The sequence below is a fragment of the Crotalus tigris genome, unplaced genomic scaffold (assembly GCF_016545835.1).
Source record: "Crotalus tigris isolate CLP2741 ecotype Arizona unplaced genomic scaffold, ASM1654583v1 scf7180000023822.163328, whole genome shotgun sequence".
NCBI classification, from domain to species: domain Eukaryota; kingdom Metazoa; phylum Chordata; class Lepidosauria; order Squamata; family Viperidae; genus Crotalus; species Crotalus tigris.
Window position 1 is genome coordinate 1109 of NW_024100207.1, and position 144179 is coordinate 145287.

At 37.5% G+C, this 144179-nt stretch overlaps 5 protein-coding genes across 9 annotated transcripts in view; 3 read left to right on the forward strand and 2 right to left on the reverse strand.

Moving 5' to 3' along the window:
- Positions 1-6553: 6553 nt before the first annotated feature.
- On the reverse strand, positions 6554-26543 carry CDO1 (cysteine dioxygenase type 1). Its single transcript, XM_039321728.1, has 5 exons — positions 25229-26543; positions 16161-16238; positions 11648-11805; positions 8036-8205; positions 6554-7264 (listed from the first exon to the last, which is right to left on the reverse strand). The coding sequence occupies exons 1-5, from the start codon at positions 25405-25407 to the stop codon at positions 7235-7237; spliced, it is 615 nt and encodes a 204-aa protein (XP_039177662.1). The 5' UTR covers positions 25408-26543; the 3' UTR covers positions 6554-7234.
- A 4670-nt stretch (positions 26544-31213) lies between these two features.
- ATG12 (autophagy related 12) lies at positions 31214-36272 on the reverse strand. Its single transcript, XM_039321723.1, has 4 exons — positions 36031-36272; positions 34456-34592; positions 32197-32259; positions 31214-31705 (listed from the first exon to the last, which is right to left on the reverse strand). Exons 1-4 carry the CDS (start codon positions 36233-36235, stop codon positions 31646-31648), a joined length of 465 nt encoding a protein of 154 aa, XP_039177657.1. The 5' UTR covers positions 36236-36272; the 3' UTR covers positions 31214-31645.
- Positions 36273-36397: 125 nt separating this feature from the next.
- AP3S1 (adaptor related protein complex 3 subunit sigma 1) lies at positions 36398-61245 on the forward strand. Of its 2 annotated transcripts, XM_039321722.1 has the most exons (7): positions 36398-36623; positions 39296-39387; positions 40059-40170; positions 45860-45931; positions 50247-50354; positions 54432-54473; positions 60707-60840. In XM_039321722.1, the coding sequence occupies exons 1-6, from the start codon at positions 36555-36557 to the stop codon at positions 54465-54467; spliced, it is 489 nt and encodes a 162-aa protein (XP_039177656.1). In that variant the 5' UTR covers positions 36398-36554; the 3' UTR covers positions 54468-54473; positions 60707-60840. The 2 variants fall into 2 exon arrangements, with proteins under 2 accessions (XP_039177656.1, XP_039177655.1); XM_039321721.1 differs by lacking the exon at positions 54432-54473 and having other exon boundaries at positions 60707-61245.
- A 21898-nt stretch (positions 61246-83143) lies between these two features.
- On the forward strand, positions 83144-122109 carry LVRN (laeverin). 2 transcript variants are annotated; one of them, XM_039321724.1, is made up of 20 exons: positions 83144-84246; positions 90976-91118; positions 92939-93114; positions 95811-95937; positions 98909-99063; positions 101785-101898; positions 102780-102917; positions 103174-103239; positions 103323-103388; positions 105737-105897; positions 107697-107773; positions 108537-108676; positions 109664-109719; positions 113249-113402; positions 114226-114320; positions 116654-116761; positions 117233-117403; positions 118416-118556; positions 119377-119431; positions 121426-122109. In XM_039321724.1, exons 1-20 carry the CDS (start codon positions 83615-83617, stop codon positions 121570-121572), a joined length of 2922 nt encoding a protein of 973 aa, XP_039177658.1. In that variant the 5' UTR covers positions 83144-83614; the 3' UTR covers positions 121573-122109. The 2 variants fall into 2 exon arrangements, with proteins under 2 accessions (XP_039177658.1, XP_039177659.1); XM_039321725.1 differs by having other exon boundaries at positions 83145-84246; positions 107700-107773.
- Positions 122110-124356: 2247 nt separating this feature from the next.
- Positions 124357-144179, forward strand: part of ARL14EPL (ADP ribosylation factor like GTPase 14 effector protein like) — a 24549-nt gene continuing 4726 nt past the window's right edge. Inside the window, exons 1-3 of one of the 3 annotated variants that reach the window (XM_039321730.1) lie at positions 124357-124558; positions 130184-130316; positions 140460-140606. In XM_039321730.1, the coding sequence (XP_039177664.1) occupies positions 130203-130316; positions 140460-140606 (261 nt within the window). In that variant the 5' untranslated portion in view covers positions 124357-124558; positions 130184-130202. Of the gene's footprint in view, positions 124559-128648; positions 128738-130183; positions 130317-140459; positions 140607-144179 lie in introns of those variants that run through there. The other 2 variants (XM_039321729.1, XM_039321731.1) reach the window with 2 other exon arrangements.

Genomic DNA, 144179 nt, shown 5'->3' on the forward strand with positions numbered 1-144179 from the left:
CAAATGCTATAGAGTTGTGCCTGTCTCATCCACCACCACTGCAAAGACTATTCAGGTACTGAGGGGGATTTTTTGCTGCACACGGGCTTCCAGATGTCATTGTGTCTGACAACGGCCCTGAATTCACTTCCTCCGAATTCCAAGCTTTCTTACAGGCTAACATGATTCGTCATGCCACGTCTGCACCCTTCCACCCGTCCACCAACGGCATGGCTGAACGTATGGTGCGCATCACAAAGGACGCCTTGAAGAGACTCACCTACGGGGACTGGCATCACAGGTTGGCTGACTTTCTCCTTTCTTATCGCACCACACCGTCCACTTCTACAGGGAGAAGCCCAGCTGAACTTCGTTGGGGGCGTCAACTTACTACTAAACTTGACCGGTTGCATCCGGACAGACTGCCTTCATCTACCTCACATCCTAGGGCACCTAGACAACTACTTGTGGGTGCCCCGGTTTGGGCTCGCAATTACGGGCCTGGTCATACATGGGTCCCCGCTTCTGTGTCCAGGATCACAGGTCCTCTCTCCTACGAGGTAGCCCTGGACAACGGTCGTGTCCTGCGTCGGCACATCGACCAACTCCGCCCTAGGCGGGACTTTTCAGATGAGACTCCTGGGTCTTTTCCAGGGGGGGAGGGGGACCCTTTGGAGCAAAGGGAAGGGCACGAGCTGCTGCCCATCTCCACTGAGGAGCTACAAACGGCCCATCCCAGGGTTCCGCGAGAGCTCCGAACAAGGAATTCTATGAGCTTACCTAACTACCAGGCATCCACGCCTACTCCAGCCAGGGAGTCACCCCGGGGGCATACTCACTTCCCACACACATCACACAGCACTCCAGTCACGGAGGATACCCGGGGGCATCCCAACAAATCATTCCCCGCAAGAGAGCTGGCACACAATCCCCAAAGTTGGCCTGACCTTACCCCAAATCCTACAGGGGGTCAAACATACACAGAGCTAGTCGAGGAACCAAGTCCCGACTACAACAACCCTAGCACAAATCAGGGAACACCTGAGTTTTGGGAAAGTACAGAAACCCACACGAGCCCGAACACAGAATGGGGTTCAGGGAATGGACAGCCTCCTGACAGGTCTTGGACTGACCTAGGAGGTTCTACAGAGACGCCCAGCAGCGGCTATCACTTCAAGGGGCCTGAGGGTCTACAGCTAGGTAGGTCAACCAGGTCACAAAGTAACAGAAGCCCTGGCCTGACGAGCCCGGTGGGCAAGCAAGCAGGCCAGGCATCGGGGCACAGTCCTTGGAAGACACCAGGACACAATAGAGAGAACAGGCTCACGCCTCCCTCCAGTCAGGGGACTTATGCCAGTAATCCACAGCTAAGAAGGTCACAGAGAGCAAAGAAATCTCCCAAGTACCTAGAAGACTACATAACATTGCTGGCAAGGCAAAGGCCAGTAAACAGTGGGAGCACTGGGGAGCAAAATGTCATATAAAATAAATGTTGTATGTTGGTAGTAGTTTTAGCCCGGGGGAAAGGGGTGTTATGTCCCGAGCCTTTGCAAACGGCTCGGGCGTTTGCAGGCAGTCCCGGGCAGGTGCAAAGCTGCCCGGGACCAGACAGGCTGTCGCCAGCGCCGTGCGCATGCGCGGGTGCTGGCGCGGGAAAAGTAACCCATTTACCCGGGAGTTGCCTATATAAGAGGCTGCGAGGCGTTTGGGCGAGGCTGAAGCCATCTTCCTGTAAGCTGAACGCTGAATAAAAGAAACTGAGAACTCCAGCTGCTTCTCGTGTCTGTTTTCCCGCCAAGGACGCAACACTTTGCATATTCTTTTGTTGCTTGTCATATTCTTTCTGGTGTTCCATCATTTCCTTTTGACTTGGTCATGACCAGAGCACTGATCTACTGTAGCTTCATGTTCTTGTACCAATTTTTCTTGTAAATAGGAAATAATAATAATTGCTAAGATAATTGCTAAGATAACTTGCATGTTGATATCTCTATTGTACAGAATTGGCATATACTGATTCCATCTGTTTTGATTTTAGAATCAAAGAAGATTAAATATCTCTATATTGTAGGCATTGTGATCCATGTTAGTCTATGGTGGCTATAGCTCACAAAAATCTATCTTTTAATAGCATTTGTTAGTCAAAAAAGGTACTACCAAATTCCTTTTGATTGTCTGTCCATAGGCAACCTTTAACATACTAATTCAAGGTTGGAACCTGCTTCTCACTTAGGAGATCTGTTGGAAAACTTTCCTTATTTTGCCCTGTGAGTTTTTGCCACGTGTTTCCTTATTCAGTGTCTTTATAGATGTCATTGTAATATTGTTTCTTGATTTTTCTAACAGTTCTCTGAAATTCTTTATGTTCCTTTTTGAGGTCTTTCTTGGCTTTGGCTTCTCGTCTTGCAGGTTTCACTCTTTGTTCTGCAATCCAGCTTGCTTTTGTCTCTACCTTAATTTTTAACAATCTCTTTTCACATTCATCCTTAGCAGCTTCTCTGATCTCATGCCAGAATTCCTCTCATTCCCTATCAATGAGGTTCAGGAACTCAAAGTGATTCTTGATGTTCTCCTTGAAAATAGTGGTACACGGTGGTTGGTTTTTTCCTTCCGCTTTAGCTTAACTTGAAACTTGCACATGAACAATTCACAATACATTCCCTAGTTAAGTTCCGCTCATGTCTTTGTTATTATCACTTCTACCCCCTTGTATTTTGTAATATAATTAATCTGATTTCTGTCTGGCAATGTCCATGTATATACTGCAGGACTTGCTTTGGTTGTTTAAGAATGTGTTAGCATTTAAGAAACCATTAGATTGGTAGAAATGGATTAGTTATGCTCCTACTTCACTTCTGTTTGTTAATCCACATTGTTCCAATTACATTTTCCTCCTCAATATTTCCAATACTGGCGTTCCAGTCTCCAGCCATAAGCACACATCTTGCTTATACGTTCTGTCAATATCAGTTTGAATGTGACTATAAAACGTGTCAACCTCCTGTTCCTTTGCATCGGTGGTTGCAGCATAAAATTGGATAATTGTCACATTAAAAGGTTGTCTGTGCAGTTTAATTAATGTTGCTCAGTCACTGCACCACATTGTACCCAATTAGTGTTCTTACTATATCTTTCCTGCTTATGAAAACAATGCCATTCCTTTTTTGTATTGCATGTCCTGGGTAAACACTCTTCTAACTGAAAGTGTTCAATTCCAGTCCATTTCAATTTGCTAAGGCTTAAGATAGCAGTTTCACTGTGTTGCGCTTTCCTGTGTTCATACTTCTTATGTTTTGTATCCCCTTTGTAATTCTGTCTTTGCAGTTTTGGATTGTCTATATTTGCAGGGCAACTTCTGTAATAGACATCCTGAAGGTTTTAATCTAGCCAGAACATAAACACTAGAAGGATTCTGAAAGTTCTGCAACTCTTCTTCAGCAGCATGTTGAATGATTTTTGATTTGAGTGACCCATCATTCAGCATTATATATCAACCACTTTATATTATCAATCATTGTGTTTTTCTCGGTAACATATATGGGTGGTTTACCATTACCTTGTCCTATGTAACAGGAAATTGTTGGGCCACTGCTGTCAGCCCTCCCAGGTAAACCAGGCAGGAAACACAACTAGATGAATTAATTCTACTTTATTGTAAGGTTATATTAACAGATTATTGCAAAACTGAAAGTATAAATTTGCCATTGCCAGTTTTAACTGCTTGATCCATTAGGGTGGGTCCTTTCTAAGTGGCTGTCTCTCTTGTCTGATTGTTTAGTAGGTAGCATCTCTTCCTCTTGTTCGCTAAGGCCATGCACACATTCCATTACACTATAGTGATAATCTTCCATATAACTGCTGCTCAGTATAAGTGCCTGTTTTAGTTGGGCTGTTGGGATGAGCTTCATGCCTTGTATGACCCTGGTGGGATTATTCACTCTTGGCATAGACTCCTGACTTTCTTCACTCTTCCCTCTCAGGAAACACCTCCTTTTCACTTCCATATGAGGCAACCAGCAGTATGTGATGGAATTAGGATCTACATTTACTTGTAAATTCACAGTAGATGAATTTATAGCACGGCTACACAATATTTTTAAATATTGGACAAAGAAATAATTTAATTTAATTTTAATTACATTTAAATTAAGTGTAATTGCATTTGAACTAAATATGGTTAATTACATTTTAAGTAAATATAATTACCATTACTTCCCATGTATTTTTTATTTTTCCCTTGTATCAAACTTTAGAATTTGGTAGCTGAATTTGGGGGGACACGATGAAGACTTTGTGGGGCTACAGATTGTGTACTGGAAGCTGACATTCAAAGTGACCAGTTAGTGACCCTCCAAAGTTTCTGAACTATTCCCAACACCTTCTCCACTTAAAGTTGCAGGTTCATTAAATATTGAAGGACCAAATCCTACTCCTTTCATCAGCAATCGTTGAGACCATTTTATATCACGGATAGGTAGATTCAATAAAGTATACATGGTTTAACAACAGATACATCATTTAGCAGCATCTTTTGTAAGTAAGTAGCCACAGTGAGTTATCTATCTGAAAAGGTGAATTAGCAACTTACTGCATAATCAATTCTGCGTAACCATACTGCATAATCAATTCTCATATGAAAGAATAGTTTTATTCTTCAGGATATCAAGCACACATTCCAGAAACAGTCTTTCTATCCTGTGTCTGAATGCTACTAAAAACAACTTTGAAAGTATGGAAAAACTGCTATGACCTCTACTTGAAGCAAAAATCCCATTAGACTGATATGCATAATTCACCAAAAAGAAGTATAATTTACTTCTGTCAATATGTGTTTAAATATAGAGCTATTCTTATGGTTTATTCTTGGCATCTGATGCACTTGAACTAAATATGGTTAATTACACATTTTAAGTAAATATAATTACTGTTACTTCCTATGTATTTTAAAATTTTGAAATAAGAGCCATGGTGACATAATAGTTAGAATGCAGTATTGTAGACTAATTCTGCTGACTGCCAGCAGTTCGATTCTCACCGGCACAAAGTTGACTCAGTCTTCCATCCTTCTAAGGTTGGTAAAATGAACACCCAGATTGTTGGGGCCAGTATGTTGACATTTTAAACTGCTTAAGAGAGTGCTGCAAAGCACTATGAAGCGGCATATACTGTAAGCATAAGCGCTCTTGCTCTTGCTATCTTCATCTGTTCTGCCCTAATGACTTCTTTCAGTTGGCTGAAGCAATGGGAAATGAAGTCAAACCTATGAGTACTCTAATATAGAGTCTTGTAGCACACAACACATTGCCCTTTTTAAACATCTATATTAAATCACTGGTACAGGTCATCAATTGATTTTGAGTAAAGTATCATCAATATGCTGATTTTTCTCAGTTTTACAATGACCTCCTGCCCAAATTAGAGATGTATGGAAATCCTGATCCTGAATTTGCAGGCTACAACAAGCTTGGGTTGACTTTACCTAGAGTCATCCTAGAACCAATCCATTAACTTAAATATGGTCTCCGTTTGTGCGAGTAGGATCCCATGCTTAAGGGCCCCATACTAGGAAAGATCAAAGGGATGTGGACTCCTATACAATCCTTCTGTATAGTGCCCTCCTTGTTATAGAAGACTTTATCTCCAAAGTGGGAGGAGGCACTCACATTGTTTTCCACAAAATGGTTTGTTTCATGTAGGTAGTTGACTTTTGTGTCTGTGTGTGCCTTTGAGTCACTGTTGCCTGGACTACTCTCTGCAGTTTTCTTGGCAGCATTTTGGGAAGAGGATTATCTTTTCCTTCTTCCTAAATCTGAGAGAGAAAGAGCCTTTATGTGCCTAAGGCAGAAATCAGAGTCTGGTTTGTAGCTGGTGCCTTAACCGCTATACCAAACTCGTTCTTGATTGACTTTTATAATATTATTTTATGATTATATAGTGCTCGACCTGCCACACACACACATCCACACATTTATACATACATACTCTTATTTAAATTATTGGGCTGGAGCCTTGAAAGCTCCGTGTTATATAATTTATATAAATAATTAAATTTTGAAAGTAGCTTCCATGACATTTAGTACAGCTACAATGATAAGCTGCTAAAATAAGAACCGTTGTAACATTCAGTAACTCTGGCCTTGAATTTTATTGGAACTATACAAATGTCACTGAAGTGAACATAATTTAGGAAGAAAGTATCCCCAACTCTATTTTTGCACATTTATGTAATATAAGCTCTACTACCAGTAGTTTACTGAAGTGAACTCCCAAGTTATTGCTGTCAGATTCTGCACAAGTACATGGTCTTTGTTCTGTTAAAGAGAGTTCCAATTTTAATTAGCAAATCAACCAAATCTTTTTTGTCAGAAGAAAGAATTCTGTTGAAGAAAAAAATGGAATACTTGCTCGGTGCATTTTAGTTTCTAGTGCTAGATATGGTGTTTATAAGCATCCCAGATTCAGAAAAAAATTAAAATAAAAATCACTATTCTTTCTCCCCTTGTCCTTAGTAATGGTTGGGTCTAACAAAAATATTGACCAGTTTCTGTGGACCAAATTCATCATTAACACTATATTTTTTAAAAAAATAATTTAATAGTAGAAGTGTGTCTATAAATCAGTTTTATTAAGGAATTGGACAGGTTTTAATAATACAACCCAACTGAAACATTAACAGTTGAGCCCTTTCATCATCCTTAACTTAATCACAGACACTTTTTTTTCTGAATAAAACATTGTACAGGACACACTTTATTGCTTTTACTAAAAAAGATAGTACTTCCACGTTAGATTTTAAAATGCACAATTAAAATTCCAACAAATTATTACATCCGTGATAAAAAGAATTATCTTTGCATCATAAAGCATACACTAGATAGGAATTAATGTGAACATGGAGTGGAGTTTGACAAGTTATAAAATTAGTTTAAGTAGTGTACATTCATTCTGAAGGCCTGCTAAGTACAATGTTTGTGTGCACAGTCTTAGAATTAATCAGAGGCATTCTGCTCCCCGCCCCATGCTCTTATATTTGTTGGTTGTCTGCAAGAATCTTCTATATTCTGCATTTTAGTGTTTACGTATGAGAGAGAGAAAGAAAGAATCATAGCTAAAAAGCTGCTTTTCATATAGGACAGCTATGTAGTCCTGCATAAAGATACAGCTTGATACTGGCATTAGCCACATAATCCTTCTGCTCTTGCTCAAACAATTTCTAAGAAAATAAAAGAATATATGTCGGTATGTTTTGTGCTTCTCAGTTGTTCTCTTGAGAAATTGCTGAAGTCTAAAGAAAGAAAGAGATAAATTGAGAGTTTTCAGTTATTTTAAATGAAGCAGATGGTCTCTGTGGCATGAAATTCTAAATAACTGTATGACTGAAAAATGTAGCATTAAGTATTATTACGTTTTCCAATAATTTCCTGAGATATAAAACAAATTTGCTTGTTTCATATAAGGGGGAGTGGAATTGATTTGTGAAATACCTAAAAATATATAATTATCATCATTTATTAGTGTTAAACTACTATCAATAATAATGGTTAATAATAATTGGTTTTATTCTTTTTTTAGCTGAGACATTTCTCAAAGGCTATCATGCAGACCAGCATTTTTAACACTGAAGGCAAAGAACTGCATAATTCAATTTTCTTCAAATGTCTGTCCTGAGGGAACCACATTGGAATAAGGACACTAGCCTATTCTGATTTACCAAGTTCCAATATTTTGTTCTTTTTTCAAAGGGCACCCTCCTTTTTTTTATTCTCCTTTAAAAATATATATACAGAGTTGCAATATGAAATGTTCAAATGAAGACGGGCCATCCTGAATGTGTACAATATTTTCTATTTGGAAGTTATTTTTTAGTAATGAAAAAGGTCAAAATATAAACTTTTATAATAAATCCAGTGTGTATTTTTTTTCCTCTTCAATAATTCTGAAGCTTATTATGTTTTTAATATCCTTGTCTAACCATGGTTACAGTATTTTTCCTGGCTGCTTTCTCATTGCTTCTCTCAGCACAACCACAAATGACAAGACACATAGTGATACTTACATATGGAGTCCTTTCTCCAAACTGACTATAGAACGTCATTTTAACTTTTTGCTTATGTCCAGTTCTTTGATCAAAGGTCTGGCAGATTTCAAAAGGTGGACTGTACAAGTGGAGACTGACAGCTGTTTCGGTATGGCTTGGGTTCTCCACACGATGCAAACCAATGGAGTCTACAAAGAATAACAAATCAATGCAGTGCAGCAGTTAGCTTGGGCAGATCCCAAGTTCTCAGTTCCACCCTTCCATGAAGCCCACTAGGTGACAGTTTCACCCGCTGCTTTATTAACACGCTATATTTAAATAGGTCTTTCAAAGGCCTAGCATGCATATCCAGGAACCCAGTTTATTTTTTAATCGGCATTGGACTCCCAGCAAAGTATTCTGGAGTAACTGAAGTTTATACTACTGAATCACGTTGTGTCATGCAAATCTAGAAAGACAGTGCTCCTTTCTGGACATAGACCAGCTCCGCAAAAGAGCACTTTAAAGACTCCATCTCATTTTTTTAAAAAATTGAAGACAAAATGGTGAAAGAGCAATGAATGGCTTCCTAAGTCTATTTACAATGATTTCAATCCTAAAATAGTCTATTATGGGTTTTTTTAAAAAATGAAAATAAAAAAAAAACAGATAGACAGATAGATAAAGAACCACACAAAGCACTGGGAGATGTGGCTGGATTACATTTATTTGGCAGTTGCCATTTTTACTTGTTGTCTGTCATTGGATTGTTTGGTAGGTCATTTTTTCAGGAGCTGTACATTTGCACTGAGGGAAAATTGCAGAAACAGAAGTTATTCTTATTATATAAAACTGCAATTTGAATGGGAAGAAATGCCAGAAAAGAAAAACAATGTATGTATTAAAGTCTTTGACAGCGCTCACACACGATATTTAATCAAGTCAACAGCAATCTCAGCTGGCCATATGAATCCAAATATTCAGATTAGGAAGGAACCTGTTATTTTCAACTTGTATTCAAACATATATATTGATTAGCTACTTACTGTCACAAACAAACATGATAAAATAAATATCCAAAGCGAGCATACACATACATAAAATAAAGTGTAACAAACCTCAAAGTTATCAAAAGATGCTCAAATGATCAGTCTTTTCAGGGAAAGGGAATGTGTATTTGGGGATGGAGAACCTAAACTATCGGTGTTTGAATGAAGCTAGCAGCAGAGAACCTGGCTACCTTTTTCAAGGTTTTCATAGACCTGTGCATCAAAAGAAATTACATTTTCTCCTCTTCTGACTGCCAGAATAGCAGCAAGGGGTCTATTTAGTTTGGACACCATGCACATATAGCTGTCTCAGTGTCATCCAGCTGGCAGAAAGATATTTGGTGCTGAACTGGAATATGGTTATGGGTTCCTTCTTTTGATATGCACATGGTGTTAGCATTTCTTAAATCACAATACTTGGTTGAAAAGTACGTAGTACTACCAGGACATCCTTCTTGGTATGTACAGATTGACAAAGTTGAGAGGAAAAAAGCCAAAAAATTAGAAAGTGTCATGTCTAGCTTCATGGCTAACTGATGTAAAGGACTTTAAGCAATGATATATAGGTCAAATGCCAGATATTAAGAAGATTTCATTAACCTGGATTTCATTTGCATCTGGAGTTGGAAGAGAAGGTTAGCTCAAGCTTAGCCTCTTCTTCTGAATTCCAGCACCAAGCCAGGAAAGTAAAATGGCCAGGAAAAACAGGAAAGGTTAGGCACCCATTTTTCCTCTACTTGGAGAGAAAGAAGATACTAAACCTGCCATTGTATATCTACAGATATGGAGTCACATAATTTTCTTTTTTGTTATTTTAAACAAATGGAGGGACAGTGACCCAGAAGTGCCTAGTACCAAAAGTAGCTTCTAATTTAGTCAGGAATGGTTTAGTTTTCTTTATTATTTAAGAATATGGCCATGCAGAACAAAGTTTTCTAAACTTAAAGAACAGATAATTTGCAACGTTCAACATCTACTGTAAGCATGTAATTTGTGCAACCATATAGCTGAAAGATGGTTTGAAGGGAAATATTTTTTTAAAAAAGAAATGGATGTTTTATGGATGGCCAGAGGTAGATAAGACGACAGCTTGGGAGAAAGGAAAAACACTGTGACAAACAGAACAAATAAAACAAACTGAAGACAACTCTCAGGAATGTAATGGAAAATTATGTGGTTTGAAGATAAGGAAAACTTAGTAGCAGCAAGGTAAGTGAAAGCTTATTAAAAATATTAGGTAGCTATTATGAGACAGGAAGATAATCTCTGGGATCAAACTACTGATCTTTTTAAATATTTTTATCCCCTCTCTATTATTTTTACAAATAATTCAAAGTGGCAAATGTACCTAATTCTTCTTCCTCCTTCTATTTTTCCCACAACAACAATCCTGTGAGGTGAGTTGTGCTGAAAGAGAGTGACTGGCCCTTCATGCTTAAGGTCAAATGAAAACTTACGGTCTTCTGTTTTCTGGCTGAAATCCCCGCTATCAAAATTATATAGAATCCAACGTTTTAGTTATTATGTATACAGTAAGTCAAAATGACACAGATTAGAAAGAAATAGTTTAGCTTTCTGGAGAAAAAAATGATGGAAAATTACAAGCTGTTAGGAAAGGAAATCTAGTCAGTATTTTAAATTAAGGACTGGTGTATTTTCAACTGTTGTTCTTTCTATCTATCCTCTATCTTGTCTCCAAAGTTAGAAAAATATTCAAACAATGGTGTACTAACATGAACTGAACATATTCTCTTTTCTCTGTTTTGTTTTGTTGTCAATAAAGTTATTTTCTAAAAATCAGTTCAATTTTGTCTCCAATTAAATCATCTTTTTCCCCTATATAGTAACATGCTGTCCAGGGTAGAAAATATAATCTTTGAAGTTTCTTTTCCCTAGGTAATAGCCAATATTGCAAAATGAAGGGGGGCTTTTTTTAAGGACAAGCTAGGAATTCACAGGGTATGTCTCTGTCGTAAAGATGCAACAATTCTGGGATTCCTATATCTTCCCCATTTTTTTATTTATTTATTTTTTTTACAAGAGTGAGATTGGCAGCATTTGGGAGGATCAAGCAGTATCTCCTGTTCCACTCCTGTCCTCTAGGACTAGAGAACAGAGCTGAATCATAATAAATATTACTAGACAAAATATGCCAAAGGAAAAGAGAAGGTGAGATGACTCAGTGATAAATGAATAATCGGCAGAGGGGCAACCTATGTTCCTTGCACTAAGCAATGGTTTTGATGGCAGTTGGGATATCAATAAGACCTTTTTGAATTACCAAGCTGTCAGTAGATGCCACGTCAGTTGGTCTCTGTTGGAAGTAAACTGTTAAAATTGTAAGGAGATTAAATGAACTTCCCTTAGTCTGTTGAAGGCTATGGAATAAAAATCATGCATGCATGCACGTATGTATATATAAATAAGCAAGCAAAACAAACAAGTCATTTACAGAAGCAGGAAAAATAAGGTTATTTCCCAAAAAATCATAGAAGCACCATGTCATGACTTTTACCATACCATAAAAAATTAAACTTTAATGATAGATCACTATTGGGGAAAGTAATGTTAAATTTAAAAATACCAAAGCAAAATGACTTACCATTAATATAGGCACACTGATTTCTCTTTAACACTCTTTCTGATTTTTTTAACATCTCTCCAGTCCCCTTTTTGCCAGGCCACTCAAACAAAGTTTCCTTTAGGTTTCCTTGAAGTAGCTTCATAAAACAGTGTGAATCTGTGTGATCATGGATACTACTACAAAAACAGAGATTTCAAAAAATGCATAAAGTCAGAAAGATTGATGCCTATAAGGCAGCGGCTCCCTACCTTTTCTATACCCCGCACCCCTAGAACACTTCTAATATATTCTCACACCCCTTACAAAAGTTTAAAATAACGAATTATGGATATACACTGTAATTTTGAAAACCTAAGTTTTCACACCCCCTGGAATATCATCTTGCACCTCGGGTTGGGAACCCCTGCTGTAAGATGTGTTGTATGTGTGTGTGTGTGTGTCTGTGTTATATACTAGATCAATTTTCCACAATTTGGCATTTTCCAAAGAGTTAAAATGCTATTTCCAGAATTCCCAGACAGCACATTGGCAATAAACAAAAATAATTGCTGTTTTGCACGGCGTAACATGCCCTACAAATTCAATTATCATGAATATAATGTTCTAATCCAGTTAGGTAACAGCAATAAACCACCATCTTTGGCTGATTTGGAAAAGCTAAGCAAGGCTTGGGCCTGCTTAGTATTTGGATTGCAGATTGCCAGGAAATTCCAGAATTGTAAATTAGACTGAGAAGTGTGGGGGGGGAAATACCCTGGAAAACCAGTTATTCCTTGTTGCCAAGAAAACTACAGACATATCTCTGAATTAACCAGGGGTTGAGTTCTGTTCGAACAAGTCTTATCTTTACAATGCTCCAAAGCAGCCAACTTTCAATATCCAAGCTAAACTCTTAATCCCAGTATCCCAACCAAATGATTCATGGTGAGGGTGTTGGGAACTATAGTTCAGCAAAAGTGGACAGTTCAGATGCAATCTTTACTTTTTTCTTTACTTAAATAAAATTTTACACCAGTGGTTCTCAACCTGTGGGTCGGGACCCCATTTGGGGTCGAACGACCATTTCACGGGGGTCGCCAAACAAGGCTGTCCGCCATTTTTCCCCCTTTTCTTTGGCCACGCCCCTGGCACCCAGTGATGTATAAGTGGTTGGGGGTCACCACAACATGGGGAACTGTATTATGGGGTTGCGGCATTAGAAAGGTTGAGAACCACTGTTTTACACTGACCCTTCAATTGTAAACTCAGTCTGCAATTATTTCTTTCATACAGGCATCCTTATTTATATGCTAGTTATAAAATTTTTGTCCTGCAAGCTTCCTAATATGCTTTAAGATCTACCATTATTAATGCTATATTTCTGAGTGTTAGTACTTATATGATATGTTTGCACATCTTTTTTATTAAAAACCAATTTGGCAGTATTTGTTTTCTCTGTCTGTTTTGCAATAGAAAATAAATGCCACGTACTTATATTGTGCAACACAGTTAAGGGGGAAAAAAATAAAGTAGGTTATAAAATACACATATTTCAAAGAGGCTAGGACAGAAATAGAACCAAGACAGCCAATATTTAGGTTTGGAAACAGTGTTAAACTATGTAGAAACAACTCTTACCCATAGATTTACTATTACAGATCTCACTGCCCTACTATTTTATCAACAGTAGTGTTCTCAGAGTCCTACTTTTCTTATAAGGGACTGAAATGTATTAAGCGATGTTGGCACCTTAAATGCATTTGACTACAAGCAAATTTGTAAGCAAATTTACTAGACACTACTGCAGCTTCCCAGCAGAACATCATGCTAAATAATCTTTCTAACACCCAAGTACCTGTAATCCCTCAATTTTGGCCATAAATGTGATGGAAAAAATTGTGAATATGGTTGTAATTGCTGTGTATACCATCAATATGCACAAAATGGTTTTCTTCACATGCAGAATAGAAGAGGGATCACTTGGTATCCTACTTTCCATCTCTGGAATGGAAATAAGGCTGCAATAGTCGGTCACTTGGTTTGAGAATGTCCATGCTAATTCCCCAGTATACTGTTTCCAGTGGAAAGTTCTATGTCTTTTGATAAATAATTGAGACAATATAAATTTTGTTTGCTTGTGGTTCACGTCTCCCTCTCTATTTTGCCAGCCTTTATTACAGTCTTGCCAGTTTACTGTTTTCAATATTTGCTGCTAAGTAAGCATCAAGCTATATTTTTGCAGCTGAATTGGGTGATCGTGTGCTTGCTCTGATCTGATCTAGTATAAGGATTAACAGGAATGTAATGGGTGCAAACTAAAGTAGAAATGATCCACAATACTTTTCCAAAATTAATAGCATATATTCCAGAAAAACAAAACAAATAAAAAACAAACCAGAAGCAGTATTATTCTGTTTCTTATTAACTAAGGAACGAGCTAAAAAATAGAGCAGGACCTTTTCTGTCTTACAAAGCTCATTATCCTTCCATGTCATGGAAACCAGTTTTACCATAGAGCAGAGATGGGCAACTACAGCAACTTTACAACTTGTGGATTTCAATTCCCAGAATTCCTGAGCCAGCATAGCTGCCCTAGAGCAGGGGTGTCAAAGTGCCGGCCCGTGGGCTGGACGCGTCACGAGGAAACTGCACCCACCCCATTGCTGGCAATGGGGGGAAAGTTCCGATACGTCGTACAATGTCATGTGACATCGTGAGTTTGACATGTCTGCCCTAGAGGCCTGAGAGCTGAGAACAACTGTTATTTCAGGATCTCAGGATTCCAAGCCATTCTTGCACGTAAAAGGGATACGTTATCCTTTGCCACATTGCCAACATTTCAGAGAGATATTGGCAGATTGAAAAAAAAGAAGGAAAAAACTGGGGTGGAGAAGGAATAAGAGAAGTATTCTACTCTGGTTTTAAGTAGCCATCATAACACAATGCTCTTTCAGTCAAACCCTGGAGCCATCTTATAGAGGCTGGTCAGAGCAATGAAAACCCTGCTACCATTGTAGTAAAGTACAAAGAAAGAAGTCACCAAGTGGTGCTAAAGCAGCTTGTTCTGACAAAAGCAATCAAGATAGCAGTCCTGCAAAAACCAGAAATAAAATGACAAGCTGTTTTCAAGAACTATTTTTGGCTAAGCTATAAAACCACTTATAACATATGTTTGCAATGCTCACCCTGTTTTTGTCATTTGTAGCTGGCAGTGAAAGCTTATCACTGAAGATTGCAGGGATAGGATGAACATTTATGAAGGAATCCAGATGTCCACCAGCATTTGATGTGTACCATAATTTGGTGATATTCCTACGTATATGATTTTTAGTGGTGAACCCATGTGGAAATCACTGCACACTAGACAATCATATAACCACATTATGTGGACTGGGTTCTGGAGAAGCGCATTCTTCAGGCTCCTAGAGGATCTTGTACACAGCTGACTGTGTCAGTGTTAGTATCAAATGTGATGCTGGGCCTCTTGTTCTTATTGCCCCGCTCTTAAAATGCTAGAATTAGGTGATCTTAATCTTCTTTAATACCCACAATTTGGGACAGTTACAGTTAGAATAAAAATGGGATGAAGGGGGAATGAATACTGTATTATAAAGGAATCCTCCCCATTCTCCAATATGGTATGCATGGACAGGACTCATAGACTAGTTCTTGGCTCACTTGTGAAGTCATACGCAAATAATGTTAAAGTATAACAAAAAATGCTTCTAAATTAAATATTAAAAAATGGGGGGGTTGCCTTTCCAGGAATAGAAGTTCTATAACTGATGCTTATTTCTTTTTCTAAAAAAAGTTATGTCTGATCTCAGTTAAGCTGAAAGGGGTCAGGTGTGATTGGTATTTGTATGGGTGAGAATGAGGGACCGAGACCTGGAAGTCCGGAAGGTGGCAATGGAAAACCCTTTATATACTGTTGCCAAGAAAACACATGAATAAGTGTGCAAAATTTCTAGAAATCACAAAATTGCGAAAAAATGTGTCGTGTGTATGGGGAGATTGTATTTTTGAGCCACCTTTTTGGTAATTATTCTCTTATGAGAAGTGGTATTAAGAGTCTCGGTTCTGGAGATGGGGACTTAAAATAGCAGCATTATAAAACATGGTCTTCTTTTGGATTAATCTTGGTGGTTGTTGAATGCGGGCAGAAAACAAAGCACATCTTCATTTGCTTTCCTGAAGTTAAAGCAAGCTCTATCTTTTCTGACTAACTAATGCAGGCCGAATGCATTATACTCTTACGGAAAAACAAAATCTTCTTCAAGAGAAACCAGCAAGCACTAATGAAGCCTCACCAAATAACCAGTGACCATTAGAAGTAATCAGGTATACAAAAACATGGTCATTGATAACTGTTGCATATTTGGTTTTGATCTGTGAATTTAAAAATTATAAATATGTTGGAAAGGTGGACTTTAAAAATCTATTGATAAGTTACAACATAAATAACATTCTCTTCAGAGTGCATTCAAGTGTATTCACATTGTAAAATCGCATCCACAGAATTTTGACCATTAGTATCTTCTTAATTACAAACCTGCCATGGCCTTCTCCCCAGCATAAGATCATCAGATTGAATTTTCCATTTCCTTTATCTACAAGATTTCTTGTGTATCTGAAACGATAAAACATCAGGGAGCCTTTGTTAAGTTTTACCTTCAAGAAGCAGAAACAATTTTTAAGAAGATATGAAATGGCATAGACAGGCTGCCTCCTGTTCCAAAAGCACTTCACGTTAAAGGTTATTTCTGTATTGAGACATTAAACAATTTTGCATCCTTTGATATTATGAGCACTTATAGCATGCTAGTATTCAGAAAATAATACTGAGTTATTTTACAGGCAGATGCTGGACAATAATCACATGTCAAATGATTTAAACAGATTGCAAGACATAGACTAAAGCATATATTTATTTAGAGTTTTTTTATCCCACCTTTATTATTTTTTATAAAAAAACTCAAGATAATGTATGTACTTCATACTCCTTCCTCTTCCTATTTTCTTGACAACGACAATCCTGTGAGGTGGGTTGGGCTGAGAGAGAGCTACTGGCTCAAAGTCACCCAGACAGCTTTCATACATAAGGCAGAATTAGAACTCATGATTTCCTGATTTCTAGCATGGTCTCTTCACCATTGGACTATGTGATTAATAGTGGACACCAGCTTTTAAGATTTTTTGCTTTCTTTTGAAAATACTTCCTTAAGGTTTAGTGAACTCCAATGAATATGCGAGTCTACTTGTGGAATTTTTCTCTATGGTGTATGTGTGTGTGTGTGGGGGGGGGGAATTTTCCTCTTCGGCTCCCCATGCCTGACCTTTCACTCTATGCAGATCAGCGGTTCTCAACCTATGGGTCGCGACCCCATTTGGGGTCGATTGACCATTTCTCAGGGGTCGTCAAACAAGGCGATCTGCCATTTTTCCCCCTTGGGGGGCGCCGCCGCGCATGTGCGCCGTGCATGGGGGTGGCACCGCGCATGGGGTGGCACCACGCATGGGGGTGGCGCCGCGCATGTGCGCCGTGCATGGGGGTGGCATCGCGCATGGGGCAGTGCCGCGCATGGGGGTGCCGCCGTGCATGGGGCGGTGCCGTGCATGCGCGGCACATTTGTGTGACGGGGGTCGCCGTCACACAAACGTTGAGAAGCACTGATGCAGATGGATATTTCTTGAACCCTGGAGGAACAAATATAATTATTTTCTGCCACAAGTATTACATTACATGCATTTTTCTCCATCTCTTTCTATTTTATACTAATCTTTTCCAAGATTCTTCTCTCATTTCAAAGGAAGTCCAGCATCAAATCATTTTTTTAAAAAAATACATGTATATAGTGCTCTAAAATTCCAAACAAATTTATTAAAAACAAATTTGCAATCCAGTTGACAATATAACCCAAATCCTTCTTGGATTAGATAATTTCCAAATAGTCATATTAAAGAAAGCTACTTTTCTGTGTGAGTTATTTTACACCCCAAAGGAAAAGTTATATAACAATATATAGCGTGTGCACATATGCATGGACACGTATGCATAGAGTCAACAAAAGAGAAAGGAAGAGATTTTCCTGATGAAATACCAATGTTATATATAGCAAACAAGAGATTATAACAAATAAGATAAGGAGTGTCAAGGGTAGGAGTTACACAAGAGTCTCTGATTAGGAAGTTCTTCAATAAGATTCAAGATAACAGAATACAGCTGGCAGAACAGGAAAAAAAACTGAACAGATATTGTCCAAAACATTTGAATTAAGTCTGATTTTTAAAAAGCTGCAAATAAGGACAGTTTCCTAATGGATTTTCATTACAAAATACATCTTTTAAACATTATTCACAATTTATCTGTCTTAAATATTACCAGGTGAATGTATGTAGTTTTAAACTAGAGAACCATCCAAACATGGAGCAAACTAGAAGTTATCTGCAAGGAGATTTTTTTTCCAAATGAAAAACAGAAAGAATTGAAATGCAGGAAACTTACTTATGCACAGACAATGTGTTATCAAAAATATTGCAACCAATATATGATATACAACATAACAAAATGATCCAGCCCTAGAAAATGAAATCTCGCTTTTATTAGATGACATTGTATTTCTCTTATGTAACTTGTAATAACATTATAAAACATAAGTCAATACTTGACTAATGAGGGGGACTTCTGGTGAGCATTGTGGTGAGCTAGATGTCCTGTTGACAGAGGATGGCATTTATGACTGAGATAGCAGTTGGATGTTGGATCTGAACTTCGAAAATCTTGTCAGAGAAAGGAAAGATTACATGCACTCGAGAAAAGCTGGTCCTTGTTGAGTAAACTGCAGGAACCATAGTTTTGTGGGCCGTTTATGAGTCGTTGAGTGGTTGGGAATCAAAGTAATAGTAACAATATAACAGAGTTGGAAGGGACCTTGGAGGTCTCCTAATCCAACTCCCTGCTTAAACAGGATATCCTATATCATTCCAAACACATGGCTGTCCAAACTCTTCTTAAAAATTTCCAGTGATGGAGCACCCAGAACTTCTGGGAAGTTGTTGCACTGGTTAATTATTCCCACTATCAGGAAATTTCTCCTTAATTCTAGGTCAGATCTTTTTTTGATAAATTTCCATCTGTTGCTTCTTGTCCTGCCTTCAGGTGCTTTGGAGAATAGGTTGACCCACCTTCTCTCTGGGGCAGCCCTTCAAACTTTGGAAGATTGGTATCAATCAGCCTTAATCTTTCTCTTTGTTAGACTAGACATACCCATTGTAACATGGTCTTTTAAGGACAAAAAGTTTGACCAAACCTCATTTCTTAATCTTTTCTTGAATTATCTTTTTATTCTTTGGGGAAATATTAAGAATGTTGAGATCAACAAGTTTCTACTGTATTCAATGGGCAAAATTCCTTCTCCTAGGTAAAAGAAGTTTTAAATACAATTCTAAGTCCTTTGAAAAATATTATTTTTGGAATATAGCAAACAATGTTTTTTGAGTGCTTTGTTTTTGAAAAGTTAAAGGATTTGGAATTAAAAAATTGAAATAAATTATAAAATCCTTTCTATGGGAAACTGGATGTTTGCATTTTTGGGAAAAATGGTAAGTTGGGTTTTTGAAGACTGGATCCTAGAAGCCATCAGAAGCAAATAATATAATTGATACATCCAGAAGTATACGTATGTAGTAAGTGATTGAGAAGATACCCTTAAAAATTTCTGCTATTATTGAAAAATTAGAGAGTGTAATGGAAGAGAAACAAGTTTCACTCAACAAGTATCAAATTTACTTAAATATGAAGCTGAAAAAGATAAGATAGATATAAAACAAAATGCTGAACCTATAAACCAAGTGTGCTGATGTTTTAATAATTAAACAGGACATGACAAAAATAGACCATAAAAGTGGCATATACAATTTTTTTATTGGATTTATAAAAGAGATGTGTTTGATTTTTTTTTTTGAGAAAAGACAAAACAAAATGAAAAAAAATGTATTGTATTATTTCTAGGGGCTTAAGTTCAAGACTTACTCCCCTTGGGAGTAAGGAGAAGCAATATAGGGTGGGTTATTAGGCCAAAGTTAAACAGTGGATTGTTATTTCTGATAATTTTTAATGGATTTTTTCTGACTAGGACTGTAAGGTTTTTAAGGTTTTGCTCTACTGAGAAGAAGCAACATGCTGCGGATCCTGCTGGTTAAGGAATTTCAGCTGGCGGGGTCCAGGAGAAGAGCCTTTTCTGCCGTGGTGCCTGCAGTTGGGAACACTGTGCCCAACTGAGGTGAAATCCTCACCGACTTATTTGGGCTTCTAAAAGGGTTTGACAACCTCTGCCTGGAGCCCCAATGGGAGAATGGCATTCAGGAGAAGGTTAATGAATTAGACAGACCCCATCTCCTCCCTGTGTGTACTGTGCTCCCTTCCCCTCTATCTTAGTCAATTGAATTTTAACAATTTTAAATTTATGGTCTTTATTTATTATTTTAATGTTTCATATGGTATTTTTATTAAATGACTAAGCTGCCTAGGCATAGAAATTTAGGAAACAAATAAATAAAATAAGATTTCTATTTCTGACAATTTTTAATTTCTTTTCTGATTAGGACCAAAGATGATATTTTAAGGTTTGTGTTAATAATAAAGAGTTATGTGGGTAAAAGATTGTTATATTTTAAATCTTTTTTATTAAATTTAGAATTATTATGTTAACATTTCTGGTAGCTTTTTTGGTTGTTTATTGAATATATTTGAAGGATAAGGTTTGGGAGAAAAAATTGAAAAATAGAAAAGGAGGTATGAATGAAAAGAAGGAAATTAAGTGGTCTTATTAGATTAAGTGTAACAGATGTGGTCATTTCTGGTAACTCTTAATAGAGTTTTGCTGATTACGGTGGATGACAAGGAGTTTTAGATATGTTTATAGAGAATGAGGTGAGAGATGGGATTAAAAGATTGTTGTATTTGAAAAATTGGTGATAAGTTGTTAAAGTTGTTTAATACTTGCTGGGAAAAAGGAGGAGTTCCTTTTTATCTTCTTTTTAAATATTTTTTTCTTTTCTGTTTTTTTACTTTTTGTTTTTTATGTTTTACTTTTTGTAGTTTGCATTTTTTTATTGTATATTGTACTCTTTAATAAAATTAAAAATGTTATTAAAATTAAAAATATTTTGGAAGTTGAGCATTGAGCACCTTAAATCAGTTTCTGTTTTCTAATTGATAGGCACAGTTCGCTATATAAGTATGAAGCAAAAATGTGTATTAATGCAGACATTTCCTGATACTATGATATACTGTGACTCAAAAATAGATTTTTGTTTCCCCAAAGTGACCAGTGCCATCTTCAGGGTGTCAAAGGCCATCCACCTTCATGATTAAAGCCTTACCCCTTTGTATGTGTATGTGTAGCCTTGATCTCTTAGATAGCAGTTCTGCAATTGCAATCTTGCCAGTTTTGAACACACACACACACACATACACATACACCCACACACACACACACACACACACACCACTGATATCAGTGAAAATGACACAGATGGGTTAGAACCAATTCCATTCCAATTTGATCACTGATAAAACTAAATCCTTATTGGTTTATCCAGAGTTCAGGTGTGTTTCATGGGTAAACAGCATGGCAGCTGTTTGGGAGCAGACGGTCATTTTGTAAAGCTCTCTGCAGGACATTTATGAACAAGAGGAATAATCAGATTTAGGCTTATGCATTCTATTTTGCGTTTTACCAGAGTCTTGAGGACCATCAGTTGGAGTAGAGGCAACAAAAGGGTTCAAGAAAAGGAAAACAAGGATTCTTACTTTCTTCAAGGATTCCTGAATACTTTAGGAAAACAAATAGTGCTCAAGATGAGCCACAATCAACCAATTATTCAGAGATTGTAGTCTATGAATAAACATAACCAATGAAGGGGAATCTCCCTGGATAATTGGTTCCACTGTCAAAGTGCACAGTTAGAAAGGTTTTCCCCTCACTTCATAATCTGCCTTTTGTAACATAAGTCCACTATTCAAAATCTTGTCCTTTGGAATGAGACAAAACTGGTCCTGCCCCATTTTATGTGACCTTCTTTCAGGTATTTGAAGTATGTTATCATTTTATCTTCCCCCTCAGATTTTTCTCAGGGTTAAACATATCCCGCTCCTTCAAACTCTCTTCATAGGACTTAGAGAGGAAAGTGCATAAACTTGTTAGCGGGACCTTGTAGCATCCTAAATATGAGATAATTCCTGAGAGTTATTTCTCTATAGGCAAGTCATCTATTCTGAGGAGCTAATCGTAGCTCTTTATTGTACCAAGATATATTGCTTAATTTTTAAAGACTTCCTGTATTTAATAACTTGCTTTATTTGTAATCCTGATAATATTCATGCTTGCATTCATATAATACAGTATCAGGCAATTTCATCAAGCCATCTAGTACGGTAATAATGCCATTAAGGGAGTATATCAATCCAGCCAAAACATTTGGATCTACAAATGGGTTTAAACCTAAATTTCCACTGCCATCCAAATCAGAAAATGTGGAGTTTGCATCTCAGAGGCCTTGCTATTATTTCCATTTAATTGTCAATATGATGGGAGATGTAAATGGTGCAATACTCAATTTGCAGAGTTGGTCCCTAGCAAGAACCTTAGCTATTTGGTCACTCCAGTCTTACCCTCTGCTTCCAATCACCTGAGCCTCAAATAAGTAGTTTCCGTTAAATTTATAGAATATATTTACTTTAGAGAAAGGAGACAACCAATGAAATGCTAATTAACCATTAGCTCATGATTAGATCATTTCATCTTCTTTCCCTCTATACCTATAGTAGAGAACTCCTGGCCTTCCAGATGTATATATCTGGCTTCAGCCCCAGTTAGAGACATAGGCTTCTGGGTGTTACTATCCTTCAGACATTGCTAAAACCACAGGCTCTCTATACCTGTCCTTTGTTGTGAACAGAAATATATAGCAGTTAACCATCTAAGGCACAAAGTATGGGGAGGGATGGTAACATTCCCTTGCATTTGCAAATAAACAGCTGTCTATCCTAATAATGAAATTATTTACATTAAATAATTTTTAACAGAATATACAACAAAAGTAGTCAGGATGCCCAGAAAGATGTGAAAGTTAACAGCGCTTTTGATTTCTGTTGATCAAGATAAGTTACTTTACAGATGTATTTGGGATTCTTTATTCAGTGGTATCTGGAACATTCTTCACAGGCAAACTGGAAGGACAGGAGAAAGGTAATTTTGCAAGATACCCTGTGCAACTAGGATGGCCTTGACTGACAGTTGCGCATTTACCAACCAATTGGCAGCTTACAGGGAAAAGTAATCAATGCCATTGTTTACTTTAGAAGGTTAAACTGATAAGGAGTCAGCTAACTCTTTTGAATGAAATGAAATAAATGAAATGTAATGTACCAGGAAGGGTCACGCCTGCTATATCAGCCACTGAGGTCATCTATATTCTAAATACTAGTTGTCACCCTCCAAAGTTTTGGGAGTGATCTTTGGTATTTTGCCAAACATGACCAGGTCATAGAATAACATTCAACTTGTGCCAATCCTGATTAATTTATGTAACAACCATATTGATTTGGATGTACCTTAAGAACTCACTTTTTGACCTTTATTTATTACATATAGGAAGGATAACTTAATGGTTAAGGCAGCATATCTGACCTGGTGCTTTCTCTTGGCTGTGATTAGCAGTATTTCCAAGCACTATGGCCAATATCAGATTCAAGAAGGCTATATGCAAGGATAAACAACAACTGATTCACTCAAATCGGCAGTGGGGATATGCTACTAATTGAAAGATGCAGCTTTAAAGAATTACTTCACAAACTACTACAAGCTCGGAGAGTTGGGTCTGCATTAAGTATTTACCTACTTATCATAATGCAGGAATCAATGTGATATATGTTGCTACACTCAACATCACTGAATGCAGGTTATTTTTTCCCTCTAATATTTCTTATTCTCTCTCAGAGAAATATGTTTGTTGGACAGTTGTGACATAAACCACAAAGAATATCATAATGCTAAAGAATAACAACGTATTTGATTTGCTAGACTAAAACCAAATTAACCATACACATGAAGTTTCTGTTGAGGCAGAAAATATGTTTGCACATACGACTGTGGAAATGAAAGATGGTAGGTGATAACCATAAGGTTCAAGGGGAGTGAACTGCATAAATGATGGGTAGTAACAACTATTTTATTAGAGTGGCTATTCACAAATGTGCATGATCATTCAGATATTACAACTGTGCTGCAGTTTACTTAGCTTTTGGTTCCTTAAGGTCAAAGGGACAAAGTTCTCTTTTGTTTAAAATCAACCTGCACATGTCAAATAGCTCTACTGAGTGATGATATCTAATCCTTTGATCTCATTCCCACATGGAAAGAGAATCCAATACCTGTTGCAGTTATACAGGACCCCATCAATATGACAGTAACTACTAAAAGAACACACAAATTGGGCCAATAGTAACTGGATGTGTTCATATGAAGCTTCTGGATTTAAAAGACACACAGCTAAAAACTAACCATACAGGCTCGGTTCATACTACATGCTAATGTTGTTAGGAGGTTTGTGAATGCAATTTATAAGTCCATCCTATGGATTATGAATCAAACCAGCATCAGAATCAAGTATAACAACTTTGCAGCATTACATGGGAAATACAAGACTGTATTGTAAGTTGCCATTCTGTGTAATGTGATTTTCAACTGCATTTGACAGCCATCACATTACAGAGTGACTCCTCTACATCTCTGCAAGACAGGCAGCGGTTCTTTTAAATTATATTCTGCAACAGACAGGGTTGTATTGCTCCAAAATCCCTTTCAGATGCATTCCTCAAGATTCAGTATAAAAAAATGAAGAAATTCTTGGAAAATCTTGAAAAATGAAAACCAGACGATCAACTTAATTTCACACCTAGTAATCAGATGCACAAAATGGTAGAAAAATTGAACAGGTAATGCAAATTCTAACATATCAGCTGCAAAGGCAGGATAAAACTAGTATGACCTTCTTGGACACAAAGATTGGTTAGTCCAGGTGCCACCTTAATTCCCCGAACCGGCAGTTCGAATGAGAACCAAGGACGTCCTGCAGCATAAAAAGGGTCACACTGCAAGTAAGTCTGGGCTAGACAGTCTGGGAGTTTTGCCAAAGCAGCTCTCCCCAGCTGTTTCTAAGATACCCCATTCATTTCTAAATTACCAACCAGCGCCGGATTGCGTGGCTCACCCTCGCTCCAAGTTAGAGCTTTTCTCTCTCTCTTTTTTTTAAAAAAAATCCCACTTAATTTCATTTGCAACCAAGGGAACCATGTTGGCATCAAAACATTATCCATCAGGGATGAATTATGCATATTTTTATGAAAGCTGCAAATTAGATACGTGTAACGTGATTCGCGTAGCAGAGTTGGGCACACCTTAAATTGGGAGGGGGCAACGGAAGAGAATGGTTTTTCATCTAAGGGTTGCACACCACATGCATTTCTTTCTCTGCATTCACTAGCAACTAAAGCTCCGAGGCTATAACTCGGCGTAGCAGGCATTAATTTCCTCTCCCTGGTTTCCCCACGTTTACCTGAATTGGTCAAACTGGGCATATTTGGTCCACTCGTCTGGGCTGCTCTCGTAAGATTCCATTAAAGTTTGCACTTCGGCCACATTGACTTTATCGCTCGCAAACAAGTGATGTAGGATCTCGATCAGCTCCTTCAAGGTCTGCACTTTCCATACTTCTCCCTGCATCGAGTACTCCATAATTCTCGGTCGCCGCTCCGTTGCACGAAAGCCTTCCCGCTAGATGGACAACGAAAGCCACCCGCCCCGCACCTTAACACAAAAGCGACGCTCGCACTGAAGACGCCGGCTTCGCTCGTCTGTCTCTCTTCTGGCGCTCAGAGGAGGAACGTACCAAATATCCAAGGAGAGCAGAGGGAGGTACCAATTGGGTCCTTTCAGTCAGCTATAGGTCCCTGGGCAGGCTAAAATAAAAGACACCCCCAGCGTCGCCGCCACACAATTCTCGAGCTGCTCTTAGAGAACCCTTCGCTTTTCCAAAATGAAGCGCCCGCCTCTTTCATTGCTTTCCGGCCCCATTTCATACAAAATAGGGTCCTAAGCGATTACGGTGTTTTAACTCTGCAGCGCAAACGGAATTGTGGGCGAATGTACAAAGAAAGGCCTCATCAATGGAAGAAGGAAGGAGTTCTCAGCCCCCAAAGATTGTTCTAGCTAACCAATTATTGCTAATCTTTACAACTACAATAGAAGCCAAAGCCTCCAGATTCGATCGGATTATCCAGCAATTTAACAAATCTTAAGAGATGTCACATCTGTTCGTTCTTTATATACTCTCTCTCTGTGCTGGTTTAATTTCCACTTTTCCTGGTACAATAGTCATGGGATCAGGAGAAGGTTGCTTACTAGTGCTCTTCCATATCCCTTAACTGGCTTGCTTAAAAGTACCCAAGTAATAATTGGGGGGATTCTTCATTTTCTATCACTGTAGGCACAGTAACACCCGTCTTGAAAATAGAATTAAGATTTAGCACGGCTTTATGCAAGCATCGGAGTGTGATCCAAGATGAAATGATGCAGTTAGAATCAGCTACATCCAGAGATCTCTAAACTTGGCTAAAAATATATTGCAGGAGAAAGCAGGTGCAAAATCCCAAAGCAAACATAAAAACTGTTTGAAGTTCTGTCAAAAGCATAAGTCAATCATTAGCTCGAAAAATAAGCTCCCACTTACATCATTCATAGTTCTGGCATGGCAACCAAGAGCATCAGCTGAAATTTCAGCACAGAGTTCATGTAGTAAAGTTGTGTACCACCTACTGTATTCTGAACTGGAATGAACAATTTCGGACCCATTGGTACAACAGACTATATAAACACACACACACACACATCCCTTTGCACAACTATTAAATCTTTCTGTTGTGCATTATATGTAACCATTACTGTTAATCTTTACATTTATAAAGTAATGTTAGCTAAATTCATTTGGTTGTGTTAAGCTATACTAAGAATCCATCTGAAAAACTAACATTGCAGTTATTGTTTGCAGATGGGGTATTGAAAGCATAAAATACTTCTTCCATTTAGAACACGCATAATTTATTTTGATGAATACTGACACAGTCCCATTTGCTTTCTTGTTTAATGCTTTTTTCTGAATTTAAACATGCAGAGTTTATATATTTAGTTATTTTTGCAACTGGAGACTTAGTCAGGCATAACTTTTTAATGCTCCTATTTAAAAGCTGACCATGCTGATTTTACCATAGTGGAAGGGTGTCAAACTGCTGGCCCGCAGGCCAGTTGCATCATATGGAGGCTGCGCCCAGCCCAGCAATGCAAAAAAGTCGCAATACATTGCGACACATCACATGGTGAGTTTGACACCCATGCCACAGTGCATCATGCTGCTTGTATGAAATACAACTTTCTGTTGTTTGGTGCAGAACAGATTGAAACACAAAGGACCTAAAGAGAAAAGGTTGCAATCCAAATCCAGATGGGATTTCTGAACAGGAGTGGTCATTTAGAAAAGCCTTTTACCGATTGGACTTATTTCAAAAATCCAATTGCTAGGCAACATTTTGAATTAAGATTTTGAATATTTTACATATTTATATATTTTACATTTTATATTGTTTATAGTACCAATAATCTTGCAATCCAATTTTATGTGAACAATCTAGAAATATAAATTTTGGTGGAAACATACATATGGCTTTCAAAACGGTTGCACAAATCAACTCAGTATTATTTTTTCTAGAATGTCAATACATATTATATGTGAAATGCTAAAAAGATCAACAAAAATGATACTAGTGCTAAATATTAAAGGTGCAAGAAGAAATATTACTAATTGGTCCTTCTCAAACTTAAAATTCTGCTTGTAAAAATGTTGTGGTGATTCAAAAGCAGTATTAATTTCTTTGGAATTTATTTTCCAATGGACCAATACATCTATTTGCATTTTTGTCTGAATTAAACATACATATTAATCTTTAATTTCCTTGTTATTAATAGCATTCTTTCCATACTTGAGCTATTAAATGAAGTAATTTGTACGTTCCTCTGGGCACACAAGAAAGGCTGACGTATGCATGGTTGCATATTTTGACATTTTGGTCTGTACTGAGGTCATGATTCTATTCCAGGTAGTTAGCATTTAGTTTAGTAGTGAGAAGCTTATAGCTTGTCAGATACTGCCCAATTCTTATATGCAAGCCTGCAAAGCCAAGGAAGAATATTAGGATCCATTTTGAAATGGAAGATTATAGGTCATCCATGTTGAACCTAAATTAAAGAAATAAAGTTTTCTTTCTGTGGAATACCCTTCCACCAAATAAAAGAACTGTACCCTTGCTTCTAGCATGCAAGAAAATTTTAAATACACTATGCTTTACTGTGTATTTGGAGACTGAAGTGAGGATAAGATTAATCTAGCTGATTCATGTTGTTATGATTTTACATTATTACTGTTTTTGAATTTGAACTACTCATTATTGACTCCTAACAGTGAAGCAGCAAATAACTTTTTATAATAAATACATTGGCAGATGAGAATATAAGAGAGAAGGAATAAAGAAAACAATTAAATAACTGCAATACATTAGAGAAAATTCTCAGAAGCCGTATAGAGTAGCCATAGCGTGATAGACAGCAAATAAAATTTAACACATAAATAAATAATTTCTGCAATCTTGGCTTGAAAGAATACTAAAAAAATAACCTTACCAAAACAAAAACTAAAAAGACCTAAAATGACTAACTTTCTTCACAGCAATTATGCTTGAAACAATTTTCCTGCTTTTAAATTATATAACATGATTTCCTTCTTTCCATATTCAATCCTTATTTGGTAAATCGTGCTTTATCAATTTTGATTAAACAATAGTTTAGACAGTTTCAAAGAGGAACAAATTAGTTTGGGCCATAGCTAAAAAGCAGAATACAATTAATTTCACTTTTGACTATTATGATTAAATATTAAAGTACTACTGATATAGTTCTTATTCACCCTCTATAACAGAAAATAATTTGATCAATGAAATCTCTTAAAGATCATTATTTGATAGTTATTTCCTTAAATAGTGTAACAAGATTCTGTAGACTCCACTTGAAGCAACCTGTTGAAATGAAATAAACAGGAAATATAAAGGTTGAGAGACTTCAATGAGGAAGGTGGCTTTGCACATAACATTTGGATTAACATATAAATGGAAACAAAGGTCACACATTAGAAAAAAATATTTATACCTTGGATAAGAAAGAATGCAGAATGTGGTTTGCTTTTGAAGTGGTTCTGAAATTTAATGTGTAAAGACTATATCTGACCTTAATTAGAGGAATGTGATTATTTTCCACATATAGATTTCAAAAATGAATACAAAAATTACAGGAAAATTTATTTTCTGTGCTTGGGAAGGTAGTGTTTGGCAAAGTTTTGTTTAAAACCAAAAAAGAAACAAAATTTGTAAGTTGAAGTGAAGTTTTATTGTAATAAGAGGGTGTGCAGACCAGAGTTTTTGTTCATCAGCACATATTGAGAAATACATGAATGTGGGAACATTTACTGCATGTTTGATTTAGAGAGTGTGATAAATGAATAGGCTTCAAATATGGAATGTTTTGCAACAGTATGAAATTAACATTTGTTCTCTGAATACTATAATAGAAATATAGGATAGAGGTAAAACATATATAAATCACGCTGAGTACTTTGGTAGTGACATTAATAAATCTTTTAAATGCAATGGAGGATGTAAGAAAGAAGAAAAAAATACTTCCTTGTTTATTCAATTTATGAATATATTAATAGGAGCCTTTGTGGTAATGTTGAAGATAGGTTAATTAGCACTGTGAATAGCATATGTACCTGGCTGAGAACTCAAAATGATTTGCAGCAAATATTAGATGATATGATGCAACAACAGGCACACGTCTGAATATTAATATATGAGAGAGTTTGGGAAGGGATATGAAACAAGTGAAAAATTTTAAGATATGTGGAAAATTACAGCAGGTAAATTATTTTATATATCTTGATAAAATGTTTTTTAAAGATGGAAAAGTGGAGTAATTTTGGGATGTAGGTTGTGTCATGCTCCTGGCTACTTTGTTACATGGAAGAAAATTGGCTACATTAAAAAAAAAATATAAAAGCTGAATGCAATAGGAAAGCATTATGTAAGAAACAGATGTGATAAAAACAGAAAAGGATAAAGAATAAATAAAAACTGAATGTGGACTGAGTACAAAAGTGAGTGACCAATATGAAAGAACATTAGCCAGGATACTACAATGCTATTGTAGAGTAGTAGTTTGGCTGCCGGTTTACCAGCAGTTAGGTACATGCTTGTATGCTTCCCACTGTGCACCACAGGAGGGTGAGCTAACTTTGCTTTGGGGGGGGGAGAATGGCTCTTCCTGCAGTGTCATCCAAGTCCCTCCTCCCTCCACTGCAGTTGCCTCGCAAATGGGTATTGCAACCAGAAGATTCAGGAATAATTGAATGACCTATCAACTCGTCTCCCCACCAAACTGGTACCTATTTATCTACTCACATAGAATGTGCTTTAAAATTACAAGGTGGGTAGAAGCTGAGGCAAGTGATGGAAGCTCATCCTGCCATACAGTGCTACAGTTCAAACTGCCAAGCAGAAATAATCCCCAGCCTCATTAAGCCACTGAAATGCCACACCTCAAAGTCTTAGTAAGGAGAAGATGAAATCCTCAGAGTCTCAAGAAGTTTAAAGAGGAAAAGGCAATGTATGAAACTATAGAGGAGGTGGAAACAAAGATGGTTTTCAAGGAAAATAAGATATGAAAAGTATTGTGCATAGTCCTGATGTAAACTAGTCTGGACTGAGGGTTTCTTTAAGGAACGGTTGCTGGAATTGGGTATGTCTAGTTTAACGAAGAGAAGGACGAGGGGGATATGATAGCAGTGTTCCAATATCTCAGGAGCTGCCACAAAGAAGAGGGAGTCAAGCTATTCTCCAAGGCGCCTGAAGGCAGGAGAAGAAGCAACGGATGGAAACTGATCAAGGAGAGAAGCAACTTAGAACTAAGGAGAAACTTCCTGACAATTAGAACAATTAACCAGTGGAACAACCTGCCTCCAGAAGCGGTGAATGCTCCAACACTGGAAGTTTTTACGAAGAGATGGGACAGCCATTTGTCCGAAATGGTGTAGGGTTCCTGCCTGAGCAGGTGGTTGGACTCGATGACCTCCAAGGTCCCTTCCAATTATTATTATTATTATTATTATTAATTTTTTCTCACCATTTCTCATTTCTTTCTGCTCTTTGAATTATTTTACTTACCTCAAAAGAGAATGGTATGTATATAAGAAAAACCTTGTTAAGCACTTGGCAATCATCACATTCACATATACATTCACTGCATATTTCATGAAATGAAATGGGAAAAAGCAACTAATGGGGAAATATTATCCCGAACTTTCTCTGGTCTCAAAAGTGAAACTAAATTAAATTACAAACAGAATCCAATCTATTGCATTTAAAATAAAGAATCATAGACAAGACCAAGTAGAAAATACATCTATTTATCACAGATGTAGATGCTTTAAGCTTTCCATGTACAATAAAGCTCCTTCAAAGAACGAGATCGTAAACTCCACACAGCCTTGTGAAATGTACTCTCCATGTCAGACATGAACCTGTTTCCCACGAACAGACATGTCAAATCTTGGAACAATAAATGCTAAATTCAGCTGTAAAGGTGGCACATTAATTTCTGCAAGAAAATCATCAAAGAAATTGTACTATAAACTTTCCTCAGTATATGTTTCTGTACTTTTCTCCTATACTAACAATATAGAGAAAAGAGAAGGAAAAAGAAAAAAATTCCATGGCAATAGTGCAGATATCTCTTCCATTTGTCCATGGGGAATGTCTCTGAAGATTATTTTAGCCAATCCACTATCTAATAGTCTTAAGCAACTGTAGCTATTAATTCATCCCCAGGCCTGAGATTTACAATAATGTAATATAAGTTTGCCATCACTTCCAAAACACTGTAAAAAAAACAAGAAAAAAAGTTTAACAAGTAGTTAAGCAACAAATGTTAATACTTAATTAAAATTTATATTAGCAAATTTTATTGTAGTTAGTTCAGTTAGTTATATAAAGATTTTCTTGTGAAATGCTGCCATCTATTGACAATATATTTTTAAAAAGTTTTGATTATATTGTTATTTGTTTTGGCGTGATATATCTTAAAAACATGTGAGAGCTCTGGTATTCTTAAAAACTATAGTGCTTCCAAAAATTTTTTAAAAAATCAATTTGTACAAGTCATTACCAAATTTCCTAAGCACTCAGTGCCTTCACATGCAAGATTTTAGGATTAAAATTGTTGGTGAATTGTGAGATTTGATATTTACAAGAATCCAGCTCTTTATAATGTTATAAAAGTACCCACCCCAAATACTAAACTCTCTGGCACCAAGTGACCTTTTAATTCCTACCATAAGAGGCAGAAATAATTTTGTAAACTAGTAGTCACCTCATATAGTGTTCCAACCTCCTGATCTGGTGAAGGAGCAAAGGATTGATTCACGTAAATAAACTGCATGAGAAAGAAATAATACATTGGTAACTTTTTATCAACTCTAAACACAAGAATGCTGCCCAACAATATTGTGTCCATTATGTCTTTTAATGTTTAACATATTTTCTATCGGTGCAGCCCTTACGCCCTCTGGGCCTGATTGTTTGTTTACAGGTGCTTCATTACTTAACATCATCAGTGCTCCTATTTTTTAAACTCAAAATGTTGCATAACAAACCAAGTATTTTATACTTATTCAGAAACAGTAATTCAGCATAGACACACTGATGATAATTTTGTATTGCGATTATCAGGTTAAAGGGAAGAACAACATCCCCAAATACAAGACAGAGGTTATACTGTACTGAACTCTCTTCTCCACCTCAAAAAAGTGTTGCAATTATTGAAATGAGAAAAACAGCCTACTACCGATCCAAGAAACTGGGCTACTAAATTGGCATTTCCTGCTTCACATCATATTCAGTAGCATCATTAAACAACAGGGGATTGAAAAGAATAAATTAGGCTCAGTGGAAAATTTGTAACATCCAACAAATAGAAATTTTGAATCCATTCTAATATTTGGAATAGTATTTTCATCCAACCTCCCTTTTTTGGCTTATATTACTACAGTTATAATTTTTGTTAATACATAAAAACACAGAAGAAGAAAACTTCTGGGCACTTTGTATAAACCATTGTGTGGAACTCAACTCATTTAAATTTACAGTCACTGACCAATACACAGCAATATAAACAACTACATAAAAGAATAAAAACTGCTGTTTTCAAAAAATATGTTACACCATCTTCAGCAAATTCTACCAATGTAGGAACTGAATAAAATTTATTTACGTTACACATAGTATTGAACAAGAATCAAATGGATAAATATATACTTCGTCTTCTTTGCCCAATTTGTTTTTCCCAAACCAGCAGAAATGTAATCCTGCCCTCAGATTTTTATAAATGTGACTACATATATGAATATTCTTTACTGTTTTTATGTCACAGGGGTAATGATGTAAACCTTCCCATGGCTCTCTGATAGAATCAACATTAGATTTTTTCAAGGGAAAATATTTTAAGATTATAATTTGGATTGAGATCCATACCTAACTCTCCATTTTTAGAACTCCAACCTCCACTACTAAGGTTGTAGTGGAAATACTTCTGGGTAGCTTTGAAATTTAGACTGCATTATTTCTGAAGAGTTTATAGCTGTGTAGAAATTCAAATCAGGTAAGTTGTAGTATATATTTTGCTTCAGATAATTTCAGGTTGTACCACGTGTGGAAGTTCCTTGACCTTCTTGGCAAATATAATTGCCTTGATTTTATGGAAGTTAATTTGTAAACTTTCTACTTCACAACACTGGACAAATGAACATAAGGCTCTTTTCAATCACACTTCCGTTCCCAAAAGAATAGCCCTATTACTAGCATAGAGAAGGCGTGGGGCAGGCCATTAAGCAAGTTTAGATAGGTGAAACATTAATGTGTAAGTTAACCATAAGCAGGACAAAAACATATCTGTTTCAACCCAATGACTCTCTAACCAGGTCAGTTAAATAATAATAGCAATAGCAGTTTACAGGGTCAGCCTATTGCCCCCAACACTCTGGGTCCTCATTTTACCGACCTCAGAAGGATGGAAGACTGAGTCAACCTTGAACTGGTCAGGATCAAACTCCAGGCTGTGGGCAGAGTTAGCTTGCAAAAACTTAGTTTTATGGGAGAAAAATCAGAACCTGGGGACAAGTTAACTTTCAATCATTCAACAAGGGGTCCTCAACCTTGGCAACTTTAAGACTTGTGGACTTCAACTCCCAGAATTCCTCAGCCAGCAAAGCTTAAAGTTGCCAAGGTTGGAGATCTCTGGTCTAACATCATGGACTAGTATGGCAAACAAGTCCAAAATAATCTACATCTTTATTCCCATATCTGACAGTGCATACAGTTTTATTGTCCTGCAGTATGTGAACTTCAAGCCAGTCACATGTTAGGTTAAGGAATCTTTTACAGGCACAATTAATTTTTATACTATGAGGAAAGTGACCTTTATGGATTTTTTTATCACTTAATATACTGCTCTACACAAGTTTTAAATGGGACGGCATGGCATTTTTGGCACTCATATTCAAAAAATGTTTTTTTTAAAAAAGATATGCTTTCCTCTGGTTTCTTATTTAAGAATGAGAACATAATTGCATACCAGCTGTTCAGATGCCAAAAGTTTGAGAAATTTTTTGATGAAGTCAATTAGGCTTTGTACTGTTCGAGTTCTTTCTACAGTCCATTTCTTGGTCTTCATTATAGGAGTATCTCCAACAGCTTTGAGCAACACATCAACTAGAAAACAAAACACACACTGTAAATGAAAAATTGAAAATCAAACATGATATATGCTAAAGTATACTGAATGAAGTCTCAAAAATACAGAATGGGCTTTAGAAATAAAAGCAAACATCCTAAGCTATATTTTTTTTTTCCTTTCATTCAATCACATCAGATTCTTCCTCTACAAGGCCCTGCTGTTTTCTTGACAAGGTTTTTTCAGAAGTAGTTTGCCATTACCCTTCCTAGGGCAGAGAAAAAATGACACGCCCACGGTTGCCCAACTGGTTTTATGCCTGAGACAGAACTTAAAAATCCCAGTATCCTGATTTCTAGCCTGATGTCTGAACCACTACACCGAACTGCTTTCCAGTGGCTTATTATGCCAATTTGTATTATTTTATTTAAAATATATTTAGACGATAAAACCAAAAGAAATCTCATGACCACAATAAATAGGAAATGATTAATAAAATAGTTATAAAGAAATATCCAGCTCAGCTACATATATAATTGCTACTAAAAACTGTAAAATAAAATGTAGTTGCAGAGGCTAAAATGTTTACTGACAACTGTAATAATATAGTCCCGGGGTATCAAACTTGCAACATCACATCATGTGTCATGACGTATCATGACTTTTTTTCCATTGCCGGCAATAGGGTGGGCCTAATGCATGACGCATTCGACCTGTGGGCCGGCAGTTTGACACCCCTGATATAGCCCAATGGATTTGTGGTAGTGATAAATTCCAAATTCAAGAGGATAATACAACCCCTCCCCCATCATCATTCTTATTCTTGTCCAGTTTATCCTTCAACTGCAAGTAAATGAAGATTTTTCCTTTCGCCAATTTAAAATACAGACAAGCTGAAAAAGGATGGTCACATTTAAATATATGGCATTCTTAAGATTTTAAAGTGGACATTGCACATTCCAATAGGTAATTTTGAAAGCGAATAAAATGTAACATATTGCCATGCATGTAACAGCTTCTATCATTTTAAAGATGTAAATTAGCAAATTTTCAAAGGGCTCTGGACCCTACTCCATGACACGGCTAGAAGGTGCTTTGTGTGTGGTCCTAAGCTTGTACATTGTGCTTTTAACTATATTTTTTAATTAACTAATTTAAATAACAGCTAGAAAAGAATTTAAGGGGAACTTGGCATCTATGAATAGTTTCAGTCAAACCAATGAAGTTCTACTATTAACTTTCTCGGTCCCTAAATAAGCAAAATGTGACTTTATAATGAGGCCTTATTATAAAGGAGGGAGCCCTTTCATGCAGCCTCTGGGAATCACAAACGAATCACAAAGCGGAGAGGGTAACAATCAATAGAAAATTGGAAATGTGAAAAAAGGCTGCGATATCTACGACGGCAAGTTCCCCCCCCTCCGCTTCCGCCCCGCCCTGCCCGACAGGTGATCTCTCCTCCTCCAGCCGGTTTACTTTTCTTCTTCGTGTCTCCCGTAGGTTCTTCGGCCACCGGGGAAAGAGCCGAGGGGGGAGTCGCGTCGAGCACCCCTACCGCAACTGCTCCTCCTCCATTTTCCGAGGTTTCTTCCCCACCTTCCCCTCGGCTCCCCTCCTCAGGCGAACAGCCAAGAACCGCAGCTATCGGCAGCGGCTCCGGCTTCTCGCTGGTCTCCGACATAGTGATGCAAAAGCGGAAGTGGTGCCCCTCCCCCGTCCCTTTCAGCAGCTGACATTAGGAGCACGTGACGGTGAGTTTAGCCTTTTTTTTTTGTCCTTCCCAGCCGCCGTACCCCGAGTTAGTCAAATGACGTGCTCTCCTTCGGTCGCGAGCTCGTAGAACGGTTCTGTCTCTGAACTCCGCCTTCGCTCGGGGCTTAGAGAGGGAGGGGCCGGAACCAAGCAGGGGAGGGGCTTCTGCCGACTCGCGCGCCGCAGACTGGGGTCGGCGAGCCCCCTCCTCGCGTCTCAGTGGGGAGTCCTCAGCCGCCGCCCTCAACATGATTAAAGCGATCCTCATTTTCAACAACCATGGGAAGCCGCGGCTTTCCAAATTCTACCAGCGCTACGTGAGTGTCGGAGGGGAGGCCGCCCTTGGGTGGCTAAGGAAAGGGGCTGTGTCTTCACGACGCACGGAACCCTAAATTACCCCATCCACTTTCAGCCTCCGGGGCGCTGGGCTTATCATTGAGGACGAGCCCAGGAAACGGGTTGAATGGGCGCTGTCCAGTCCTCTGAAGGCGCGGGTTGGGGTGGGAATGGCTCGACGCCGTGACGAGGAAGTCGATGCGAGGCGGGCTGAAAGTCTCCCCTCAAAGTCTTCGTCGTGTAGTGAGCGCCAGATTAAGGAACCCGATTCGACTCTAGGAGGAAACGACGGAAGGGAGACTATTTGCTAGATGTTTACGTGTGCAATAGCGCCTCTTTCCGATCCTGGTTCGGACTCTTCAGGGTTTCCTACTGGCTCTGCGCGAAAGGTGGAGAAGATAACGGGAGATCTCAGGTTGCCTAAACGGCAGAAGCAGTCGTCTGTTGGTTAGCGGTTGTTTCCGAAACGCGCAGTGCCCTTATTTTCCTAAAGGACACACCTGAATAGGGCAAAACTGAAGGAGGTTCAGAAGGGTAAAAATTTAGGTTTATAACTTTGCTTTACAAAGGAAAATTCAAGAGCAAAGTCAAAAAAAGTAAAAAAAAAATCTTTAATCTTTATGAAATAAATATATAGCTGCTGTAGCAATCTGGTGTTTTCTAAACCAGGGCTTTTCAACCAGTGGTACGGGTACCACCTGTGGTACATTGGCACCTGGCAGGTGGTAGGTAGCGGGGGAGGGGAATGAGCTGAACCGGTGGCAGCACCGCACAAGCCTGAGTGAGAGATGGCTGGAGCTGCAGGGCTGTCAGGGCTCAGCGGAAGCACTATCAGTGCCGCTTTCCAGCTGATTAGCGCTTCTTCGGGGCTGTCAGGGCTCAGTGGAAGCACCAGGATCAGTGCCAGGCTTCAGCTGGAGCTCGCGTTGATCCTGGCATTTCTGCTGAGCCCAGAACAAGCACCGATCAGCTGGAATGTTGTAGCATCTCCAGAGTCTTGTGATTTACATTCAGATGCTTGGCAACTGATTCATATTTATGATGGTCACAGTGTCCCAGGGTCATGTGAAGTGACCAAAACCTACTGCAACCACCCAGCAGACAGAATAAAAACCAAACACCCCCCACCCCACCCCCGCTGCCAATCCTCAACAGAAATATTCACAACGATGAAAACCTTGGACAGGAGGAAGACTGCAGCCGGGCACTGTCTTGCTCGGCGGTGGCTTGGGGGGCACTTTTTTCAGTGCCATTGTAACTTTGAACAGTCACTAAGCGAACTGTTGTAAATCGAGGACTACCTGTACTTTATCACTTTTTTCCTTTTTTTTGTTATCAAGTTTTTGACACCTTGCTAGGCGACTGGTGGTACTTGGATGTTGCCATATCCTAAAAGTGGTACAATGGGTGAAAAGGTTGAAAAGCCCTGTTCTAAATGTTTGGGGATTGCAGCTCCTGTTGTTCCCAGCCAGATTGCTATGCAACTTTGCTCACCTGGAGCTTACAGGTTAAACTTCTCACCATTGGTCAATTGGCTGGGAATGATAGAAGTTGTGATCAAATTGCAACAAATTTGAAGCTTTTTTTTTTAAAGGTAAGTTAGGAAACAGGAGAGCCTGGTTGGATGCAATGAATTTCTCATGTTGCCTGAGAATTAAAGCTGTTTTCCAATTGATGATATACTATATTTAGCCAGCATTGGGATAATATAAATTGATCCTGTGCACTGTTATAAATTAAAAATTGAGTGTTCAGCTTGCTACTATTAGGTACCTGATGGAAAAGAGAAAACAACAGCAAATATATGTTTATGAAAGAGAAATGCAAAACAAAATGTCTTAAGAATTGCTTATTTTCTGTTAAAATTGATATAATGTGGCTTTGCCAATATATAGAAAAATGTTATTTTTTTCTATATATAACTGTGTATGTGTGAATATTTTGTTACATAAATGTGCCAGTTCTGATTAGCAGCATGGATATGCAATAAATCACAAATGTTTGTATACTAGCTTCTTAATTGTATTTTCCTATGAAAAAGATTTGTTATGGGGAATGTTAAATAGAGTGATCAAGAATTTGGCATATCAACTTAGATTTATTCCAAAGAATTTCCTCAACATTGGAACAAATTTGGAACAAAATCAGATTCACTAAGGTTGTAAGATATAATTTTATAAAATCTAAAAATAAAATATTACATTTAAATTTTCCTCCAAATGCTTAATACAGCATACATTTTCATCTGAAGCAGCATTCCAAAGTATTTAAAATCCTACAGTGAGTCATTGAACCTCTTGAGAGTTTTAACATAAGTCTCTTTGGGTCTGGTCTGATATTAATTGTGAAAACAGAACAGCTTTTCAGTTGCTACTTAAGCTCTTCCCAAGGCCTTTTGCAAGCACGAATAAAGCCCCCTTGGATTGTGTTTCTTTTTAATTCCTGTTTGATTCTTGTCATCTTTGCCATCTTTTATTTTTGTCTCCTTCCTTTTTAAAGAAAATATTTTTACTTTTAAATTGCTTAGAGTCACTGGAAATTGAATGGCTTACATTTTTAACAAATGTGTTTTTGTTATAAAAGTTGTATTGTTATAAATGATGACAGATGAATGCTTTTATTTGGAAACATCAATATGTTCCTTTCTTTTCAGAGTGAAGATATACAACAACAGATTATCAGAGAAACATTCCATTTAGTATCAAAACGTGATGAAAATGTTTGTAATTTCTTAGAAGGAGGCTTGTAAGTATGATCAAATTAAAAGCTATATACTCAGTGCAGTATATACATTGTGTTGAGAGTTGTTCTAAAGTAGAAACTCTTAAAGTGAAATGGAAAACTGTAATCTTTACCAAGCCTGATACTTATTAATGCCCTGTTCTGGAGATATATAGAGAGAAAAAGATTGAGAGAGAGAAATATGGAATGTGTACAACCAGAAACATGGCATTTGGATTCATTCACACTTTTCTGATACTATTAGCTGGAAGCAGAATTTGAACCTTAAGTCACAAGGACTGATGTAGTTAAACTCCTTTCTTGAAAAACATGTAAATGTTTGATTAGACCATTATTTATTGTATGATCTTAAATCTTCATTAGCACTCAGTTTGCAGTCTCTTTCCCTTAGTCATTCTAGATCTTTTAAATTTTTCATTTTTTATTGTAGTGCGAACACGATATATTTATGAAAGAGACACTTTGATAAAATTTATCTTCACAGTATTTCTATATCTACTATTGTGGAACATTTCTTAAATATCAAAATAACTAGTGTAAAAATATATATTCAGATTATCAGTTATTTTTATCATTAAATTTCCCACAATTATGCCTCATGTTTTCTCTTTTAGCTACCAACCAAGACCGCTGGAATATTGTTAGTTGCTCTTTGACACACTATTCTATTTTAGATTAATAGGTGGATCTGACAACAAATTGATATATCGCCATTATGCTACATTGTATTTTGTTTTCTGCGTTGATTCTTCAGAAAGTGAACTTGGCATTTTAGATCTAATACAAGTAAGTCATCTACGAGAGGGTCACAATATTGTATTCTGTGGTTGTTCTTTGTTTTCTTACTTGATGAGATCAGAAATCTTGAGAAGTACTATTTCACTAACATAATACTGTAATTGGATAACATCTAAACTGATCTCTTATTCATGGACTTTAAATTTTCAAATTTCTCAGTATTTTTATTTGAATATTTTTTTCAGTGTTAAGTATTAGTACAAGTATCAGGAAATAACTACTGTTGTAACTTCCCAATATTAAGATTAAGGAGCTGATGTAAGCTCTAAAATATCCTTTGGAATGTGATAAAAAATATTGGTCATACTTTTTGTTATTGGAAAATGATAGGATAAAATAAATGTAAGGTATATCATTTTAAGTTTGTAAAAGATTACAGGTAGTCCTCGATTTACAACCACCTAGCCCAAAATTTCTGTTGCTAAGCAAGACAGTTAAGTGAATTTTGCCCTATTTCATGATCTTTCTTGCCACAGATCTTAAATGAATCACTACAGTTGTTTACTTAGTAACATGGTTGTTAAGTGAATCTGGCTTACCGGTTGACTTTGTCAGAAGGTCCAAAAAGGTGATTGTGTGACGTTGGGACACTGCAACCCTCATAAATATCTGCCAATTGCCAAGCGTATGAATCACATGAAGTATTAGTACCGCTTTATAAATCCTTAGTAAGACCATACCTGGAATACTGCATCTTTAGAAAAAAGATATTGAGACTTTGGAAAAAGTTCAAAGAAGAGCTACTAAGATGATTAAAGGGCTGGAGATAAAAACATATGAAGAATGGTTGCAGGAATTGGGTATGGCCAGTCTAGAGAAGAGAAGGTCTAAGGGTGACATGATAACAGTATTCCAGTATTTGAGGGGCTGCTGCAAAGAAGAGTGTATCAACCTATTCTCCAAACACCAGAAGGAAAGACAGAAACAATGGATGGAAACTAATCAAGGAGAAAAGCAACCTGGAATGAAGGGGAAACTTCCTAACAGGACAGTTAACCAGTAGAACAGCTTGCCTTCAGAAGTTGTGGGGGCTTCATCACTGGAGGTTTTTAAGAAGAGACTGGACAATCACTTGTCTAAAATGATATAGGATCTCTGCTTGAGCAGGGAGTTGGACTAGAAGACCTGCGAGGTCCCTTCCAGCTCTATTCTGATTGATCACGTGACCATGGGGATGCTGCAACAGTCATAAGTGAAAAATGATCATAAGTCACTTTTTTCAGTGCCATTGTAACTTTGGTCACTAAACGAATGTTTGTAAGTTGAGACTTGTAGTTCTCCATTATTTCAAAACATAATGTAGTATTTAATCATAGCCCTTTGCTGTTACAAAACATAATTTGCATTTTGTTTGTTCCACTTGCCTGCAAGTTCCTTATCCTCACATTGACCTATTACCCAATAAAGGAGTAGGTTTCTGAAGGAAGGTAATTAATTACAAAGCTGGACTTTTTGAAATCTGATGTTGCAATTGAGACTTATTTGGGAATTGTACTTTTTAAATTGGTTTTCTGATCAAGTTTAGGGATCATAAATTCCATGGGATAGTATAAGTAGTATATGGTTTCTGTTACGGTATTAGAAACAAGTGCATCCATAACTGGTCAAATTACTTTTGGGCTGCCATAGTATAGATCAGGCATGTCAAACTGCTGGCCTGCGGGCTGGATGTGTCACGCCGACAATGCCGGCAATGGGGAAAAAGCCCCGATACGTCGCGCAATGTCACGTGATGTTGTGAGTTTGACATACCTGGTATAGATAATCCCATTCTTTTATTTATTTTTGGGCCACTCAGCTCATTAAGTGCATTTTTGGGTGGTTAACATAAAAACAAAAAAGTTAAACAATGAAAATTAAAGAACAACTTTATAAAATAGCACAAACAGCACAAAACACAATCTATTCAAGAACCTAGATCATTGTTCCATCTGGATCTATCCAACATCTTTGGGATAAAACCAAATGTTTAAAGCTTTATGGAAGCAGAGCAAGATTTGAGCCTTTTGAATCTCATGGGATATGCTGTTAGGTGCCAGGACAGTAAAAGCATAATTCCTGAGTCCCATTAGATGGCATTGTTTCATCGAGGACACCAAGGCATGCTTATTATGTCAGATCTAATGGGATGGGGAGAGTAAGTCAGAGATAAATAGTCCTGCAAATCATGCCTCTGATTGTACTCTAATTACATCCTATAAGTGTGGGCTCACATGCTACCTTAGATAGTTTTGTATAAAATGTGAAAGTTTTATATAATTTTTTTGTATTGCTTACATAAAGAAGATAATCTTAGACATTTTTCTCTGACTATACTTGGACTTCCTATCTTCTGTGAATTAAATAATTGCTTTTTATATGTAATAGGGATGTGCATACTTCTAAAATAATTTAGAAGTGTTTTGAATTCTGTGTGAGCAAGCATCTTTTTATTCATTAAAGTAACCCAACTTTCAGGCTTTTATGCATACCTGAAAAAGTTGTGGCTGCTTTAAGAATTTTACTAACTTGGGAACTGTTTCCTTAAAGCATGTACATTTTTTAGACTTTCAGTAAACATGAAAAATAAAGGGTAGACTACTTTAATTAATAGAGCAGCAGTGCAATAGCTATATGTGGGATCCAAAGCTCTTTTTTAAAAACATGTTCTATCTACTCTAATATATAAACTTGTTAACTGTGGTTTCCAGAATAAAGCAGTAGAGGGAGCTAGGTGCTAACTTACCATTAGAGTCTAATGTTACTTACTTTTCTAATTGCAGTGATTTGAAAATGAATATCCTTTTATTCACTGACAAACAACAAAGTGTAGTATGTTTTTAGTGGCTTCTATTCATCTTTGCTGTTGAAAACATAAATTTGCACTTATGTAGCTTTAATTCCCCTAATCTTAGCTTTCAATCAGTCTTTTTGTGTGCACTCTTGCTGTTTTTTAAATGCTGCCTATATAATACATTGTGATTTATAGAATTAGAGATGTTAATATCACTACCAGAAAACGCTTGAATAGTCTTATTTTATGCTGTTTCAATAATACTTTTATGGCGGCATAATGACTCTTAGTGTACCTTTTCTCTTTAGCTAAAAGCACCTATTTTGACATTGTGCTTAAAAAGTTTGTAACATACCTGCATCATTATAATTTGATGTGCTTTACTCCAGATCTGCTTCTTGCACCAGAAAGCAACAACTCAGATCCACAACAATGGGAGAGTCAGTTCTTACATGGTTAGAAGGTTTTTAAAAATTAGATCTGGTTGTTATCATAACAAGAGACAAGTGGAATCTATGCCTCTTCAGGAATATGATGGAAATAGGCACTGGAGACAGGAACATAATGCTACAAATAAAATTTATTCTCTGCAACTATGCATTTGTTAAGGGCTTATATGCCAAAATATTATTTTTAAACTCAGTAGCTCTATATATCCCATTAGAAGAAATGTTTAGCACGACTGAACTTTTTAGCTTTTTTTTTCCTTCCAATTCTGAATTTGCTTTCCCATCTGGCAAAAATATTTGTCTCATTAAGAAATTGAGGGTTGAGAAGTGTCAATCATGGTCAAGGTGTCTGGGTTATAAACCCAAAATTCCAGGCCAAGTCTGAAGTCTTTGACAAACGACCTACCCTTGACATTGTTGCTTCTCATTCTCTGACAAGGATTTATCTGAGGAAATCATGATAACAGATAATGAACATTGTAAGCTGATTCTTAAAACATTGATTGATGAATAGGCTGTTTTATCATGAAAATGAGATAAAATTAACACTTTTCCAATCCTCCAGTACAGGGGTGTTAAACTGCCAGATGGGGGTCATATGGGGGTCGCGCCCATCCAAGCTCCAGCCGTCAGGATGGAGTTTTAACACCCATGCTCTAGTACTACAAGAAAGAATATGCAAGCTTTCATTTCTGTTTTAGACTGCATAAGAAAGCTTGTGACTATATTCAAACTATATTTAAACTGAACAAGCCCAAATTGTAGCATATATATGTAATACATAAGAGGAAGTCAGAAATGTAATCCATACTATACATCTTGTGGATTAAAAATGCATGTTTGACTTTGCTACGTGATACAGAATAGAGATACGGAGTGATAGTATTTCTTTATAATGGAAAAAAACTTGGATTAAAATTATAATTGCTTCATATATGTTTGAGTGGCAATAAGCGATGATGCTCATAGTTGGTGCTACAACTAGAATGCTATTTTTTTAACAAGAACAATGTAGGTTTTTTTTTAGGTTGGTGAAGTGAACAGAACCCAGAGACTTTCCTCAAAATAAAAATATGCTTGAAACTGGCATTTTGTAGCACGTTAGCTTCTACATTTTTAACTTGGAACAATATTCAAAATTGGTCTTTTCAGTTGGTGAGTGCTGAAGGAAGAAATATCACTAAGTGCATAAATCCCTTTATGTAAACAATGGGAATAGTCTTGTTTCAAAACAAAATATGTTCAAATCTAAACAAACTCCATTCCTAAACAGATGGGTTTAATTTATGTCATAGCTGAAATAATGTCCACCATATTTTGCTTATAGTTATAATAAGAGTTCCTAAGCATATTTAGGCTATTAGGATATGATTAATTTTCTAGCCATATTGCTAATTAAAAAGTAAAATAATGCTAGGCTCACTGAAAAAGCCACAAACCTAATACAGTAAGATTAGAAATACACAGGTGAAAAGTGAGCAAACAAATTGGTCAAATTGGAAATGAAGTTTAGAGCAAACATCTGGAGTTGGTTTTGGTTTTTTTTAGAATACATGTATATATTCTGATACCACATATTCAGTATATGCCATACTTTTAACAATGACCTTTTTGGTAAACGTTACTGTTTTTATAAAAATAAACAATAGTTTTTGGTGATGTTTGTAGCAGTAGGCTATCCTCCTAAATTACAGCAATATAAGGATGCTAATTGTCTACTACAAAATGACCCAATGTAGATTAGTAGGCTAATTTTTGTAATTAATTAACCATTCAAAACTATTAATCTGGTTGAGATTAATGTTCAAGTAGTGGATGTAACTAACAATAGACTAAAAATAATCTTTTAGATGATAATTTAGCCCTCCTGCATTTTCAAAATAGGAATTAGCATGAAATATGAGAGCTTACATTTCTATGTAAGTGCTAGAGCATTATATTAATGAAATTTGATCTCTTCACAGACCCATTCATGCAGTAACTGTTCGAAGGTAAGACAGTGCTGAACAGGGGGGCTTATGACCAATCCTCAAAGTTGTGGCCATCACAGCGTCCTCGCAGTGATTACAATTCAGGCACTTGGCAACTTGGATACAATTATGACAGTCATAATGTCTCACAGTCACATGATCGCTATTTACAAGCTTCACCACAGGCTTCTGACAAGCAAAGTCAATGGGGAAACCAGCAGGGAGTTGCAAGTCATGATCACATGATGTGCTTTACTGCTGCCAGAACTGTCCTTATAAGTTGGCAAGGTCATGTTTTTTTTCAGTTTACAACCATGTCGCTTAGCAAGAAAACTAATATTTCTGAGATCTTCCAAGAGACAAGGCATATGGATATATTTGACTTCCTGACTTCTTTATAGTAAACTACTTGATTTCATGTTTGTTCACAATGTCGAGGTTAAGTTGCTATTCACCCTTGACCCTTTCTTTTTTTTCCTTCACAGGTTTTTGTAGAAACTTTAGACAAGTGTTTTGAGAATGTCTGTGAACTGGATTTAATTTTCCATGTGGACAAGGTACTGTGGTGAGATGCTGTAACATGAAGTCACAATCTTCTGAGAAACATTTGTTTCTGCCAGATGTTTCTATTTCCATCAGATATGTTTTTTCCAAATTTCAGTTATAGATAGGGTAGTAATTTTTAGTTTACTGAAACATTAAATACCATTTGTGGCATTCTTACCTGTAGAATTTCTTTGCAAAGAAGTATAAAAATGATTACATACAGTACATTCTAGTTATTAAGAATGGAATCATTGCATGCTTTATTTGAAATCAGCCTCTTGAATATTGTGTTCTAAGTTAAAGATTTAGGAAACTATGCTGCCGACTTCTGGTTTGACGTCATGGCATGATGGGCGCAGGAAGATCGTCTTCCGCGTTCAATTTCGCCCCACTGGGGACCCTAAAAAGGGTCAAACGTTGCCCCAAAGAGGCGACGGAGAAGGAGAAGGCGTTGATCGTGGGAGGGCGGTGGCCCTTTGGTTTGATCTGAGGAAGCCCTCCAAACCGGTGGGGGAAAGACTGGCTACATTCATGAGTCCAGTCACAAGCTGCTGACAACCAAAGAAAATAAGCATTAACCAGCAACTTTCGAGCAACGTGGATAGAACTGGGTGAGATCCTATCCTCTGTTTATGACTTTAAGACTTTTTCCTCAAAGAATCCTCCCTGATGAGAGAAGGAAGGGGAGTTCCCTCAGGAAAGGAAAAGCGGCAAATTAATTGCTTGGGGGGAAAACAGAAAATTACAAGATTAATTTGGAATCAATACACATATATAACTTTGAAATTTTGGGACTAAAAGTGCTTTTGAGATTTATTTATTTTTAAAAGAGATTTTAAAAGCTTGTAATATAAGTTTGGATGTAAAAAACTGGAAGATGGTGTCAACTACATCTATTGGCAAACTACAGCACTACAATTTATTATGCCTAAAGGAAACTTGGCTGGAAGCCCAGATTCAAATAAGACTTGTTGTTTTCAGAAACTTTCACTTTTGAAGACTGCAGCTGGGGAAAGGGGGGCAAAAAAACAACAACAACTCTTGGGCTGCTTATTTGTGTGGCAGACAATAAACTATTTTGAAACTGGCCTGCCTGGACTATGAATATAAATACTAAATGACTTTTAGAGCTGTGTCATGGAGCTATTTCCCTATAAAAGAAATGTGCATTATTGATTGAGATGATGGAGTACTTTGGATTATAAATCTTTGATTGATGAACAATTTTTAATTGCTGTTTTCTCTATGGACAGAAAGGATATGTTTTTCATTGGACAGAAAAATTTGAAAAATTCAAACTTTACTTATATTTGCTGAGGGGAGACTTAAGGATGGACTGATAGGCCGGCTGGATAATTTGGAGTTCAAATGAAAATTGACTGAAACTTTTTAAATCCCTAAATCAGACATGTCAAACTCGTGACGTCATGTGACGTCGTGCAATGTATCGTTTTGCCATTGCTGGCAATGAGGTAGGTGCGGCTTCCGGATGATGTGTCTGACCTGCGGGCCGGCTATTTAATACCCCTGCCCTAAATAGATGGGACTATAAAGACTACATACAAAAACAAACTGGATGTTCCATACTTAGCTTCAAATGGTAAAAAAACATCCCTAACACCTGTCCCCAAAGTCCTCAGCTTGACATACCAAGATGAAAATGTTGATGAATTTCATAAAGAAATTCTATGTTAAAATCAATAAAGAGACAATTGCCTTAGCTCATGATGAGACTAAAAATAAACAAAGGAGATAAAAGAACAATTTTTAATCTAAATCTACAAACTCAGAAAATGAGTACAAAGAAGAAACTAGCAACCCAGAAAATAGAAGGAAAATCAGAGGAAGGAGATCCAAAGATGGGGGACCTAAAGAAAGGAACTAATAGACAGATTCAGACAAACGAAGAATTAGAAGACGTAGCGATAATATCGGAAATGGAAAAGATATCTTACCTGTCAAGATCTCAGAAAGAAGAAAGAAGAGCTGATTGAATGGAAGATAGACCTGTTAAGAGAATTGTGGGAAATTGGAGGAGGGAGGCTGTTTAATTAACATCAATGGATTGAGCATCCTTCCAAAAATATTTTAATAAAATTTTCTTTCTTCCAAACAATATATACAAAAATAGAGAAAGAATTACTTGATTCAAATTAAATGCATTGACTTGGAAAGTTAGTTGGCAAAGGAAGAAAGAGTAAGACTGAAGAAAATAGAGATTTTGACCCATTAGATGGGATATTATACTATTAATCAGATGTTTGAAGATGGCTGAGAATAGATAATTGTTAGAAATAGAAGTATTATAACTAGAAAGATAGGATTTGTAACTAGAACATTATATTTTAGAATGAGAAGGGAAATATGAAAATGCTAAGAGGGTTTGAATAAGGGAAGCTTTTGGTTACCCAAACATAACTTATTATGAGAAATTATAAGCAATAGAGACATTTTGAACACTGATGGGAAATTAATTTTTTTAAAAAAGTGGAAAAAACAGGATATTAATTGAACAAATGGATATTAAGTGCAAATGCAATTAAGATATATTTTGGTTAGAAAATATATTTTAAACCAACATTGATACTATTAGGAAAATGTAACAAAGATTGATATTCAATTGTATATGTATTAAGAACAATATGAATTGTATTTGCCTAGTGTGGGAAAATGTATACTACTGGAAGAAGAGAGGAAGCATTGGATGGTGTAATATTGAGCCTAGATTGAAGAAGTTAATATGTACCACTGAATTACTAATGGACCCAGACAGCACGTTTATTAAGTACTTATACTGTAAATAAACTAAAAATAATGATTTCCACATACAGTACTAGATTTGCAATAGTATGTTGCTATCCCTGTTTACAACTAATTAGAATGTTGTGATAAAGGCAGGAGTATATCTTTCCTTTTATATTGAAATGTCTACAGTCAACTATAATTTAACTGTCCAAGTGGGTTATACAATTTAGATAACTAAAACTCTCCCTATCCTGAAGATCTTTTCTGTTAACTCAGCACAGTCTTTTGTACTCTCCAAATATGTGGATTTTTAACCCCAAGAATTTTTAGTAGTGCTTTGATTGTTGAGGAATTCTGGGAAGCTGAAGTTCTCATATCAAAAAGTCATCCATATTGGGACAGATTGGTTTAGTCATCCAGGGGGAAATAGTGGTATTCTGGTATCAGCTTGTACCTGCTCGTGAGAGCCGATTGTTAAATTGTCAGGAATTTTGTGAGCTGCTGGAGAGTAGAGCTGAGTTGTGACATCTAGTGCTTGGTGAGAGCATGCTTGGTGACAGCATGGCAGTGGAGCTGGCAGGGTCATTTGTTACACATTTATCATGGTTAGAATGCAGTACTGCAGGCTAACTCACTGTTCACTCCAGGAGTTCGATCATGAATGGCTCAAAGTTGACTCAGTCTTCCATCCTTCCGAGGTCAGTAAAATGAGGGCCCAGATTGTTAGAGGCAATATGCTGACTCTGTAAACCGCTTAGATGGGGCTGTAAAGCACTAAGAAATGGTATATAAGTCTAAGTACTATTGCTATTGCTATACTCCTCATTGTAATCCCTGCCTTGTTTCATGAATAACTTTATCAAGGCAAACGTATTTTCAGTATTATCTTAATAACTCCGTGAAATTATAACTACGGCAATACATTATCCATAAGAAGGAAACTTTAAAAGTAGACCAAGTCAAAATGAAGTGATAAATTGATCATGCAATATACCAAGTCAGTGGTTTCTAACTATATCGTTTTTATGTACCACTACATAAGCAAATGTTCTTTGAATTGCATCAAAGTATTTTAAAAGATTGGTTTCAATATCCTTGGTTTTATTTTGCTTGTAGTGGTCAAATGTCTGACACATAGTATGAAAACTTGGTAAAGTTGAATATAATTTTTTTTAAATTATTTTAGTTGATGTAGCAATCAGAAGTTTAAATTTCAACAAAATTCTTTTCAGTAGATTTATATTCCACCTTTCTTCTTAAAATTCAAAATGGTATATATAATACTGTTCTATTACCTCTACCCCTCGCATCAACAATCTGCAAGGTAGGTTAGGTTCATTTCAAGTGGTTGTCCCAAAGTTATCCAATTATTTTTCATACCAGAGAGTGAATCTGAATGTTCTTGGTGCTATACTGCACTTGTGCTTCAGATAAAAGAAACATATATTTGATCTATTACAAATGTTATGTTAGGAAAGTTGATTTATGTTAAGATAAGCATACTTTAGAAAAGCATAATAAAGTACAACTGCATTATTGATATAATTGGTGCAACCATTGTTTATTGAGTGTTCTTTTTAGGTTCATAATATCCTGGCTGAAATGGTGATGGGCGGAATGGTTTTGGAGACGAACATGAATGAAATAGTCACCCAAATTGATGCTCAAAATAAACTGGAAAAATCTGAGGTAAGAATGAAAGTTGGTAAAGCCAGTTGGAGCATGATCATACAGTTGCATGATCCAAAGTAGTCATCTACTTTTTAATACTTGGCTATTTTGATTGCTACAAGTCAACATTTAGAATGTGGCACGATAAAGCCTTTGTTGAGTGCTTAAATAGCTGGACATTTCATTTTTCTTCTATCAGATTCCCATTTGCATTTATCTATAGGAATATTTCTGAGCTTCCTTCAGTCAAGGCTTCTGACTCTTAAAGCCTGTTTAAAATGGTGATAACCATCATTTATGTAGTAGTGTACACGTGGATACATTTTTTGTTGTGTTCCAGGCTCTACCTAATTTGATATTAATATTTTTAGATACATTTAATTAAAAGAATAAATGAGAAGCCAGCATGTTGTCAAAAAACCAACCCATTTTTTTGTTTGGAAGTGTGTTTTGTTTAATTCTCAGAAGCCAGAAAATATGGCAAAGAGCAGCCTAAAATATTTTAACTTCTGCTAAATTTTGTGTTAGAATAATTCAGACCAGCGTTTTTCAAACTTGGCAGATTTTAAGATCTGTGGACTTCAACTTCCATAATTCCCCAGCTAGTAGTAATTGGGGAATTATGGGAGTTGAAGTCTGCATCTTAAAGTTGCGAAGTCTGAAAAAGCTTTGACAAGTCCCTTTTGAAAGTGCCCATAATATCCCTGCATTCCAGATAAGCCTTCAGGGCAAAAGTTGTGAGGAATCCCTGTTTAGATTGGCTCATTAAATGGTATTTTTGTAACAAATAGAAATTAAAAAATGTTAATAAGATGAGCATGTGCCCCTAAAAAAATTGAACACACAATTAAGAACCTTAGCTAATCCTAAAACATGATAAGTGCTGTGTTATCATAGCATTACCTTTTCTTTCTTTTTTTTAAAAAAAGAGTAGGGTAATATATCTCGAGTTAAGTAAAAATGTTTGTTAAATAATCAACAAAACTGCTGATTCTTTTTTCACAAAATGGGAATATCAAAAGAATTATAAATAACTTCATGAATTCCTCTCAAATTAAATGAGACATTAAATACATTTTCTATCCTTTTGCCTCTCAGTAACTTTATTTACTCTTTAGCAGCCCTTTGGAGAGAAGCTTTCCCCCTGCCCCAGAATCACATTCCTTTTCCTGCCCTCTCATGTCTATTTGCTTGCAAAAGAAAACCTGCCAAAAAGGCAGATATCTTAATTTCAGTGACAAAAAACACCTTTGGTCAAGTCTTTATTTTCTAATTTGATCTAGTTTTATACCATATTTACCCAAAAGGAAGAAACCATAGGCAGCAATCTGCAAATAGTCTAAAGGAATTGCTAGAACAGAGGCAGGAGAATGAGAAAAGCTGGTATCCACTGCTTTTGCCTCTCTTGAGAAAAATGCAGAGTCCATGAACATTTTCCATCTGCAGTGCCAGCTAGTCACCGTGATCAAGGTTAGAAAAACTACTTTCTAACAGTGGACTTGGGACATTTTTATCCTCTCCTGACTCTTGGTAAGGCAGGCATAATGGTTTGAATTCTTCCTCTTTTTTGTCTTGCTATAGCAACTCATCTCTATAGTGGAGGGCAACAAGAGGATGGGACAGCTAGCATGCCTACCCATGTCTTGTGCAAAAATGTGGGTGGCGGGAAGGAGGAGATAAATGACAAAACAACATGATGACATCATCATGGAAAGGCATGATTGTGGCATTAATCTGATGTCACTGTGTAAATCATGATTGTGGCATCATCACAGAGGCTACTAAAAAGAAATAGAGAGTTACTGGATTTCTTACTGACTACAAACAAACAAACAACTACGTTTGCCTATTGGGAGAGTAAAAGTTATTGGTTTGAGTTTCACACCCTACAGAATAAGGATGCATAAGATTTGTGCTTACTGGGCACAGTGCAAAAGATGAGTTTTCTGTAAACTGTGTTTTTCTTTTTCTTCTTATTCAGCTACTTTTTCTTCTTATTCGGCTACTTTGCTTCCTCTACATCAGGGGCTCCCAACCAAGGGTGCTCGCACCCCCTGGGGGTGCGAGACGATATACCATGGGGTGCAAACCTTGGGTTTTGAAGTTTCAAAATTATAGTGTATATGCATAATTCATTATTTTGAACTTTTGTAAGGGGTGCAAGAATATATCAGAAGCATTCTAGGGTTGTGGGATATAGAAAAGGTTGGGAGCCGCTGCTCTACATCCTATTTTGTCTTGCTCTTTATAGTATAGCTGTCCGTCTTCCATCTGCATTTCTGCTACTTTATTTGCTAATTCTGATGGAAAGGAAGAAGGGCATGTGTTGTGTATGAGAAATAGAGTGTGTAATTGTATGCATATTTAGGTGATTGTCAATTTTATATACAGAGAGAGAGGGGGGGAGAGAGAGAGAGAGAGAGAGAAGCACATGCAAATATATGTTACGTGTAAATATTTAATGGTGCAATAAGGAGGTAGACATTTTCCAGGATTAGTTTCAATTAGATTGCCCAAGTGGAGAAAGGTGTACAAGATGTTGGTATATTTTCTTGTTTGGGATGATAATCTTAAATTCAGGCTTGTCTTCCTTTTGGGTAAATTTGTGATAAAGAAATAGGTAAATATTGTGATATATAAATAGGTATGACATATACAGTATTTTCTGTATCTGTCTATAATCTAAAATATGTATCATACATACTACAAATAAAAAAGATATCCCAATTGATAAACTATTTTCAAGTAAATTTGCTTTGAAAATTCATAAAATCTCTCTATTCACCATTTGGTTGCATTTTTTTAATTATTATTTAAGCTATGTTCTAACTAAAGAGCAGAGCAGCACTGGCTGAGAAGCACAGAAATTTGCATACCGTACCTATGTTACGAAGTTATATGCTGGTGCAAAAACTTAATAAAGGTAATAATAAAATTGGAATCAGGCTTGTTTAAATATACAGTAATTTCTTTGAGTGGTTCAAGAGATAAAGGACCTCTTCATTCTTTTTTGAAGTGCAGTTTTAGTAATCTACAAATATGTTCCTTTTTATTAAATTATGTTTTAAAGGATTAACCTGTTCCTGAGTTTTAAATAATGAAGGAAACCATTTCAGTATAGTGGTCCAGGTTAATTTTAATTTCTGTTGCCTCACTGAATTATTAATTGTTTTCTGTGAATGCAAATAAAACTTGACAGGTATTTAACAAAGTACTAATGGAATAGTACTTTACTACTTTTATTTTCTATCAGTGCATATTACAGAGCAAAATAATAATGACAAAAAGGCAATATAGTCTGTGAATGAACTAATGAAACCCTTTAAAACCTTGGTATTTACTTTGGAGAAGATACTTTTGTTTTCATGTCAACTCCTAATCTTTTGCCTTTGATCCAAAATACCCCTTCTGCTTGCACACTATGTGTGCATACTACTAATTCCCTCCCCATCCCACAACTGCACTGCATACTATCCTGAAGTGTAAGTAGAATGACTTTTTGGAATTGTGTTGGGCAAACCCTGATGCATGCACAAAATACTGCATGTGGGTCTTTGGATCCAAGTCATGACACTATTATTTCCAGTTGATACTCAAATACCATTTTTTTTCAAATACATTCAATAGGAATGTCAGTTTTGCTGCACGTTTAGTCAGTGGGCTTCACTTCATAATCTAGCTAATCCTGGATAATTTTGTTCAAAGGGAGTGGCCTGCTTTAAAATAAATGGGTGGACAACTGCTTACAATGAAATGAAGGTCCTGCTTCCCCAACATACGTCAACTGAAATGTTAAGCAGAAGTATCTTTTGCTTCTCTTAACAAGACACAGTCAAATTTACTTGTCAATTTTTGATACCCTTTCTTCAGAAGAAAAATAAGCCAAATTAATAAAGTTTAGTCTTTGGTAAAAGAGAAAATTTGGGATGAGTGTCAGGCACTATCAGTGACATGGAAGGTGTTCCCTGGAAGAATTGGTATTCTTGTGTTTTTTCTGTAGTCTTCAGCTGGGTGTGAATTTGGTCGTTTTAAGTCAGTCCTCATTTTTTCAAACCACCTGATCTTTTCTAGTTCTTTCCATTCTTCTCTTTACAGACCTTTATCTTTCAGTCTCCCAGACAGGACAGGTAGATACAGGTATTGCTAATTTTCAGAAAAAATGTGCTGCTTTAAAATAAGGGAAAGCAAAATGATGTCAAAGGCAATTGATAAATTAGGCCAGACTCAAAAATTACGTGTTGATAAACCCATATTAGTCTTCGTAGCCCACTTTTTGTGCTGGTTTCCTTCATCTTTTATTGCTGTAGTGTATTTAATAGATTGTCATTAACTTCATATATTTTTACTTTTGTTTTTTCCTTTCATTAGTGTTCAGCTTTAGAAATTCTATCTTTAAAATGTAATTTTATCATTTTTATGCCCACATCATTAACAAATCTAATTTATTTGCTATAGATATGGTGTTCCTAATTGCCTGGTTATAATCAGCTAGTCAGAAATCAGAATGCTATCATATCCACTCTATTCTTTCATGCCTTTTGTTTATTTCTAGAGTATTCAAGCATCTGTGTTAACCATAATTATATTATGTCTATAATTAGATTAATATCTGTTAGAATATATATGTTTTTTTTTTAAAAAACAAAGATCTGAAAATAAGATGTTAAGCTGATTTCAAATCCTGGATGGACAAAAACTTTGGCTGTCCTTTACTATAATTAATATCTTTGATATATCACTTAAAACCAAGGCCAGCCATTGGGAATTCATGCTCCAAAAGGGAGAAATCGTGGACATTCATAAAATGTTAGTCACCATCAATTCTTTAATATTTATTCAGAACTGCTGACCTTTCTAATCCTTACTGAGAATGCAGGAGTACAAACTCTGCATATTAGGTTTTACATTGTAAGATTAATCAGTTATACATAAATATTTTTGAAGAGTTTAATATAATAGACCCCTTGTTCAAATGAAAAACGCCTAAATTCATGCTATGGATGAGCATCTTCTATTTCCATTTGCCCCATCCCTATCATCCCCACTTTTCTAAGGGCTCCCCCAACAGGAACAATTTATAGGGTTTTGCATTGGATTATAGCAAAAAAAGATGTGGATAATTAGAGGTGTTTTTTTTTTTTTAAAGCTAAAATCCTCAGTTTTTACATGATGTTCTATGTTGGGGCTGCTGATATTTTTTCTCCCAATTTTTAAAACTACACAGTAATTCTAAGGCAGTGATTCTCAACCTTTTTAATGCCACGACCCCCAACAGGTCGTAAGTCGAGGACTACACAACTGGTGCAGCACCGTTTGCAGAATGGGACTTTTGGCGGGCTCAGCAGGGCAGAGACAGCCTGGACAATTCCTATTGGCTTTTGAAAGTCAATAGAATTAGACTCTATTCAAGAGAGTCTATTCTATTGGCTTTCAAAAGCCAATAGAATAAAAGGGAGCAGCACAGCTAAGGAAAAGGGGAAAAAAATGGCGGACTGCGTTGTTTGGCGACCCCGTGAAATGGTTGTTCGACTCCAAATGGGGTTCCGACCCACAGGTTGAGAACCACTGTTCTAGGAAGTTTATAGCGGGTAAAGACTTCAAAGTGAACTTTGTATTTTTAAGCTGTCACCAATAGTGTAACAAAATGCAGTTAGCATCCTCCAAGCCCCCCCCCAATCTGCTCCTATGTAATGCTTCTATGCTGTGTTACAAATTTACACAATTAGGTATCTCCAATAATAATTATAAGTATCTAACTAGACAGCCATAGTAGCAACTGTGGTTTAAATAGTGTTTTTATGTATCCGTTCTCTTTTTTTTATCTGAGAACTTTTGTTAGTTAGAAAAATATAAATACTATTTTAAATTAGATATCCATTTTGAAAAACAAAATCTGGAGAAATTAAATACAAGAATAATATTTAAAAGAGAAAAACATTTTAGGGCTTTGAGAAATTATTGTCAATAAGTTTTGAATGGGTTAAGATTGACTATGGCTAGTTAATGTTACTGAGGAAGTTTTGCTAGCAAATGAGAGAATGCTGAAATAAAGCATTTAAAGCTCAGTCCATGTTCCATGTCAGATATAATCTTAATCAGTAGCATGTAAAATCCTAAGACAGTATATTTATTTGTATCACTCTGTGTAGGCAAATGTTATACATCATTTAATAGCTAAGCATTTCTGTAGAATTTTCTCTTATAATCCTAAAAAAATCATGTAACTAGGTATCTATTTCCAGTTAAAGTTAGTATGCTTCACAATATCCTATGTTCATGTTAAAAGCAACCAAAATTAAAATACAACTTTAGATTTAAAGTCTAATTAAGAGCATTCCAAACAGCCCATTCAAGATAAGGGTTCTTTCTTTATTTTTATGTAATGTTGCTGTTTTATTTTCTGCTTTACACATTGTTTTTATTTTTGGGTCTGGCAACTTAAAAGGAGATAATAAATAAAAAAAATTAAAAAAATTCATGTCCATCCATTACTATCGCTGTGATCCAAGTGCTTGAAATTTCTAAGAGTATGTGTAAGTCTTCTATCTGTTTGGCATTTTGATATACTTGCAGACTTCATTTTGTTTTTTCTCCAATTCTGTTCATTTATTTAACCTCATGAGAAGAGAACATGATCATACTTTTATATTCTGTACTGCATCCTTCCATCTTATTCATAACCCTGCTGCTTTGAATCATACTTGTTCTGGGAAGAAGTGTTGATAGAAAACACGAACAGTTATAATATCTAATATCAAATATGTTGGAGAATGAATTCTAAAAATAGTGCATATAAAAGGATCTGCCTTTTTTAATAAGCACAAACACTTGGGAGGTTGATCTATCCATTTATCTTGTAAAAAAAGCTTGGAATAGAGTTGTTACAATTCTGTCATTTGGAAGATAATTATGATTTAAGCAAACAATAAAGCTAGGCACTTATGTTTCAATGTAATGTGCTGTATAAAAAAAAGAAATACAATATACAACTTCCATATTACTAAATAGTGTCCTGAAAAGAATCTAAAATATGCTTTGCATTGCTAAATGTCAACTTTTGTAATTAGAAGGACTATGACTTTCCCACTTATGCTAGCTGGGTTAAATGTATTCTTATCATCTCTGCCTTTTTAACACGTAAGAGTTCTCAGTCTGTAATTTGTGATTACAAGCCTCACTGAAGGCAACCTGTTATAGGTTTGATTCAGACAAATATCAGTGAAAGTTGGAGAGACAAGAGGTGACTTTCCCAGCCATCCTTTCATAAGCAATTCTTTAAGCACTGAAAAGACACTCTTTTTGAAGTCTCGGGGAATCTTGCTGTTTCATTGGGTTAGAGATCATGATGATGATTGATTATCTAAAAAAAATAATAATGAAAGGATCTTGCCAAAAGTAAGAAGCTACCATCTGTAGATGTTTTCAAAGTACAGGAAAGGAAATCAGTCACCCCTTGTCCATGCCCTTATTGGGGATATTGTTATGGAATCAACCCTATGTCTTTCAGTGACCATTGAATTTTGAAGTACATATCAAACTTATGTGATTATTTAAGTTGAGATTACAAAGCAGCTGGGCAAATGTTGTTTGATTAGTTGTAATTTTAGCTATATATAAATTCACACTGTATTTCTAATACCATGTGGGCATGGGTAATTAGAACCACAAAAATGTGCCCATTAGCAACTTGTTTATGATGTAATTGTGAAACTCCATTGGATATTTTATAATTTTTCCATTACATGTAAAAAAATGACTGATACATTCAAGAACAACTGCTAAGATGAGGAATATTGAATTCCTTTGTCAATTGCTGTAACTTTTTGTCTTTCTTTCCAACTCTCAAAATAGAAGTTAGCTAGAAAGGGAATTGGTAATCATGAGCTGGGTGATGGAAGAAGACTGGATTTTTTAAAATGTTATATTCCTCATCTCTTTTACTTCCATGTTAATTGGATGGGCCCATGAAAAGAAATGCATGTGTAGCACAATTGCCTATAGCTATGCATCATTGGTAGATTTTTTTGTTTACCATAATTATAATTCCAGAACAGTCCACTATGTCTTAGAAGTATAGTGTGATTTTTAGTTCATACTTTAAATTGTGGTGGTGGATGAAAGGCAGCTGTGAACTAAAAATTGAAATGGTTTGCCCCATTAATAATAATACATAGATTCATCTACTGAATTCTTGCCAGGGAAATCTTATCAATATCTTTAATAGCTGGCAGGAATCCTATATGAAGTATTTATAAATATGCCTTATTTAAGTAGATGTAGATGCACACCTAGATTATTTTCCTTGTATAAAGAAAGTATGTACTAGAATGAGTGTAAACTATTTTTCCTTTTTTTAAAAAAATAAAGCAGGATATAGGGTTCTCTGGTATTTGGAAACCCACCAAGAGAAACAAAATGTTTAAAGAATCTTTATAAAACAATGTTAATTTGTGCTGCTCTGTCAAGGAATATCAAATTGTTTTAGATCTACTAAAACTATAGAAAAATGGGATGGATATTAGAGGTTAATATTTGTATGTTTGACACTGGTAAGCTTTTCTCTTGCTTGCAAAAATACAACATTGGGACTTGGAAGTTCCAGCTGTTGAAAAAGCAGACATTACATTTTCCTGGAAAAAAAGGCAATCTTGTTTTCCTATACAAGAATGTGTTAACTTCTATTTAAATGTATTATTAAATAATCCTTTTATGAATTTTGCAAATACTGTTATGATTAAAGGTTCTTCACCAAATAGAACTTTTTGGGGGGGGGGGAAACTAATGGCAGCTAATGAAAAATTCTGAATTAATTGCCCAAATCCTTGGAATATTTATGTGAACTCAGTATGTCTTATATTCACACAAACATGATTATGATAAAGTTGTGGTCTTTAGCTTTTCATTTTTTTTCTTTATGAAAAAATTAATGGGATCTAAAATAAATTTAGATTACTTACCTTTAAAGTAAGTAAATGCTGTGAAATGAAATAATTAGATAGATATATAGAAGTCACATGCAAATGTGATATACAGACATTGTAAATTTAAATTTTTCTCAGGGAGCATTTTTTAAAAAAAAAATGGTAGTGAAACATATTAGCAAGTGTTAATCATAGACAAAAAACAAAAAACTAAAGCTGCTTTTGGAGTGTAAGGAAGTTTTTCTATTTGTCTGAATGTCAAAGTTCCAGGCAAATATAAGAAGGCTTAATGCCGTAGAAGACATGAACTTTGAGTACTTTACTATTCATATAAGTTAGTTCAGGGAATGTAATGTCTCAATATTAAAAATGCCTTATCTCAATATTGTAAAAATATGCGCAAGAATAGTCAGATGGTATTTGGAATTTCAAATTGTTAAATATCCTTGGAAAGCCTCATTTATTCTTTTGAAGTGTTCTCTTACAAATACAAAACAGTTGAGAAACTCTGATAACATTATACAAGACAGCTTTATACATTGCCCACCCCACCATTATTTTTATATTCTCTTACATTAAAGCAATGGCTTAAAAAGGTGAAATAATAAAATAAATCGAAACAACATGCTTCAAATTACTTGTAGAGAATAACTTTATTTTTTGTATTTTACATGGGAAAAAAGATCTGAATTTTAATTGTGGTTCTAGCAATTGTTCAGGAATAATTTGCTGTACATATTTGCAGTTTGGAAAGGACAGAGCACCATATTTGAGGAGAAGGGAATTCATTAGATCATGGTTTAATATCCACATTTCTAAACATATAATTACTTAATTTTAAATCAGATTTAGATTAAACTAGTGGTTTTTTGAACCTTGAGGCTAAACACCTAACAGGCTAAAATCACTTCAAAAATCATGTGAAAAGTTTATTTTAATGTTGAGAATTTGATTAAAACCTAAGGTTATAAAATAACTATTTTCTATTTGAAATTAAACAGATCCTGTAAGAACTGAGTAATTGTCAATTTACTATTCTATAGTAAATGCCAATTGTCAATATTGTTGTAATTGTCAATTTTACTATTTGCAAGTATCAGAAAACTGGCCCAAGCTATTTACTGTATATGGTGCAATACCTAGAAACAGTAAAAATCAAAGCTAGCATGAGCTTTAATGTTAATTAACTTCAAACTGATTATTTTACAGACAACATGTTGATTTTTCATTGTTGCCATTACACATATTAACCATATTTTAGATTTTGTGTGAACTGCTTCCACTTTCCCTATCCAGATGAATATTTCAGAATTTTCCATTTCATTCCAATCCAAAATATCACCTGGTTTTGCTAATACTTAATATTGGTGTCTTTATGATTTATTGTAATGCTTCATTGTAAATTGTAATGGACGCCATCTTAGTGGTATCTTTTTCTTCTGTATACAGGCTGGTTTAGCAGGAGCCCCAGCCCGGGCTGTGTCAGCTGTAAAGAATATGAATCTTCCTGAAATCCCAAGAAATATTAATATTGGTGACATCAGTATAAAAGTACCAAACTTGCCCTCTTTTAAATAATTTGTGCACTCCAGGTAAAAAACGAAAAATTACTAGCTGCTCACAAATGTTTACCGAACCAATGTTTTGTTAATTGAATAAAAGATCGGCATACTCCATAGAAATCTTCTGTAGTAAAACTGTGAAATTGTGTTTTGCTTAGCAAATTTAAAAGAAGTGGCTCTTTTGTGAATTCTAAATAATACTTCAATGTCCTTTTAAAGCATATCAAATCTAAAATATATAATTTTCTGAAAAGGAATTCAAAGTATTTATTTTCTTTGTAAAACCTCTTTTTGTATAGACTAAAATCTATACTGTAACTAGTACAACAATCCTAATCATATGTCTTAATCTGATGTGTTGCATGACAAAATTCAACTGTATTTTCTTTTGCTTTTTGAATAAATTATCATAAACTATATTTGAAATTTTTGTTTAAAATCTAGCAATTATTAATAGGAGTGATTTCTGTCTTAACCAAGATGAAATTATATTTTTTTCTAAGTACAAGTTCTGTATAAGATTAGCCAGCATTCTCCATTGGGGACGGGCAGAATTCTGCAGTTCTTTCAACATAAATGTGTATATTTTATATAACATTTTGTTTTGGATAGGGAAAGCAGCAAAGAACTATGCAAGGCAAGAGGGTCTTGGTAGTTATTATTATGCCTGTGTCTTTACTGATTTCTTTTTCCACATCTAGCTTAATTTTCTTCCTGCTCATAATCTAATGTTTTCTGAATAAGAAGTTGATGAAATATCTATTTTTCTTTTCTACATCCATATTCTCTCCAAAATGATTCTTCTCTCTCATTCTGTCTCTTCGGTTTCTTCATATTCTCCTTCTCCTCTGGTTTTTACAATTTTGTTTTTGTCAGGATTCATCCACAAACATACTCCTTTTAATCATGAATATATCTCAGTGATGGCGAACCTTTTAGAGACCAAGTGCCCCAAAACTGGCCCCGCCTTCGCTCCACCTGCCTGCCCCACCCCCACCCGCCTGCCTGCAGGGCCACTCACCACCTCCAGGGCCCACTGCAGATCTCCCAGGTAGCCCAGCAGCACTATTGCGGCCATGCCCTCTGCCCACACCCCACAGTATCAACTGTGCGCAATAGGGTATGAGGGCAGAGTCTTGTCTATGCTGCCTGGCTGCCATGTTCTTGGCTGCGCTGCTTTGCATGGGCCATACTCGGGGGCGACTCTTCTCCAGGGGGGCTGCTGGTGAGGAGGGGGGTCACGGGAGGAGGCAAGGCTGGGGCAATGGCACATGTGCCCTCAGAGAGGGCTCCGAGTGCCGCCTCTGGCACGCGTGCCATAGGTTTGCCATCACTGCTATATCTTATGCTGCCCTTTGTATTCATACTTCTCTTGTTGGTAGACATCTCAGCTTCTTTTATGATTGGATCTCAATATGTTTACTATTCTTTGTATTTGCTCAAGAGTTTTAAAAAGTTGAATATTCTTGGTGATAAAGCCATCATTATTTCTGCTTTAATAAATTAAATTGAAGAACCAGATCAAGATTAATTTTGGCCAGTTATAGTGTGCTAAAAGAATTTCTGCAACTACAAATCTGCAAGGTAGATAGAACATTCTTCAAGGTAATTTTTTTTTCTCTTGAGGATTCTCATACTTTTGGATAATGTCCAGGAGAGGCTACAGGGGATAAGGAGACAAAATTCTTTCCTTCCTATGCTATCAAAAATGTAACTTTAATTACTGATTTGATTTATATTCTCCCTTTCTGTTCTAATGAGTACTCAATTTGCCCAACAAAATGTTTTTAAAAAATATTGCCTCCCAAACTGGCAAGCCTCCATTTCTATTGGAGGCCACTGTATTGTATTTCAGAGGCCTCTAACAATCCTAACTTATCATTCAGTGGACTGGGCTCTGAGTGTCTCTCTGTTAGAGCCTCTCTGCTAGGAGATTTTCCCAGAACACACTTTGTATGGATGTGTAATTGCAAAGGGGGAGGGGATTGGGTATGTAGGTGGGGAGGCAGAGATCTCTGTACCAGTCTCCTTGCTGTTGGGAGTGCTATGGGCTGAGCAGCTGGCCAGTGGAGAAGTGGTTAGCACCTTGGAAGAAGCTGGGAGGCTGTAGTTTTGGGATACAGATGTTTTGTGTTTGTGTGATAGTGACTGAAAAACGATATCAGTATTCTGACCTGGAATACAGGAACTGGGGTTGAGGATTAGTAAGGGAAAAGAGCAGGCAGTAATGTTGGGGTTGTGATAGGCAGAGGTAGGCCACTCTCAGGGATGGTGGGAACACTATTTGAGAGTGATCTCAGTATCCAGCCATCAATACTGGTATTGGATGATCAAATCCTTGGTAGTGTTGGAGTCTGGTTATTGCTTATGAATGCCAAGTCATTTTGCAATCTGCCCTTATTCTTGGGTATAGCTTGGTTCTCTGATTGTCTATGGACATTCTCAATCGTCCAGGTCATAGTTGTCCCAAATGTGCTTTTTCAAAAGGAAACTGGACTTCATCAGCAACCTTCAAAGCATGGCCAACTTCCTCGCCATTTTCCACAGCTGTCTGCCTTTTCCTATTGCAGTGTGTTGGGTACCAATCAAATGAGTCCCAGACAACAGTTTTGCATCAAAATGCGTTGAATACCAAATTTGACGAGTTTTGAAGCAATCAAGTACTGAGGTACCATTGTTATCTGATAGGGTTTGGGGATAAGAAGTTGGGATCCTGCACTATGATAGTTATTTCAACTTTTTATTGGTTACTAAAAGATAAAGGGAAACATTATGAAAAGAAGCATATCTATGTAAAGGGATTGGAGTTCAAACCCTTTGGAAATATTTAATCATGCCTCCTCCACAAGATTCCTGTCTATTTTTTGAAAACCTCATGAGGAAAAAAAAAACACCTCAGTAATGCATATTTTGTGACATACAAATTCCTTCTACTTTACTAATCGGGTGTATAGAAAAGGACACTGGAGTTATCACATGCTACTTTTCAGCCATAGCAATTGTTTTAAAATAGTTCCAAATCTACTATTCAATAATTGATTGTCCTGTGAAACACTGATAATGCACAATCTCAGTTGCAAATTAATAGGTTCATATAACATTTTCAACTGCCTTCACTTTTAAGAGCTGGAAAAAATCTGCCTCTTTTTTTAAACTATGTCACAAACTTGGATGAATTTTTTTTTACACAAGGTACTGAATAGTTTTTCTATTCAGTGTAGCTGGAACTTTCTATGTACTGAACAGGAAATACATCTTAAATTTCTTCAATTTCATAGGCAGAATCTGTTTCAAATAAAGATTCCTTGCTGAATTTTTCTGCATACTACAGCCTCAGAATAATTTTTATTTTCCTTTTCATGCCTGTATGAAATATAGGCATTCTTCTCAGTACCAGAAAATAATGTAGTTCAGTGTTATTGAGCAATCTGTATTAAATATTTATGGGCATGTATGAATATGAGACATCATTTTCTATTGGAGTTTCCAACTCCAATGCTGCAATTTAGAGTAAGATGACATATTTTTATTTTTACTCTTGCATCACTAACTACATCAGGAATAAGCATCAATGAGGAATCGGGGTGGACTGGGTTTTAAATAATGAGTATCTATGAATGCATCTAGTTTATATATTTAGAAATTATTCTTGTTTCTGTGAAACCAGCATTGTGTAATGTTCATGTATTAAGTCAATCCCGGGAAATCTGAGATTCCAATCCAAAATCAGTTATAGAGGGTGACTAAATGGATTTGGGTCCCTCTGCTTCTTCCAATCTATTTCCAGGGGAGGGGTGTAGAGATGAAATTGGGGCATTATGTATCTTCTTTGAGGTTGTTTTGAGGTGTGAATCTAGCCTTAACTTTAATAAAATGATCTCAAATAAGCATTGCCTACTATGAGGGAATGTGGGCCTGCAGCAGAGAGGTAGGAGTTGACCAGTTAAACATTTGTGATTTGTGTTTGTGATTTTTAATTGGGCAACAGTTATTGAAGCAACATCATTTAAATTGGCTAACCTACAGAATGCTGGGACTCATGACTCCAATGGGAATGAAATTTGGGGAAATTGTGGTCTACACTTCCAGAAACCTGAAGGTTGTGTGGCGCAATGGAAGATAGGAGAGTTGTATTCCCACTTTCTTTCCTGCCTTCCTCTGGCTATGCACTGAATCAGCTGACGACGAGGCCTGACAGGTGAGCAACAATTGGCTGCATTGGAACTGAAGACTGAAATTCAACATCTCTTTAACAGTGAGATAAAGCAAGGCTGAAGGAGCAACTCAGAATCTTGCGAGGTAGAGCTGGCTGGGGAAGGGCTTGGCAATCATTGGATGAGACTTGTAAGATTCTTTCACTATATCCTTACAAGAAACTTAATGTTAGTATTCATGGCTTCTGCTTTGGACTATCTCAAAGGCTGCCATCAGTCTTGCAATTCTGAAAGTATTTCTCCTCTCCTTTACTTTTACTACCCAGAAAACTAGAGAGGATTCCAAGACTTCCCACACCTCTTTTCCTTCTGTGAGTTTAGTTACATTTTACATGATGGTTGTCTAAAGCTGCAATTCCTCCTCCTGTATCCAAAAGTTATTCCCACATAGCAATTTGGACAATTTGACAATTTGGAATTCCATGAAAGATTTAAGGCAAATAATAAAAACAATTTTGAAAAACTGAATGCAGTCAGGGGTATTTGAAGCAGATTTTTTTAAGGTGCAGCAGAAAGGACAAAAATGACGGCAGCAGCCTTTATCTATAGCAATATTTCTCAAACTTTTTCTCTCAAGTCCTCTTTACATTTTTAACAAATAATCAAGGATGCTCAAAGGTTTTTGTTTTACAGTATATAGGTTATGTGTCAATACATCATTGTCTGTGTAAGTCATTGTCAATATTAGAAATTTAAACTGAGCAATTTTAATATTTTTTTGACTTCATGAACCCCCTGAAGGGTTCTCCCTAACCCTAACATCAAGGATCACCAGACCACATTTTGAGATTAATTGATCTGGAAAAACATTGGGTAGGGGGCTAATCTTGCAAAAAAAAACAAAAACCCACAGCCATTATTTATACATGCCTGACTTGCCTTTTGCAAAGTCATCCTGTCCCTCCCTTTTCCCTTCCTCTGGGGAAGGTCAGCTGAAGGTTTGTGTGGGCAAGGCAGATGTTCTGGCAGCAATTCCTAATCTCCTAATTGTCCTTTCTTGTTATGGACAGGCAGTAGTTAGTGGCAATTAGCTCAAGTTTTTTTGGCAATTTTCAGTCACTAGAGCTTTGCCTCTTCATAAGGGAGGGGCAGAATTTTTTATTTTTTGAGCTAGCTGTTTCCCTGATCTGAACAAGTTTACTCCTCTTCTATTTCACTGCAGTTTGCTAACATACTAAACCAAGCCAATATGTGATTTACCTAGAGAACACTAAACCGAGCAAATAGCTTTTAGTAACAAACTCTTTAGCTTTTGGTAAATGACAGTTGTGCATAACTTTCAAAAGAGGTAGTGTTAATTGTCTCTTGCCCTGCAAAAGTGCTGTGCTCAACATTCAGGCTTTTGTCTGTAATCTTCTGGCAGCAAACTGGCTTTCAAACAAATGTTTTTGCCAAAAAGATTGACAACAAATGTTGCAGGACCTGAAAGAAAAAAGAAGCAACTCTTGGAAAGGGGTATGGAACAAGGATGAAAGGAGCAGTTTCCATCACCAAACAAAAACCTGGCAGCTTATATTAATCTGTTAAATTTTAAAATTTTGATGGTGTTAGTCCCAGTGAGATCAAACAGGCTGGTCTGAAGAAAATATTATGTGGACTCTGCAGTAATGATTATTATGGGCTTATATTTAAGCCCATAATAATGTAGCAAATAATGTAGCTTCTACCATCCATTTCTTTTTAAGATAAGAAGATAACCTTTATTGACATTTTTTTACTATGGGCACAACGGCACACATCAAAAATGAAATTTAGTTGCCCGCTCTCAAAATGAAACACATAACATGACGCACACCTAAACATACTATGAACAACATATGTATAGACCCACATCCCTACATATACGTAGCAAATAAATATTAAATATTGTCCATCTTGAAAATACAACGGAAGGAGGAAGCTTGAGACTTCACAAGGTTAAAGCTGTATGGAATGGAACTATGGCTGAACCTGGATGTTCTGCTATGGATACCACAAAGCTTCCTCCCAGAAGGTAACAAGGAAAACAGGTCATGAAGAGGATGTGTAGTGTCCCAGATAATCTTACGGACCCTGCTCAAGCAATGCTTCTGTGCTATGTCCTGGATGGAAAAGAGGGAACTGCCAATGATCTTTATGGCCATTTTCACCACTGTCTGCACCACCTTTCTGTCTGAAGCAGTGATGCTTCCAAACCAGAATGTAATGCTGTATGACAGGATGCTATTGATCATCCCCCTGTAGAAAGTGGTCAGGACAGGAGAAGGAAGATGTGTTTTTCTCATGCGACACAGAAAATGCAGGTGCTGCTGTGCCTGCTTCACCAGTTTCTCACTGTTGAGCGACCAAGTCAGCCTACTCATTAGCTGCATACCCAGGAATTCGACGCTGGTAACCATCTCCACAGGTGAATCCTTAATGCACAGAGAAATGTGGTTGTGCCTGCCTTTTCTGAAATCAACAATGATCTCTTTGTTTTTTCCAGTATTTAAAACTAGGCTGTTTTCCTTACACCAGTTCACCAACCCCTCAACCTCCTTGAGGTAAGCTTCAACTTTGTCATCCTGAATAAGGCCCACTACTGTTGTGTCATCTGCGAACTTCACAATATGGTTGGTGGCAAACCTGGCACAACAGTCATGAGTCAACAGGGTGAACAGCAGCGGACTTAAGATGCAGCCCTGAGGAGAACCTGTACTCAAGAAAATGGTATTAGAGGTATTTGTTCCAGCTCGCACATATTGGGGCCTCTTGGTAAGAAAATCAAGAATCCAGTTGCACAAAGGATTAAAAATTCATGTTTATATTGCTCTGAAGGCTTGAATGGTTTAGCAACTTAATTATACAGAAGGGTAATTTTTCCCTTTGGTCATGTGTATTGGTGATTTCCCAGTATATCTGTGTTTTGAGGGGAGTGACTTGAACCTTTTAGCCATCTCCAGCAGCCCTTAAAATTCTTTGGTTCTGTATTTTAATTAAATCACACTATATTTATCTGCACAGCTCCTTCCAAGCTTGAGGTAATTACATTGGTGGCTTTGGGAACAAGGTAAAAGATAAAGGTCCCTTCAGGTTGAGTTCTGATGACTACCTGGATGTATCCATATCATTTGTTTGGCAACAATATGGAAGTAGTTTGTGGTTGCCTTTTTCCAGACAGTGTTTGTTTTCTCCCTGTCTATCTAGGTCAGTGGTTCTCAACCTTTTTAATGCCGCGACCCCCAACCGGTCGTAAGTCGAGGACTACTCAACTGATGCAGCACCGTTCGCAGAATGGGACTTTTGGCGGGCTCAGCAGGGCAGAGACAGCCTGGACAATTCCTATTGGCTTTTGAAAGCCAATAGAATTAGACTCTATTCAATAGAGTCTATTCTATTTGCTTTCAAAAGCCAATAGAATAAAAGGGAGTAGCACAGCTAAAGAAAAGGGGAAAAAAATGGCGGGCTGTGTTGTTTGGCGACCCCGTGAAATGGTTGTTCGACCCCAAGTGGGTCCCGACCCACAGGTTGAGAACCACTGATCTAGGTTGAACTTTCCTAGTGGTCATCCATTTGCATAGTTATTATTTTTGATACCACTTAACTTTTTCATGAACAGCAAAAGATATCTTATGGTAGCATTTAATAATTGAAAACATTTGTACATTTTTCCATTTAAACAATATAAAAGTAAAGTGTATACAGATACAGCCATAATAAGTGAGGAAAAGAGAATTCTAATATTTATGGCTCAGAAAAAGTGATGTAGAAATTCTGTACCAGAATTAACCATTTAGGATGAAACTTCTGCCAAGGAACTGTTCTGCCAATGAGAGCTTATATGTGAGACTTGTATGGACAACTATGTGTCAGAACTTTTATTGCTAGCTATTAAAATGTGGGAAATGAAAAAAGGGGAAGGGATTGAAAAAAATCTTGCAATGCACATTTCTATAATCAATTTCCATTTCCTAGCCATTTACTATGGGCTGTCAATTTGAGTTTAGTTTCCATTTTCTGCCTTCCTATTCCTTTTCATTATTTATCCCCTATCTATGTCACATCCTAATGTCCCAATCTTTACCATGCTATTACCTGAGTCACCCCAGTTGCTTACAAACATTTGAAACAGCTTACTCCAAGATATCTGAGTCACCTATTTATTACATTTTTGGAGAGCTATAAAAAACACGCCTCTTGGGAAAGATGTTTTGGGGATGAGTATGTTCATGCTATCTGGATGGTGATGTATAATTAGTTAATAGAAGTTTGTTTTAAATTTCTGATATTAATACTCTAGTTCATTCAGAGTCTGCAGAAATGGAGAAGCTATAACAATATGTAACTCTAAGGAAACTCCAATTGAAAGATCTCCATAAAAAGCAAAATCACTGGATTTTAATGAAGTATGAGTTGGTTATATTAAATTGAGTTAGATGGGTAGCATTTGCCCTGTCTTCCCAACAGTGGTCCATCTAATAATCAAAGCTGCTTGAATGCAAAGCAGACTGAAATAGGTCTGCAGAATCCATCTGAATATTTTCTCAGCTTGAATTATTATACTGGTGACAACTATGAATTTTGGCATCCAGAAGTCAAATGCCCTCTCTAGCAGACACACATATACAGTGTAAAACCTTTATTTGCCGTTTGGTCTTTGGCCCTGGATGATCTAGATAAATTTTGTATTTTTCTTTAGTTCTCCTAGCATCAACCACCTTTTCCTTTTCCTATTGTCATTTTATCTGGATTATTTCATTTTATGAAATAAGTACAGTAATGTTTTTAAAAATAAAGTTTTGAGGAAAGGATTTTTATTTGGTTAGCAATTACACATTGCTCATCTTAGTTAAGAAATGAAAATCTTGTTTTTGAATCCAAATAACTTTGGAAGAAATCAAAGTTGTAACAACTACAAAAGTTTCTGAATGTTTGCAATTGCTCTAGATCAGTGGTTCTCAACCTGTGGGTCGAGACCCCATTTCGGGTCGAACGACCATTTCACGGGGCTCGCCAAACAACACAGTCCGCCATTTTCCCCCCCTTTTCCTTAGCTGTGCTACTCCCTTTTATTCTATTGGCTTTTGAAAGCCAATAGAATAGACTCTCTTGAATAGAGTCTAATTCTATTGGCTTTCAAAAGCCAATAGGAATTGTCCAGGCTGTCTCTGCCCTGCTGAGCCCACCAAAAGTCCCATTCTGAAAACGGTGCTGCTGGCGTCTGTGGGGCCCGGCAGGTACCTTACCTCCCTTGGGGCCAGCTGGTGGCCCAGCTGGTGGTCGGCCTGCGCCATCTCTGCCACTTGCCAGCTACGCCTCGGCCGGCACAGGGGGTGGCACCACACATGCACGGCACTCCCGGGCAGGGAAAGTCCTTGACTTAAGATTGGTTGGGTAGTCCTCGACTTATGACCTGTTGGATAGTCCTCGACTTATGACCGGTTGGGGTCACGGCATTAAAAAGGTTGAGAACCACTGCTCTAGATAACTGGCTCTTTCTAGATAAGCCTAAACTACAGCATATACAGATGAGATTTGCATATTAGATTATGTCACATTTTGATTTAACTAAAATTTATTAAATAAATCACAGTGATTGGATTCTGGCAAATACCCTAAAGCAAACAAATTGCGTTATGGGTAAACATGTACAAACCCATCAAGATGTTTTTCTAATTTCTCTTATTTTGCCCCATCTGAGCCCCTGTTCTAAAATATAGCCAGCCATTTTCTGAAGTTAAATTATATTTCAGTGAAATACTTCTTGATTCATCCCACATTTTACTCTTTTAGTTTTTTTCATGAATTCTATCACTTACTGGGTGGTCAAAAATTACAAACATGACCTAAACAACTTCATTTGTCAAACAGAAACACAACACCCACTTTCTATGTTTTCCTTTTCCTATTTACAAAATAATTACAATTGCTTTTCTCTGTAAAACTAAACTTTTGAGCATGTGCCTGCTGCCCATATTTGGCAAAGAGAAACACACACACATACACACACACACACACATTATACAAGCATATTTGAACCCCTTATTTTAATATTCCTAACTATTAAAACTGTTTATTTTCTTTTTTAAATACAAGCTAGAAAGATATGATAGCTTGTGTTTATTGGATTAGAGCCAATTACCAGACCTGGAATGTAGGAGATGCCTGGATTTATAGATGCTCTGAGACTCTTAAATACTGTTATTTTTCTAGTTCATCTTTGACCTAGTTCAAATATTATGTATGTTTAATCATTTCAGTGTGTCCATATGTAGAAGTACTTTTAGATACAATCCAAATGTGTATTTGCAGGTGCCAATTTCATTTAATAATGTTATGCATGTAGGATTTCCTGACCTTCCATTACAGACTACTTTTTGGTGTCAGAGTTATGCTCCAGGACTTCTAGCTTGTGGAAATGGAAACATATGTTTCCATTTCAAAAAGAGAACAGTCTTGTATTGTCAGCTAACTAGCATCCTTTTCCAGAAATTGCTGATTTTCTACAGCTTAATATTTAATGTAGTAAATATTTGCAAACAAAAGTTCAAAATTGCAGGATTCAATTTTGGGAAGAGGTGGCACAGTGGTTAGAATGCAGTATTACAGGCTAACTCTGCTGACTGCCAGCAGTTCCACTGGCTGGGATATCTCCCTTGGACGATTCCCCAGATACCTCCTTCGATGTCAGCTCAGGGGAGGTTGAGCCCATTCCTGGCATGTTAGGAACTGAGTTGATTGATGACTCTGAATGGCCATCCAGAAGGTATTTGGCTGAGGCTCCAGCTGGGGAAAACTTGTGGCAGCAGACAGCCAGCAAAGAGGAGGAAGAGGAAATGCCTTCTGCACCTGATCCAAGAACACGTAGGGCAGAGAAAAGACAGGAGCAGAGAAGGTCAGACAGACTATTTGAGAGGAGAAAGCCCCGCCTTCTTGATGCGCTGCACCGGAAGCTAGCTATTTATCACAGCAGACAAATGGAGGCGTTGCTGGGAATAACATGTTTGTTTTCCAACTGTGTGTTTGGTTGTCATGATTCCTGCTCAACTCTGTATTAACACCATGTTGAAATTGAATAGTGCCTTGGAGACTGAACTTTTTTTGCCCTGTGAACTCTCTTGTGTCTGGATTTAAGTTTTGTCTGGTGGATTTAAGTTTGTCTAGTGGAGTTACTTGAGCAACTTTCAAGTGCCTTGTGGACTTTTGGGCATTGCTCTGTGGACTAACCTTGGTCTGCTCGTAGCTGGACTTGATTGGGACAGTTCTGGGTTTTTGGTGAAGGGAATTACTGGGAAATATTAATAAACTCACTAAAGCACAGTTATATGTATGTGTGAGTGAGTGGGGCAGCACACTGCCTTAACTCAGCCTTCCATCCTTTCAAAGTCAGTAAAATGACCCAGATTGTTGGGGGCAATAGGCTGACTTTGTAAACCATTTAGAGAGGGCTGTAAAGCACTGTGAAGCGGTATATAAGTCTAAGTGCTATTGCTATTGCTATCCTCTACCACACATTCTGGTAGAGAGAAGGTCCCTGAGAATAGATTCCAGCATGAGTCTGAAAGCTCAGAAGACTAAACCTCTGGTCCCAGTGACTGACCCAGATTGTCTCCTGCAATATTATCCTAGGACACTTATATTTGCCTTCATTCGTGTGTTCAAACTTATCTGCAAATTGGTATTGGCTCTCCTTAGGAAAGAGCGATGGACCAGCTGAACCAACCTTCTCCATGTTTGTTCTCTGGATGACCCTGCCTGTTGCTAAGCAGAGAATAGTAGGTGATAAGCAGATCTGATGCATAATTAAAAGACTAGCAGAAACCTTAAATGCAAGTGCTTTAAAGTGTAACAATGGGGCATTTAAAAAGCTAATAGATAAGACTAGATAAGTCTTAGATGTATGCAATACAAGCAGGTTTGTTATCTTTCAAACCTCTGTACCTCCAGATGCTGAAGCAACATAAAAGCATTATGGGAATATAACAGTTGGCTAGTGGTATCAGAATATATGGCTTTATTTTGCTGTTGAAGTATATTTAATTAACTGCACAAGCATTTCTGCTTAACGGGCTGTGATTAGATATTCAGAAACTTGTGACTTTGTTTGCCTAATGTAGTGGGTATAAAAAATAGGTCACCCAAGGATGATGTGTGCTGCTTTGGTGATTACTCCCTTACACCCTTCTTTGCACATAAATAAAGCTTTAAAAATGTTTCCACCTCTGGTATGTTTTGATTGGGCCGAGTGCACTCCTCCAATGCTCCTGGGATAACAAAAGGAGATATTTTTCTTGGCACTAACCTGCATAATATTTAAACAGTTTCTAGGGGGCGATAAAAATGGCTTCCCTTGATGCTGTACTCTTTATCTCTCTAAAACCCTGAACATTATAATTGCTTTGACTAAGGAACCCAGTTCAACCTCTTGGTTGTTCTTTTTTGTATCTTTTCCAATTCTACAGTGTATTCTTGAAGAAGCCACAATCACAGCTGTACACAGTATTGCAAATTAGCTGTTTTGGAAATGTGTATATTAGCAATGTGTATTTATTTACATAATCATTTCTATATCTGCTGTCAAATTTCTAGCTTGTTTATAAAACATAGTAAGTTAAACCACAATTAAACTCTCAAGATTGTATTCCACCTAACTGGGTTTTTGTTTATCTAAAGCCTTGCGGAAGAGCAAAATTTTACAGCCTTTTAAAATGTTAACATTATAGGAACATTCTGACTTCAGGAAGCAAGCTGGCCTCTGGTCTACCTCACTCCAGCCTGGTTGTTTGGCTGGTTGGTATCTTTAGTGCTCTAGCCCAGAGGCCCCCAACCTTTGGGGCACCAGCGACTGGTTCCGTGGAAAGAGTTTTTTCCATGGACCAGAGGGTGCGTGGTTTTGTGTGCTGCCTGCATCTTGCGGATGGGGCTTTGCTTGTTTGTGCGGACCAGTTGCTGGTATGCTGCAGACCGGTACTGGTCCACGGACTGGGAGTTGGGGACCCCTGCTCTAGCCTAGATGGCATACACTAGGTAGGCAGATTTTTCACCCAAAGAAGGCAGTCCACAACTAGTGAGGACCCAAACAATAAGGGGCATTAAAAGTAACTGTAGAGATTAAAGAAGGTGACTTTGATGGAGATAAACAGGAGCTTAGGCCAATTTTACATTTAAAAATTGTTTACTTAAGCTACTGATGTTGAATAAGGATAAAATGAAAGAGCTTTGAATTCACCCTATCCATTTCTGCCTGATGGATTTTATTAGAACAGTTGAGGTTTAGATTGGGACTGAAATTAACTCAAACAAATGAGGTAAAAGTATAGAGTACGTTTCCTCAGAATCACAGTTCATCTTGCTCTTTGTTATCAGAACTAAAGGCATAAGGTTTTTATAATCAGACACAAATTCAAAAAATGTTTAATTAAAAATAAGTATGTTCTTAATCCAAATCCAAATGTTACCTTTAAATTATGTTCATAAAATGGATAATTAGGAGGCATGATACATTTTACAATTTATGCACAGCTTGCTAAAATATTCTTTACTGCATACATTCTAAAACTGTCTTTTAGTTGAATGCAATTATTTACAAGAAATATTTGATAAATACAACTAATATTTCAAATGGATTTTTTCCTCAGAAAATTTGTATCCCCATTTGCTGAGTGCAAATGTTTGCTTTCCCAACTCATTTTAGTTTATTTTGCCTTATGTCAGAAATAATGCCTACTTTTCCAAACATACGTAAGTTTGTAAACAGTATTTCTGGTATTCTTGTTGTTGTTAGTCAAGCATTAAGTCTTATAGATAATTGTATAGGTAATTGGTAAGGTTAATCCCCCTTCTTAAAAATTGGAGCTTCTGTGGATTACCATCGTCTTTATGTATCAGTAAGAATTGATTGAAAAAGTTAAATAAGGAAGTTAGAACAGTAATCTACCACTCTCTACTGAATTTTAGAGTTCCACTGAGCCAGATTCCAACTGCTTCAATTCTTTTCAGTTGTGCCATGAATAATAATATAAGGCCAGCCGAGGAGGGACTTTGAGATTATGGGCAGGTTATGTATCACTAGAGATGATGCTCAATAAGTTGTAAACATGTTTGTACCATTCTTGGATGACACCAAGTGCCCTCCTGCCCAGAATCACTTTATGGAGCTGAGTTGACAACAAGATGCCAAAACCCAGAATTTTATTTTTTCTCATTTGTTATCAAAGTCTTCCAAATGGTCTTCTGCACCATGAGCTTCTTTTTAAATAGAGTCTACCAGTTGCCCTGTATTTCCTGTCTAAGCCTCCAAGAAAAAGAGGACAAATAACTGGAAAAGCATTACATAAATCACAATCCATGTCTGGCAGCACAAAATATACAGAACCTCTTGGTTCTGTAGGCCAGCCATACCTACTTCTACTTATCTACCTAGTGGAGAAGAAGCTCATGATTTATATGATTCAGTGTTCCGATAAAAAGGCTCATGGAATATCACACCGTTTCTGGAGAAAAGGGAGGGAGGGGCATTGTTTTTCCAAAATGGTTGGATTCATTATCTCTATTCACCAAATTGTTCCTTTTTTTTAAACGGTGCAGAAGAAAGGAGAAATCATCTGGTGTTCTATTTTCCATCTCTTGTGTACTCATTAAGTATATAATTCCAAGACTGGAATAACAAATACCATTTCCTTTGGGGCTGTCCAGGCTAATTATCCACAGGATTGCTTCTAGTGGTTCTGGAAAATGCTTGCCTTTTGATACATAAATAATGTAAATTGTTCCCTACTGTTCTTGTCTTTACTTCTCCCTGTTTTTGCCTGCCTTTCATCATGTTTTCCAGTTAACTGTTCTTTTGTTGATGTTTAATAAATAAACATCAAGCAATATTTTTGCCAGCTGAACTGAGTGGTGTGTAAGATTGTTCAGATCGAGATATGGGGATTGACTTAGAATATACTGATTGCAAACTAAACTGGCATTTGCTGCCAATGAAAGGAAAGAGAAGAGCATGACCAACAAAAAGTGGATAGATTTGGCACAGGTGGTAATGGATTCACCATTGGTAGACCTGAAGGGCTACATTGGGGACAGATTAACCTGGAAAATATATATGTTCACTGAAAATTATCATGAATTCTTGGCATAGAGGTTTTTCAAAATTCAAAGCCTTTCTTAGTGATTGTGCTATAACATCCTGTAAGTGCCAACAGGTGTTCTAGTCCACATGATTATAATGTAGTAGAAGAATCCTAGTGAACAATAGCAGAACCAACATACCTAAAAGGAACAGTGTTCTGTATTTATTGATTATATTGGTTTACAATATCTCTTCCATCACTCTTACACCAACAATTATATTCATATTGGGCATATACATTGAAACTGATTTCAATGATAACTGGTTCACCCATTTCTAAATTCTGCCTTAGTTTACCTTTACAGATTGTTTTCCATTTAAAATCATAATTTTGAGATAAACTTTTGTGATTTTTTAAAAAGAGAAATTTACAACTGAATCCTTTATATTTTTCATTTTGGGGCTCTGAAGCAAAAATAGCAAATGGGAGACTGAAAAAATATGCAATGGCAGCAATATGACTCATAGAAGAATTCTTACATATAAAAGTATCACATACGAAAGTATTCTCATCATGCAACGGAACAACCGTTCTGTATATTCTATGGTGTTATTTGCGTATCTGTAAACAAACAGCTTTAGAGTTCTGTAGAAGAATTTATTGAAGTCCTTTTCTGGTGACCCAGATGACTTTCTGCTACTTCTGCTGTGTCTTTTCTTTAATCAGTCAAATGATGCTAGTCAGGAGTAGACTTTTTATTGCAGTGAACTCTAGAGCAGGATGTCAAATCTTAGCAAACTTTAAGACTTATGAACTTCAACTTCCAGAATTCTCCAGCCAGCTAAGTCTTAAAAGTCCTGAAAGATGCCAAGGTTGGATACCTCTGTTCTAGAGAATTTGCAAGAATTACAAATAGAGGCAGCCCCAGTTAACAACACAGACTTGCTTAAACAATAATAAAATAACTCTTTTTCTGCATTAATTCTGCCAACCACTGAATAGTTGGAGCCATATGTATATCTTTCCAATACTGAACAATACGTCTTTTGGTTTTAAGTAAAGTACAGAAATAGCCTTTTTGGTGTCAACTCCCATGTGATAGAGATAAGCTTCAAATGGATTCAAAGATCCAAAAATATTAAATCTCAAAATTAAGTTAATTAAATCTCAAAATTAAGTTAATGCCTTCAATAACTTCTTTTCCAAACTGAATGATATATTTAAATGAAAGTGTTGATTGCAATGAATTGATTTCACTGCATTTCCAACTTCATAAATGCAATGAAGTCATTTCTAAAAAATTTTGTTAAAAAAAGATGTAATCTAAAAATCTATTGAAATTTTTTTTTAATACCTCTTTTTATTGGTTAAGTAAAACATGCAAATAAAAAAAGAAAGATAGATAGATAGATTTTGAGAAAAATTTAAAAGCAGACCAAAAACTAAAGGATTTAAACAAATTTCTGGTAGGCACTCCTTTTTTTCCTCCTTCCTTGCTACTTGAATATTTTTATACTTTACCGTGGACATTATTACTTGTTTTGGTTTGGATTGTTTGAATTATTTTAAAAAACATTTTTCCTCAAAACCTTATTCTAAATGTGTGTTGTCTTGCTGAATGCAAACCAATTCTGTTTGAATTTGGGTAGATTCATGATTTTTGCCACTATCTTAATAAATTATGATGTCTTTTTATTTATGTTCTCTGAGATCATATCTAACAAAATATTTGTGGCTTTAATTCAAATTTTATTTTCAGAATTTTTTGAGTGTTTTGATATAAGGGATAACTGCAACAAATTATAGTTTCCATTTGTTGATATACGTCTGTAAATATATGCCCAGTATGTTTTTGTTTCTTTCTTTAGCATTTTTTACTCTTTTAAAAATAATTTTATGCATTTTTCTTTTTTCTGTTTTTATTAATAAAAATAAATATTGAAAAATAATAACAATAACTCTATACGTTATAACCTAACTGCATTCCAACCCTAATCTATTATATTGGCATATTTATTTACCTTGGTGGCTTTCGTATGCAAATAAAATTAAAATTGTCATCACAAATAGGAATATTTGATGTTTCTGACCTTACTGGCAACTATGGACAAACCACTGGCTAAGAGTCTACTTTGGGGATAGGTGTTACTGATGCTTAACACTGTAATTACAGTTAAGTCTCTGACCATATGAGTCACAACTATTTTCTGTACCTCTGTTCTTTTCAACTGGTCTGTGTGTCATCTCCAAATGCTATCATGAGCAATCGCTATAAAAGTTTGAGTTTCTTCTTTGTTTTGGTTGTTCACTTACACTCTAGTTTTTGTTAATGTAGTCATATGCATATTGAGGTCATTGGAAATATCTCTGATCAGTTTGAACTTACATTCACCATAACTAAAAATGATGTGCCATAAATGATCCTGCAAAGTCTATATGAATTATTTACCACATCAAAGTACACCATTTACACACATAAAGTACTATTTTTTTTCCATCTTTGGGCAATATAAATAGTCTAAACAACTAGTTGCAAATGTTTAATTAGTTGGTCTATGCATGGTCATCAAGCAAACTACAAGTTGGTGTCTTCATCTTTAATACGTAAAGATGTTGGCCCTCCAACACTTCAGCTTGGTCCCCCATATAACGCTGCCACTGTCAATGGTAAGTTCTCTATGTCACTGATAGGTAAAGATAAAGCTGTCTGATTCTAGGCAGCAGTGCTTATTTCAGTTTATTAGCTGAGGGACCCAGCATTGTCCAAAGACATCTCCATGGTCATGGGACCAACATGGCTATACACCAATGGCACATGGAACACTCTTACCTTCCCATTGAAGCAGTACCTATTTATCTACTTGAACTTGCATGCTTTCAAATTGCTAAGTAGGCAGGAGCTGGAGCAAGGACAGGAGCTCACCCCGTTGCACAGTATTTGAGTCTCAAACCATTTGATACCACTCTATAAACTGAGATTTTTACAAGGGATTTAAACCCTTTTGGACTGATGTGTTGACTTTAGTCTTGGATCTCTCCTAGTTTCTTTAAATCATCCCAGCTGGAATGCGAAGATTCCTTTCAAAATGTCAAAGGAAATCCAATATGATCTGGATTTCTCATAATGTTTAAATATACAGCTAAAGCACAATATTAGGCATTGTAGTTATAGTTTCCAAATCCTTCAAGAAAAATTCCTGACCCAACTAGAGCTCTCACGGACTGCAAGTAGGAACAGAATAGGAATGAATGATTTTCAGTGAACAAATGTTTAGAATGAAGTCCTTAGGATTCACGTTGGGACCAATATTTTTTAAATTGTTCATAATTGGCTAGAGTTAGTAAGTAAAGTGAAAGCTCTAATATAATATTTCTACATTGGTTGAATTAATCTTAAAATAGGGAATTCTGTTCAATGTAAGCAAATGGAAATGTTGCAGATTAGACAGACATAAAAAGAAATTCAAATGACATGTACATATTTAGTAGACAGATATTGATCGGGAAAGGATTTGAGAAGTGCAATGGATGTGGCTGCTGCTGCTGTTACAAACAGGAAGAAGTTGAATATTCTGGAATAGAATAATTCTATGATGATTGTATATAAAGCCGTAGTGGCGAAACTATGGCATGCGTGCCACAGGTGGCACACAGAGCCCTCTCTGTGGGCATGCGCGCCATTGCCCCAGTCCTAGGCCTTCAGCTGGGTTTTATAAAACATTTTTGCTTTATGCCTCTGCGTGCAAAAAAAAAAAAGGTTCAATCAATCAATCAATCAAGTTCAATTTCTCATGGGAAAAAAAAAGATCTCACAAAGTTGGAATTGATTGATTGAACTTTTTTGTCCCACCCAGTCTGCCGTTACCACAGCAGCCATGTCCACCCAACGGGCTACACCCACCCAATTGTCCACACCCACCCAATGGGCCATGCCCACCCGGCACCCGATGATACATAAGTGGGTTTTGGGCTGCAGTTTGGGCACTCGGTCTCTAAAAGGTTCGCCATCACTGGTATATAGTATACAGTTCCAGTCATTACACCACAGAACAATAAAAGCTTTAGAGAATTAAAGCACTCTGAATCATCATCCTTCTATCTAAACTTATGACCTTCCCGATACATTATGAATGGTCCTTTGCAACACTAAATGCTGGATTAGACTATCATTTAGCCTGGAGAGGCAGGGCCCTTTTTTATGTTCTTAATCTCCAGCATTAGGAATGACTAAATTTGGATGTTCTGCCAGAAAATGGCCCTGGAATGCAGACAATAGAGCAGTTGCCAGTTTGACAAACAGCCATACTTTGGGGTGAAGCACAAAATATTTGGACATTCGTACATTTATAACTCTTTTTCTTCCAAAAAACTTCTTCAAAAATTCACCAGACAGGATACTTGCTAGTCCTTGTGGTAAAAGTGAAGAGATTATTTGTGAGCAAAATACCCAATTGGATGCCAAAATAAATAAATAAATAACTAAAAACGGAGGCGGAGTTCAACTAGAATGAGCCACTAGGGCAGTGGTTCTCAACCTTTTTAATGCCGCGACCCCCAACCGGTCGTAAGTCGAGGACTACTCAACCGGTCGTAAGTCGAGGACTACTCAACTGGTGCAGCACCGTTTGCAGAATGGGACTTTTGGCGGGCTCAGCAGGGCAGAGACAGCCTGGACAATTCCTATTGGCTTTTGAAAGCCAATAGAATTAGACTCTATTCAAGAGAGTCTATTCTATTGGCTTTCAAAAGCCAATAGAATAAAAGGGAGTAGCACAGCTAAGGAAAAGGGGGAAAAAATGGCGGACTGCGTTGTTTGGCGACCCCCGTGAAATGGTCGTTCGACCCCAAATGGGGTCCCGACCCACAGGTTGAGAACCACTGCACTAGGGAATAGCTGGCTCAGGAATTCTAGGAGTTGAATTCCACGAGTCATAAAAGAGCCAAGGTTGCCTACCTCTGCACTAGGGAAATTGTGTAGTTATGTAGCACTACTTCATCGATAGAATGGTTTGCTGAACATGATGCATTTTGTTTCTATCAAATCAATGATTACAGTTTGATTATGTCTTGAGTATAAAGAAAAATAGTGATAGTACTTTAGCTAGCATAAGTTTTCCTTCATTTTATTTATTAAATATAAGGCAAATAAAATCAGATGTAGCTAATTTAGAAAAAAGAAAAAAAAACCTCCAATTAAAAATTTCCCTAGAAATCCCACACCACTTTCCCTTTTATTTCTCATGTCGATAGCCAAGATGACAATGGAGGAAATTATGAGATATGGCAAAGTTCTGAAGGTTTAAGTTAAAAATCTTTAAGATGTGGAATGTGTAAATGGTGCAGTGTAGGTCAGGGGTGTCAAACTCAATTTCATTGAGGGCCGCATCAGCATTGCAGTTGCCCTTGGGGGGGGCGGGTGGGTGTGGCCAGGGTGGGTGCAGCCTACTGGGTGGGTGTGGATGGAGTGGGTGTGGCCTACTGGGTGGGCACGGCCAGCTCTACATCGTTTGCGTCAAGGGTGCCTGTGGAGGCCTGGGCAGGAGTGGGACAGATCTGAGGGTCTCTGGCAGAAGGGGGTGGAACCGGGGCAAGTGCCAAGGCATGGTCCACCGGGGCAAGTGCCAAGATGGCCACCACAAAATTGTACATTGGCTCGCGGCTGGCCTGGGCCAGGCCAAGGCAGCAGGGGCCATTCCCTCACTGTTTCCAGGATGGTTTTGCGGTCCACATAAAACCACTTCGCGGGCCGCATCGGGCCCCCGGGCCTTGTGTTTGATATGTCTGGTATAGGTGGAACGTGTATGGCATAAGGAAGTAAAACAAGGACACTGATCTGGAGAAAGTTTGAAAAAAGGAAGAGCCAAGTAATGTTTGTTTGCTTTTAAAGAATATAATTCTCTCGTCAGGGTTCAGGGGCCCTGCCTGCTACCTAATATACAAATAGAAATCCACCAGGGCCCTAAGTTGGAGAAAGCTATTATAGAGATCATTGTTCTCATGTTCTTTGTCATATCACACCATCAATTTCGCTAGCAATTATTAAGCATTTTTTGAAAAAGAAAAAAAATACATCACCTCTTCTAGATAAACTCTCTTTACCCAAAGTTCTTGGATTTTTATCCCTATTATCCCCATAATTCTGATAATAAAGCAGAAGTTTTCAAATGTTAGGGTTACACTAGAACAGCGGTTCTCAACCTGTGGGTCGGGACCCCATTTGGGGTCGAACGACCATTTCACAGGGGTCGCCAAACAATGCAGTCCGCCATTTTTTCCCCATTTCCCCCCTTTTCCTTAGCTGTGCTATTCCCTTTTATTCTATTGGCTTTTGAAAGCCAATAGAATAGACTCTCTTGAATAGAGTCTAATTCTATTGGCTTTCAAAAGCCAATAGGAATTGTCCAGGCTGTCTCTGTCCTGCTGAGCCCGCCAAAAGTCCCATTCTGCACACGGTGCTGCAAGTTGTCTGCAGCGAAGGCGAGCTGTCTGGAAGTTTCCACCCCTTGCTGCTGAGCAACTACTAAAAATGTAAGTAAAAGAGGGCCAGGGGTGGGAGGTGGGAGGCCGGCGGGCGCAGGGAGGATTGCTGGCACGCGTGGGGCCCGGCGGGTGCCTTACCTCCCTTGGCCTGGGCCAGCTGGTGGCCCAGTAGGTAGTCGCCCTACACCGTCTCTGCCGCTTGCCAGCTACGCCTTGGGCGGTGCAGGGGGCAGCACCACGCATGCGCAGCGCTCTCGGGCAGGGAAAGTCCTTGACTTATGACTGGTTGGATAGTCCTCGACTTATGACTGGTTTAGTCCTCGACTTACGACCAGTTGGGGGTCGCAGCATTAAAAAGGTTGAGAACCACTGCACTAGAAGGTGCCTTCTCTAGAAGACCTGTGTGCTGAAGAGTTGGTTTATGGACCAAAACTTCTCAGCATCCCCTTCTCTTCCGTGAAGAGTCCCAGCTGACATGTTCAGTACATTCTCGATTCTCATCCGCCCATTGCGCCTGCCGCTGCTGCTGGGAAAGGAAACGAAGGATGGCGGATGAGAAGCCTGCCCCGCTGCTGCTGGATTACAAGCCGAGAAAAGCAACCCCAAGGCTTCTTCGGTCTTGCGGAGAAATAGGATAGCCCGGGGATTGGAGGACGGGGGGGGGATGGAGGGGGCTGGTGCTTCCGAGACGTTGGGATGGGACTCTATGGGTGCGGCAGGACCTGCGCCGTTGAGCGCTTATTCAAGAGTGCCCTCCTTCGGAGAGGATCTCGGTCTAGAAGCGGGATGCAGCCTTTCGGCTGGCCCTTTCGGGAGCCCGGCTTTGCATTGAACTGAACCGAACCGCATACTTCATTGGCCAAGTGGGGTTGCCGACGCCTTCGGTCCTGAGTTTAGAAAGAGGCCTCGACCCCCCCTCCCCTTCCCCTTCTCTACGGCTTCGCGAAAGCGACGCTCCACCTCTACCCCTCCTCCCTCCCCCTCCCGCTCTCTCCCTCCCGCTATTATTTCGCCCCCCGCGTCTTCAGGCGCAGCTTTTCGCTCTTTTCCCCGGAGGGGAAGCCGGGCGTCGAGATGGGCGTCAAACTGCGCTCCGGCTTTTACCTGGGAAAGAAGTTCGCGCTGCTGCTGGCGCTGCTCCCGGCCGCCCTGCTCTTGGCGCTCCTGGTGCTGGCGATCCTCTACGGGCGTTGCGCGTGGGGACCGAAGGAATCCGACCAGCTGATCCCGGGCGTTCCGACGACGCCCGGGGCCAACGCCAGCGCGGAGTCCGCGGCGCGGCCCTCGGGGCCCTGGGATCAGCAGCGCTTGCCCCGGCACGTCACGCCGATCCACTACTCGCTCCTGCTCTGGCCCCACCTGGCGCCCGGCCTCCCCGAGCCCCGCACGCACTCGGGACAGGTGAACATCACGGTGCGATGCCACGAAGCCACCTCCACGGTGCTGCTGCACAGCGCCGAGCTGACTTACCAGGGCGCTTCAGTGTGGGGCCCGCTGGAGGAGGCGCCCGCCAACACCAGCCGCAGCATCCCGCTGGGGGAGGTGTGGATGGCCCCTGCGAACCAATACCTGGTGCTGGAACTGCTGGAGAGCCTGAGAGCGGGAAGCCTCTACGAGCTGCGGTTCGCCTTTCAAGGGAAGATTCAGCCGGGGCCGGACTACTCCGGGCTCTTCCTGAACACCTACGAGGACGAAGGCGAGAGCAGGTAGGTCTGTTCCCAAGGATGCCGCTTGCTCAGACCCTCAGCCGACTGGAGGCTTATAATAGGGCTGGTGATTACTCGCTACCTGTAATCCTGTCCTGCAAAGAAAGGCAGAAGACACATCTAGGGGGTTATTCTAAGCAAAGCCACCGTACCATAATCGTCATGCAGATAAATATCAATTTCTTTAAGAAAAGGATGCCCTGTTCCAAAATAGAACAAAAGGAATTTTGGTGACAATGCATCCAGCTGGTTGAACCACATTATAACCTGTTTTTAAATTATAAAGGGTATTAAGTAACACTTCTGTGGTCAGCTGATACTCCCTGGAGTTGCCCAAGACCTTTCATAGCTGCTGCACTGGTGGCTACTTCTTGTTCCTTACTGGGGGAGGGGGGAAAGATACAGGGTGGGACAGTGGTGCAGCTTGATCATATAGGGTCTGAATTTATGTATGGTCCAGCCAGCTGTATTGCTTTTGCTGTGAAGCACCCAATTTAGAACATTGAGAACATGGAACATAGAATAATAGAATTGGAAGGAACCTAAGAGATCTTCTAGCTAGTCCAACTCCCTGCTTGAGCAGGAGATCTTATATAATTTCAGACGAATGGTTGCAACTAAATTTCATTTTTGATGTGTTGTGCCCACAGTAAAAAAATGACAATAAAGATTCTCTTCTCTTCTCTTCTCTTCTCTTCTCTTCTCTTCTCTTCTCTTCTCTTCTCTTCTCTTCTCACCTCACCTCACCTCACCTCATCTCATCTTATCTTATCTTATCTTTTTTTTGAAAGCCCCTAGTGAAGCACCCACAACTTCTGAAGGCAAGCTATTTCATTGGTTGATTGCTCTCATCATTAGGAAATTTCTCCTTAGTTCTAGGATGCTTCTCTCCTTGGTCTGTCAATTGTTTCTTGACTTGCCTTTTGGTGCTTTGGAAAATAGATTAATTTGCTCATCAAGAGCCCCTCAAATATTGGAACAGTGCTATTTTATTGTGAGTTGTGAGTGCTATTTTATTGTAAATAATAATAATAATAATAATAATAATAATAATAATAATAATAATAATAATAATAATAATAAAGTTGGAAGGGACCTGGGAGGTCATCTGATCCAACCCCCTGCTCAGGCAGGAAACCCTATACCATTTCAGACAAATGGCCATCCAATCATTTCTTAAAAACTTCCAGTGTTGGAGCATTCACCACCTCTGGAGGCAGGTTGTTCCACTGGTTAATTATTCTAACTGTCAGGAAGTTTCTCCTTAGTTCTAGGTTGCTCCTCTCCTTGATTAGTTTCTATCCGTTGCTTCTTGTCCTGTCTTCAGGTGCCTTGGAAAATAGCTTTACTCTCTCTTCTTTGTGGCAGCCCCTGAGATATTGGAACACTGCTATCATGTCCCCCCTCATCCTTCTCTTCATTAAACTAGACATACCCAATTCCAGCAGCCGTTCCTTATATGCTTTAGCTTCCAGTCCCCTAATCATCTTTGTTGCTCTTCTCTCTACTCTTTCTAGAGTCTCAACATCTTTTTTACATTGTGGTAACCAAAACTGGATGCAGTATTCCAAGTGTGGCCTTACCAAGGCATTGTAAAGTGGTATTAATACTTCACGTGATCTTGATTCTATCCCCCTGTTAATGCAGCCTAGCACTGTGTTGGCCTTTTTGGCAGATGCAGCACACTGCTGGCTCATATTTAAGTGATTATCCACTAGGACTCCGAGATCCCTCTCACAGTTACTACTATTGAGCAAGGTACCCCCTATACTATTCATGTGCATTTGGTTTTTCTTGCCTAAATGTAGAACCTTGGGGAGATGTTTGGTAAAATTGATTAAAATAAAAAATGGGCATGCTTGAATTTGCTTTTTAAAACTTGACAGCACTTTTCTAGATAAAAAGTGAGAGATCATAGAAAAAAATTAGCTTTGTAGAGTTGGGGCAATTTTTGCACTGTCAGTTTGAAACAATCTCAAAATTTCCAATGGAAAGAGTACATAAAAGAGGCATGGATTAATCTCCTAGTCTTCTTTAGTTGACTACTGTAGGTTCTGCCAGTAGGATGGAAGGTGGCTATCTCAGCTTTCTTCTCCCTCAGATCGTCTGCTTTTTGCACCCTGGTGCCCCCACTTTTCTGTCTAAATGTAGCTGCTTGGTGATTTCTGCTGCCATTTCCTGTCAGTCACATGGATCTTTTACCTGATGTTTCCCCACATAACCCTGGAATGTGAGACAGGCTATGCTATTATTGAAGAATAAAGCAAAAATAAAAAAAAAATAGAGAAAAATAAAGTGGATAAAAACAAAACAAATTCTGTAGTGTAAGGCATGTGACAAGGCAGTCAGCACCCTTTCTCTTTTAGAAAGACATTATTTTCAAAATGATTTCTTTATTTTGTTAGATTTTTATCCTACTTACTCTATAAGTAACTCAAAGTGGAGAACGTATCTAACATTCCCTCCTCCTCTTATTTTTCCCACAACAACAATCCTGTGAGGTGAGTTGGGCTGAGAGACAGTGACTGACCTAAAGTCACCAGCCATTTTTTTCGAAAGCCTAAATGTAAAAATAATTTATCTTGTTGTAAGAATTGCATGTTTCTGTAGGAGGAAACAAACTTGTAACAAACTGCAAAATCACAGATAACATTTCAGAATAATCTCCTATAGAATATAAGACAAGAGAAGCTTGGGGCAAATTACAGTCTGGGATGGACCCGTTTAGTAGGAAAAGAGTAGCAACACTTAGCAAGTTGCATCAAACCTGAAGTCAAGAGGTTTGTTATTTATTTGCACAAGGTGAGCATTCTTTTTATTTGAAAACTTGTTGAAATTAAAATAAATCGGCTTTCTTTTTATTGTAATGTCCTTGACAATCCTTGTTGTTTTATACTTCTGAGCAAGTTAGACATAAGGTCACATCTTCTCCTCACTTGCCAGTATGTTTGCTGTCCAAATAGCAGGGTGTTTTGAAACATGCTAATAACTAACCCATTCTTTCCTATCCTGGCACTCTCTAACTCATGTGCATCTGTTTATTCTTTCTTGGAATTGTCATCTGACACATCTGGAAAACACTAGGCTGGACCAGGCTCACCCTTTACTTAATTGAACAAATAGAAATTGTGAAGTATTATAGGTGGGGCTCACATATTCTGCTAAGTATGGTGTGTGGACTAATCTGCAGTTCACTGGATTCACACGTAGTCCTAATACATAACATAGAAATTGATAACTTTTTTGCAGCCAAAAGTAATACAGGTTCTCCCTATTTAACAACTATCCTGTTTAACAACTTTATGTGTATTTAACAACTGTTTGTGATGGTGCTGAAAAAGTCACAATTGTTGCAGCATCCCTACAGCCATGTGACTGAACTTTGAATACTTCACAACTGGCAGGCATTTCCCACCACTGCAGCATCTTGCAGTCATATGATTGCCATTTGCGACCTTTGCAGCTTCTCACAAGCAGAATCAATGAAGAAGCTGGCCGTAAAATTGCCAGTTATGATCCTGTGATGTTTCGCTTAATGACCATGTCATGAAGAAATGGACTTGCTGGTCCCAAATGTGGCAGTTAAGTGAGGACTACCTGTACTTTCCCCCCCCCTGAAAACTGAAGACCACAATATAGATCAAATCATACTGTACACAGTATGTGGAAGGGAGTTAGTGTTTTGAAGGAATTTGTGGGGAAGAGAGAGAGAGAGAGAGAGAGAGAGAGAGAGAGAGAGAGAGAGAGAGAGATTCCTCCTGTAATTTAATCAGTGAAATTGCCATGCTTTACCATGCAAAGCTTCAGAACTCCAGATGTATACAAGTCACTTCCTATATGTATATGAAATTATCAGACAACCGTTTAAGATGCATTTAAACATAAACTGTAACACAAACCACAAGGAATATGGAATGTATTGTGATGGAAAAACAAGGAAATGAAGCTAGAAATTCTCTCCACCTTCCCCCCCCCCCCCCGCGCTCTGGCTCTCCCATTTGCATAGATAAAATAAGATTAGCTTGAGGCTGCTGCAAGATCCAAGAACAGTGAAGTTTCTGCTGTCCCTAAAGCCCCTTGAATGCTATCACAGCAAAAACCAAGAGGAAGCCCTAATCTCTTCATGTATAGATTTGTGTGGGGCGGAAGGCAGCCTCCATGAAGAAATTTTGCTAACAAGTTGAGAAACAGCGGGCAATCCACATTAATCCGGCGCACAAGTTGCCTGCTGATCTCCACGTTCCTTAACAATTGGAATCCCTCAGCTCGCCTGTCGTGAGGATGAGGCTTTGGTTATACAATAGCAAAATAACTTTTATTTTCTTTGTTTAACACAAATCTTCCCCAAATCTTATTCATGAACCAGATCTCTTAGATTTCCCATCTCTCAATCCTAAATAATTTCTTCTATTGGTCGGGGGTCCCTATTTCTTGGAAAGAATAAAAAGTTGCAATCAGCGTGCTTTCTTTCTTTTGGCAAATTTCCACGACATCTTTATCCATAAAGTTCTCTCTCTCTCTCTCCCTCTCTCTCTCTCTCTCTCTCTCTCTCTCTCTCTCTCTCTCTATATATATATATATATATATATATATATATATATATATATATATAATTTATGACTAAAGAGAAAGTAAAAATGAATGAAAAATTGGGGCATGTTTAAAAGTCTCTGCATGTATTTTTTTTAAGCCTTTGTCCCTGACAGTACATTTCCCCACTTTTTGTATTGGAATTAAGATTGAAAAGTGAGGATTTTTACCTAAACAAAACAAGTAGGTATATTTAGCCTGATTCCATATGCTTTAAAGCAGAGGTCCCCAACCTTTTGGGCACCAGGGACCGGTTCCGTGGAGAGAGGTTTTTCCATGGACCGGAGGGTGCGTGGTTTTCTGTGCTGCCTGCATTTTGTGGATGGGGCTTTGCTTGTTTGTGTGGCCCAGTAGCTGGCATGCCACGGCCCAGGACTGGTCCATGGACCCGGGGTTGGGGACTCCTGCTTTAAAACACCTCAGCTTACCATTCACCTAAAGAGAAATAGCATTTTTGAAACCAAGAAAGACTCTTCATTTCTTTAGAATAGTTTTTACTGAAACTAAGGGTTAACAAATATGCTTTGAGAAGTAGCATTCATAATGCCAAATACAAGGGCATGTGCTTGATACAGTGTTTCAGCAGGCCAGATGGTAACTCCCCTGGCACTTTATTTGTATAATGTTTCATGCCACTCACCATTAAAACCTTCAAAATTATGGAGCATGAAACTTAGTGTGGAACATGTTCCTTTCTTTGGGTGATAAATTAGACTTGAAGTGGCAGGTTGGGGGAGACAGGTGCATTCCCATCTCCAACATGGGAAAGGACAGGCTGAAGTGAATAGTGCCAAGTTAGATGCACTGTTTGTTCGCCAATGTTCTCCATCAACTCCTATGAGGGTTCCTACCTCCAGATAGACATGAAGGGAAGCAGGAAAGCATCACCTCTGAAGGAATCGGGTTATGATCTGAGGATCCTTCTGGATTCATGGTTTCTGATATAATAGATAAAAGCCTATATAAAAGGGCCTTTGGTTGGTATAAAATTTATATCCTTACCTGGTTCCATCATTGAAATATATACTGTGGGCCCTGCAACTGTTACCTTGTGTTTATAGTTTTTACAGTTTTGGCCAATAAACTATACCTATAGGACTACCTGCTCTATCCTGAATCACTCCAACCTATTAGATCATATATGAAAAAAAATACTTCTAGTGGCCATCATTCATCAATCAATGAAATCTCTGAGGAAGATATTAAAAAATGGAGCTGATCCAAAGAAATTTTAACCCGTTCGGGGCTATGTTCTGTTTTATTTATTTATTTTTCTTATTTCATTGTTATAAAGTTGCTTTGAGTCCTGATGTCAAGCTTGTGTTCATTAGATCTTTTGTGCAAAATCTGGTCTATTTGTCTTATGTTAAATCCAGAGGAGCATTGCTGGCAGATGATAGTAGGTATCACTTTTGGAGGAAGAACATTTGAAGGCACCTCTAACTTTGTGTACATGGTTGTTGGGGCCTGTGATCATACTGTTGCTATAGATGAAGGGGCAAAGTAGATATCTGGGCTTCTTGCAATGTGGTTCCCAACCTGGCATCATTCGCCTGTTGCTCCTTGTTGCTTATGAGGATCAGTTTCAAGTATGGGCCAGCCAGCCATTGCCTAAGAAAGTTTCAGTATTGTCTGTAGCTTAATCATGCATTTGAATGCCTTGAGTTGTGATAGGTGATAATCAGTGATGTTTTGCTGTTGCTGTTTCTGTGATCTGTCTTTTAATATGTCCTTCCTCGGAATTATCTGGCTTGACTGTTTTTACTATTGGATTTGATGGTGGGTGATCAAACCCTGGTTTAATTTCATCATTGATCATCTTGGTTAAGTGAGTCAGAACAAATGTTGTAGTAGAAAGCCTGAATATAGATGGTGGATTAGGTGATTTGTACTGAATGGAAGCTGGAAGCAAGTAGGAAGCTGGATGGCAATCTGTAAGTTTCTTGTATATTGTGATGTTTATGTCCCATGTATCACTTTATGATGACATTAAGGATTTAAGGCTACATAATTTCATTTGGTACTGGATTGGATTAGAGCAACACTATCTTGAAGGTACTGTATCTATGCAAATATCTAGTTTTGCTTGCATGATTGTTTTAAAATGATTCAACTGAATTCTATTTGTATTCTAATTAGGTGGATAATTGTTTCACAGCTACAACCAACAGCTGCAAGATATGTTTACCCATGCTTTGATGAACCTGCAATGAAAGCTACCTTTAATATCAGCATTGTTCACCATCCCAGCTATGTGGCACTTTCCAATATGCCAGCTTTAGGTAATTAATATAAATAAAGTCTTATTTGAGCACAGATCCTGCTAGTTTCATGAACATACAATTTTGTAACTTTCTTAGTAGCAATAGGGAAGCAACAGTATTCTTCTGTAATGTTTTTTCCATTTCAGGTTTGGACTATAGTTACGGAAAATCCTGATCATCTCCCATCCAATTACTAATCAAGTCCATTCTTGTTTAGCTTCCAAAGCCAAACAAGATGGCAATATTATGTTACGCAGGTTGAAGCAACAACAGTATCATAGTTAAACAGTAAGATGCTTTGGATATGTAAAATCTGAATTCTAGCACATTGAAAGTCGAACTATTTGCTCAGCTCCTATATTCCCCCCCTTTTATTTTCATGTGCTTTGCTTTCCTAGTGTTTAACAGCAATCACATCTGGAACAAATTCTATCTCAATGAATTCTGCTATGAATACTAAAGAAAGTAGCACTAGAATGGAAAATTAAATATCCTTCCAACTTGACGTTGCTTATAACAAGTGTTTCCTGCTACTGTACTGGAAAAATACATTTATAAGTACAATAATATTTATTCTCAGAATAATTTTGGTAGAAAATAGAAGCTAGATTTACACAGTATCTACAACACAGGAAGCCTTTTCATATATGATTCTGATTCACTAGCTTCTCTTGCAGATGCTTCAAGTTGGCTGTGTATTTGTTTTTTCCACTAAGAAGATGAAGGTTGCTGTCATGAGAGATGGATATAGGGGAGTCTGCTTTCATGTTATCCCCATGTCAGCCATGAGGTTGGCCATGGTGAGAGAGAGTGATTGATCCAGAATCACCTAGTGAGGTTCCATGGCTGATGGTGGATTGGAATGTCACTCCCTATGTAACCTTTATACCAGGGGTCCCCAAACCCCAGTCTGTGGACCAGTATCGGGCTGCGGTATGCCAGCAACTGGGCCACACAAACAAGCAAAGCCCCATCTGTGGGATGCAGGCAGCACACAAAATCACACCCCCTCAGTCTGCGGTTCTTTCCACAGAACCGGTGCCTGGTGTTCAAAAGGTTGGGGACCTCTGCTTTATACCACAGTGGCTGTCTTGAGAGATGTGTTTATGAAGGAGGTTAGGAATTGCACTGCAGAGTTTGGGCAGACTATTAATTATCCTAAGGTGTGGATTTCAATTTTAAATCTGAAAAAAAAGAATATTGGTATATTATTGTAGAAGCAAATATATTGTGCCTATCTTGCCCATCAGTATGTAGTAGGATAGAAGCAGGCAACTTTTTTTTTGTAATTGAACTTACTGGGCTTTTGAAATTTTAAGGTATTTCAGGCTTAGCCCATTACTTTTGACTGACTTTATTTTTAAAAGATGATGTCCCCCCCCCCTTCCATAACTGCTGAAAATCTTGTTGCTGAACTTGATAACCATAGTTTTGGGATTGTTGGGAGTGGAGACAAAATTAGTGCTGGGACATGGGCTATGGATTCCTCAATTCCGCAATGCAATATGAAGTATATGGAAAATAATAAACTACACACTTCATACTTATTTATGAAGTATTTTATATATGTAGTTAACATAAGAGCCACTTTGATGTGGAGATTAAGGCATCAGATTAGAAACTGAAAGATGAATTCTAGAGAAAAAACCAGCTGGGGGACTTTGGGGCGAGTCACTTTTTCTCAACCCTGGGAAGAAGGCAATGGTAAACCATTTCTGAAAAATCTTGCAAAGTAATTGGGATTCATCCAGGCAGTCACGAGGAGCCAAAAAATGACTTGAAGGTACCAAAAAAAAAAAGCTAATATATATTTGGATTGTTTCTTTATTTTTAAATAGATGCATCTGAGTATAAAGATGTGAACGACACTGCACTGAGTGCTTTGATGAATGAAACTACACCAATTAACTGGACTATCACAACATTTGAAACAACACTGAAAATGTCTACGTATATCACTGCTTTTGTGGTCTGTAAATTTGATTATGTCACCACAACTGAAAGAGGCAATCAGGTAAATAAATGTCTTGAGGTTACATATCAGTATGTATTTGCATTTGTGATTAGGTTTTGTGTTACATCAGACATTCCTAAATTTAATTTATTCAGTAACATATAAATGGCATAAAATCAGTGAGAAGCACAATGCAATTCTCGAGATTTTCTCTTCATACAAAATATTATAATAAATGAAGAGGCCGTTAATATGTTGTAAAGCAAAGCACCAGTCTCTAAAACGGGTTGGCAACTTCATGACCTGTGGACTTCAACTCCCAGAATTCTTGAGCCAGTCAGAAGTCCACAGATTGTAAAATTGCCATACTTGCCCATCCCTGCTCTAAGTTCATCTTTATTTGCAGCAATTACTTTGATACCTACAAAAATCTCACTTGCATGATAGAATTCTGAATAGTTTACCTGTGGTAAACATGTCTGCATGTTTGCTTTGGGCCCAGCTTTGCCTCAGATTAAGACCAGATGATGCCTTAAGCATGGCTCACCAATGTTGCCCCACTCTCAAACCATGAGATGGGGAAAAAAATATTATCAGACAATACTTTCAAAACAAAATGCTTAAACCATTTTTACTCCTTGTGTGAAAGATTTTTTTTTTAACAATGCAGATTAATGTTGAATACAGCAAATAAGGACAATTACTTTTTTTTATACTAAATTTGAGGGTGGCAATGAAAGAGTTAAGAGTATCATAGCCAGGAGAAAAACTGTAATACCTTCCATTTCCTTGGTGCCCTGAGCAAGTGCTTGTTTTTCTTAATGATTAATCCAGGACTGTCTTGCCAGTTTAAATATGGTTGGAAGCAAACTTGATTTTTACCCATGCTTAAACTGAAATTATACTTTGTGTTAAACTAACATTTAGTTTGATTCAACTGCCCTATCCCCAAGATCATGTTTTTACAGATTTCTAAATATCATAAGGGTGAAATCACACAAATATTTGGGGAGGATATTGTTCTGGAGAGCTGGCACCTTAAGGGAGAGAAAAAAATATCCTGGATCCTGTAAGACGGGGTCCCCAACCCCTGGTCCATGGACCAGCACTGGTCCATAGCATGCCACAAACCGGTCCGCACAAACAAGCGATGCAGGATGCAGGTAGGACGCAAAACAACGCCCCCTCTGATCCACGGAAAAACCTTTCTCTACAGCACTGGTCCTTGTGCTCAAAATGTTGGGGGCCTTTGCTGTAAGATATGACACAGTTTAATGAGTGGGACTTGCAGTTTACCTACCTTACTTGATTGTACCAGATGGGAAAAACAGTTGGAGTAAACAGTCCCCACACCAGGGGTGTCAAACTCGCAACATCATGTGACATGTTGCGACGTATCGTGACTTTTTTCCATTGCCGGCAATGGGGTGGGCGCGGTTTTGTTATGATGCATCTGGCCTGTGGCCGGCACTTTGACACCCCTGCCCTATAGCATGACGTATTGCTATTGTATCTCAACCCTTTGTAAAAAGTCTTTATGGTTCCGAGTGTTGATTGAACCTACCTTCTTATTGTTCATTCAGTAAATAAAGTTACATGTCTTAGTCACAATTCATTTGGGCTATCATAATTTGGTATACTTGAGATTATGCTTGAAGAATCTGTTAGAAGCTGCAATTGGTCCAAATGGAACAGCTTGAGTAGTTAATTAGAGATGCCTCTTGATTTCACTGAATGAAACCATCACCACAGTGATTGTCATTTAGTTTCCAGAGCAATTTAAGCAGCATCAAAGCTTATCTTAAAAGCCCTACATTGTTTCAGACCTATACATCTGCATGGCTGCTGTCTCCTAGGGGTTTCTTTCTATTCAATAAAATCTATTGGAAAGAGCACTTTTTTGAACCCCATCAATGTGAGGTTGCCGTCACCAAGGACCATGAGGTCATATCTTTTCTGTTGCTATCCTCTTCTTCAGTATAATGAGAATGAGGCCTCAAATTAATTGGCATTCATGAAAGCCACTAAGGCCTGATTGTTCCAGAAAGCTTTGGGGTTTGATAGGGAAGTAAGTCTTCTCCCTGTAGAAGGCAGTTATAGTTGTTACTGATTTGGCGATATTTTTTTAATTTCCTTGTTATTCTTTTTCTATTATTTGTGAGCCACTCAGAACCTTTTTGCAATTGAGCAGCATAAAATTACAGTAGACATAACCAGTCACGTGTTGTTCTAAGCTAAAATGTGAGTATCCTAATTTTAAATTAAAAACTATATGAACTCAGCTCTTGTGGTCTGCAAACCTTAATGTCACTTACTACGTTACATGAAACCAATCAACCGTTGCTTTTATTTATTCATATATTTATATATTTATCAAATTTGCATGCTTTCTGACTCCCTACAACTCTGGTTGTCTCACAATAGTTAAGGAAACTGTAATGCTAACCAAATAATAATAGGTAGATAAAAATGCCAAATCTATCTAAACATCTGGCTGGCTGTATGACAAAAGTAAAAGGTATTAGAAGATATGTTTACACTATAAGACAGACAGATACACTAAACCAAGGGTAGGCAACCTTGGCTCTTTTATGACTCGTGGACTTTAACTTCCAGAATTCCTGAGCCAGCCATTCTGGGAGTTGAAGTCCACGAGTCATAAAAGAGCCAAGGTTGCCTACCCCTGCACTAAAGGAAAAGATGAGGTAATTATGGGCTTGATTCTTACTATCTGAAATAATACTTCTTTCTAATAGATACGTGTTTGGGCTCGGAAGGATGCTATTCAAAAAGGATATGCTAATTATGCTTTAAATATCACAGGGCCAATATTTTCATTTCTGGAAGACTTACTAAACATCAGTTATCCTCTTTCAAAAACAGGTATGCTAGCTGGTTAACTTTTAAAAATGTTTAAAAGACTATTGAGATTAGCAGCATAGTAGCTTCAAAAATGCTGTTGTATCTTATTTCTGGCCTTAATTTAGTAATCTGTAATGTAACTGTTATAAAACCGCGTTTCTATTGTTCAGAAAGTCATTGGTTCTCTTTGACAGTTAACATTTTGATGCATATCATATTTTATTATATTGTAGTTAGAATATTTATACTTTGCTTTTCTGTTTAAAAAATGGCTAGAATGACTTACAATAGATCACACAAAGGTTTTTCAAACAGTCACAATTACCTGTGGCAGGGGTCCCCAACTCCTGGTCTATGGTGGGCTAACGCACACATGTGAACCTGCATTGGTGAAAGTGATGCATGCACAAAACCATCCTCTCTCTCCCCCTTCCGTCTCTGCTGTCTGCCAAGCTGGAAAGGTTGGAAACTGCTGGCCTATGGGATCATCACCAAATTTGAGGGAGTTTGCATATTTCTGGGTTAACAGAAGGCAAAAAAGATGGCCAGATGGGGTAGCAACTACAGTTCTGCTCATCAAAAAGGCTCTGCTGAAAGATGGGGGTGAAATACCAAGCCTTCCTGTAATAATCTCCATTTTTATGGAGTACTGTACTCTTATTTATTTATTTAGGAGACTTATATACCGCTTTAAGTGCAAGCACTCTCTAAGCGGTGTACACCAGTAAGCAATGTATATATATATTTACATTGCCCCCAACAATCTGGGTCCTCATTTTAACTACCCCGGAAGGATGGAAGGCTGAGTCAACCTTGAGCCGGTGACATTTGAACCGCTGACCTGCTGAACACAGTCAGCTAAAGTGGCCTGCAGTACTGCACTCTAACTGCTGCACCACCTCAGCTCTTATCCAGGAGTTCCTAATCTTGGCAATTTTAAGATGTGTGACTTTAACTCCCAGAATTTCCCAGCCAGCCATTATGCAGCTCCCATCTTGCTACAGCCACTGTTACATTTCAATGCATTTTAGCTCCAGCTGACTGAATATGAATACCTTTCTTAAGCTTTATTTGGGGATTTTTAAAATACTGCTCTGGATATAGGTGCTTATTATTAAAGGAATATTTTGTTTTGTTTTTGTTTGATGCTATAAGCTGCCCAGAATCTTTTGGGGTTGGGTTATAAGTACTATAAAATAAATAAGAAAACAAAAAAACAAATAAATGCCGAGTTTCTGGGATTCATGTTCTCAATGTCTTTAGGGGACTAAAGACTACAGAAACCCTGTGATAATATCAAATTATGACACGTAGCTTCTTGTAGATGCTATATATTGTTTACAATGTCAGCCCTTTGAGATAGGCTAGGACGGTCAAGAAAAATACACAACAGGATTCCAGGAATCTAGTAAGGTAGAATAATAGAAGTTTGAAAGCCTGCCCAAGTTTGTCCCATCTTATACAAAATAAAATCAAGGCATTATTTTTAGTGTCTTTCTCATGCTTTCCTGTTTTTCAGGGCTGTAATTTTTTTAAAAGTTGCCTCTTAATGGCTTGCTAATTAGCACTTATTGTAGCAAAAGCAATTAGACTTATATACCTCTCCATAGTGCTTTACAGCACAGTCTGAGCGGTTTACAAATGTCAGCATATTGCCCCCAACAATCTGAGTCCTCATTTTATCAGCCTTGGAAGGATGGAAGGCTGAGTCAACCTTGAGCCGGTCAGGATCGAACTTCTGGCAATGGGCAGAGTTAGCTTTCAATACTGCAATACTGCATTCTAGCCACTATGCTACTACAGCTGTTCTCCTTTCCTATCCATAAAGTCAGTTCCGTATTCCTTCCCATAGATTTACTGCCTGGATTTGTACAGAAAGAAGATTCTGAATTTGGTATTCCCTGTGTTCATTCAACAGGGGTCATTTTAGATTGTTATGAATGAATAATGCTCTGTTATCAGATGTAGAGTATATACTAGGGATAGGCAACCTTGGCTCTTTTATGACTCAGGAATTCTGGGAATTGAAGTCCATGAGTCACAAAGGAGCCAGGGTTGCCTACCCTTGGTATATACTTTGTGTGTATATAAGATTCAATCCTAGACTGAATCTTTGGCATCCCTGAGAAGATCTGGGGAAGTTTTGGGTTGAAATGCTTCTGAGAGGATCAGTAACTTCAGGCTCTTATGTGAATACATGTAAGACAGGGGTTTCCAACTGGGGGTGCTTGCACCCCCTGGGGGTGCGAGACGATATTCCAGAGAGTGCGAAAACTTGGGTTTTCAAAAGTATAGTGTATATGCATAATTTATTGCTGTTATTTCGACTTTTGTAAGGGGTGCGAGAATATATCAGGAGTGTTCTAGGGGTGCAGGGTATAAAAAAGGTTGGGAACCACTGTTGTAAGACATTCTTCTAATTTACTGTGTAAATCTTAATGTGACTTTGATTTTGACTAAGAACTATGTGCAGACCTAGCATTGTGGTTTATAAATCTTGCTTTGTGGTTTATCACTATGTTTGATGAGCCCCCTAGACCAGTGGTTCTCAACCTGTGGGTCGGGACCCCATTTGGGGTCGAACGACCATTTCACGGGGGTCGCCAAACGAGGCTGTCCGCCATTTTTCCCCCCTTTTCTTTGGCCAGGCCCCTGGCACCCGGTGATGTATAAGTGGTTGGGGGTCACCACAACATGGGGAACTGTATTATGGGGTCGCGGCATGAGAAAGGTTGAGAACCACTGCCCTAGATATTGTTGAACATACTCACTTGGCATAATATGTGAATCTTGCTAGAGATAATAAAATAAACATATTTGAAATAGAAATTGGCTAAATTACATGAAAGTAGCATTTGTAGATCTAAATGAATGATACTATTAATCCTGAGTATCTTGGGAAATATGTGGTATGTAAAAAGGGTTTACAGTATGTAATCATGTTAAGAATTAAATTGTTAAAATGACGCTTTTTCTATTCAAATTCCATTAGATTTTGTTGCAGTACCTCTTATGGATCAGGGTGCAATGGAAAACTGGGGACTAATGATTTTCCATGAAACATCCTTATTGAGTAATCCAGAAGAAAACTATATATCATATAAAATGCATATTTGCCAAGTTGTTGCTCATGAGATAGCACACCAGGTATGCAGTAAAATATCCTGTACAATATTTTCATTGATCGCTGCAATCAAAATGTTACTTCCTAATTGCAGGTAATTTTCTATTTGCAACTATTTGTTTAGGTCAGGGATCCCCAACCCCCGGTCCGTGGACCGGCACGAGTTCGCAACATGTCAACAAGCAGGCTGCACAAACAAACAAAGCTCCATCCTCGGGATGCAGGCAGTATTCCAAACCACACCTCCTCTGGTTTGCAGAAAAACCTTTCTCCATGGCACCGGTCCCTGGTGCCCAAAAGGTTGGGGACCTCTGGTTTAGGTGGCTGTTTGAAGTTACAACAACACTGAAAAAGTAACTTATGGCAGCTTTTCACATTTATCATTGTTGCAGCATCTCCATGCTCACATGATCAAAACTTCGGTGCTTGCCAACTGGCATTTATTTATGACAGTTACATAGATCCCCATATGTAACCTTCCCAGAGGGCTTCTGGCAAGCAAAGTCAATGGGGGAAGCTTTACAATCACCTGATTCACTTAACTGTTAAGTGATTCACTTAACAACTATGGGGGAAAAATTGTAAAATGAAGCGCAACTCACTTAACAGCTGTGTTCCTTAGCAATGGAAATTTTGGGCTCAACACATCTGGAGAGTAACAGATTGGGGAATGCTGATCAAGCAATATAAACTAGTGCTTCTCAGCCTCTTTTTCTGATATGTGGGTTCTAATTCCCAGATTTTCTAGTATGCTGGGGAATCCTGGGAGTTGAAGTCCACACATCTTAAAGTTGCTGACATTGAGAAATACTGCCTTAAACATTAATCAGGAAAAACATTATGCCTGAAGGAGAGAAGGATTCTACAAGAATGAGAAAAGCAGCTTCAAAGCTAGCTTTAAAAATATTTGCTTGTATTAACAGTCTCATAATAAATTGAATTATGTATTGTAACATACAACTAAGATTCAAAGTATATTAAATAAGAGGCCAAAACAGAAAGAAATATAATATTAACATTCAAAGCAATAATATAAAACTAAAACAACAGCAATCAAAAGCCTGGTTGTCAGTAAATAGTTGAAAAATACCTCCAAAGCAGGGGTCCCCAACCCCTGGTCAGTGGACTGACACGGGTCCAGGGCATGCCAGAAACTGGGCTGTGCAAACAAGTGAAGTCCCATCCATGGGATGCAGGCAGCACATGAAACCACGCCCCCTCCGGTCTGCGGAAAAACCTCTCTCCATGGAACCGGTCCCTGGTGCCCAAAAGGTTGGGGGTGACTGCTCTAAATAATTAATAAAACTATTAAAATGTATTGTCTTGATACAGATACACCAAATAAAATAGTCTGGTATTTTCAGTGAAATAATTTTGATATTCTTTATTGTTCCCTGGAAAAGGATCATTGATATGTGGTAGATTACAATAAACAACACTTTGTTTTCTATGAAGCACTTAGATACATTGTATAGCATGCAGGCAACAATTGTTGGAAAAATGGAAGGATGTTGATCATTAAGAGAGGGAGCCTTTGTTTCTCTTATGACTTCTTCATTCCAAACTTATTAAGAAGCTATAGCAGGCATGTCAAACTCATGATGTCATGTGACGTCATGCAATGTATTGGGCCGGTTTCGCCATTGCCGGCACTGGGGTGGGCGCGGTTTCCTTATGATGCGTCTGGCCCGTGGGCCGGCAGTTTGACACCCCTGAGCTATAGCAAGCACATGGTACAAATATGAATCTGATTTTTAAAAAGCTATATAATTGAAGAATGAATGAAATATGAAATAGATCAGGACTGTATTTGTAGGAACAAAGAAATGAAACATTACCATATGGAAATTTAGTCTTAAGTCAGTCTTTCTTCAAGACCCTAAGAAACCATTAATATATAAATTCTAATCACTATTATTATTATTCATAATACAATATGATAAAAAAATCAAAACCAAAATGATTTCTACTTCTTTCAGATTAAGTAAAGCAGATCCTGTATAAAATTAGATACAGGATTAATTCCTTGGGTGCTGTTAACCTCCCTGTGTTTTTTTATATAAAATGTACCAGAAGTAGCATTTGAAGAAATGTATGTAACAATATAGGGATAGCAACCTGAATGGTGTGGTGGCCTAGTGGTGAATACACTTGGAAGGTTGTGAGTTCAATCCTAGGTAGCGGCAACTGTTTGTCTCCTAGGGCGCACAGAAAAAAAATCTGCTGCTAACTGTGTGTGGTGTCAGGAAGGGCATCCAGCAAGTAAATGCTCAGCTCCACCCAGTCGCCCAAGTTGCTCTACTCTGAATTAAGGGATTACAGGGTCTTAAAAAGGGAGACTTGAAATAGCAGCTTGGGGAGGAGGCAGAAGCAATTTTTGTCCTGACTGTAATTTAACTTGTCAACCATGGTCTAGAAACTGCCAGAACTGATAATTACATAACAGAAAATGAGCACATTCATTGATACTAGTAGTTTTGCATTTATTGGATCCTTTGAAACAGTTGAATTGTATTATGTAATAAAAACCTAGATTTCTTGTTCTTTCACTCCCTATTTTAATCCTTATGGCATCTTTAATGTATTTTCTAAAACTCCTATCAATCTATAGACATTGTACCACTCCTTTGTGACAAGTTGTGCCCATTAAATAAAATCGTGAACTGCTCTCTTGCCAGATGAATGAGAACAGCAGTTGAAAGAATGCATTTAAAGACTCTTCTCCCCCTCCTTCCTATTTTAAGTGGTTTGGAAACCTAGTTACCATGGATTGGTGGAACGACATATGGCTTAATGAGGGATTTGCAACTTACTTTGAACATCTAGGTCTAGACTACATTGAACATATCATGCCACTGGTAGGTGTAAATTAAACCAACCTTTCCTGTGTGTCTTTCATTTAAACTCTGCCTTTACTTTGAAGTGCTTTTAATGAAAACTATGTAATAGAGGCTCTAAGCTTGGAGAGATCTCTGTATCCAGACTATTTTATCTACTGTTATATGAAATGGTGAATCCCTCCTCATGAGAGGTTTTCAAACAGCAGCTGAACGGTCAATATTGTAGTTGAATCTGTATTGATCAGGGAATTGGATTAACTTCTTTCCAAATTTGTAATTCTATAAGTATGAGCTTTGTCACACTTTCTCCCTGTTTCTGTCATTGATGAGTTGCTAGTGTTATGTGAGTCCTTATCTGCAGCCTGGTACAATGCAGACGTAAGTTTATTATGCCTAACATAGTTTTGTAAACTTTATCAATTTGCATGTGAATTTTTGCACCAAGTACCGTGACTGGTTGCTTATCAAATAATTTATAGTCCTCCTCCTCCTCCTCCTCCTCCTCCTCCTCCTCCTCCTCCTCCTCCTCCTCCTCCTCCTCCTCCTCATCTTAAATCACACATATTCTGTCTGTACACACTGCTATTTATTAAGTGCTGTAAACCAGATTGGAACTAATTTATGCTTCTTGTTTATTAGAGATCACCATGAAGGCTTTACTAGATGGTACAATAGGTTCAGTGAATAAGCTGATGGATTGAGATGGATAGAATTAACATTTATGCTTCCTTTCTGTATAGATTTTCAGTTTAAGCAAGGTTTTTTTTGAGTTTAATAGGAACAAGATTAATGATGTTAGAAAGGAGAGCAGGGAGAGCTAAATATGTTTATGAATGTTAACATAGAATTCTAAATTTGGGTTTGCATTAGTAAAATTAACATTTTATGGTTATTTGCAGGATAAACTCTTTACCAAGCAGCTTGTACTACCTATGTTGGCTAGCGAAAATCATGAATTAAATCAGTCTGTATCCGATACAGAAACCAGTCAAAGAGATTCTTTATTTGAACTGTTCAGTACAGTAACGTACCATAAGGTAAATCATACATTATTATAAATTTCATATATATGATTCATAAATTGATGTAATGGAAGAATATTTTTACAGTGCATGAGAAAAGTAAATTATTATCTCTGTGTTATAAGGTCTTGTAATCTGTATCAAGTGAAACAATTTTGATTATAGTAACTACCATTTTCATTCAGCGTATGTATTTAAATTATTTTGAATATAATGTAAGTAAACATCTTCCTAAGTTTATTAATGTTTTCTCTCTATGCGTCTATTTTAGGGGGCTTCTATCATTCGGATGCTTTCCAAATTTATGACTGAAGGATTGTTTATCAAAGCATTGAATGTAAGTTTAGAAAATATCTTTACATTACATTATATTGAAAATTTTACAAATTAACCGATAATCATGTTCTTGTTTTACTGCAGTCATATCTGAGTGCATTTTCCTTTTCTAATGCCGTCCAAGATGATCTGTGGAATCACATTCAAAAGGTGATTAAATTTACAATGCATTTGCTAAACTTTTGATTTTAATAAATTGTGAATTGTTGGCTGTAAGTAAAAGGGATTTAAACTTCAGTCATGACCATTGGGTATGGCTGCTTTATTCTCTGAAGTCAGCATCACCAACTGTTGCTGACAGTTCTCCTTCTTGAATCTCTTGGTTTTTAGATCTGGCCTGTGTCTGGACAACTGTTGTTCATGGTCTTTTTAATGTGACAATTGTATAGCTAAGTTAAAATAAGTTTGTCAGTATTTGTCCACACGTTTATTTCTCTTTGGCATAATCCCCAGCTTCTGCAGGTAGCCATGTACTCCAGCCAGAAAGCAAAAAAATGTATGAAGTACTTAGCAACCCTGTGGCAGATTTCTGCTATAATTTAAGATACAGGGGCTGTAAATATCCATAGGAAGAAAAATGCTCATTTGCATCAGATACTAGCTGCTATTACCATGTGACTGAAAATAGGTAAATGAATTTTGCTACCTAACATAGATAGGAAAAAATGGATTAGAGAAAATTAGAAAATTCTGGAGAAGTTAATTCTATCAGGGTATAATGAAGAGTTTAGTCCCAATCTCATTATCCAGAGTCAAAAAAAAAAAAAAAAAGGAGAGGAGAGGAGAGGAGAGGAGGAAGAAGTTATGGCTGATTTTTTGTAGGGCTTTGTAGAAAAAAAAAGTTTCTGGATTTTCTTCTTAGCCATTTCTTCATCTTCTAAATCCCAGCTGAATTTAAGAAGAATGTTCCTCCAAGCCTCTTTTTAAAATGATCACTTTTGTAAGAGTAAGGAATACAAGTCTGTCATGTGGCAATAAGATTTATGTTCCTCTGATAATCTTTCCTTATGATGTGCAGTGCATTCTTTGTTGTGTTGGGGGGTGAGGGGTGGGTGAGGGGTAGTGGAGCAAACTATACTGACTTACCCATGTTTTGCTCTCCCAGCCTTAGCATTGCATATTAGTTCTTGGAGTGCTTATATTGTATTGCATATGAATAATAATACGAAAGCCTGTTTTTAAGCTTTGAGACTCACAAAGATTCTCAATTATTTTTCTAGGATTTCTTTTGTGGGTATACCATAAAGGAGAATATTTGTAGGTTAAAATAAGGGATCCTTGGTACTCTGAGTTTGGTTGTTTTCTTGCAGATATTTCATTACTCAAACTAGGTAACATTATCAGTGCATCATCACAAGAAAACAAGCAAGCTCAGAGAGCAGCATTTTTTGTGTGTAACAGATAGGGAAATATTCAAAGTTTTGATAAAATGTGCAGTGTTGTATATGGAAGTGTTGTATATGTATATGGTTGTATATACCTTTGACTTGTTCAACAATGACTAAAAATTTACAGAGCTTGGATAGTGTCTGAGAGTGATTTGTCATTGGATTAATCCTTGTTTCTGATTACTGGTTAGTAACTATAATAGTGTTTTTGTATAACTAGTACAAGGTGGAACAACGTTAATCTGAAACACAGGTACATAGTAACTTTAAACTGACTTACAGAAATATTCCATTAGTTTATTCATGTTTATCTGATTTGAATCCTGCTTTTCAAAGTATCAGAATCTTTCTCCAAATCTCTGTCCTTACAACATCAACTTTATGTTGTAGTCTGGGTAGAGAGAGGATGCTACATCACCCAATGAGTTTCTGCAACTAAATATGGAACTTATCGTCATACTGAAGCATCACAGTCATATTGAAGCATATAATTTGCCTCCATCACATTGGCCCTTAAATATCCCTTTTTGTGCCTCTAATAAATTGGTACCACTGCATTTGATTGGTACGAAATGAAGACTATGTCCTTGTAACTATGCATTACAATTAGCACAGAGCTTGGCTTCTTTATTATTAAGCAAGATAGAAGTTTGAGTCATAATGGAATTTCAGAACCTTGGATAGTTCCAATAATAAACTATCCTCAAATAATATATTGAGCAGATTTAGATTACCTTATCAAGATTATGTTCCTTTTTTGAAGATCAAAATGTTGATCTTCTGATTTGGAGATTAGCTTTTTATAAACTTTCCATCAGTATTTTGTGTGATGCTTTCAGTTCTGCAGAAAGTCTGAACCTCTGCCAGTACCTAAGAAGATTCTTGCTTAAGGGTGCTTTCTTTGACCAGATTCCAACTGATAGCTGCTGATTCAGCATTAATTCAGCACCTTCACTGTCTGCATATTGCAAGAGGCATGGTTGATGAAAACTGATCTGCAATGTGGACTTGATCTCTGCTGAGATCTGAGTGATTCATGTTACTTGAAAGTTTTTCTATATATGTATTTAACATAACAACTGTATTTTAATCCTGAAATTTTTTTGGAAGGTAATAGATGAGCAAAATGACTTCCAGTTGCCAGCATCAGTAAAAATAATAATGGATTCTTGGACCTGCCAGAAGGGCTTTCCACTCCTGACAGTAGATTTCTCAACTGGCAATATTAGCCAGGAACCATTTTTTGCTGAAAAAAAAGAACACAACTCAGAGTACGTGTTTTTTAAAAAAGTAATAATAATAACAATATAAAGACTTTAAACAGAGATTTAGTGGCATAAAAATAGGGTGCAAATACTAATCGATGTGTTTGGTGCCATTCCCAAAAATTCGGAAAAGTATTTGAACACAATAGCAATGGATAGAATCTCAGTTAACATCAATTACAAAGGTTGCATTACTTGTATTAGTGTGCATGTGTTTGTAGATAGACAGACAGACAGACAGCTAAACATATATTAATTATCCTAGATCTTTAGGAAAGATCCAAATACAGATGACAGTATGAATTTTTTAAATATATGGTCCGCAAGTTTTCATGATAGAAATAAATTCAATTAGCACACTTTCCCAGTACAAACTTTTTTTAGCACAATTTGTTATTTCTGCAGCTCCCAAATCTGCAAACTATGATTTGTGCTTACCCTCTGAAACAAAGATGGAAATTTGTTTCTTAGACATTATTTATAAATGCCAAAATGAATCTTACATTGCATCTGATTAAATAACCTTTGTTGTCCCCCCCCCCCGTGGGCACATTGGAACACATTAAAAATGAAATTTAGTTCCTTGCTCTCAAAATGTGCACACACATAACACACATTTAAACATGCTATATACAACATATGTATAAACTTACACAATTACATATAAATAACATATAAATATTAAACACTGTCCATCTTGAATACATAATGGAAAGAGGAAGCTTTAGAGTTCACAAGGTTAATACTGTATGGAACAAAACTATGACTGAATCTGGATGTTCTGCTTCTGAGCAGGAATATGGGACACTTGGCTATTCAGCTGATTTTTTTTTATTGTACAAACCATAAATTGGAGAACCACCCAAACTGGGCCAATTCATTATGCTTTAATCTGTACTAAATTATTAGAAATTAAGTAAAGAATTAGAAATAAAGTAAACAATGAAGTTAAGAACAAGGATTTAATCTGAGGCTAATAGTATTTATAATAACATTTATTTTATTTTTTTAGAAAACATAAGAGTAAATATCCTTCAGCTGTCAGTCCCTGTTCTGGAATGCTTATTACTATCACAGTCCTCATTTTCAGCAGCTTGCATTGAATGTGTAAATATTTATATGAGAATATAATCAAATATCAGTCAGCCAAAGAAGTTTTCTAATCTTCTAGACAGTATTATAGCACTTTTTAACAAACACGTGCACACAAATATAAAGCAGCTTATTTTGTTGGGTTGAAACCTGGAAAAAGCTGACAGTAATAGATTTATCTCAGCTGTGTCATTGGAATGCAGCATGTACTCAACTGAAAAAGAGTTAAAATCACATAGTAGAACTTTCTTATCTTTGGAATGTGCCTGTTCCATGAGAACAGGTTCTCTTGGAATCAACACTATTTATTTCCATACAAGGAATATGACTTATAAAGGACAAACCTTTGAAAAAGGAAATCCATGAGCATCATTATGCATTCTAGTTGTCAGGTATAGAAAGTAATGTTTCTTATATACTTACAGATATTACCATATTAGAGGTAAGACAGTCACATGCATATTATATTAGGCTTAAATGTAGATGACATCTATGGAATTCAAGTACACACAAAAGTTCCAATTCACAACAGTGGAGTGTGAGTAATTTTTTAGGTATAAACAGACTTTGTATTGCACATTTGAACTGTAACATTTTCCAAAAAAAGAGAGTTTTTTCTAAGAACTTTTTTGTGAATTTATGTAATAGCATTTGAATGGTATTTTACTTCGGATTACTTATGGATTAATTATCAATTGTTATTTTTTATTAAGTAGCACATGGATTATTCCTATTTCTTGGATAAGAAATGGAACATTACAACCTTTAGTATGGCTTGATAAACGTAGTAGTAAGTATGTTTTCCTGAATTTAAGAAAGTCTTTACTGTCAGCAATATATGAGTCTGAACATTTGAAAGAAACAGATTACAGCCAAAGTATCTAATGATGAGTTATAGTAATTTCCTCCGCTTCCCATATAGGTTCCTTAACAGAAAATTTGGAGGTGGGTGGGTAGCAGGAATAATTAAAAATAATTAACAGAATGGCAAAGAGTTTGATTAAAAATCATTTGAGGCTCCTGATAGAAAAGAAACTGGAAAGCAGATGAGAAGAGAATTAAATTGGTGATTAGGAAGGCACTTTAAGAGAGTAAAGCTTAATTTAGGATAGATATAGTTAATCTCTGTCCTATGGTGTTGGTACACACCAAAGAATTGTAGCAGTTCTGTCCTTTTCTTACCAAAAGCCAATTCTACCATCTTAGGCTAGGAAAAGTGAAAAACTGAAAATGAATGCTGCAATCAGCAAATCAATTTATTATACTTTTACATCTTTCAAAAAATGGGAAAGAATTTCAGTACTCTAAACAGATCCAAATATTTCAGTGTGATATGATTATGAAAAAGGTTGTATCAATGACTTTTATCACTGTTATGGTTTTGAGAACTATGCAGCACATGTGTAGGCAATGTGATAAGCTGCATTTGGTATATTTGCTTCTTTTTTTACATTAGAAATTATGCAACATGTCATCATGAGCATACGTAAGTTTTCAGAAGGGCACTGTTAAAAAAAATTGTGCTAAGTTTTCTTCCTTTCATGTGTTTACAGAAATATTTCCTGAAATGAAAATATCAGATTCAGAACACGATTGGATTGTTTTAAATGTGAACATGAGTGCTTACTATAGAATCAACTATGATCAAAAGTATTGGAGAAGATTGGCCAAAGTGCTTGAAGATGATCCAAAGGTATGATAGCTTTTATCATGATTATGTAGATGATTATTATAAGAATAATTATGTTAGTCTACAGTGCAGCATTTTCTCAAGGTAGTTTGAATCATGATTTTCCTTCATGGTGCTCCATCACTGGAGGTTTTTAAGAAGAGATTGGACAACCACTTGTCTGAAATGGTACAGGGTCTCCTGTTTCAGCAAGGTTTTGGACTAGAAGACCTCCAAGGTTTTTTCCAATTCTGGTATTCTGTTATTTGGCTAATTCTGGTCATAGAGAGAATCATATTCCTAAAGTGGATGAGGCTAGGGATAATTCTTGAAATGTCTAGGAATTTTAGGAGTCAAAGAGCACAAGCATTTGCAAGGTTTTACTCTTAGTCTCCATTCCTACACAAAAATGTCAACTTTTGGTATGTATTTAATCCATATTCTAAAATGCAATAAAGAATACATTCTCTTCCAAAATGTCTTAAGTAAAAGGGAAATTCAGAAGAATGTAGTCCTGATAGAGATCACTAAATATAATTTATGGATTGAGGACATGAATGAAGGTAGCATATTGTTTAATATAATCATGGATTTGGTTTCCTACATGTCTATAGTGGGAAGGAAACAGAAATCAGAAAAAAGCACAGAAATATCTTGATGGGTTTAACACCCATTTTAATCATATTGTTCCAGCACCAGGCGTATTAAGGTCTCAGCAGTCTGGCATGTTTATCTTAGAGGAATGAGGAAATGGATAGCCTATATTCTTTGTGCATGAATGTAATTTAGAAATTCCACCAATTGATAAGGTTTAGGAGATATTTATGAAGGACTAGCAATATTACAATTTCAAATTAGAACTTGTCGTATATTTTTTAAAAGTCATCTTGAATAGCAGATCAATATAATAAATGTTTTAGGAGTTTGAAGAAGTATTGCAGATACTTTGAACTACTATAAATATGAAGATAACTGTTTTAAATAAACTATAGCACATGGGTATCTTTGCAGGCTATTCCTTCTGTCAGCAGATTACAGTTAATGGGAGATGCCTTTCATTTGATTTGGTAAGCTATGCACTGTAGTAGATTTCTCTACACTTATAATTGAGTTCTGCATTCATTCTGCATCTGATCCCTTTTTTAAAAACAACTGATACATTTTTCTCTACACTTTCTTCTTGCACCATCTTTGAGTTTCAAGTGCAAGTAGCTCAATGTACCACATTTGCTGGATCCTTTGATCTACTGGATTAATCAACAAGAGTTGAGGAAAGAAATAAGGCATGGATTTTAAACTAATACATATTGCAAGGTCTATAACACTTTGAAATACCTTTCCTAGCCTTGGTGACTAGACAACTCCACACAATGAAAGGATTTCTTAATGCAGCAGCACTCCCAACCTTTGGGGACTTGTTCCATGGAGAAGGGGTTTTCCACGGACTGGAGGGGACGTGGTTTCACACGCTGCCTGTATCCTGTTGATGCGGCTTCTTTGTGTGGCCCAGTTTTTTTTTTATTGAAAATTTTTTAAGTTTTACAAAAAAAAATTCCCTTCCCCGAACCCTCCCAACCCTCCTCTACCCTCCCCCGACCTTCCCGGAGCTGAATACAGGCTTAATTAAAATTTAAAAAAAATCTTAAAACACATATAAACCATAAGCAAATCTAAATACATTGATTAAACAAATTATAAAATAGTTAACAACAATATATAAAGAAAACAAGAAGAAAGAAAAGAAACAGAAAAAGAAAAGATAAAATAAAAAAGGAAAATAAAAAATTAAAAAAATATCTATAAAATATCTTAAACTTTAAATATGAATTATTCAAAAACTAAATAATATTTTTTTATATCCAACTTATGTTGTATGAAATCTATCCATTTTTTCCATACCAGGAGGTACTTCTCTTGCGATTGATCTTTCAAGAAAGCCGAAATCTTTGCCATTTCCGCCAAATAAGAAACTTTAAGAAACCATTCTTGCAATGTAGGCAAAGATTCCTTCTTCCAACATTGCCCTACTAACAACCTGGCCGCTGTAATTAAATTTAACATTAATATAGTCTCTTTACTATCACAATTAGAAACAATACCTAACAAAAACAATTGTGGAGTAAATTTTATCCTTCTTCTAAAAATTATTTGAATATTCCACCATATCTTAATCCAAAAAGCTTTTATATTTTTACATGACCACCAAATGTGGTAATAAGTAGCATCCAAACACCCACATCTCCAACATTTAGGCTGCAAGTCAGGATACATACGAGACATTTTTTGTGGATCAAGGTGCCATCTATAAAACATGTGTGGCCCAGTTTTTGACATGCCGAGGCCCTGTGCTGGTCCACTGACCAGGGGCTGAGGACCCCTGTCTTAATGCATTCCCTTTCCCTTAACTTAGTTCCTGAACAAGTGTGAATCCACAAACAGAAGGGGTGCATGGTAATGTGAACTGACTTCTACTAGCTATCTGCAATTTCTTCCTCCTCACTTTATTTAGGTGATTGCATCTGTGCACTGGAAAGGTAGACATTCTTTGGAGGCTGGGCACTAACATTGGTTCTACAGAAATATTTGAAAGCAACACACGTGTGAGATGATGTATAGGGCTACTAGACACCACTTATTCACAAATATATTCTTGCATAAATATTATGAATGCATAGGAGAAAGGAAAAAGACATCTTGAACAAGGTTGTTGGGAACAAGGGAGGTTTACTATTATCCCTTCTGCTACACAGTAAAGTTTTTTCACTATAAATAGGTAGCAGGAGCCTGTGATTGAAAATAGGTCATAAGCACTGGGGAAAAGGACAGAACTGCTACAGTTCCTTGAGCAGCAGAATGAGTGACAAAGAGCAATGCGTTGCCCAGTTTTCTTCACCCTTACATTGAACGGTCTTTTGTCTGATCACATCCAATATACATGTTTACAATATATTCCAAGTTGTTTATTGTAGGAATAGATCCCTCATAATTCAGTCCCTTTACTCTTCAGCCTGTGTGATGCTGTGTAATGCAGTCCCAAGAATGTATACTCAGATGTAAATTTCATTTAGGATTTCCTACTAAAAGTATTTAAGACTGCAGCCTTGGCCATGCACGTGCCTCTTCTGCCAATCATTCTTACTGGCATTTTTAAATCTGCATTCCAAATATGTACTTTCTATCCTGCCTCTATCCTGTTTCTTGCTCCTGCCCTTTTTCTGCTCCAGCTCTGACCCCAGACCACCTGCCTTCTCTGGCCTCGGCCTGCTTCCTGATCCAGCTCAAGTCCTCGCCATTCATAAGCTTTTGAACTGTGAGTATATCTTGAATTCTGCCAGTATTTTCTTCTATCTGGCTACTGATTCAGAAGCAAATTAAAGACAAAATTAAGAGGTATTTCCAGATGGACAAGTCCTGGACTAATAAAATATCTTGCATTCTTTTTCTATCTTTTCCTCTTTAATTGCTTTTATGCTGAATGTCCCAACTTGGGAAAGGCTGTGATAAATAATGATACCTGGACATCTCTAAATTCTGAACAGGGAAAGTGCCTAATACATTTTTCCTCTGTAAAGACCTTTAGGGTCACTATGTTTTGAAACCAATTTAAACCATTTCAGATGCAATGCATATATGAAATGGTAGTCTGTGTAGCATCCTGATGTTGAGAGTAGTCAAGTAAACTGGGAAGGTGCTTTGCAGAATTTCTTACATGATTTTATTTACAAAGGAATATTGTGTCAATAGTAAGGTTATAAACTACAAGCAATGGTTTTATTTCTGCAATCTCTATAGTTTTCATTTGTGCTTTTGTTTTTCTTGTTCCCAATGCTGCTGCTTTACCCCAGGTCTTCATCATAATATTTTTATATACCTTAATTTTTGCAGTTCAGTAATCTGATTCATCCCAAAAGTTTTCTAATGTAGTAAGCATTGGGAAAAAAAATATGTAGAATGGGACAAGATTGAGTCCAAAATTTGTCAGACCTCTTAGTTTTACAACTCCTCTCTTTTTAAAAGACAATTCTCAGGTAGAGGTTTTGATGCTTTTAAAGTCAATGAAACCATATTGTCTAAAAGGAATATTCATTTCAACTTCTTTCAGTTAACATAGCATGAAAAGTTAGCTTTGTATGTGTTTGTGTATTTTAAGGCCTTTTTTCTCAAATGTCATTTCTTTGGTTGATCATAATATTGTTGAAGCTCTAACCATTTATTTATAAATGCACTTTTTCAGGATTTAAAAACTCTTCTAAGCTATGTTAGGACTGGCAATCTCTGCTAATTATTTTATTTTATTATTTCAGAAAGGAGTACAAATATTGATACCTTCCAAAGTGAACTATATATATTACTCCTACCAAACAGCTTTGGTTTTTGTTTCTTTCATGTCACTGCTCTTATTCATATGTTCTTGTGTATATGTGTATGGATTCTGTTTTACAAACTTTACAACTCCATGTAATACTTGTTCATGATTAATATGTATAATAGGATTGTCTGTAGGATTTTAATATGCTATTCATATAAAAGAATATTATTGAGATTTATTGACAAGTATTTGAGAACCACACATTAAATATGACTTATTTTATATAGGTCCAATCACACTGGATATGAGACTCCATTGTATTTAACAAAATACCTTGAAAAAGAAGATGATTCAACAGTGTGGATGATGGCATTGCATGTACTGGGCATTTTCAACAGTGATTTTCTTCTGAGAGATCCTGAATTATACCCAGTTTTAAAGGTAACTGAAGTGGATGCTGAAATTGATTATATTCAGCCTAAATATTCTCAACACACTAAGGAAGGAAAGAAACTAAGTTTTGATCTGTTCTGTTCTGGGGCATTTTGCAAAATGTTACAAGCTAACAATCAGATTCTGATAAAAATTATACAATCAGAAGCTCTCCGTGTGTACATCTTTTTTTTAAAATGACCCTGTAGTCCTTTAATTCATGGTAGAGTCAGGGTGACTGTGTGAAGCTGAGCATTTATTGGCTGGATACCCTTCCTGATGTCTATGTGGAGATTGCAGCAAATATTTTTTTCTTTGTGCCCTAAGAGAGAAACATCTACTGCTACCTAGGATTGAACTCCCAACCTTCTGAGTGGGAGACGAGCATCTTCACCACTAGGCCATTCCCCCAACACATATATATTCTCCTCAGGGCTTTTTTTGTCATAGAACGCCCAGAATGGAGTTCCGGCACCTTTTTTGATGGAACCTTGTAGGGTAGGCAAGGCGGGTTGTCTGACATGTGATAGTTCTGGTACCTTTTTTTATATATATATATAAAAAAGCACTGATTCTCCTGAATTCAAGTACAGGAAATGGAGGCACATTTGGAGAATATGGAAATTATTTTTCTTTGAGAGAATTAGAATAGGAAAGTATCTTTATAATAAGAAATATCAAACCTATAGTTAGGAATAAGTTTAATAGGACTGATCATAATTTCTCAAAAAAAATGTATTCTTTCCATATTTTGAGGATTTGATTTGTCACTGGTCAAGAATCAGTGTCTTTTCCCAATTATAAAACAACGATGTCTTTTTTTTCTTTAAAGCAATACTTACTACCACGAATAACACCAATATATCATCACTACGCAAATCTTCTTCGTGAGAGTCCTAAAGCATTGGATATGAAGGTATTCACCAAGTAAGTCTTAAATATGATTAAAATATCGAAGAAATTGTTAAATACAAAGTAATAATGAGTTTAACTGATATTGGAGAAATTCCTTTCCAATTAATATGTTCAAATAAATATAATTTATATACTTCATACTAAATATTTCCTGTATAATACCTACACACCGCTCTCTTATTTTTTAGAAAATAGCCACATAGTGTTGTCATCAAATTGTCTTCAAACATGTTTTTAGTTCATGCTTAAATCAGGGATTAACATTTCTTTTATTTACTTATATTTTAGTGCTTTTAAAATAATAACAGAAAAAGAAAAGGAATAAAACATAAAAATAATGCAGATACATATATTCTCAAAAAAGAACCAGTGCATAAAAAGCTCCTTTAAAAAAATGAAAGACCCCCCCCCCCGAAGTATAATACGAGGGCAATTTGGAAATAAACTTCCATTTGATTATCAATGACAGACACTCATAGATACAGAACTTTTATTATACACATTAAAAAACTACAACATTACATTGTTGTAGTGGTGTTGTTCACGATAATGCTTGCCCACACACAGCTAAATGCACCCAAGAACTTTTGAAGCAGTTACATTGGGATGTTTTTGATCACCTCCCCCCAATAGCCCTGATTTGATATTGAGCAACTACTACTAAGGAATTTTAAACCTTGTAAGACGTTATGACGTGCCTCAATTTGAATGGCGATTATGTTGAAAAGCAATGTAATGTTGTAATTTTCTTATGTGTATAATAAAAGTTCTGTATCTGGGAGTGCCTGTCATTGATAACCAAAGGGAGGTTTATTTCTGAATTGCCCTCATATATCATTATAACAGTTACAATTCTATATATTCTTATTTAATGTAGGCATTATTGAAGTACATGTATATTTATTTCTAATACATTAGTATAAACTATCTTTTGTGTTTAAACTATTGTGTTTGTATAAATGAGTTCCAGATTTCATTATACAAATAAAGTTCTCCATACAAGGTCTACATCTATGGGCAATCCACTCAGAGATAACAAGTGTAATCAGGTCTTCAACCCACTGAATAAATGGGGCCATATTTTTACATTCCAATGCTGCAATATCAATCTTTTGGCCATAGTAAGGCATAAAGAATCCACTTACATTATCCAGTTGTAAAATTCCACATAATATGTATGAAATTCAAGAAAATATTGTCTTCTGCAAATTTTAACTTTTGTCAGTCATATTTATATAATCCACTACTTTCTCCTCAAATTTAGTAAGTGTAGAACATTGTAAAAACATGCATTTTAAAGAAGCATTGTCCATATAACATTTTCAACAAAAGCTGTCTATCCAAGTGTAATGGGGTTAATAGATTTTTTGATGTGCAGAGGCTGACACTTTTTTTTTTTTTTAAAAAAAATCAGAATTGTACACATAGGCAAAATCAGTAATTTACAGATCCCCCTTCCAGATTTTGGGTGTTTTTTTTTCTTTTTAATTTTGCAGGATTAGAGATATCTTTGTTCTTTTAACCAAATGTATCTTTTCCTTGTGTCAAAATGGCAGGAAATTATACTTGTCAGTAAGGGTTGGAGAGAGGTTCAGGCAGAACAAAGAGCATTTAGTCCCAGGACCACCCACTGTTTATATCTTACAGCTGTGTATATATATGTGTGTGAGTTGAACTGTGTGTAATAGTGTGTTACTTACTATGTTGCAGTGATTGAATCCTTTTAGTCTCTTTCCTTATTAAGAGCTCTTTTATTGTGTTTCTGATTCTTGTTTGTATAAATGGATGATTAATCGTGTAAATAAATAGTGTATATCATAATATTTATTTAATTCAATTTACATGTACCTGAGTCCAAAGTGAGTCTGAGTGGCTTACAATAAAGTAAGGAATAAAAACATACTACAAAACAAAACAGAACTGATCATACCAAAAAAATAATGTTTTATTTATTTTGTGTTGCTTTTAAAATGACAAAAAAAGAAAAACAAAACACAAAGATAATTATGATAAAATACTATTTTAACTTTTTTAAAAAGCACTTTGTATTTTTCCTTTTCTTTGACAATGTCTGTATTTTTCTCATAACAAAAAAATAAATAAAAAATTTAACAAAGGAGGAAAAATCAATAAAGTCCACCTTCATGATGAAAGGCAGAGATATTAACTCATCAATTTTCCCAATTATTTATTCAGTCAAGACCAGAGAAGACGCACTACAAATATGACCTTGCAAACAAGCCCAGGTGCTAAAAAGTATGCATTAAATAGTATTGATTCTTTGATGTAATGCATTGTATTTAATAGATTTCTCTTTCTTTTTCTCTCTCTTTTTTTTTTTGGAGACATGATATAGAGGAAATTCTTAGAACAGCGTGCTGGTTTGGGCTTCGCGACTGTTTAAACCTAGCTTCTGAATTCTTCAACGAGTGGATGAACAATTCCAAACATGAGTAAATAGAATTTATCATCTCATCCTTAATATAAAATCTGCTCTTTTCCCACAAAACATGTCTAAAGCTGTGTAAATACTAGACAGTGATTGTAAAAACAAGCACCAAACGTACAGAGAAGAAAAACAAAAACAAAGCATTGGGACAGAGCAGAAGTAATAAATCCTAAATAAAATCCTAATAAACCATATGGATAGAAGCTGTAAAACAACATTGCATGCTTTAGGGATTCTGTCATTTTCACCACACAGGGATAGAAAATGTAACTTATAATGCATATGAAAGTAAATTTATTTTGTGCAGTTGGGTATGCTAGATGATTACTAATTGGGTATGCTAGATGACTACTATTGGAATAACTGAAAATATGTATCTGTGAAAACATAGAATGCTCTCTATTTAGGATTATATTAATCACAATAACTAGTTTCATCTCTTTATATTAACAGGTTGTTCCATTTATAATTGCAGGGTTCCTGTTTGTTTTAGCTCAACTATTTGTTGCTATGGCATTTGGATGGGGAATGAGGAAGAATGGGAATTTTTATGGAAAATTTTTAAAAAGAATGAGACTGAAGATGCATACAAATCCAATATATTCTTTGCCCTGAGCTGCACTCGCATGCCGTGGTTACTTCAGAGGTGATTTAATTAATGTTTCCACTGACAGAAAAAATAAATCATGATTTCACAAGCCAGAAGCAATAGCAACATTACATAGTTCATTCACTTCTTGCTAGATATGGACATGATTGTATAATTATTTATTCTTTTTTTAAAAAAAAATAGTTGCAAACATGAATGTTTCTGCATGCTAAGGTTGGAATTCCATTTTTCAAATTCCTTTGTTCATTTCTTTGATAGTAAGATCACTTTTCTGAATAAAGTTACTTTATATACACCTGGAAATTCTCACTTTTGCACTTTTCTTGCTCTTCAAAAATTTATTTTCAGATGATTAAATTGGCAAAACCAAAATGTTTTTTAAAAATCATGTCTCTAAGATAAATGTAACAAAAGTAACAAACATGAACAAATTCATGTAACAAATCTCACAATTGGTCTTATCTGCATTCTTCTGTGCATTTCTTTGATTGTCTTTCTTACAGAAAACTGAATCTTATTATTTGACTGAAAATAGAAATCTGACTATAGTAGTAATTTTCAACCATGGGAGCTTTAGGGATGCTGACTGGAGGATTCTGGCAATCAAAGTCCATCTTAAAATTGCCAAAGTTGAGAAACACTAGACTATAATTTTAAAAGTTCTGAAATCAGGATCCTTGTCTATTTCCTCAGTTGTTTGTGTTTTTAGAAGAAACTATCTGCAGTGCTGTTCCATAATGGGGGTGACTGTAGTGGTTGATATGTTTTGAAAGGAAAAAACATTTGTAATGACTTTGTGAATTTATCAAAGCTTTGGTGAATCCTGCACTTAGTTGTTCAAGACATAATACAAGCTTTGTCTGAAGTTTCCAAATATAACATTATCAAGTATCTGTAATTCCTATAACAATGGTAACTTTGTATATTCCCCTCCCCATTCTTTCCATTATTTATAAGTGATCCCATTTATAATTGTATGTTTAGTAGCATTTTAGAAATGAATGTTCTTCTTACAAATGTGATTTATTGTGAATAAACCTCTGTGCAGATACTTGCATTATATCCACAATGATGAGCCGAATCTACCAATTATTACAGCCGAAGCAATTCGGAATGTGGTCAAGAATGAGATTGGATATTTGACAGCATGGATATTTGTATCAGAAAATTGGTCAGATCTGCCCATTAGGTAATGACAGTCAAGTTCCATGTCTTTGGGGTTGGGGGAGAATATTTGTCCTGAAATATTTTATTCCATTATGCATGAACAACAGAATTAGACATCAACATTAAGCAACAAAAAAACTGCTCCCTTATTTATTTATTTTAGAAAATCTGTTGCTGTAAGCAGCAACACTCTGGTATGAATCCAGAAAAATTCTTTGATATATCCATTTATACTGGGACTGTAAATTCACAAAAAGCTGGGAAGTAATTTTTATTAATCTCTTTTCTATGCAACCTGAACCAGTTCTAAACTAAGATGTTATTCTTTTCTTCTCCTATTAGCATTCCATGAGTTGAAATCTAGGTGTTCTTAGGCTCGCTAGATTTACTGAGAAAGAATTGGATCAAATGCAGTGTGAACTTTCCATATAGATGTTTGTTTATTTAGAAAATTTATATAGCTGCCCATCTTAAGTACATAACCCTAAATCAGTGGTTCTCAAATAGTGGGGCAGGCCCCCCAGGGGGGGCACGAGGCTCCGTAAAGGGGGGCTCGTTTGACCTCAGCAAATACTGTCATATTGGACGCACGTGACACACGCAAAGGACCCGATTGGATAGACAGTCACGCGGGGGGGCGCGAAATGTTTTCTTCTTCCTAGGGGGGGCATGACAGAAAATAATTGAGAACCACTGCCCTAAATCAACCTGTTTTAACAGTTCAATTTTATTCTTTCAAAGTAAGTTTGAGTAGAAACTGAAAGGTGAAAATATTACAGCATAAACTGAGCATCTTTTCAAAATTTTTCCTTTATAAAAAATAACAATGCTCTTTGTCACAGGTTCACACTGAATGCTCTCATGACCACTATTACTACTGACATTCAAATGCAAATGGTAAGTAGAATAAGAAAATATAGCATAATAAGGTAACTAAAAGTATTTGCCCTGAAATGGAACAGTTCAATTATTTTTATGCCAAAGGCTATACTTAGCATTTGAATGATAGGCTGGGGCCATATTACCCTAAAATACAAGCCAGTTTGGTATAGTGATTAAGCTGCTGGTCTTCAGGAGATAGTGAATTCTAGATCTCCCTTAGACATGAAAGCCAACTGGGTAACTTTGGATCATACATTATCTCTCAGACCAAGTGACTTTACAGAGTTGTTGTGGGGAAAATAGGAGGAGGAGGACTATTACTATATGTTTGCTGATGCAAAATAAAAATGGGATAAAAATCTAATGATCTATAAATAAAACACAATCATAACAGCTTAGAGATTGAAGAGATTTTAGAAGCCAACTATGCAATTCCATGCTCAGTGCAGAATTTGCTAAAGCATTTATTGGCTAGCTGGCTACCATGCTTCAATTTGCCACTTTGTAAGGCAAGCTGTTTCAATGGCTGACTCTTAAAGTCAAGAAATTCCATCTGTGATCTTAAATGAAATTACTTTCCTGTAGCTTTAACTCATTGGTTGTGGTCCTGATATTTAGGCTAACATACAAGTCAGTTATTTTCTTTGTATCTGAAAACTATTATTATATGCTCCAGTTTCTTGCAGTTGTGTTAATTGTTCTTCATTGTTTCCAGCCCCCTTATTATCTTCCTCTGAACTTGTTCCAATTTGCTGATGTTCTTTTCAGACTGCAGTGTCCAGAAAAGGACCCAATATTTCATATGGGAATTGACTAGGGCAGAATAAAGTGGGTCAATTACTTTCTGAGATCTGGATTTTGCCCCCAATTCTTAAATAGCAATAAGAAACTTAACACATGTTCATTTTGCAGTCTACTACTATATTGATAGTTTATATATTGGATTTTCATCCTGCCTTTATTATTTTTATAAATAATTCAAGGTGACAAATGTACACAATACTCTTTTCCCCTCCTATTTTCCCCACAATCACAACCCTATGAGGTGATTTGGGTTGAGAGAGAATGATTGTCCCAAGGTCATCCAGCCGGTTATTTATGTCCAAGGAAGGGTCTCAATTTCTAGCCTGATGCCTTAACCACCAGCCCAATACCTGGTGTATAAATCTGGGATGTCTGAATTTCCATCTAATACTTTGAAGAGATACTTTCTGTGGGCAACTTTTATTTCTATAAGATATCCCTATTTGAATTTTTCTCTAACTTAATATGTGAAATCCCATCCCCTTATACTTTATGTGGCATTTAGAAGCAGTCTTGGGTTGCTAGGGCAGGAGAAAATGGAAAGCAAGCTTGTTAGAACTTTCCCCAGTGAAATGTCTCCTCTACCTTTGCTTCCAAAATTACTAAGAACAAGAGTTAAGCCATTTCCAGTTATATATTTGATTTGTATAATCACTTGTGTGATGATGACGATGTTATCCATTCAGTCGTGTCTGACTCTTGGTGATTCTATGGGCCAGGTCTCTCCATATCTTCCAATCTTGCACTACTTCTTTGAGTTTTTCCAGCCAGAGCATAGAAAAACAATATAATAATCAAATAAAAACAATTATGTAAATACAATGAATACAATAATCAAATAAAAACAATTATGTAAATACAATGATTGCAAAATATAAACCAATCATTATTAAAAAATTAAAGGATATTAAAAAGATATACAAACCAGAGGCATGGGAGAATGAAAAGTGGACCTATCTTAGGATGTTATTTGTTTCCTGGGACCCAAGCTTGGTGATATAACCAGGTCTGGAAGGACTTTTGGAATGTTGACAAGAATGGCAGTAACTTGACTTTCTATTTATCTGTTTGTGTGCAGTTCCTTCTACTTTATAAAGAAAAGGATTACGGTATCTGATATACTTTTCATTATGTTAAATTATGTCATAAAATACACTGCTTAGATTAACACTTGCCCTTATTACTCTTTGTCTGCTTTATTTTAGATACAGGTTTTGCTTAATAATACCCTTGAACCTGAAGAAAAAGTAGTGGCTACAGACATAATGCTGAAAGAAAAATCTGAAAATGAAAAAAGAAAAAAATCAATGACCAAAATGATCATGTGGTTAAAGGAAAATATGGACAATTGACAGTTGAGAAATTTCTTTTTTAGAAAAAGATATATTCATAGCAATTAAAATTTCCTGGGTTATTTTGGGTATACATAAAATTGTTTTCCTGTGCAAGCAATAAAATATCATTCAGTAGAAAGCACAAAGTACTGGTATTAAATAAATAATGTTTTCTCCCAGGAGTACAAAATTTCTACAAAAACATTTGCATATTTTGTGGAATTCTTCCTCTAAGAATGCACTTCCAAATGCTATGTAAAAGGAACTTCAAGGAATATTATATATTAAGGAGATTGAACAAAGGACATTTTTTATGTCTGAAATGAACTGGAAGCTAGATGACTCTGTTGTTCTCTGATGTGCCTTAGGAAATGGGACTCAAACACTTTCAGAACTATAGCTTTTTTATTTTTTAAATGAAAATGATGACAATAAAATATAAACATTTCATTATAAGAATATATCAGCTGAAAATGTTTTTCTCTGTAGTGAGCTATAAAAAGTATATGTTTTTATATTAATATATATATATATTAAATATTTTTTGAAAGTAAACTATTGTATAAGCAAAGACTGTTATTGCCAATTTTTTATAAGTTTTAGTTTTGGAGCTTAAGCTTTGTTGATTTCAGTAAAAGAGTCAAAGAACAAAGAAAGGACTCTAATGAAGGTATGCAACAAGATGTTTAAATGAAGACAGTAATACCTCCCACAGTGCATAAACCACAGCATTTTCTCTTCCTGAATTCTCTTGTTACGGTTCTAATGGGACTAGGGGCAGGACATCCTGCATATTCACAGTGAAAAACTGAATGGAAGGGATAAAAATGGAAATGGAGTGGCCTGAAAGAATCTGGCTGGCTCTGTTAATATGAGTGGTCCACATTTACTTATTTGCTATTGTGGTCTTAAACTCTCTTGCTGTACTGGTCACCTAATCCAGGGAAAGTATTACAAGCTAGAGATAAAAAAAGATACCTTGAGCATTGATTTTGCTACTCATTCTTTCAGTAATTGGGAAAGTTGTTTTTTTTTCTTCCTCTCTGATGAAATCATGTCAAGAGAGATCTGTCAGAAATAATCAGTCAACATCATTAGATCATTGGAATGTATGTCATGTTGCCCAGAGGAAATTTATGTACTTTGTGCCTAATTTTGAGTTTTCAGATCATAAAATATATGGATGGTATTTTGAACCAACTTCTTTCAAAGCTTTGCCTGTTTTAGATGTCTGGATTTTTTTTAATTGGCCAATTTATATATACCGGTAATGGCAATTTTAGATTAAATGAAATTGAAATGTTTTAGAACTATGGGGTTTTTTTTAGTAATGATTATGATGCTGCTTTAAATACACTGTTTAGGGCTCCTTCCTGAGCAAATGTATTTTCAGAAATCCTTTATAGCTGAGGCAGGAACATTTTGTCCTTAAAATCCTGAGGAAAGACTGATTACATGTGCCAAGAAAAAACGTGTGAGTTTAACTCTCCTCATTCAAGCCTCTGCGTGGTTAATTAGACATAAATACCATTGAATTCAGTGAGTTTTTTTCCTAAATAAGCACGCCCAGCCTGCAAATCTAAATATATAATAATCCAAATATATTTTCTAAGTATAATTTACTTTGAAGCAGGTAGGTCTAGTAGTGTAGTGTACATAGTGTGTGTTTTTGTTCTCTGAAGACTTATGTGAGTAATTCCTTAATCTATTGAAATTGCCCTAGATTCCCCTAGGTGGGGAACCTGAAGTATTAAAATTAAGCTTAGTTACTAGCAAGTTCTGGTTGTCTGGCCAGTATTGAAGGATACTGAAAGTTATAGTTCTGCAATAGCTGGAAGAAAAAGCTGGAAGAAAATAAATTCCAATTGCTTGTCTTTAGTGAAGAGAATAACCTGCTTAAATTATTTTGATTTTTTAAAAAATTATTTTGATTATACTAGATTTTTAAAATCAAATGGATAGGTGACTATTATGCTCCTTTTTTTTCTGCCACCACTGAAATATCCAATAAAAATACACCAATTAGAATTAGTTAATGGCTGGCCTTAGCCATTTCAGTAAAAGTGAAAAATAAGAAGCTATTTGTTTTTATGCTTATTAAAGAATCTTGAACTTGGGACATCACCGTTCAGGAAATCTGTTTAAAAATATGGACTAACTTTACATATAAAACAAACAAATAAAAATCTGAGCATTTCACTAGAAGAAAGCCAAGTTACAGAAACCTATTTTATAATGTGTCTAAAGGATGAATCATGGCAACTGGACCAAACTTTGTTAATCTGAGCAACTTCATTAGTTAGAGCAAAATTACTTAGGCAGAGGGTTAAAGAGTTGTTGGGAATGTACCAACTCTTGCCACACTAGCTTCAGGGGTTTCTCCTCCAAAAAGCCTTGCAATATGTCAGTGAAGACTCTATCTTCATTCTCAGGAGTTTCTCAATAATATAAAAAACTCTCCATTGTTATAGAATATCTTGGAATTGTGATGAAGGTAAAGTTAACCATATTCATGGATTTTTTCCCTACCTCCTGCAAGTTTAAATGTTTAATTCAGTTGATGGCTTTGACTGTATTGTGTATCACCAGCAAAGTAAAAATTCATCTGGATCAGAAAATCAAATTAAAAACTTAAATATCAGTGCTAAAAGTCTTACATTCATCTTCTGCATGAATGTATGGTAATTAAAAAACAGGAACATTGTAAAACTGCAGTTCTTGATTCTAAAGTATTTTTTCCCCATGAAGCGATGCTGTTCTCATGTTGCTTGCAGAATCCCTGGTTAAATGTGACTCAGGTGCACTAGTAGGTACACTAATTAGCACAGTCACATTGCCCATTGTGTCCAATTACGTTTGTGAGCAAACAAGTAGCATTGCTACTGAGAGACAATAAGCAGGATTTCAGACCATGTACCACTACTAACAGTTGAATTTATGCAGAGTGTACCTCTAACAGAAATTCACTATCAGATTGTTTATTGCATTTTAACAATCTTGTTAGGTAAGTTTTGAAAAAAGAATTTTGACATAGTAAGAATTACTAACTTGATCAATAAGTACCTGAAGGAGACCATTCAAGTGATGTTTCGTTTGTTGTAATTTTTTTTTGAAAATGTGAATCAGCATCCTGATTCTTAATTTTACACCTCAAAAAGAGACCTTTAAGATGATGCTAATTTTAGTAATGATCATTTACTGTCTGTCATTAAATTCATGGAATTCAACATTTATTTCATGTTTATTTATATTAGCTCTTGTGTGATTTTCCTTTGTAGAACAAGTAAACAGAATATAATTAGCTGAAAAAGAATAAACATTGTAGGTTATGCATAAGAAAGATTTTTAATTCTAACATGTGTGTAGTTTTAATGCATGTAGTTTTATGCCTGTAGTTTTATGCAATAGAATATTCATTGTGGAATATATAAAAAAATAATTTAAGAATCAATGTTTATTTTTTTTTTACCAATGTTGAAAAGACAATATAGGAGCCACCTCCAACTTCTATACATTACATGGAAGTTCTGTTTTAAGTTTTACAGGAAACTACACAATTCAAAATTCTAACCATGTTAAGATGGATTGACTCATTATTCAAAAGATTTTATTGTGATAAATATTTGAAACTATTTGAGGCAAACTTCTTTTGAAGCAGGTGCTCTATGAAATAACATTAGTGGCTGATTCATGTGAAAATAATTCTGGTTTGCATACTTATTGTATATGTTGTAAAAAATATGAAAAGAAATCAAAGTAAAACTAGATTTATTTATCTAGTGTTGCTAGGAGCATGATGCTTTGGGAACATTGTCTCTGGTTTCGGTCTTTGGGGAATAGATGAAATGTTACCAAATCACTCCAACCACAGAAATTGTACTTCCTGACTTCAGTCACAATGGGAAGAGTTTTATTTCTCCAATAAACAGCTGATTACAGAATATGTTGTTAAAGCCATGTAAATTAAAATGCAGTTGAATCCTTAAGTTCTGAAATAAAGAATAGTAACAAAGCATCTAAGGATAAATATTAATATAGCTGCTGCATATATCTGTAATACTGAAAGTCACATCTGCAATATTTTAAATGCAAATAATTACATTATATAATGATCAGATTAATTTCAAGGAATAGTAGGTTAAGCTAATGAAGTAATAATAACTAATAGTTCTCCCATTTAGCAATGAATATCTTTATATGATGCAAGGTGGGGGAGATCACAAAAAGGAAAATGATGTCTGCAATCATATAATTAAAATTGCAATCTTGATTTATTTTTTTTTATAGTCACAGACACATACTGACATCTCAGGATCCATGTCTTGTATACCAATCTTGCTACTAGACAAAACCTTGGAGTTATAGTGGATTTTTGTTTTTGAGTTTTACTGGATTTCTGGATACAGAATAATGTGTATTATTATAATAAAATAGCTGTACACAGTTACTAGTTTGCTTTAAATCAGTGTTTCCTAATGTGCTCCAGATGTGTTGGGTTACAGCTCCGAAAATTTGTAGCCGGCATGACTGTCTGCATTCTACATTTTGGAAAGGCAACTGTTTGGGCAGATTGCTTTAAGTTCATTAATCCACCTTGGGAAGAAATTGTTTTGATGTGTTATCAATCAATATAATTATCTGTATTGGAAGCAAGTTAGCTGAATTCATCAAATCTTGAACATCATAAATAAATCACTAGGTCCTGATGGCTTCTGACCAAGGGTTATTAAGGAACTTAAACCTGGAATTTTTGACCTCCTAACTAAAATATGCAACCAATTTCTACATGGTTAAATGAAAAGTTGGTCCACAAGTGATCCTTCCCTACAGTGTAAATGGAACAACTTTGTGGATGGGGATGACGCATTCAACAGACAAATCAAGTAAGGGGATTCTCTTGACAGTAACACAATTTGCTGTTACTTTCTTCTAGGATATTTTGTCCGAAGTCCTATTCTAATACACAAATCTGGGATTATTTGATGGTTTCCCCTCCAAGTGCTAGACTAGTTGGAGCCTAATTATTTAGTCCATGCAGAAAGGAAACATAAAAAATGATAAACTGTGGTATGGTTCAACTCCATAGAACAACACTGACACCTAATGGTAGATTATTTTTACTTTTTGCTGAATTTGCAATTGAAAATGCTGAATTTTTTTTTTAATGTGAGGGTTTTTATTTGTTTATGTTTGTGAAATTCCTTTTGGTGACAATTGATGAAATGTGTATAGAAATACAATACATTCCAGGCTGCATTTCCTTACACATGTAGCGCTGCAGAAAAAATAAGAGCTCCATTTTTCTAAAATGAGAAGGGAGAGAAGTCATAACAAGATCCACAAAATTGGAAGTGGTTCCTGAGGTTAGTCCTGCTGATAGAAATGAAAAGCTTACTTTCAATTATTAGATTTTTGAGCACTTTTAAAAGGTAACACATTGCTGTTTCAAAAATATTCCTGTGGGTTTTTTTCCCAAGGTAGAACCTTTGTCCACAGTGATTTGCAGAGAAACAACTTGTTCCAACAAAACCAGAACTTTTGTGTTTGTGTGTATTTTTGTTACAATCAGTAGGTGGCTATCTGCATATGATAGGGAGATAATTGGTTTTTCTATCAGTTAAAAATAAGATACTGTTTGCCATGGAGTGCTAAAGGGAGAGTGGGGCTTGCTGTTCTTTAAGTGGATACACGAATCTAACACTCGAAATCATCACCTACAATTAATAACAATAGCATTAGACGTATATACTGCTTCATAGTGCTTTATAGCCCTTTCTAAGCAGTTTACAGAGTTAGCATATTGCCCCCAACAATCTATGTCCTCATTTTACTGACATCAGAAGGATGGAAGTCTGAGTCAACTTGAGCTGGTCAGAATCAAAGTCCTTGCAGTGAACAGTGAGTTAGCTTGCAATACTGCATTCTACCAATGTGCCACCATGGCTCCTGGCGTTAATATGTCGATTTACTCAACGGAAAGAAACCCTGAAGCTTAAAAGAAATCAGCCAAAAGAAAAAGTAGACTGAAAAAAATATAAAGTCAAACATTTTCTGAAACTAATCCTGAAGATTCCCTCCCAGAGAGAGAGAGAGAGAGAGAGAGAAAGAGAGAGAGAGAGAGAGAGAGAGAGATTTACATGTGTGAGCATAGATATGCATGTGTGCACACACACAAACTCTCTCTCTCTCTCTGCTGGTTGGTTGAGTGAGAGATAAAAGCCAGCCCATACATCCATGCTCTTGGTTTTTAATCTTTATTTAATATTAATGTTATTTATTTATCTTAATATTAATTTTAATGCTTTTAATGTTTTTGTATTTATAATTTTATGCCTTTGTAAGCCACCCAGAGTTACTTTGGACAGTGAGGCGAGCAACATGTAAGATAAATAAATATATCAAACATAAATATCTGTTGATACATGTCACTGTCCAGAAACTATATTTGAAAATAGGATAGGACAAAATCAAAATAACAAAATAACTGAATTCATAACTACGGAACACATTTGTTGCCTGTAAAGTAAGGCATTCTATTTATAAAATTAATTAATACAATTATAAGGAAGAGGAGAGAAGGGGGTCAACCCTGGCCATTTGTTAACATAAATAAGCAGACCAAAGATTAAGGCTGTAACCGGAATCAAACTTCTGAGCAAGATCTTATGATTGCCAGTTATTTTGACTTTTTGAGACCTTCTCCCTGACTGTGAATGTCCTGGCCTTTAATTTATATGCAAATTGCACTACTTGACACCTGTCCCTTTTAAAACCAAGCCTTGTTGCACATGTCAGAAGATAGTGTTTGAGTTCAGGACTGGTAGCTTCCCTGGAACCTGAAGTCTTTCTATAAATAAGTTCAGTGCAATGCAATTTTCCTCTTTTAATGTAGGATTGTTTTTAAAAAAATATTTGATATTACTAGATTAACCAGTTCCAAAACTGTTTAACTTTTTTCCAACCTTAATTGAGGTTGCTATATTTTATAATTCTTGTTATGGTATTTTTTTTTGTATAGTAGTGTAGGCCAGTTTTTCTCCACCTTGGCAGTTTGAAGATGTGTGAACTTCAACTCCCAGAATTCCTCAGCCAGCATAGCTTGAAGATGACATCCACACTTCTTCAAACTGCTAAGGTGGAGAAACACTGGTGTAGGCCTAACGTCAGGCCTAATAATGTACAGGTAGTTCTCAATTTACAACAGTTTGTTTAGTGGCTGTTCAAAGTTGGAATGGCATTGAAAAAAGTGACTTATGACTGTTTTTCATACTTATGTTCATTGCAGCATCCCCATAGTTGTGTGATTAAAATTCAAATGGTTTGGCAACTGGTTCATATTTATGACAGTTGCAGTGTCTGGCATTATGTGATCAGTTTTTGCAAACTTCTGATAAGCAAAGTCAATGGGGAAGCCAGATTCACAATGGATTAATTACCAAACTGTTATGTAGGAAGTTTTAAAATGGAAATGTAGCACTTGTTAAAATGGCCACTTAAACTTGCCTCTTATGGGACAATCAATTTAAAGCTAATTGTGTATAAAAATATAATCACATGGCATTTTATTCTACTCTATAATTTCTTCATTTGTTTCTTTCCAAATCAATGTACATATACATATTCCCAATCAGGTTTTACTTTCAAAGAGTTTGAATGGTATACAGAATAATGACAGCAAAAGGCCGTGTGATATAAAGTATTTAGCTATACAACAGTAAAAAAAAATATCTTAACAAATGCCAGTGATCAAAAACTGAATCTTGTAATGTTTTGTTCTTGGGATTATTGATGAGCGTTGCTGTCTAAAATAGCGACTGTTTATTTAATGACTGTTCAAAGTTACAACAGCACTGAAAAAAAATGACCATTTTTCACACTTAAAACTGCTGCAACATCCCTGTGGTCACAAGATCAAAATTTGGATGCTTGGCAACTGAACTTATATTTATGACAGTCGTGGTGTCCCAGGGTCATGTAGTCACCTTTTGCGACCTTCTGATAAGCAAAATCAAAGGGAAAGCCAGATTTATTTATCAACTCTGTTACTAATTTAACAGCTGCATGGATTCACTCAATAACTGTAGCAAGAAAAGTCATAAAATGCGGAAAAAATCACATAACAAATATCTTGCTTAGCAACAAAAATTTTGGTCTCAATGTAGTCATAGTTTGAGGACTACTGGACCAGTTGTTATTAGACTACAAATCCAATCATCGCAACTACTGGCCAGACTGTAGCAGAACCTACACGCTAATGTAACAACTGTCACACCTCTGCCTTAAAACCAAGCTGAAGTTTGGTTCTTTAAAGCAGGGGTCCCCAGCCCCCGGTCCATGGACCAGGACTGGGCTGTAGTGTGCTAGAAACTGGGCCGGGCAAACAAATGAAGCCCCATCTGTGGGGTGCAGGCAGCACATGAAACCACGCCCCTTCCGGTCTGTGAAAAAATCTTTCTTCACTTCACAGTCCCTAGTGTCCCGAAGATTGGGGGCCACTGCTTTAAAGAAACGTTGGGCTGAAAATGCTTCACCTACGGATATTATCAAGGCATTCAATTAAACAGTCCAAAATCTTGGCATTTTCCCTGATAAAGTTATACATCCATTATTTGTGGATTTCTCATTGCAGGTTTTGCATACCTTTTAAAATGGGTGATTGCTTAGAAGGCCCATGTCCTTCGGAGGCCCCATCTGCAGCAGGGGACTTGGCAGGAGGGAGCAGCGCATGCACTAAGGAGATGACCTTGGAGCAAAAACAACAGGTACAACTTCAGAAATCTCCAAAGTGTTTATAACTTGCAGAAAATGTTTTGTAATTCACATTTAAAGATAAAAAAATAGGTCTTGCTTTTCATTCATAGGTTATCCTTTTCTGTTACGAATCTCTGGACATTTTTTTTCCTGGAATTTGGTATTGATATAAATATACTTCCTAATATGTAGTTGAATAGTTGTGGGGCATTGGCTACATATTTTCATACAAAGTGCTTCCATTGCTCAGCCCACAAATAGTTTACCCATATTCTTAGAGATAATGTTTGTTCATTTAGATAAGATTGCACCAGAACATATGCTTCATTTCAGACTTCCTTAGTGTGTGCATCCATTGTGGTGTTCAGATCATTCTGCAATTATTGGTGCAAGAAAACAAAGAGTGTCCAAATGTTCACAAGCTGGGCTGAGGCTGTGATGTATAAATCTCTTCTGATGCTAACTTTTTAGCTCCATTTATATACCCTACAATACTGAGTCACTAAGCGAGAGCTGCACAATTTAAGTCTGACCAAAGCCTTTTATCTACATCTCCTTTCTGGTGGTCAAGACTCTGTCCTATTTTTTTATCTCTTAACATACCCACAGCTCACAAAAGGTCTAAGATAAAAGTCAGAAAAATATTTCATTAATATTGTAATATATAAAGCACTAGCCTATAAACTTACTGTGATTTTAAAATTAGCAACTGCTGATAAAAGTATTCTGTGAAATGTATGTACAATACTGTCATACGTAATAAAACTGAAATGCATAGAAATCTGAGATACATAAATACTCTTAAGTTATTTTCATTTATTAAAGTATCTTATCAAAGTGAGAACTGGACATGGAACCACTGATTGGTTCAAAATTGGAAAAGGAGTCCGGCAAGGCTGTATACTGTCGCCCTGCCTATTTAACTTATATGCAGAGCACATCATGAGAAAGGCAGGGCTAGATGAATCAAAAGTTGGAATTAAGATTGCCGGGAGAAATACCAACAACCTAAGATATGCAGATGATACCACTCTAATGGCAGAAAGTGAAGAGTAACTAAAGAGCCTCTTGATGCGGGTGAAGAAGGAGAGTGCAAAAGTTGGCTTGAAACTCAACATTAAGAAAACCAAAATCATGGCATCCGGCCCTCTCAATTCCTGGCAAATAGATGGGGAAGAAATGGAGGTAGTGACAGATTTTATTTTTCTGGGCTCCAAGATCACCTCAGATGGGGGACTGCAGCCAAGAAATTAAAAGACGCTTGCTCTTGGGGAGGAAAGCTATGGCAAATCTAGACAGCATACTAAAAAGCAGAGACATCACCCTGCCAACAAAAGTGCGTATAGTCCAGGCCATGGTTTTCCCAGTTGCCATGTATGGCTGTGAAAGTTGGACCATAAGAAAGGCTGAGCGCAAAAGAATTGAGGCCTTTGAACTATGGTGCTGGAGAAGACTCCTGCGAGTCCCTTGGACTGCAAGGCATTCAAACCGGTCAGTCCTATAAGAGATCAACCCCGACTGCTCTTTAGAAGGCCAGATCCTGAAGTTGAAACTCAAATACTTTGGCCACCTAATGAGAAGGAAGGACTCACTGGGGAAGGGCCTAATGCTGGGAAAGATTGAGGGCAATAGAAGAAGGGGACGACAGAGAATGAGATGGCTGGATGGAGTCACTGAAGCAGTAGGTGTGAACTTAAATGGACTCCAGAAGATGGTAGAGGACAGGAAGACCTGGAGGAATGTTGTCCATGGGGTAGCGATGGGTCAGACACGACTTCGCAATTAACAACACAACAACAACAAGAGCTGACATAACAATCTATGTAGTATACACAGAGCTAAATATTGCTGAGAAGAGAGGAAGAAGTGTGCATTCATTCTCCATCTCTTTCTTTTGAACTTCTGTCAAAGTTAATGGGATGTCTGTTTATGAAATAGTGTTCTAGACCATCTATCTTATTTTTTCCATGCTTTAAGTCCAAAGTCTTAGACATGGATGGTTTTTATCCATTTTATCCATTTCCTCTGACATGTTGCTTATGTAATTTTGGAAATGTTTCTTTGCCATACTTGAGTTAATGTTAATGTATTTCTAATACTAAAGTTCTATTTATATATATATATATATTTCTACATTATTAGAGCTAATTGATAAAGCTCTTCAGGTTGGCTGAAATCTATTCTGGCATTTATTAATTGAAAACAAGAATTCATTTTAGCTATATTTTTCAACCATTCCCTTATTTTATAAGAATTAAAACATTTTTATGTTTAAAAAAAAGTCAGAAAAATAGAGACCATCCTAGCTCGTGCAGTTAGAAAAATAAAAGGAACAGAAAATATTGTTTGGGGATGGTAATGCAAACATGAACCATTCAAAATTGCAATCTCCTTATTTATCTTTAGCTTTTGCTCCAGTGTCTTCAGCTGCAGTACCACAAATTATTATTTTTTCTGCAGCTACTACCAATTTCAGATGGTATTGCAAAAGCAGCCTTTTGCTGTAGATTTGTCATGTTGACGTGAGATAAGTTAATACAATTCTACTCTCTGCATACACCTTGATTCAGTGCCATCCATGGAATGACATAAATTTCTTTTAGGCCTTCTGGTCTATTGCCTGACTATAGTGCAAGACAAAGACAAACAGTTTTTCTTTTTCTTTTGTCCTCTCCCCCGCCAAGGGGTTCTTAGAATGATCCGAATTATCTCATTCTTATCTTGTTCTCCATTCAAGGCCCATGTAATTATTCATAAAGCGAGGGTGCCATTTCCTGAACACTGTGTAGCTTTAATTTATAGGAGTATTTTGCAACTGAAGAGCTTTGAGTAGGAAGCCATTCCAAGTGTGCTGCAAATAAAAAGAATAAAGAAAGAAAGTAGCTTTTGGATACCTGATCTGGAGCTTTTGTAGCTGTTCCTGTTCAGGCTATTTTAGCATTAGTTTTTCTTTCCCCTGGTGTTTAGTATTATTTTCTGCGTTCTCTTTACTAGCTTTTCCCCTGCAGGCAAAATCTAGTTGGGCAGCACTTTATACTGGTACAGCATAAAACCACTTGAGCAAATAGCAGGACAAAATAGAAATCCCAAGCTAGATAGATAGAAAGGCAGACAGACAAATAGATAGACAGGTAGATCGATATTGGTGGGTGCCCAATCAATTCCCAGAGAACCCAAGTCACAGCTACCTTTGGTCAACAATACTTATTGATATTTTTGCATATGCAGGGAATAGCCTGGGTACCACATATACCAGTGGTGGCGAACCTATGGCATGGGTGCCAGAGGTGGCACTCAGAGCCCTCTCTGTGGGCACACGTGCCTTCGCCCCAGTCCTATGTCTTCAGCTGGGTTTTATAAAACCTTTTCGCTTTAGGCCTCTGCCACCATGTGCAAAAAAAAATATGTTCAAACAATCAGTCAATTTCAACTTCTTGCGGGAAAAAAAAAGATCTTGCAAAGTTGGAATTAATTGAACTTTTTAGTCCCACCCAGTCTGCATTACCACCGCAGCCACACCCACCCAATGGCCACACCCACCCGGCACCCGACGATGCATAAGTGGGTTTTGGGTTGCAGTTTGGGCACTTGGTCTCTAAAAGGTTCGCCATCACTGACATATACCATCTTATGACATATACCACCTTATCAGCATGCACTTTCTCCTGTGCCAGGGATAGGCAACCTTGGCTTTTTTATGATTCATAGACTTCAACTCCCAGAATTCCTGAGTCAGCCATGCTGAGGGGAAAGGGAGAGGTTTCGAAGCTGAGCCATGCTGGCTCAGGAATTCTGGGAGTGGAAGTCCACGAGCCATAAAAGAGCCAAGATTGCCTACCTCTGTCCTATGCCATGGCCACTTCCAAAATCTGATTAAAGCAATGTTTATCAACCTTGGCAATTAAGATACATGGTTGAGAAACACTGGGTTACAGCATTCTATGGCATCCCATCTATTACTGCCCTTACTTTAGCACCTGTTAGCTCCTGATATGCTTATGATAACTGTTGAGTCCTTGGCGAAAAGCAGACACGAGAAGCAGTTGTAGTTCTCAGGTTTCCTTTTATTCTGTGTTCAGCTTACAGGTGAAGGCTTCAGCAACGCCCAAAAGCTCCCAGCCTCTTATATAGGCAATTCCCGGGTCAATGTGTTACTTTTCCCGCGCCAGCACCCGCGCATGCGCACAGGCGCTGGCACAGCCTGTCTGGTCCCGGGCAGCTTGCACCTGCCGGGACTGCCTGCAAACGCCCCGAGCCCGTTTGCAAGGCTCGGGACATAACACCCCTTTCCCCCGGGCTAAGACTACTACCAACATACAATTATTTCTTGATGCAGTGTTCTACTCCCCAGTGCTCCTACTGTTTACTGGCTTTTGTTTAGCCAGCAATATTATGTAATCCTCTAAGTACTTAGGAGATTTCCTTGCTCTCTGTGACCTTCTCAGCTCTGGGTTTCTGACAGGTGTTCCCTGACTGAAGGGAGACGTGAACCTGTTCTCCTTATCTTGCCTTGGTGCCTTCCAAGGACTGTGCCCCAATGCCTGGCCTGCTTGCTCGCCCACCGGGCTCGTCAGGCCAGGGCTTCTGTCACTTTGTGACCTGGTTGACCTGCCTAGCTGTAGGCCCTCGGGCCCCTTGAAGTGATAGCCACTGCTGGGCGTCTCTGTAGAATCTCCTAGGTCCGTCCAAGACCTGTCAGGAGGCTGTCCATTCCCTAAACCCCGTTCTGTGTCCGGGCTCGTGTGGGTTTCTGTACCTTCCCCAAACTCAGTTACTCCCTGATTTGGGCTAGAGGTGTTGCGGTCGGGACTTGGTTCCTCGACCACCTCCCTGTATGTTTGACCCCCTGTAGGACTTGGGGTAAGGTCAGGCCAACTCTGGGGATTATGTGCCAGCTCTCTTGCGGGGTATGATTTATTGGGATGCTCCCGGGTATCCTCCCTGACTGGAGTACTGTGCTGTGCAGGTGAATAGTGATTGTACCCACGGGGTGACTCCCTGGCTGGAGTAGGCGTGAATGCCTGGTAGTTGGATAGGCTCTTAGAATTCCTGTTTGGGGCACTCGCGGAATCTTGGAATGGGCCGTTTGTGGCTCCATCATTGGAGGTGGGCAGCAGCTCGTGCCTCTCCCTTTGCTCTAAAGGGTCCCCCTCCCCCCCTGGAAAAGACCCAGGAGTCTCATCTGAAAGATCCCGCCTAGGGCGGAGTTGGTCGATGTGCCGACGCAGGACACGACCGTTGTCCAGGGCTACCTTGTAGGATAGAGGACCTGTGACCCTGGAAATAGAAGCGGGGACCCATGTATGACCAGGCCCGTAATTGCGAGTCCAAACCGGGGCACCCACAAGTAGTTGTCTAGATGCCCTAGGATGTGAAGTAGATGAAGGCAGTCTGTCCGGATGCAACTGGTCAGCTTCGTAGTAAGTTTGCGCCCCCAGCGAAGTTCAGCTGGGCTTCTCCCTGTAGAAGTGGACGGTGTGGTGTGGTAAGAAAGGAGAAAGTCAGCCAACCTGTGATGCCAGTCCCCATAGATGAGTCTTTTCAAGGCGTCCTTTGTGATGTGGACCATGCGTTCAGCCATACCGTTGGTGGACGGGTGGAAGGGTGCAGACGTGGCATGACGAATCATGTTAGCCTGTAAGAAAGCTTGGAATTCGGAGGAAGTGAATTGAGGGCCGTTGTCAGACACGATGACATCTGGAAGCCTGTGTGCAGCAAAAATCCCCCTCAGTACCTGAATAGTCTTTGCAGTGGTGGTGGATGAGACAGGTACAACCTCAAGCCATTTTGAATGACTGTCACCGAGGACCAAGAAGAACTGGCCCTGAAAGGGCCCAGCGTAGTCAATGTGCACCCTAGACCATGGGGACTGTGTATCCTCCCATCTATGCACAGGAGCTTGGGGCATCTCTGGGCAAGAGCGCTGGCACAGGTGGCATGCATGCACCTTAGCCTCAATGTCCTTATCTAAACCAGGCCACCACAAGTGGCTGCACGCAAGGGCCTTCATGCGAACAATGCCAGGATGACCCTCGTGGAGGGACTCTAAGATCCTAGTCCTCATTGAGGTGGGAATGACAACTCTGTTTCCCAAAAGCAGACAACCCTGAGAAGTGGACAACTCGTTCCTTTTGGACCAGAAACTCTGAAACTCAGGACTAGGGCAGTGCTCAGGCCATCCAGACAAAACCCAAGAAAGGACACGTGAAAGTGTGTGATCCGTGCCTGTTTCAGCAGCAACATCCCTGGCATTCAGAGGGGACTCGGGCAAGGCTTGGATGGATAGAATGTTGACAGCTGGCGCAGGGTCAGCTTCTACTACTGGCAGGGGCAATCTACTGAGGCCATCAGCATGGCCCATTTCCTTCCCAGGCTTGTGGAGTAAGGAAAAATCATATGCAGACAGAAAAATAGACCACCTAAGCATTCTAGGGGATATGATTTGGGGCGTTCGTTTACGTGTGGTAAACAGTCCCAGCAGAGGCTTATGGTCAGTGAAGACCATGAAATGCCTGCCATACAAGAAATCATGGAATTTTTTAATTCCAGCAACAACAGCCAGAGCCTCCCTGTCTATCTGAGCGTAGTTGCGCTCAGCAGAAGACAGTGTTCTGGAGTAATATGCAACAGGAACCTGAGTTCCATCAGACCTGAGGTGGCTCAGGACGGCTCCTACCCCGTAAGGGGAAGCATCACAAGCGATGCACACAGGAAGGGACTCATTGAAGTGTGCAAGTACACTGTTAGAAGTGAGTAAGGCCTTGACCTCATTGAAACTAGCCTCATGTGTTTGTGACCACTGCCACACTGCTTGTTTGTCTAATAGCCTGTGAAGAGGCTCAGCTACACTAGCTTTATGTGGAAGAAAGGAATTGTAGAAATTCAGGAGGCCCAGAAAGGCCTGAAGTTCGGCCTTAGACTTTGGCCTAGGTGCTTCTAAAATGGCAGTTAGTTTGGATTCAGCAGGGTGAATCCCAGCAGCATCAATTTTGAACCCCAGAAATTCAGTAGAAGGCACCCCAATTTTGCATTTGTCTTTTTTGAGCTTGAGGCCTGTTTTCCTGAACCTTAACAGAACAGCCCTTAGCCTTTCAGCTAGAATGTGTGTGGAGTCTCCTGCAATTAAGACATCATCAAAGTAGGGGCAAACCCCCGGTATGCCCCGTAGTGTGTTTTCCATTACGCTTTGGAAAATCCCAGGAGCGACATTCACTCCAAACTGTAGCCTTTTTACCTTAAAGGCTCCCCTGTGGGTCACAATAGTTGAGCTATAGCAGCAGCATCATCAACAGGCAGCTGTTGATACGCTTGAGCTAGGTCAAGCTTTGCAAAAACGCGCCCCCCCTTGAGGGAGGCCAGAATATGACTGACCACAGGAACAGGATAGGCATGTTGCTGCAATGCCTTATTAAGAGTGCATTTGTAGTCAGCACAAATGCGAATGTCCCCATTTGCCTTTAGAGGTGTGACAATGGGGGTCTCCCAAGGGCTGGAATCAACAGGTTCTAGGATTCCCTGTTGGATCAGTTTGTCTAACTCCGTGTCAATTTTACTCTTTAAAGCAAAAGGAACCCTTCTTGCTTTAATTCTAATGGGAGTGACAGTGGGGTCTAGTTTTAAGGACACAGGGGGTCCCTTGAATGTGCCCAGCTGGGGGCTGAAGACATCTGCAAATTCTTTGCAGACTTCCTGTAGGTCGAGTGTTTGTAAGCTGTTGAGCCCCGTGACGTGTATCCCCAAGGCTTCAAACCAATCGAGTCCTATGAGACTCGTTCGTTCACCCCCTACTACTAATAGGTCTAGTGGACCTTCAAAATTCTTATACTGTACGTTAAGGGTGGCCTCCCCCTTAACACACACTCTCGAATTTTGAAAGTCTGTTAACACAATGTCAGAAGGCCTTAATTTAGCCTGAGTTCCACTGCCGGAACAAATCTTCCTAAATGTATGTAAGGATATGATTGAAAGGGCAGACCCCGTGTCTAGTTCCATAGTTAATGGAACCCCTTGTAGCTTCACCTTGAGTGACAGCTTTTTCTTGATGGGCTTGTGTGTGCCTGTCCTGAAGATGCTTCTTCGCGAAGCGCAAAAACCTACCCTATTCTGGCTGGGGACCCTGGTACCTTTCAGGCGCGGTTCTTCCTGAGGTTGTACCTTTCGTCGGCCCAGACACACAGCTGCAATATGTCCTTGTTTCCCGCACGCCCGGCAGATAGCGGAGCGGAACTTGCAGTCGGTTCTCCTGTGGCGATCTCCACAGCCAATGCACTTGAGGGGAGCTGCAGAGCTTCCTTTCTGATTCTCTTCCTTCGTGGGGTGGAGACGGTCGACTTCCTCGTCCGGATCCTCCTCGGAGTTCCCTTGGACGTCCTCTTGGTGCACGGATGCAACATTTGGACTGTTCCTGATCGGCCGCATGTTTTTGACGGCGCCGCCTGCTGCTTCTTCTGTGGTGACCTCCCTTAAGGCATCTTGGAAGGACAAGTCTTCTTTGGCGAAAAGCCTCTGTTGTAGATCTCAATGCCTTAAGCTGCACACGAATCGGTCCCTCAGTCGTTCTTCGAGGTCCTTGAACTCGCAGTGCTTGGCGGCCTTCCTCAATGCGGCAATGTATTCTTTGGCCGACTCTCCGGATCGTTGATCCCTCTGCTCGAAGATGTGGCGCCATGCGATGACGGACATCTTGGTCTGGAAGTGCTCCTTCAATAGCTTCTTTAGATCTGCGTAGCTGACAGACTCTAATGGGACAGGTGCTGCAAGGTTCTCTGCGATTTCGAAGGCGTCTTGACCGCAGACACAAAGCAGGGTGGCAGCCTTCAAGCTATCTTCCCTCACTTGGTTTCACCTTGAGGTAGTTTTCCACCCTGGCTACATAGGACTCCCACCGCTCTGGATGTGAGACGTCGAATTCCGAAAGCCTTCCAACCTTTGCCATTTTCAGGAGACGGGTCTATCAGCCAGCCTACCCCCGAATGCGCACTGGATTGGCAGGTAGCTGCCGAGTCAATGCCGTTCCGCCGCTCAGGACTCACTTGGGTAAGCTTACACCTCTTCCTTTCCAGGCGATGTAAGGCATCCCACCTTCGTCGCCAGTGTTGAGTCCTTGGCGAAAAGCAGACACGAGAAGCAGTTGTAGTTCTCAGGTTTCCTTTTATTCTGTGTTCAGCTTACAGGTGAAGGCTTCAGCAACGCCCAAAAGCTCCCAGCCTCTTATATAGGCAATTCCCGGGTCAATGTGTTACTTTTCCCGTGCCAGCACCCGCGCATGTGCACAGGCGCTGGCGACAGCCTGTCTGGTCCCGGGCAGCTTGCACCTGCCCGGGACTGTCTGCAAACGCCCCGAGCCCGTTTGCAAGGCTCGGGACATAACAATAACCATCTAAATATTCTATTGCTCCTGAATCTTTCATTCATTTCTCTAAAACCACTGACAAACAATTGATAAATCTTCAGATAGAACTTATTTTCCCAAAAAATATCATCCAATTCCCTAGCATCTCTGTCCAGTGCCTCCTATTTACAAAGCTGGACAGAACAGGATTGCTGTTTACCCGGCACCTGCACAATTTCCTTGAAACAGCCATAATATCCCTGTAAGTTTGATTTACAGATGACTGGAAAGAGCTGTAACTTCTAAAGCAGGTTCTTTTGCATATTGAATAATTAGTAAAATGCATTAATATATTTATACTCCAAATGAACATGGTCTGAGAAAAACATAGTAAGGTGTAGTATGCACACTTACCCACTTCCACTATTTAACACAGACAAATTGCCTCTATTTTTCTGAGCTATCCCACCAAATGTTGAATAAATGCACTATTTACTTATGGGTTGCAAGATTCCTCTATCCAAAAATTTATTAACAGCGTAGGCAGCATGACAAGATAACTAGGATTAAAATATCCGTCCTAGAAAAGCTATGCCTATGCTTATAAGCTGTGTTTGTCTGCTAACAGAGAATTAGCACAAACAGATTAACTAATTCTACTTTATTGTAAAGGTACATTAACAGAATCTTGCAAGTCTGCTAATATAAATCTCCCACCATCTCTTTTATAGCCTGAGAGATTAAGGAGGTTTCTTTCTGAGTTTCTTTCTCTAGCCATTATGCAGCTTCAGGCTATGTCCTCTCTTATCTGATTATTTCCTAGGCAGCATCTCTTCACCCCTTCTCTCAAGGTCATTCCCACATACTGCTACAATTATGGATTAGCACACTATGTGAACTACTACCTGTGAAGTTTCTGAAATGTCTATCTTATATAAATTGCAAGGACAAGGCATTCAACCCTTACCTGGTAGGTAGAATAATAATTTCTCCAGTCAGACTTCATTTTTACCAGGAGACAATAAGCACTCTGAGTTTGAGTAATGCTGTATATTAGACAGTACATGAGCATAGAAAGACTTCTGCTGGAACACTTTGAGGTTTATTGCTTCAATCATACAATGCTGGGTGCATAAATTGCCTGAGGCAAGCTTCATTTTATTTCTGGCTTATTTTTAAAGTCTCAAACATGTACAAGTAAATGTGTCCTAAGACCTGAATAACTGTGATGCAGGTTGATCTCCCATATGCTGTATAAACTTGCTCAGATATGGAGCCTTTCTCTATGATAGCAAATGTTTAGCTGCAGCAGGACATGCCAGATAGAGAAGTAAGGCTCCTTTGCTGTGGTGTTTGCCTTCTGGAACAAAATCCTCACTGAGGTTTGTACCGCCTCCATTCTGACATTTAAATGAATCAATAATATCTGGTTCTTCCCACAGGGCTTGGGCTAGAGTGGATGGTGGATCCCTTGTTGCTGAGCAAAGTATAATTCTTGATGCTAAGAAAGAGTAATTTTATGAGAGCAATGGTCAGAGGCAGAAATATCTTTTGGCAATTTAAAATTGATCCACTATAAATTATGCTTGGTTTACCTCCGATGTATTCAGCATTTTTCCTTTTGTTCTGTGAATAATTATAATGTGATGTTTTGGAGAATCTTTAGATTATATATCAGGAAGTATCATGAAATCTCATAAAGTATCATGAGTGTGTCAGTATGTTCTGTGTAGCTCAATTAGTGGGATGCTGATAACACTATGCTAGTTGCAAATTATTCTCTGAATTAGAAATCTTACCTTGCATATGATAATGTGAGCATACTTGGTATAAAAATGGTCTTTGATTGCTCCTGCATGTGTCAAAACTGCCCAGTATAGGATCAGTTCCACTAAGAGTGGTAATGTGGTCTATATATCACTAATAAATGTTATATAAAAGTCCTGATGGATCAGTGCCAGGATGGGGCATGGAAGTACAAAACTATAGGCCAGTGATGGTGAACCTTTTAGAGACTGAGTGCCCAAAAACTGGCCCTGCTCCTGCTCCACCCCCTGCCCCGCTCCTGTCCTGCCTCCATCCCTCACCCCACCTTCCCGCAGGGCCACTCACCTCCTCCAGGGCCTGCCGCAGATTGCCCAGGCAGCCCAGCAGCGCTATGGCAGTCATGCCTTCTACCCGCGCCCTGCAGCATCAACTGTGCACGATGGGGTGTGAGGGAAGAGTCTTATCTATGCTGCCTGGCTGCCATGTCCTTGGCTGAGCTGCTCCGCGTGGGCCATGCTCAGGGGTGACTCTCTTTCAGGAGGGCTGCTGGAGAGGAGGGGTCATGGGGGGAGGTGAGGCTGAGGCAATGGAACATGTGCCCACAGAGAGGGCTCCGAGTGCTGCCTCTGGCACCCATGCCATAAGTTCGCACCACTGCTATAGGCCCATTTGATAATGAGCATAGATTATAAAACGTTGTGACTTGGAGTGTCAGAGGAATAAATGTTTAATAGAAAAGTGAGTGAAAGAAGTATGCTGAAGTAGTTTCACACAGATAGAACAAAGGAACATTAAATAAAACAAAAAACAAACTCTGGAGACAGGATGAATGAAAAGGAAAGGGAAAGACTGAGGAAATCATGGATGGGGTTGATGATCTTCAGAAACAAAGAGAGAAATTAAGAACAAAAGGCAGTATATGAAATGGTATATGAACACGATGGTAGCAAACATGATTTGCAAGGATAGAAAAGTATTGAGTGGTGTGAATGATACTGAAATAAATTACATTTAGCTATGTTTCTTTTTTTAAAAAAAGCATGCCTTTCTTTTTTTAGTTTACTGTTTCTTATTTATTTATTTATTTATTTATTTGTGAGACTTATATACCGCTTTAAGTGCAAGCACTCTCTAAGCGGTGTACACCAGTAAGCAATATATATATATATATATATATATATATATATATAATATTATATATATATATATATATATATATATATATATTTGTTTTCTGAGGTTTTCGCGGGTATTTGTATGTAGGTCTTTGGTTGTTCGGGTTTTCTCCCGCGTAAAATTGGAAGTGTCTTGGCGACGTTTCGACGAAGTCCCATTCGTCATCTTCAGGCTGGTGTTTCAGCTTCGTGCTTTGAGCAGCAATGTGTGGTCTTAGCTGTTTCTTCCTTTTAACTGCCAGTGGGGGTATGAACTGATTGGGTGGGAGCTTGGCTGTGTTCTGATTGGTGGAGGTGTGTTCTGAATGGTTAGGGGCTTGGCTGTGGTTCTGATGGGCTGGGGGAGTGTTCTGTTTGGTTGTGCTCAGGTTAGTCTGAGTTGCAGAGGGGTTTAAGATTTTGGGCTGCCTTGCTATTTTTTGGCTTCGCGTTCGTGGTCGTGCCTCCTCTTCATGGAGGGTGTCAGTTTGCTTCATGTATGGATTGGAGGGGTTTAAAGTGGCTAATGATGCAGCTGTGGTCTGGCTTCTGGTTTGTGGTCGTGCCTCGTCATCGGTGTGGCTTTGGGTTTGTTTTTTGCGTGGATGTGTGGTGGTGACATCCTGTGTGGTTTTGTGAGTGTGGGTCTGGTATCATTTTTTGTGTTAGGGAGTCGTTTGTCAATAATCTAGCCACATGGGAAAGAAAAACTGGACAACTTCCTCACACACCTCAACAGCCTACACCCCAAAATACAGTTCACCATGGAAACAGAAACTAACAACCAACTTCCCTTCCTGGATGTCTTAGTCTACAAGAAATCCAATGGCTCCCTAGGACACACCATCTACCAGAAGAAAACACACACAAACCGCTATCTGCACGCTCTCTCACACCACCACCCAGCACAGATCAACTCTGTAGCCAAGACACTCATCTCCAGAACAAAACGCTTAGCTGACGAACAACACCTAAAACCCGAACTACACACTCTCACCAATGTACTAACATCCAATGGATTCCATAGAAATAAGATTACAAACCTAATCCAAAAAGAAACCCCCACTAAAATCCAAGACAAAGAACAAGAAAACGGCAAAGCCCTCCTCCCATACATAAAAGGCACCACAGAAAGAATCAGTAAGATCCTCCATAAACACAACATCAAAACAGCATTCTGCACAAACAGAAAAATATCCACCATCCTTAGAAACCCCAAAGATAAAATTGAATTAGAAAATCAAGGAGTATACGAAATCCCATGCACCACTTGTCCCACCACATACATCGGACAAACCAACAGAAGAATAAGTGCACGCATTGAAGAACATAAGAACTCAGTCAAAAAAGAGGAACCAACATCTTCCCTGGTCCAACACCTTAAAGCCACAGGACATGAAATTGACTTTAAAAATACCAGAACCATTGCCAAAAGTGAACATTTTAATAACAGAATAATCAGAGAAGCCATCGAGATAGAAAAACGCCCACACAGCATGAACAAGCGAGATGATACCTCCCGCCTACCAGCCATTTGGAAACCCGCCCTTATTGACAAACGACTCCCTAACACAAAAAATGATACCAGACCCACACTCACAAAAACCACACAGGATGTCACC

What these genes read in the sequence shown, in the direction of transcription:
- CDO1 (XM_039321728.1), bottom strand. Translation starts at nt 25,407, where the DNA reads ATGGAGTACTCGATGCAGGGAGAAGTATGGAAAGTGCAGACCTTGAAG. An exon ending in GCCCAGTTTGACCAATTCAG is followed by an intron (nt 16,239 to 25,228) that starts GTAAACGTGGGG and finishes TTATCGTTTCAG; the next exon opens with ATACACAAGAAATCTTGTAG. An exon ending in TCAGTGTGCCTATATTAATG is followed by an intron (nt 8,206 to 11,647) that starts GTAAGTCATTTT and finishes TATTCTTTGTAG; the next exon opens with ACTCCATTGGTTTGCATCGT.
- ATG12 (XM_039321723.1), bottom strand. Translation starts at nt 36,235, where the DNA reads ATGTCGGAGACCAGCGAGAAGCCGGAGCCGCTGCCGATAGCTGCGGTT. An exon ending in GGGAGACACGAAGAAGAAAA is followed by an intron (nt 34,593 to 36,030) that starts GTAAACCGGCTG and finishes TTTGTTTTCTAG; the next exon opens with TTGATGTGTTGCTCAAAGCT. An exon ending in TTTTGGCATCTGAACAGCTG is followed by an intron (nt 32,260 to 34,455) that starts GTATGCAATTAT and finishes TTTCTCATGCAG; the next exon opens with TTTATTTACGTGAATCAATC.
- AP3S1 (XM_039321721.1), top strand. Translation starts at nt 36,555, where the DNA reads ATGATTAAAGCGATCCTCATTTTCAACAACCATGGGAAGCCGCGGCTT. An exon ending in CCAAATTCTACCAGCGCTAC is followed by an intron (nt 36,624 to 39,295) that starts GTGAGTGTCGGA and finishes CTTTCTTTTCAG; the next exon opens with AGTGAAGATATACAACAACA. An exon ending in TAATTTTCCATGTGGACAAG is followed by an intron (nt 45,932 to 50,246) that starts GTACTGTGGTGA and finishes TGTTCTTTTTAG; the next exon opens with GTTCATAATATCCTGGCTGA.
- LVRN (XM_039321724.1), top strand. Translation starts at nt 83,615, where the DNA reads ATGGGCGTCAAACTGCGCTCCGGCTTTTACCTGGGAAAGAAGTTCGCG. An exon ending in AAAAAAGAACACAACTCAGA is followed by an intron (nt 105,898 to 107,696) that starts GTACGTGTTTTT and finishes TTTTTTATTAAG; the next exon opens with TAGCACATGGATTATTCCTA. An exon ending in GATATGAAGGTATTCACCAA is followed by an intron (nt 114,321 to 116,653) that starts GTAAGTCTTAAA and finishes TTTTTTTTGGAG; the next exon opens with ACATGATATAGAGGAAATTC.